Source organism: Myotis yumanensis, unplaced genomic scaffold (assembly GCF_028538775.1).
Source record: "Myotis yumanensis isolate MYYU_CA2020_CCGP unplaced genomic scaffold, mMyoYum1.0.hap1 SCAF_13, whole genome shotgun sequence".
NCBI classification, from domain to species: Eukaryota; Metazoa; Chordata; class Mammalia; order Chiroptera; family Vespertilionidae; genus Myotis; species Myotis yumanensis.
The window spans coordinates 21,495,675-21,611,715 of NW_027223764.1; the positions used below are offsets into that span (position 1 = coordinate 21,495,675).

The 116,041-nt window shown below is 44.9% G+C and overlaps 1 protein-coding gene and 1 pseudogene across 1 annotated transcript; one reads left to right on the forward strand and one right to left on the reverse strand.

Moving 5' to 3' along the window:
• Positions 1-10,924: 10,924 nt before the first annotated feature.
• On the forward strand, positions 10,925-112,045 carry PIK3AP1 (phosphoinositide-3-kinase adaptor protein 1). Its single transcript, XM_070432599.1, has 17 exons — positions 10,925-11,063; positions 16,706-17,122; positions 64,040-64,176; positions 66,449-66,593; positions 68,779-68,921; positions 69,049-69,181; positions 71,624-71,820; positions 74,663-74,852; positions 84,284-84,379; positions 86,487-86,681; positions 88,630-88,695; positions 91,068-91,273; positions 92,600-92,672; positions 99,071-99,226; positions 102,153-102,223; positions 103,587-103,705; positions 108,649-112,045. The coding sequence occupies exons 1-17, from the start codon at positions 11,051-11,053 to the stop codon at positions 108,704-108,706; spliced, it is 2,415 nt and encodes an 804-aa protein (XP_070288700.1). The 5' UTR covers positions 10,925-11,050; the 3' UTR covers positions 108,707-112,045.
• Positions 34,355-34,758, reverse strand: LOC139021477 (large ribosomal subunit protein P1-like; annotated as a pseudogene).
• Positions 112,046-116,041: the final 3,996 nt, after the last annotated feature.

The window sequence follows — 116,041 nt, forward strand, 5'->3', positions numbered from 1 at the left end:
CAAACATTCAAAGAAGAACTAGCACTATACGCCTCAAACTACTCCAAAAAATCCAAGAGGAAGGAACACTTCCAAGCTCTCTCCATGAGGCCAGCATTATTCTAATTCCAAAACCAGATAAAGACACTACAAAGAAAGAGAATTACAAGCCAATATCCCTGATGAACATAGATGCTAAAAGCCTCAATAAAATATTAACAAATTGGACCCAGAAATATATGAAAAAGATCATACACCATGACCAAGTGGGATTTATTCCAGGGATGCAAGGCTGCTACAATATTTGCAAATCAATAAATGTAATACATCACATAAAAAATTGAAAGACAAAATCACACAATCATATCAATAGATACAGAAAAGGCATTTGACAAAATTCAACACCCATTTTTGATAAAAAAAAAATCTCAGCGAAGTGGGAATAGAAGGGGCATATCTCAACATGATAAAGGCCATATATGACACACCTACCGCAAACATCATACTCAATGGGTAAAAACTAAAACCATTTCCCCTAAGAACAGGAACAAGACAGGGATGTCCACTTTCACCACCTTATTCAACATAGTACTGGAAGTCCTAGCCAGAGCGATCAGACAAGAGGAAGAAATAAAAGGCATCCAAATTGGAAAGGAGGAAGTAAAACTCTCATTCTTTGCAGATTACATGATATTATAGATAGGAAACCCTAAAGACTCCACCATAAAATTACTAGATTTAATAAGTGAATTTGGCAATGTAGCAAGATACAAAATCAACATCCAGAAATTAATGGCTTTTTTATGCACCAATAATGAATTCTCAGAAAGAGAAACTAAACAAGCAATTCCATTTACCACTGCAACAAAAAAATTAAGATACTTAGGAATAAACTTAACCAAGGAGGTGAAAGACTTATACTTGGAAAACTACAGGACGTTGAAAAAAGAGACAGAGGAAAATATAAACAAGGGAAAGAATCTACCATGTTCATGGATTGATAGAATTAACATCATTAAAATGTCCATACTACCCAAGGCAATCTACAGATTCAATGCAACCCCTATTAAAATACCAACCGTATATTTCACAGATCTAGAACAAATACTCCAAAAATTTATATGGAACCAAAAAAGACCCCGAATAGCTGCAGCAATCTTGAGAAAGAAGAACAAAGTTGGAGGAATCACAATACCAGATTGCAAGTTTTACTACAAAGCCACTGTAATCAAAATAGCCTGGTACTGGCACAAGAACAGGCATATACTAGTAGATCAATGGGACAGAACAGAGACCCCAGAAAATGACCATTATGCTCAATTAATATTTGACAAAGGAGGCAAGAACATACAATGGAGTCAAGAGAGTCTCTTCAATAAATGGTGTTGGGAAAATTGGACAGATATAGGCAAAAAAATTAAACTAGACCACCAACTTACACCATGCACAAGAATAAACTAAAAATTGATAAAAGACTTAAATGTAAGCCGGAAACCATAAAAATCCTAGAAGAAACCATAGACAGCAAAACCTCAGACATCTCTGGTAGCAATATGTTTATGGATACATCTCCTAGGGCAAAGGAAACTAAGGGGAAAGTAAACAAATGGGACTATATCAAAATAAAAAGTGTCTGCACAGCAAAAGAAACCATCAATAAAACAAAAAGGGAGCCCACTGTATGGGAGAACATATTTGGCAATGACACATCTGATAAAGGGATAATATCCAAAATATATAAGGAACTCATACAACTTAACAAAAGGAAGACAAAAATCCAATCAAAAAATGGGCAAAGGACCTAAATAGACACTTCTCCAAAGTGGACATATAGATGGCTAAGAGACATTTGAAAAAATGCTCAAAGTCACTGATCATCATAGAAATCCAAATTAAAATGACAATGAGGGCCCTGACTGGTTTGGCTCAGTGGATAGAGAGTCGGCCTGTGGACTGAAGGGTCTCAGGTTCAATTCCAGTCAGGGGCATGTACCTTGGTTGCGGGCACATGCCCAGTGGGAAGTGTGTAGGAGGCAGCTGAATCGATGTTTCTCTCTCATCGATGTTTCTGGCTCTCTGTCCCTCTCCTTCTCCCTTCCTCTCTGTGGGAAATCAATAAAATATATTTTTAGAAAAAGGACAATGAGGTATCACCTCACATCTGTCAGAATGGCTACTATCAACAAATAAGCAAATGACAAGTGCTGGCGAGGATGTGAGAAAAGGGAATCCTAGTACACTGCTAGTGGGAATGCAGACTGGTGCAGCCATTATGGAAAACAGTATGGAGTTTCTTCAAAAAATTAAATATGGAACTGCCATTTGACGCAGTTATCCCACTTCTAGGAATATATCATTAAAAAACCTGAAATACCAATCAGAAAGAATGTAAGCAGCCTGGCCAGCATGGCTCAGTGGTTGAGCATCGACCTATGAACCAGAAGGTCACAGTTTGATTCCTGGTCAGGGCATATGCCCTGGTTGCGGGCTCGATCCCCAGTGTGGGGCATGCAGGAGGCAGCTGATCAATGATTCTCTCTCATCATTGATGTTTCTCTCTCTCCCTCTCCCTTCCTTTCTGAAATCAATAACAATATATTACCAAAAAAAAGAGAAAGCATGTATGCACCTCTATGTTCATAGCAGCAAATTTACAATAGCTAAGATCTAGAAACAGCCCAAGTGCCCATCAGTAGATGAGTGGATAAAAAAGCTGTGACACATGTAATACTAGTATGTAGCAGTAAAAAAGAAGAATCTCTTATCTTTTGAGACAGCATGAAGGGACCTGGGGAGTATTATGCTAAGCGAAATAAGCCAGTCAGAGAAAGACAAGTATCACATGATCTCACTCATATGTGGAATGTAATTAACAAAATAAAATGATGAACCGACTGGATCCAGAGACATGGAAGCATGGAACAGAGTGCGGGATCTTGGAGGGAAGGCGGGGGAGGGTAGGTGGGTGGGAGGTAATCAACCAAAGACCTTGTTATGCATATATGCATAACCCATGGGCACAGACAATAGGGAGGTGAAGGCCTGGGGCCGGAGGTTGGGGGGTTGGGGTGGGCTGGAGGGGGACCAGGGTGGGGGGAAGGGGACATAGGTAATCCTTCAACAATAAAAAAAACAAAGTGAACAGAAGGAAGGCAATAATAAAGATCCCAAACCAACAAAGTAGAAAACAAACAATAGAAAAATTAACAAAACCAAAAGCAATTTCTTAGGAGAGTTCAATAAAATAGGCAAACATTTAGAGAGAAAGAGAGAAACAGACAGAGAAACTACCAATAACAGAAATAAAAGAGGGGCTATCATTACAGATCCTACACATTACAAGTATAGTAAGAAATAGTATAAATGACTTCACATTAATAGAATTTTAAAACAGATGAAATGGTTGAATTCTGCAAAGAATACAATTTACCAATACTGGCACAAGATGAAATGCAAAATCTGAATAGCCTGAATATTGAGAAAAAATTGTTTAATCTTAATAGCAAAACTTTTATGCAAAGAAAAATTTAGGTCTAAATCAGTTTCATGGTTGATTCAATCAAACTTTTATGACAGGAATGACACCAATGAATCATGATTTCTAGTACATGGTTCTGTAATAGAAGATGGAGAAGGAAATACTTTCAAACTTTTTTAAGGCCAGATTAAACCTCATACCAAAAAGTAATAAAATACTTTTTAAAAAATTTTTATAAGATTTTATTCGAACCAAACTGAACTCATAAAAGACATTTAAAAAAAGAAAATTACAGACCAATATTCCCCATGAACACAGGTGAAAAAATTCTTAACAAACTATTAGTAATTGACAATATGTAAAAGAATGAAAAATCATGCTAAATTGGGCTTATCCTACACATTTTTAAAGTTTGGTTTAACCTTCTGGGAGGGTTAAGTTGGTCTGTAATCTTCTTTGTAATGTGGTAGATTTATGGGAAAGAACTACAAAGTAAAGCATCAGATCAGTTTTTTTACTGGTAGGGAAAACAATAGGTGGCCAAATATAGCTAAAAAACACCAGAGTACATGAACACGTGTGAGAAGTCACGTGAGGAGGGAGGAGGGGCCACGTTCAGATTGAATGGGTGCTGCCAGGAGTCCCCAGAAGCTGAAGAGGCAGGAAGGACCCTGCCCTGGAGCCCACCGCGGGAGCACAGCCCCAGATGCCCTGATTTCAGATTCTCGCCCCAGAATGGGGACAGCGCCTGTTCCTGTTGGTTTAGGCCAGTCTGTAGTCATCCGAGCAGTAACCCCAGGAAATAGGCCCCTCCTTTTGGTGCTTTGACCCTTCCGGGAACAGCTGAGCCCTGTGCCCCGACAGGGAGACCCCCCACCCCCGCCCCCTAGACCTCTCACTGCAGGGCTCACAGGGAGATCCATCCTTGTGTCTGAGCCTCGGCCCTGTCTCCTGCTCCCGGGGGCTCCTCCGCAGTGACAGTGCGATGGGCACACCAGGCGGGCTGCTTGGTGGGGAGCACAGGGACTCCCCACCGCCTGGCCCAGGCCCCGCTGCAGGATGAGGCAGGGCTCTCCTCCCGGGCCTTCCCCTAAGGCAGCGGTTCTCAACCGGTGGGTCTCAAACAATGAAAATACATCCTGCATCTCAGATATTTACATTACGATTCATAACAGTAGCAAAATTACAGTTATGAAGTAGCAACGAAAATAATTTTATGGTTGGGTGTCACCACAACATGAGGAACTATATATTAAAGGGTCGCGGCATTAGGAAGGTTGAGAACCAAGGCCTAAGGAGTCCTGCCTGGGCTTGGGCTTCCTGGAGCACCTGGGTTGACAGGAGCCCACAACCGGCTGCCGTGCCCATATTCTAGATGCCAAGACTGAGGCCCAGAGAGGGGGAGCGGAGATCCCTACCCCCAGCCCACAGCCCCCTCCACTCAGCCCAGCTCACAGGTGGCTTCCCCAGCTGCCTCCCGGTTGCCATGGTGCCAGAGGAGGAGGTGGAGGGGCAGATTTCTGAGAAGCAAGCCCCAAACACACACCAGCTGGCCCCTCCTTCCTCACTCCCACTCTCCAATGTCAAAGCATCCATTTGTGCAGCTGGGCTGGGGCCTCTTCCTAGCCGGGAGAAAGGAGGTCAAGAAGGCAGAGGGTCCAGGGGTTCTGGGACCCCAACCTCACCCAGCGGATTTCCTGGACCTGGGCTCCATCGCCCTCCCACAGTTCCCAGACCAGGCGGGCTCTTTCCTGCTTCCCTGCCTTCGCGCATGCCGTTCCCTCCATCTGGAACGCCCTTCCTCAGCCTTCAGGTCCCAGCCGGCTGTAACTCCGATGGAGAATCTTCCCTGAGTCCCTTGGGGCTCCCCCTGCATCCGGCACCCACCCCAGTCACAGCCATTTTCTTGATGATGCTCTCACGGGGCGGTGAGGTCTTGGGGATGCTAGCTCTGCCTTTGTAGCCCAGCGCCTGGCACAGACAGGTGCTCAGTAAATCCGGAAGGAAGGGAAGGAGGAAGGGAAGGAGGAAGGGAGGGAGGGAAGGAAGCAAAGAGACACCTCTCGTGGGATTGGAGAGGATCTGGACCGCGAGTGAGCACCTGGCACAGGCCTGGGCACGGAGCAAAGCCCACTCCCTTCCTGCCACCTCCGCTTGATCCTGGGCTCCAGCACCTTCTGCCTCATCCCGTTTGGAGCTGTCTCAGGGGTGCTCTCTATACCCGCAGGCCTGTGTCTGTTGCCCATTAGGATGCAAGGTAATCACACCAGGATGAAGACTTGCACTTGACTTCATAAGGAGCTAGCGTTTTGGGGAGAAAGGCCTCCTTTTTCGGAAATCCAGGACTGTGCAAACTTGCCAGGGCCTGCGGGCTGGCCTTGGGCAGGGGTTTTCAAACGGTTTCCACACTGAATACTTTTTGCAAACAAAGCCTTACCTGAGGCCATTTTATAAAACAGGTGGAAACTGAGCTGCTTGGGGCTAAGTGGAGCCTGTTGAAGGCCCTGGGAGTGGGGACCAGAGTCCCCTTTCCCCTGTAGCTCTAGGTTCTGGGGAGATGGGTGTTGGGGTTGAGGTTGGTCCTGGCGGTGGGATGGGGCAGCCAGGAGAGAGGGAGAGTCCTGGGGAGAGTCCAGTGACTGATATTTACTAACTGGTACAGAAGGGTTTCAATATTTTCACAACTCAGTGTTCATGCCAGTGTGGCTGGGCCAACAAATTCATCTTTCAGAGCAAGAAGTCAGTCTATATAAATAAAATTGAAAATATGTCCTTGGAAAAAATCATGACTTCAACCTTTAATGTTCTCACAGTTTCTTCTTCTTTTCTTAATCTTGAAGGGATATTTTAGGGGAAGTATCTCTTGTCTAGAGGAAATATTTATTTGAATTCAGCAATTCCATCAACTTCTCTTTCTTTTGTGAAATTCAAGTAAAATTAAAATTGTATCTGAAATATGATTAAGGTTTTATAAAAGTATCTCTACCCCCTAACCCCCCCAAAAAACAACACAAAACAAAACATCAAAGTTGGAATTGGGGCCAGGATTCTAATCCTGGTTCTGCCCCCAACTCTTGCCCTGCAGGGAGGGCTTGCAATAGCGCTCTCTTGTGGACATTTTGAGAACAACAGCCTAGTAAGGGAGGAGTTGCAATAGTGCCCTCTTGTGGACATTCTGTGAACAGCACCATAGTAGGATTAGTTGCAATGGTGCCCTCTTGTCAGACATTCTGGGAATAGCACCCTGGTAATGAATTCTACTAGTCTGAAAAGAAAATATACATTCATAGAGCTAGAGCTAGAGCGGTGGTCCGTGAGGTCCGAAAGACTCTTGGTCTTACAGGGAGGAGTTGCAACAGTGCCCTCTTGTGGACATGCTGAGAACAGCACCCTAGTAAGGGATTAGTTGCAATAGTGCCCTCTTGTGCCAGCCAGGTGCAAGCGAGGTCTCGATAACCAGGCAAAAGGCTCTGGTCCCCAGGCATGAGAGATTATGCTATAACATTTGGAAGACACAAGAAACAGGTATTTCTTCCCCCTTCCTCGCCCCTATGCTCCTTAGATGGCATGTGTTCATCTCTCTGGCCCTTCTTGTTTGCCAAGCCAACAAGGCTGTTGGGCAGCAGCCAAGTCCAGGTTCTCCATACTGCCTAGAACCCATCTGTGGGCCACGCGGTACTGAAGGGATTGAGTGCAGAGCCTGCCCCAAGAGCCAGTGCACAGGGGCAGAGCAGGGCCCTCCAGGGGCAGCCTCCCTCCCCTCCATGGTCTACAGGAGCCATCAAATGAAGACGCAGAAACAGACACCCTTTCCCCCACCCAACCCCAATTGCTCTACAAAGAAACCGGGTGGGATTGCCCAGTGTCAGGGATTAGTTATGTCATCTCCCCAAGGAAATGTTGGCCTCTGGGTCCCTTTCGTGGCCAAATTCCAGAGGTCAATGCTGTGCAGCAGAGGGAGTGTGCAGAGTCTGGGCAGGTGATTCAGCACTCAAGGCCTCAACCACAACCATCACACCCCCTCTACCACTTGTAACAAGTATTTGCCTACAACAAATAGGAGTATGCCTTTGTTTCAGAGATTCTCTTGGTTAGGAAGCAGAAAAGGGCCTTCACTCCCTAACATCTGGAGCTGAAAGGAGGACCATGCATTTGGATAGTGGGGGGTGGGGGGGTATGTGTGATCAGAGGGGATGACCTCAAATAGATGAATATACCTTCAGGAGAAAAGACTCGGACAAGGAATAAAGACCAGCCAGGTCCACAGGCTTGAGAAGAGAGTGAGGGAGGGTGCAGGAGAGGGTAGAATCTAGAAGACCAGTGTTCAAGCAAGGCTCTCCAAATAGGATACTGTACAGGGTAGAGAGCCCTATTATTTCTGAACTGGAATGACCTCTGTACACATGAGGAAACAGAGGGTTTTTGGAGCTTACAGCTTGCCCCACGTCCCAGAGTGGGCTTGGAGAGAACTTAAGGACTGAGATAAGAATTTGGGACCCCTATCTTTCTGTTCAGATCTCTGATCCTGTCCCAGCTGCCTTCATCATCACCTACTCCCTCTCTTCATCTTTCAGCAGCCCAGGTTCTGCTGCCCAGGCTGTTCTCCCAGATGTTACTGGTGACCACAGCGACCTGTTATTTTTATGTCAAATCTTATTCTTCCTGACCCCTCACAGTGATCAACCTTGCTTACAACCTTCTCCTCAAAACCCTCCTTCCTCGGCTTCCTGGTTTTTCCGACCTGCCTCTTATCCCACCTCTTTGGTTGCTCTGCAATCCTTTGCAAACTTTTCTTTCTGTGGCCCCTGAGCATGGCCCTTCCCCCTGGCTCTGCCCTTGAGGCCAGGTTCTTGCTCTCTAGTCCTTATCCCCCACCCACTCACGCAGTTTTAATTCCAAGGGTGACATCCCATCCAGGTTCTATGCCTCAGTGCTCTCTTCCACAATGACATAGCCCCCAGGATATCCCATGGGCACCTCGAACTCAACACTTCCAAACTTTAGCTCACCATTTTCCTTACTCTAATGGCTTTTATTTTGACCTCTTAGATTCCCCTCCTCTAAGACTAAGATTTCAAGATTTTCAATGCCTGAAAAGCCCCTTCTATCTTTCTGCCTCAAATTTAAGGATTTCCTGGTCATCTTCATTCATTCGAATACTTTCTGAGCATATTCTCTGTGTCAGGTTTGTCTCCAAGTGCTGGAAGTGCCATAGTGAAAAAGGCAGGCTTGGATCCTGCCTCTGATGGGCTTAGGGTTGAAAGGAGGAGACACAAATTTAAATAAGTAATTGCACAGAAATATCTATGTAATTTTTACTAAAGAACAGTACAGGTCTGTGACAGTGCGTGATTGTGTGTGTGTGTGTGTGTCTAACCTGGTCTAGAGGGCAGAGAAGTCCTGAACCTACGGAGCAGGTGTAAGGTATAGCAGGTAGCAAGCTCATCTCCTCTTTTGGAATTCCAGGCCTGTGGGAGGCAGAATAATGCCCTCCCCCACCCCGGAGATGTCTATGGCCTAACCCAGCCGTGGGCAAACTACGGCTAGTGAGCCACATGCAGCTCTTTGGCCCCTTGAGTGTGGCTCTTCCACAAAATACCACGCGTGGGCGCGCACATACAGTGCGAAGTTGACTTAAAACTTTAAAGTTTATTAAGTTAATTTTAGGGAACATTGTGGAGTGAAAGAAGATGAAGTGTCGAGGATTGAGAAAGGTATGTTGAGATGGTTTGGACATATAGAGAGGATGAACGAAAGGAGATAGACGAAACAAGTATACAAGACGAGTGTGGATGGGAGAGTGGAAGGGGTCGACCTCAGTGAACGTACCTCAATCAGATTGAGGATGTTTTTAGCAAAGGCTGGCTTAGGAGTACCCTAATTAAGTTAATAACAATGTACCTACCTATATAGTTTAAGTTTAAAAAATTTGGCTCTCCAAAGAAATTTCAATCGTTGTACTGTTGATATTTGGCTCTGTTGACTAATGAGTTTGCCGACCACTGGCCTAACCCCTAGAACCTGTGAACATGTTATGTTACATAGAAAAAGAGAATTAAGGTTACAGATGGTCTTAAAGTTGCTGGTCAGCTGACCTTAGAATAGGGAGATTTTCCTGGACTCTCTGGGTAGGACCAATGTCATCCCTAGAATCCTCAAAAGTGGCAGAGGGAGGCAGATGAGGGAGTCAGAGAGAAAGGGGACGTCCGGGGAAGCAGGGTCAGAGAGGTGTTCTGTGGCGGCTTTGAAGCGAAGGGGGCCATGAGCCAGTGTCTGTCACCTCTAGAAGCTGAAAAAGACAAGGAAGTGGATTCGCTCCTGGAGCCTCCAGCCAGGAACCCTATCTGCCCACCCTTGATTTTAGCCCAGGGCCGCTCATGTTGGACTCTTGCAATGCAGAACCGTGTGATAGTGAATGTCTGACCGTTAGGTCACTAGGTTTGTGGTCATTTGTTTTCTCGGGCAGCAATAGAAAACGAATGACCGGCCTCAACCTGGGCAACCCCATTCCTAAACCCGTTTCGTTTCTTTCTCCTTTGGCCTGACCCTATCGTGCCTTCATCTCGCTCTCTGGACCCACCCTCTGGACCCTGCATTGTTGGAGACCCAAGAGGACAGATGGTGACAGGAGCAGGCACAGGGAGGACCAGGCCTTCAGGGAGAGCTCTGCCTCGGGGCTCAGGCCCGCAGGGAACTCGGGGCGTTTTCTCCCTGGCGGCCTCTGAGCAAGATCCAGTTTGTGGCTCGTTTCTTCAGCTCTACCAGGAAGACAAGGACCGGTGCTACCTCACATGCATGAAAGACAAGAAGATAATTATCTCACCCTTCATCATATGACACGATGATTAATATTCATGTGCCGCCAGGAGACCAGGTCCAGGGAGTTACCGAAAGGTCACTGGAGGGTAACCAAGGGCAACGCCAAGCACCCGGGCCAGGTGCCAGGGAAGGTGCCTCTTCCCCTTCTGCCCCCCCCCCCCCCTTTCCTGCGGGGCAGTGGCTCAGGGACAAAACCCCAGGGGATGGGGAGAGGTCTTGGCCAGCTGTGCCCGTCACCCCCACCTCCTCCCCACCCCGCTAGAGGTCACAGGGGTCCTGCTGGGGGGGGGGGGAGCTCCACCTTCTTCCTCCCCCCAGCACCCCTTCCCCCTCGGGCTGCCCTGTGTGGAGATGAGATCGGGCTGAAGTCGAGGGGAGTCGAGGGGAGTCAAGGGGAGTCAAGGGGAGTCGAGGGGAGCGGGCGCACGTGGTAGGAAGCCCCCGGCCTTTTCCCCGCCCGAGTGCTGGGGGGAGCGGAGGCCGTGCGGGGAGCCGGCTGGCGCCGGGACGGGGATTCTCACTTCCCCTCCGCAACGGCCGGCCGGGGTGCAGGTGCCGCCGAGCCCCGCAGGCGCCGGCGGGCGGGCCCTGTGGACACGCCCTCGCGGGGACTCGTCGCTGCGCTGCCCGGAGGGAGGAAGCGCCAGAGCCGCGGCCGGTGCCGAGCGAGCGCAGCCGGCGCCCCCTCCCTCCGGCCCGCGCCCAGGACGCCCCCTCCGCTCCGGGCAGCGGCCCCGCGCGCGGCGAGCCGGGCATGAGAGCGGCGCCGGCGGCATGGCAGCCTCAGGTGCGTAGGCAGGCGCCGCCCGCGGGAGCCCCGCGCTGGGGTCCCCTCTCTCCCTCCCGCGCTCTCTGCCCCCCGCAGCCCTGCCGGCTCCCCGCTCGGCGGGGCCTCCGGTGCAGGACCTGTGTTCTTTCTGTTCTTTCCCCGGGTCCCGGTCGCAAACCTCCCACCCCGACTTTCCCCCGCTCCCCTTCCCAGCCTGTGGCGCGAGTCTTTGCAGCCCCTGCCGGGCCCTCCCCGGCCCCCATCTTCTAAGTCTGCTTTTCGCCCTCGTCACCAGCTCTCGGACCTTCTGAGGGTCGTTTCCCCTGTTCTTCCAACTCTGCGAACCCGGAGTCCGAGGTAAAGAAGGCAGAGCCGACTGGTCGGCGCCGGCGAAACGCTTCTCGGGCCGATAGGGGGCGCCCCGGCCGTCGCAGGTTGGCCCTGGGAGGTCTCCGGGGGCCCTGGGGCCACGGCCCGCTTCCTCTCCCCTCTAGGCTTTGTTTTTCCTCTGGAATTTCTATGGGAACCTAGGGACACCAATTCCTTTAGCTTTACTTTTCCTGTGTCCTTTGCAGAACTTTGAAGAATGGGGACCACTGGGTATCTATCCATCTAAAGGTGCCAGCAGGCTGATTAATCTCTGAGTTCCTCTTGGTTCCTGGGGTGTGTACCCTTGGCAAGTCACTCACTGCGACTTAGGATGAACCGTATAATAATGTTGAGAGTAGAGACAACGAATGAGCACTTACGACGCACGTTGAGGGATATTTTGCACCTAAATATGTTCTCAAATGGTGCCCAGGACATGCCTGGTCTCTGCTCCCGCGTGCACAGTCTTGTGGAGGGAAGCAGAAACAAACAAAGAATTCCTAGAGGAGAATATTACAGTTACCGTGTTTGCAAGTGGGTTTACTCGTGTTTTCCTTGCTCATCTTATGATGTTTTAGTAGCGATAACCCGTGAAAAGAGGATGTAAAAGCCTCTTGAAAAACAAAACCTAGCCGGCCGGGGGAAGGCACTGCTCTTGGAGGATGTGGGCAGAGGCTAGAGCCCCCGAGATCCAGCCTTCCGATGGCGCTTGGGAAGTAGGGGTAGGAAAGGCCAGTGGTGACAGTTCTCTTAGCCCTGGCGACACAGGCTTCCTATGTAAGGGCGGGCGGCGGAGAGGTAGCTCGCCGCCTCCTGCCCCCCCAGCGAGGCTCTGAAGGCCAAGAAGCTGTATTGTGAAGAGGGAACCCTTGCTAACAGAAGGTTCACCGCACACTCCGTTTGAAAGCTGAAGCAGAGTTATCTGGAGGGGATTCATTCACACGACACATACTTACTGCCCGCCTGCTGTTTCTAGGCACTGCTCTGGGTGTCAAGTATACGTTCAGTAAACGAAACAGACAGAAGCGATGTCCCCATGCAGCTTATGGAGGGGTGGGGGAAGGCAGACAATACACTTAATGAGGAAAAGACGTGATATGAGAAGTGCATGGGAAAACAGTCGCGAGGGGCAAAGGGGGCCTGGGGTTATAATTTTAAACGAGGCAGCTAGGTTAGTCTTCATAAACATTTGAGCAAGGACCCGAAGTGTGTGTGTGTGTGTGTGTGTGTGTGTGTGTGTGTGTGTGTAGGCACTGGGGGGAGAGTACTCCAGGTAGAACAGTCAGTGGGTGTATGTGGTGTATTGAAGGAGCAGTTTGCCAGAGTAGGTGGGTGACTGGGGAGAAGTAGGAGATGAGGTGAGTGAAGTGCCCATCTCCTTCTATGGCTGGGAACAGGCCCTGGGCTGTTAGGCCTGGGAAACAAACGGGGCAGGGATGGGGGTTGGGCCGAGGAGGCGGAAGAAGCCCTCAGAGTCCTGTGTGCATCATTCAAGTGAGTGTGGCTGACGGGGCTAGACGGCGTGCTCCCATGCCGATAGGAACTCAAAGCCAGTGGCCAACCCTGGGGTTTACGGGCCCTGTGGTGGCTTCTGCAGACGTCTATGATGGTTGGAAGTGTCAGCATCCTCTGCGGCGAGGCGCTGCAAATAGGAGTTGGGTCTTGGGCCCTTGGGGCTCCCTGAGGTCTGGAGATACAGTGACCCATGGTGGCAGCTCACAGTGGTGAGAGCATCTCTTGCCAAGATGCTGTAGGCTCTGGAGTCATCCAGGCCACTCTTCCATGTTGTCTTCTTCCTCTCCCCCTTCTCCTCTTCCTCCTCCACCTTCCCCTGCTCCTCCTTTTTCTCCCCCTCCTTTTCCTCCTCCTTTTAAACTGCTTCATTGAGATATAATTCACATACAATACAATCCGCTCATTTAAAGTGTACAATTCAGTGGTTTTTAGTATCTTCACACATATGCACAACCATCACCACCGTCAATTTCAGAACATTTTCGTCACCTCAAAAAGAAACTTCTTCTGTTTCAGCTACTACCCCCCTGGTTCCCTCCTTCTCCCCATTCCCAAATTCTACTCTCTGTCTCCATAGATTTCCCTACTCTGGACTTTCATATAAATGGGATCATGTAATATGGTGGCTGGCTTCTTTCAGGGAGCATAATCATTTCTAGGTTCATCCAGGTTTAACATGCATCAGCAGTACCTCATTCCTTTTCATGGCTGAATCATGTGGTTTCCTTAAATTTCCTTCTACTGATGGGTAATCATTAGTCTTTTGTTTTTGAAAGGCATATTTGCTTGTTGAAATCAAGGAAAATCTTGGCTCCCTGTCCTTGGCACCTGATGGCATCTCTTGAATTTGCACATGAGAGAGAGGAGAAGGAGGCCATACATACCTTTCCTTAGTGGCCGAGTGTGGTTGATGAAGACTAGAATTGTTTTCTTCATGCGTCATCTTCAGACCTTTGAAGAAAGCTCTCCTACCTCTTCCTGCTTATCTTATCTCCAGATCCTTCTACCATCCTTGTACTTACAGGAAAACAGGGCTTGAAGGAACCTTTAATTTTTCCATCTGATCCTTGAGGTCCCTCAGTACTCTTTTGTTAAATTTATTTTTATTTTTTATTAGTTAAGGTATTACAAATGTGTCTTCATCACCCCCATTAACCCCCAACCTCCCCCCAGCCCCCGCACACTCATGCTCCCATCACCCTCCTCAGTACTCTTAACAAGTTTCTAAACTTGAAATCTTCAGAGTCTGAAAATTCTGAGCAACTTCCAGCTCTCTCCCTACCCCGGTCACCTTCCCTATGTTACATCCCTTTTCAGTGCAGATTCAAACATGGGACTCCAGGACAGATGTATCATGTGCCAGCGCCACCCACAGATTAAAGAAATGGTCTGGGCTGGGTAGTTTGAGAAGCACTTCCTCTTTGTTCTCTTCTCAGGTGGATTCTGAATCTTTTAAAGGAACCGCTCAGCCCCTGTGTTTCTTACCACCACCCTCACTCCCTATTGCCACCAGCCAGCCCCTGCTCTTCTGCTTTCCTTCCTATCTCCTTTAGAGCCAAACCTGCCCCTTAAGCTCTACAGAGACCTTTTCCAGTCTAGCAGTTATGACCACTTGTTGGCTCAAGTATTTCATTTCTTTTAATAACCAAAAAATGAGAGAATTGATTTAGCATACTTGAAGAAGTGACTTCTGGTTAAAGGAAGGGAATTATTCTTGAAGAAAGGGGTGCCCCCTATAGGAGACAGAGTTGCTTACAAGGCATTTAGACTTTTGTCATTGCTCAGCATGTTGTGGAGGGACTTGAATTTTCACTTTGGACTTTTTTTTTTTTTTTTTACAACTTCCCCAGCTTTCAATTTCAGCAGCAGAGCAAAATCCAGGATGGCGACAGATCCCGTTGTCCTCATTTACATTGAGGCAATATTTGCTTAGATTTAGTATATTGGTCGGAAGTCACACTACAAGTTGGTGGTGACCAAATAGGTTGTGATATTAACTGGTCTGAGGAAGTGACCACTTCCTTCTCAAGCACTTTTGCTTAAAGGGGGGGGGGGGGGGGGGGGAGGGAGGGGGAGGGGGTCAAATGTAACACCAGACCCCCTGGAATGAGACATTTTAAATATGTATATTTGTGTGAAGATACTAAAAACCTTGTTTCATTAGAAGAGGCTAATCTCATAAGTGCTTTTTATTTCAACTGTATATTTAAATTTTTATTTTAGATGTTTAGATGTTTTAGATTTATAGAAAAACTGTGAAGATAGTAGAGAGTTCCTGGATACTCCACACTCAGTTCCTGCTGTTATTAACATTTAAACTTTCCTTGACGACAAGAGATCTTTAATGAACCACAGGTTTTGTGATGTCTGTTAACAGAGAGGCAGGGAGTGGTGAGTACTTATTCCCTCAGTGGCCTAGAAGTTGTCAATCTTAAACCTGCTGTTTTGCTTTTGGGTCACTGTCTCCTCATAAAAGTGGCATAAGTGGCTTAAGGCCACGTGGTCAGGGCTCTGTAGTCACTGGTTTCCTGCTCATCAACCAGTGCTCCACGAGCCACACTGCCTTCTTTTTTTTAAAAAAAATTTGAGTAGAGAGAGAAATGTGGATTTGTTGTTCCACTTATGCCTTCATTGGTTGCTTCTTGTATGTGCCCTGATGGAGGACTGGACCTTTAACCTTGGCGGACTGGGATGATGCTCTAGGCCAGTGATGGCGAACCTTTTGAGCTCGGCATGTCAGCATTTTGAAAAACCCTAACTTAACTCTGGTGCCGTGTCACATATAGAAATTTTTTGATATTTGCAACCATAGTAAAACAAAGACTTAAATTTTTGATATTTATTTTATATATTTAAATGCCATTTAACAAAGAAAAATCAACCAAAAAAATGAGTTTGCGTGTCACCTCTGACACGCATGTCATAGGTTCGCCATCACTGTTCTAGGCCCACACTGTCTTCTTAAGGGAACTTCTTATGCTCTAGCAAGTCTCTTCTTCACTCTTCTTCACTTCCTTGCCATCACTTGTCAACCCATTGAGGACATTGCCAACGGCTTCTTCATCACTAATGTACAGGACCACAGCCTTTCTGAGATCTCATTCTTAACCCATTTAGTATTGGCTCTGTGACTGATTACTGAGTGTGAATTTAAGTAATTCCCTTCATCCTCACAGCTGAAGTGTTTGTTTATCTGTCAAAGAGGCATTTGGGCCAAGTGATCTCCAAAAGACACTCTCCCACACACATACTATTTAAATCCTCACCCAAGGACAATTATTTTTATTTTTTATTTTATTTTATTATTATTATTATTATTTTTACTGATTTTAGAGTGAGGAAGGGAGAGAGAAAGAGAAAGAGGTGAGAGAAACATCAATTGGTTGCTTCTTATATGTGCCTCAACTGAGGACCAAACCCACAACGTAGGTACGTGCCCTTTTGGTGCATGGGATGATGCTCCAACCAACTGAGCCACCCTGGCCAGGGCCCCCAAAGCCCTTCTTAACTCAATCGTGTATTGTACCAGCCGTGGGGGGAAGAGTAGGCCAGCAGAAGCAATAGCTAATGCAAGCATCTGACGTGGCATTGCATGTTTGGGCAAAAGCAGAGTTTGGTACAGTTGTAACACCAGCTGTAAGTGGGGAAAGAAGTCAAACAGGCCCGCTGGAGGTGGACAGGGAAAGACCGTGGGTGCCCGGCTCTCCATCGGGATGGTATATCTTGCAGGTCATGGAAAGCAGGCGTGTTGACATAAGTGCCTTGTTCTCGCTCAGGGGTGTTCCGAAGGTGTGACATTCTCCTGGTCTACAGCCCGGATGCGGAGGAGTGGTGCCAATACCTCCAGGACCTTTTCCTGTCCAGCCGGCAGGTCCGTGGCCAGAAGACGCTGACTTACCGGCTGGGCCCGGACACTTTCTTCTCAGCTGAGGACCTGACCTTCTTCCTCAGCACGCGCTGCATCGTGGTGCTGCTGTCCGCGGAGCTGGTGCAGCACTTCGGCCAGCCGGCCCAGCTGCCGCTGCTGCAGAGAGCCTTCCACCCGCCGCAGCGCATGGTCCGGCTGCTCTGCGGGGTGCAGAACAGCAAGGAGTTCCTGGACTTCTTTCCAGAGTGGGCGCACTGGCAGGAGCTCACCTGTGACGACGAGCCCGAGACGTACGTGGCAGCTGTGAAGAAGGCCATTTCTGAAGGTAAGGGTCGCCTCTGAGGTACAGATGGGCGAGCCCTAGAAGAATGGCTAACCCTGCCCCGGCCGGGCGCTCAGTCGGTTGGGGTGTTGTCCAGCATACCAGGAAGGTTGCAGGTGCCGTTCCTGGTTGGGGTGTGTAGGAGACAGCGATTGATGTTTCTCCCTCACATCCGTGCTTCTCTCTTCCTCTGTCTCACACTCTCTCTTCCTCTCTCTCCCTCTTTCTCTCTCTAAAATCAATAAAACATCCTTGGGTGAGGATTAAAAAACCCCCCCAAGAAAACAGTAACCCAGGCCCTAGGCATTTCAGGTGAGACACCGTCACGTCGACACTAGTCATTTATATTACAAAACGCACCTGGACCTCACTAGGCTAAGAGCCCCAGCTGTACTCATTGGTGTAGAGCAGCCTGCTCCTGGGATGGGATCATGATAGGATAGGTCTCTGGACCGAAGTTGAGGAAGGTGAACCTTTCCCTTGGGTTCTGAGCTCGGACAAAAGCCTGTGAGAATTTCCTACACCTTGGGAGATGCAGGACACAGGTTCCAGCCCAGGAGAGGGCAGTGGGGGTGGGAGGATGAGACTTAGTTTGGTGGGAGTGTGAGGAACAAGACTGCCAACCTTCCGGCTTGCAAGCCATTTCCATTTTACCATCACATGACTGTAAGATTTTTGTTGAAAAGGTGTCACTTTTGGATAACATATTTATAGGGAAACAACCCTCCGTTTCCCGCCAGCCTAGCTTCTGTTTTTTGCCCTGTTTCTTCTTGTAAAGTGGGAAAATTCCGATCCTCTCTGCCAGGGCTAATGACTTGAGTGGCCCAGGAAGTATGACGTACACTCTGATGAACAGTAACGGAAGATATACTTTTGGATGAATACATGTCACAGCCTTTCTTCCTCTTTTTGTTTTCCATTCTTGCCTCACCGTGGGCTATGAGCAGGCTATGTGTGTTCTTCTGTTCTCTTAAGATCTTGTAAACCTGATGCCAGCAAAGAAGCCTGGAAAATGATGGAGTGATGTAACTATGTTCAATTATCCCTGGTGCGACTTGGGCATTAATTTAATTCATCCTCCCCTGTCTCATTTAGTGAACCGAACTAAGAATTCACAAATTTTTATTGACCTTAAAAAGTTAATACTGTAGCCTGGCTGGCGTGGCTCAGTGGTTGAATGTCGACCTATGAACCAGGAGGTCATGGTTCGATTCCTGGTCAGGGCACAGGCCCAGGTTGCAGGCTCAATTCCCAGTGTGGGGCTTGCAGGAGGCAGTCAATCAATGATTCTCTCTCATCACTGATTTTTCTCTCTCTCTCTCCCTCTACTTCCCTCTCTGAAATCAATAAAACTATATTTAAATTTTAAAAAGTTAATACTGTGTAACTCCCTAGATGCTTTTATATCAGGAATAGGTTGCTTGAAATCAATAAGTACAAGCAGGTCATGGAACACAGTGGGTCCCCAGCTCATTTTGTCACATAAATGACTAGTGTTAGCCTAAAGATCTCACCTGAGATGCTTGGGACCTGGATTAGCAATTTTTCCTGGGTTTGCTTATTTTTATTTCAGAAGGACATGATGGTAGAAAAAGCACACTGGATTCATACTTGCTTGGTCACACTTCACTGATTTGAGAGAGTTGTGATCTGCCTACATTTACAAAGAAGTGAGACACAACTGGTTATTTCTGTGGATTAGCTTATGTCACTGCAATGGTTCATTATAATCTTGTGGGCTGGCCACTGGGACCCACCCACCAATCAATCAGAGCTCCCTGGATGAAATATCACTGTACTGGCACCTCATGCTCTATCCTCTAACTGATTTTTCTTTAAAACATTACAGTGGTGTTATTTTAAAAAATTGATGGTAAAAAGGATTTTTAAAATATTGTTTGGATTGCTCACTTTGGCACTAAAATCTTGTTTGGATGCATCCAATGTTTAGATGCCTGGATAAATTGATTGCCTGTATTTTACTTTTTGCTAGCAACTCTGGCTCAGTATGCTATGAGTGTTTAGTGCCAAGTGTTTCAGAAAGAATGAAGTGTTTCATAGTGGTGTTCCTGTTCTGAACGCAAAGAAACTTTCATCAGAAAGTCGATTTTAATGGGAGAGTAAAATGAGCTGCTTAGTAGAAAGTCTCTGTAGCTCAGAATCAGTGGATACACAGGGACAGGTGGAATTCTAGGAAACAGAGGAGGAAGGAGTCTCATGGCTTCAGTGTAACTTGTTGGTTTTAGATTTGTGAATTTGGGGGTTTGACAGGATGGCTTGGATTTGCTTTTGGGGTCTCCATAGCCATTGCCCTTGGTCAGCCAAGTTATGTGCAATAGCTCTGATTTTTATGCTAGACAAGCGTTCTTTAAAAAAAATTTTTTTTAAAATTGATTTCAGAGAGGAAGGGAGAGAGAGATAGAAACATCAATGATGAGAGATGAACATTGATTGGCTGCCTCCTACAGGCCCTCCCCCTGGGGATCGAGCCTGCAACCCAGGCATATGCCCTGATCAGGAATCGAACCGTGACTTCCTGGTTCATAGGTCAGTGCTCAACCACTGAGCCACACCTGGCCGGGCCAGACAAGCTTTCTTAACAGACTTAAGACTCTGAGTCTGGCAATGTAGCAAAAAGACCTTTGAACTGCGACAGAGGCACTCCATTGCCTGGCTCTGCTGCTAAGGAGATGGCTAATACTGGGCAAGTCACTCAGCTTCTTTGGGTTTCACTTTCCTTTTCTGTAGGAGGCGGAATTAGACTTGACCTAAGACATTTTCCAGGGCTAATAGTCTACAACTCTCCTAGGCCAGGGAGTCTCAAACATTTTTGAAGCATCACCTTCTTGCCCTATTTCACACCTGCTTTTATTCCTGGGAAGCTTCAGGCTAAAAGAATGTTTAAGGATAGTATTATCCCCGACACTGGAAGTCTGACATAATTATGTCCTTGGTTACATTCTCTATAAATTGTGATAGTTTATTTTAATACTCTTCTTGTACCTGTGAGATTTTCCTAAGGTATCCTAAAATAAAAGCAAAAAATAAGAATTTCATATACCCCACTACTATAAGCTGCCCCAGGTCTATGAGAAATAAATACCCGAAACTTGTTTCTTTGACTCTGTGCATTAAAAAAAAATCCCAGTGGGAAATGTAATGAAAACTTGATAATGGGGATAAACTACTGGTAGGGCCAATAATCATGGGGTTATGATTGTAGGGTTATTGAAAGCTACCGGGAGACCAATTTCAGGAAAGCTTAGTATCAGTTAGAGCATGCAAAGATGGAGGGGGTGGCCTTTGGAGATGATGAAGCTCCCAGAATATTTATATTTACATTGTTTCTTAACTTTGAGATGTTTTGTGAAAAAAACATGACTACTTAATAAGATACTCACTGAGACCATTTAAAATGTAGGCTAAGTTTTAGACCATTTAAAATTTAAAATAAGGCCTAAAGATCAATAGTGCCCAATCCAGCATGGCTCAGTGATTGAGCATCAACCTATGAACTATGAGATCATGGTTCGATCCCCAGTGTGGGCATGCAGGAGGCAGCCAATCAATAATTCTCTGCTCATTGATGTTTCTATCTCTCTCTCCCTCTCCCTTCCTCTCTGAAATCAATAAAAATATTTTTTCTAAAAAAAGCTTTTGAGAGTAGAACTGGTAAGGAGGTAATTACTCCAGAAACTTAGGTTAAATGCAGTTACCGGTCGTCAATTATACTTTTTCTTACTGCTGCGTTATGTAAGTGTTTCTCAGGAGGCCCTGGGGATCTTGAACTGTGCATATTCTCACTCTGTAGGTCTGGGTGGGGCCCAAGATCCTGCATTTCTAACAAGCAGCCAGGTAATGCTATTGCCGCTGGTCAGGGGTCCACATCGAGCAAGGTTCTAAGCCACCCTCCCTTTACCAGGTCAGTGGTCATGCACCTCTGCTGTGCATGGACCATTTTCTCACTTTTCTGGAAATGGAGGCATCATCACATCAGGGCGACTACTGGATGCCCATTGATTTCAGTATAAAATTAGGCTAATGTTGGTGTTGAGGCCAGCAGATTTCAGGGTAGAGCTCCTGAATTCTCTTCCTAAGCCCCTGCTCACAGAGTCCACGAGTTACCTCTGGCAGATTTTAATCTCTTAGTTTTCCAGACGTAAGTAAGTCGTCCTGCTATTGGAGTGGAGGTATACTTTCATCACGATCCTTACGGCTTCTTCATTTAATAGGCCCGTTGTTCATAATTACTACTCCACTAAAGATATTTTAGAGGTTTTGTTTTCCACCCCCTCTTTCCAAATTTATCAGCTACCTTAAAATCGAGCAGATGTTTTAATTAGAGACTTGAGTGTGTTGGAGCAGCCAGTTTATTTCTCAAGATCTTCATCTGCGAAATGATGGGTTGGACCAGATGATGTAGAAGGCTGCTTCCAGCCCCTGTGCCGTAATATATTATTATAAGTTTTCTAAGCAAATTACCTAGAACTTTTCACAGATGCAGTTTAGTTCCAAAATGTCTGCAAGGATATATATTCAGTGCATGAAAGACTGTATTGTTGTTCTGAAACTTTGGACTTGTTGGGTGATTATTTTAAAAGAAGGAAGTGAGAAAAACCCAGTTACAGCACAGAAATTATTTCCTCTTTACTGGAACTCTATTCTCTGCTGCAAATCTCACTGGAATACAAAAATAGATTTGTGAGCCTGTGTGGGAAAGGACTTGGTGGGTGATATTGAGTTTTATTTCAAAACTTCTCATCATTGTGTGTGTTTGTCTGTGTGGAGGGGGAAGGGAAGCATTATCCCTGATTCTCCTAATATGATTCAGAGATCTCATCTGTTTCTTTATATGATTTCTTTTCTCTTTGACTCCTCCATCCTTCTCATACCCTTTGTGCTTCAGAAGTTCTGATGTTACCCCAAATCATGATTTTTTTGCCCCACATCTGGCCTTCCTTTGTTGATATTAATGTTCTAATCTGGATGTTAAACTGGAATTTAAAAGAAGAACCACTGAGATATTTAAACATGCTTTCAGCTAATCCATGGATTCCAAAATCTTTCCCTACATTTGAAAAGGAACATTTTTTTTTCTGAAATAAAGTGATGTATGTTCATCATAATGTTTAAAAAAAGAAAAAGATACCTTTAGGTTATTTCCATTTTTCCCTTTATAAGTAACGTTGCAGTAAATCTTCATGTAACTTTGTGCCTAAGTCTTTGTGAATCTATGTTGAATTCCTCCCAACCATATCTGTGTAGCTTCCCAGAGACAGGTTCTCCTCCCTGCTCTGTGCATCCCCAGCCTCTTCCGTTAACCTGAATCCATGGCTCCCCTTCTACAGGTTTTTGTTGTTGCAGTTTATTTCGCCTTTTCTTCCCCTTTACGCCTAAGTCAATTATTCAAATTTACAGTGTCTCTTGCAAAGATCCTCATATGGAGAACAGCCCTGCACCCATCCTTCCCTTCACAGAGAGAGCTCATAATCAGACAAATGCTTGTATGGCAGCCACTATGAGTCATGGATACTGCATATGCATTTATTCCCCCCACAGCCCCGAGTGGGTAGATGCTTTACCACCATTCCACAGAAGAGGAAACTGAGGTTCAGAGAGGTTAAATGACTTGAGTAAAGACCGGGAACAGTTCACTCTGGAACCTCGGGCCTTCAGACTCTCCAATGCTCTCCACTCGGCCTTGCTTTCCTCTAAGTCTCCTCTCCCCGCTCTCCTCGTCCTCATGGAGATAAGAAGGATGAAGAACCCTCATGGATCGAGAAAGGATTAGGGAAAACAAAGTTTCTTTTGACCACAGGTTCCCACGTCAGGCTGGGCATTGGCATTGCCCCGCACTTGGTTTAAAATACAGGCACCTGGGCCCCACTCCGGACCTACTGAACCAGAACCTTGGGGGGTTGGTCCCGGGAATATGAATTTCAGAGAGCCTCCACAGTTGGTTCTGCTGGGTAGTCGTGTTCTTGGCTCTGCTCCGTGCCTGCTGTCCTGTCCTTGGTGTTCTGGTTGGACGAGTCAGCAGCAGCTCAGGCCCTGTGGGCTGTTACGATGCAGGTCACGGGGCACTGGTCCCAAGGTTTCCGAGCTTGGCCATGGCACAACTCCCTTCCACGTCATAGGCAGCAGCCCTTAAAGAGGGGAAGAGGGTCAGACCCTCACAGCAAAGGGGAAGTCATTGCACCCTCCTTGCTCTCCTAGGTGTGGTGGCCTTGCTGGTGGTAAGTCATTGACTTCTGGGGCTTCTGCGGTGCCTTGCAGAGCCTGAGGGAAGAATCTGACCTGGGGCCGCTTGAAATGGACTATTTTTGTTCTGCTGGTCTCCCGCCTCGGGGCTGTGGGTTGTTGGGTCTGCTTTTTCTCTGCGGTGGGTTAGTCTGCAGTCAGCTCCTCAAGACCCCCCCCTGCTAAAGGACACTTTCTTCACACAGTCTTCCCTCTTGAAAAATCTTTGATTTGGGGAAGAAGATGCCCGACTGAGATGGTGAAGTCCATCCTGGTGTCACGAAAATGCTACAGTCTGCCCAAGTGTCCTTGGGACTCCCCTTGCCAGGTACCCTGATCGCCTTGTAAAATAAGATACCCCCACCCTCCTAGCTGTGCCCAAAACCGTTAACGAGGATGAATGCCCGTGATAGAGTTTTGTGCCCATGGAACTTTTCCCTTGAGGCCTGAGAGTCCCCCGGGATTATAAACTTCCCACAAGGCTGTGAGCCCCAGGAGTCATAATGAAATTGGCCGCTCTGCTGCTTGGTCAACCACCCAGAGACAGCCTTCTCCTCTCAGTTTGTTGGTCTTTCTGTGGTCCCTCAAGGAAAGTATCTGCAAGTCCCTTTGTCAACTGTGTTGGTGAGATGCGGTGAAAAGGGGTGATGGATGCTGATGTTTCCACTAGTGCGAGACTCTCAAGTCTGCACCTGTCCTGACCTACGTTTTCTAATGTGCCGGAATTGAAGTATCAGCGATAGGAATTTATTGGTTAGTTTCATACCCTGTTGTTTCAGTATTTTCTGCATCTGGCTTCTCCTGGGACTATTGCTGGAAGAGAATACTGAAACTCTGGAGGGACCGGACATCTATTTTCCCATTTCAAAGCCCTTTATAGACATTATTTTATTTGGTCCATGCAGTTTTCCTAAAAGGCAGATATTATCTCCAATTTAAAGATGAGGAAAACAAGGCCTAGCCATGTTCAATGCCTTGCCCAAGGTCACAGAGCTGCTTTTCCATTAGAGCTAGGACCAGGGCCAGGGCCTCCTGCCTTGCAGTCTGAGGCCTAGTTATTGCCTTATCTAGACACCACCGACAGCCTTTCACCTGGTACATATTTATTGGGCATTCACTATTCTCAGGGCCCTGTACTAGGTGCTGGGATAGATCAGAGAAAGACAGATATAGTCACTGCTATAATAGTATCTACAGTCCAGACCAGTGCTATCCAAAAAAAAAATGTATGATGTGAGCCACATATGAAATTTAAAGTGTTCTAGAAGCTGCAGTAAAAAAAGAAAGAAAAGGAAACAGGTGTATTAATTTTTAAAATATGGTTTCTTAACCTAAACATATTTAAAATATTCTCATTTATAATCAATATAAGAATTATTAATGAGATATTTTACATCCTTTAAAAAAATACGAAGTCTTTGAAATCTGCTGTATATTTTACACTGAAAGAACACGTTTCAAATATTCAATAGTCACGCATGGCCAGTGGCTACCATACTAGACAGCGTGGATCAAGAAGGATGCTTACTTTTTAGAGAACTGGGGCCATATCATTTGATATGTTAAATGTCATGTGTAAAATATGCCTATCCCAGTTTCTTCACTCATTCGTTTATTTGGCAGTCAGTCATTCAGAAAGTACTGAATGAGCATCTGTCAGGTGCTGGTCTGTATTTTTATCTTTTTCTCTTTCTCTTTGTTTCTCTATCTTTTTCTTTCCTTTTCTCACTAATTTCCTCTTTCCTCCTTTCCATCCCTAATCTTCCCCTTTCTCTGTCCCTTTGTCCAGAAATACAATGTCAGTTAAGAGCAAATTAACTTTGATTAACAACAGGGTTTCTGTCCTTGAAGTGACCAGTTTATCATCTGAACTAGTGAGATTGAGCTCCTGGCAAGCAATGTGAAGACAGAATCAAACCAGGGTGCTCAGAAAACACACACACACACACACACACACACACACACACACACACACACAGAGGCGCGCTAGAAGCAACTATACATAACTTTTTAAAATTGTGTGTGTGTGTGTGTGTGTTTGTGTGTGTGTATGTGTAACTTTTCTCCTGAAAGAATACACAAAAAATTGTTGGTAGTGGTTGCTTTGGGTGAATAAAGGATATTTTGAACTTTTTGTTTTAGGCATTTCTCCACTGTTTTAATTTTTCTACTGTTTTCATCTTTTACTTTCAGTTAGGGATTTTAAAAGAGAAAAATGTTGGTGTCATGGGGATTTTATGGATCAAGTTGGGCTTGCACCCAGCTAATCTGAGTAGGTCAAGCTTCAGGTTAAGTTGCGTTGTGTAAACGCCTGGGTCTTCTCGACTTCATCAGGCTGCTCTTCTGTGTAAGGGGAAGCAATGTGGTGTTGGTGTGTGCTATTGCTGTAATATCTGTACCGTCACTGACTGGGTGTGGGTTAATGACTCAAAGGGGGCACAGCTACATATCTTTGAGACATGTTTACTCTTGTCAAATCAGATTTGAATTGATGTCTTCTTAGGTTACTACACTCTTTATGACAAATAGTAAGAGAATATGGGTGTATATTTCATGGACTCTGACACTAATTGTTTTTGCCACCTTGGGCAAGTCATTTGGCCACCGTGGACCAGCTCTTACCCTTTTAAAAATGCTCGGAAGAGCACACGTTAACATCTCAAACCTTTACCGCCATAAAGTTCCATGATTTTAACTATGTGTGATTTTTACATATCTTACCTTGTGTTGCTGGGTCTCAGTTTGATAGTTTTCAAAATCCCATGAATATATAGTATATTATTTCAGCTAACAAGTTATCTTTCACAACAGAATTTTAAACAGGAGCTTAAATGATATAAAAATAGTTTTCTGTTTATGGACTTAGCCCAAGTTCAGTCTTATTATCAGTGTGAGAAGGAAAGAATTCATGTATTTAACGTTTTACACATACTGTTTGTTATGGTTGACATGTAGATTTATGAATGTGGGTTCATAGGAAGGTAATGGGGGCAGGGGAAATGGGGGCAAATATGCATGACAAAGTGGGTCTGTTCATTTCCCTACGATTACAGGATGTTTTGACAGCTTTCAGTTTGTTTCCAGTGCCATTCACATGACTGAGAGTATGTCTGAGATGGCCAAGGAAATAGGATGATTTATGCTGTGAATGAGTTCTTAGCTGCCCAGTAGAGAAATCATTGAAACCACAGTAGGCTCGTCATATGGCCTTATGAGCAGAAAACTTCCTAATTTACCCAGTTTGGTAAAATTGACACACAAACACCAGTCAGTTGGTTTCCCAAGACACAGAAAAATGTCTTTTCTGTGGGGAAAGAAAACATTTGGCAACTAGTTTATTTTCACCGTGTTTGTTTTTAAAGGAAGTGTTGGTCTTGCCCTGGACAGATAGCTCAGTTGGTTAGAGCATCATCCCAATACACCAAGGTTGCGGGTTTGATCCTCAGTCAGGGCACATACAAGAATCAAACAGACAATGCTGGTCTCTACTGACAATGTTTACATGGTAGGCGCCTACCTAGTAAACGAGAGATGGGTGGATGACTAGATGGGTGGGTACATCCATGGATGGCTGTCCATCTTCCTTACACTTGAGCCCATTTTGAATGCCCCAATTGGAGAAAAAAAATTTCCCCCATGAGCATCCTCCTTAGGGGCCTGCACTGCTGGTGCCATTTGGAGCATCAGTTTCCATGTCTTGTGGTCACATACTCAGGATGTGACTAAACAGAAACTCTCCAAGTTAATTCAGAGTGCGTCTTTTTACTATCTCCTAACTTAAAAATACCAGATAGGACAGCCTGTCCCACAAAAGAATCAGATATGCCATTACAGAAGCTAGTTAACAATTGGACTTGTTAGCTCCATGGGCCATGGGAGTCTATTAGGAGCAAAGGTTAAACTGAGTCTGTCCTTTCTGAAGGAGAATATGGAACTGAAGAAATCCCTGGAGTTAGAGGAGACCCCTGGAATTGGCTCTGTTGGTTCAGGAATTCCTTGGTACCTTTTTTTTATTTGTCTGGGTTTATGCCTTCTGCTGGTGTGTATCTTCTCTGTGACTCTCAGGCGGTTAGATCCATGCTAGGTTCTTATTTGAAAGAATGCTGGTTGAACGTGCGTATTTTGTCTGCCAAATTGCCAGTTTCACAATCAGACCGCTGGCTCTCTCTCTAACATCTGATAACACAGGAAATAGAGGAGGGGAGGCTGATGATGAAATGAAAATGCTCTACTTTTAAATTGGACTAACATACGCTTCCTTTTACATATACAGCTGATGTTTGAGGCCGTGGCTAAAGTTAAAGCTTGCAGGTAGAAGAATATTAGCATTAACTGTTGTCTCTTTTATTTATTTATTTATTTATTTGTTTGTTTGTTTGTTTGTTTGTTTTTGAGCATGTGAAGTGTGAGGAAATAATTCTGTGGCAGGATGTGGCGTTTGGCATTCCAAATGAAGTTAACCTGTTACTTGTTCTGAAACAGAGTCCCCCTTTCATTTCATAAAACTTTCTGAGTATCATTTCTCAAAGCCTCAGACTGTGACTATGGGTTTTTGTGTTATGTTTTTCAGGAAAAATGGAATGCCGAGATAACCATATAGTAATTTGGTGGCCTAAATGTTTATGTTGTAGTCACTTAGAATTTAGAGTCCCATAGGTTATAGAAATCCTTCAAGATCCTGCCTTCCAGGGTGTACATGTGATTAAAACTTGCCAGTACTATGGAAACTATCTAGCTTTCGAGTCTCTGATTGGAAAACAGAGTCAGGAACCACTAGTCAACAAGGTGGGAATACAGAATATTAACATTAGAAAAGGAAACTCCAGGATCATCTGGCCCGACCCCTTTAGTTTAAAATGAACAAAGTAGGACCCAGAGTGGATAGAGGACTTGTCCAGTGTTACACAGTAAGTGACAGAGTTGAAGCTGTTAATTTATGTTTATGTTCAATAAATATTTATGGAGCTAATGGAGTGCCTGCCATGGGGGTGGCACTCAGCAAGGTCCTGGGAAGACTTGATGAAAAAGTCACACTCAATTATGGCTCTTGCAGGGTTTATGTGTCTAGAGGGAGGGGACCAGTTGTCCCATTAGTTACTTAATGCCAGGAGTGTCCAGTGTAAACAGAAGTTAGGGATCTTTCTTTGAATAATAAAAGGGACTTGAGGTATCCTGCAGGCTCCTTTGATAGTTCCTTACAGTATCCATTAAGGAAAGAATGAGTTTCCTGAACATCCATCTAGGAAGAGAGAAGAAAAGGCGTGGCTTGTACTTATGACAAATATTATGCACTTGATTATCTAATGGTAACATAGAGCCCAAGTTAACCATGGCTTTCAGGCAGGGCAGTTGTTTTCTTGGAGAGTGATTTAGACAGTCTCGAATAGTCTTCTGAAGACAAGGAGCAAAGGACAAAAGTTGCAACAATGGCAACAACTCAAGTTTAGGATGCCCTCATAATCCAAAGACTTACTGATCCCGAGAAAAATTTTTATTGAGACTTTATTTTGAAAGGTAAAACTAAAATTTAAGAAAGTAAATTTGATCATATGGACAGTTTTGATTATAATTTCAGCTGTATGCTATTTCTTAAACCACACAAAGACTGAGTCAACTGTTCCTGGGTTTTATGCAAAAAGGGTTGAGTACATGTTTCTACACAATTTGATGCTTTTATAAGATAATATTCCTTAGTTCACATTTGACTTTTTAAAAATGACTGTAATCTACACTAATAAAAGAGAAACATGGTAATTAGTGTACGACCGCTACCCTTCCCATTGGCTAATCAGCATATCCTTATGCAAATTAACTGTCAGCCAAGATGGCGGCTGGCAGCCATGCACTGAAGCAAACAGGGAGGCTTGCTTGCTCCAGTGATGGCGGACTCCAACGTTCCCCGCCTGACTTGCCGGCCTCTCAGCTGCAACTCTAAGCAACTATGTTGCAAATATAGAAGCTAAACAAAACCCTAGAAACCGGCTTTCAGTCAGCCGGGCTTCAGTCAGCCGGACTGCAACATTGTATCAATGTTTTCAGCAGCGAGGCCTCAGAGCTAAAGCTGGCCCAGAATAGAAAAAAAGAAAAGAAAAAAAGGAGCGGTTGGGAGCTTCAGTCACCCGCCAGCCTGAAAACGGCCCTCAGCCCCTCACCCAGACTGGCCAGGCACCCCAGTGGGGACCCCCACCCTGATCCAGCACACCCTTCAGGGCAAACCAGCCAGCCCCCACCCATGCACCAGGCCTCTATCCTATATAGTAAAAGGGTAATATGCCTCCCGGCACCGGGATCAGCGGAGCAAGTGAGGCTCCCGGCACCGGGATCAGCGTGACAGGGGGCAGCGCCCAAACCCCCTGATCGCCCTGTGGCTCTGTGTGTGACAGGGGGCGGGGCCACAACCTCCCCATCCTCCCTGCTCTGTTCGTGACAGGGGAAGGCGCCCCAACCCCCTGATCAGCCCTGCTCTGTGCCTGATAGGGGGAAGCTCCCCAATCCCCTGATCGCCCTGCGGCTCTGTGTGTGACAGGGTGCGGCGCCCCAACCCCCCCCCCACCCCCCCACAGGCCCTGCTCTGTGTGTGACAGGGTAGAGCCATAACCTCTCCATCGGCCCTGCCCTGAGTGTGACAGTGGCAGTGCCCCAACCCCCTGATCGGCCCTGCTCTGTGGGTGATAGAGGGTGGCGCCCCAACCCCCCTCCACGGGCCTTGCTCTGTGTGTGACAGGGTAGAGCCATAACCTCCCCATTGGCCCTGCCCTGAGTGTGACAGGGTGCAGTGCCCCAACCTCCTGATCCGCCCTGCTCTGTGTCTGACAGGGGGCGGTGCCCCAACTCCCCTATCGGCCCTACTCTGTGTGTGACAGGGGGGAGCTCCCCAACCCCCTGATGGGCCCTGCTCTGTGCATGACAGGGGGGAGCTCCCCAACCCCCTGATGGGCCCTGCTCTGTGAGTGACAGGGGTCAGCGCCCCAACCCCCTGATCGGCCCTGCTCTATGCGTGACAGGGGGTGGCGCCGCAACCTCCCCATCGACCCTGCCTTGAGTGTGACAGGGGGCGGTGCCCCAACCCCCCAATCGGCCCTACCCTGAGTGTGACTGAGGGTGGCATCGCAACCTCCCGATCCGCCCGCCCTGCTCTGTGCATGACGGGGCAGCGCCCCAACTCCCCAATCGGCCCTGCTCTGAGCCTGACCAGGGGCTGCACCTAGGGATTGGGTGTGCCCTCTGCCACCCGGGAGCAGGCCTAAGCCAGCAGGTCGTTATCTCCCGAGGGATCCCAGACTGCGAGAGGGCACAGGCCGGGCTGGGGGACCCCCCTCCCCCCCCCGAGTGCACAAATTTTTGTGCACCGGGCCTCTAGTTGAAATATAATTCACAACACATTTGACTTTTACAGTTTTCAAGGCCTCTTCTCAATTATTATGTACTAGTAGCCCATTGTGTGATATCACGCGCAGTAGGCCACCCATTGCTGCCGCGGGAGCTGGTGGAACCGCAGCACACTCAGTGTTGCTTCCACAGGAGCTGCTCTGCTTCCGCGGGAGGCAGGCCTGCCGTCTCCTCTCCAGGTCTATGCTAAGCTGCAGAGGCTGCGGGCCTGCCCCCCGTCCCTGTCTGTGTCCGCTCTGGCTCCAGGGGGCCCGGCTGGAGCCGGGGCCTCGGTGGCTCGCTGGCTCCCCGTCTCTGTCTCTGTCTCTGTCTCTGCTCCAGGCCTCACCTGCGCATGCAACCTCCTCCTGTCCAGTCATGACCTGTTATGGCATCCCAGCCTAATTTGCATATTCTCTCTCTCTCTCTCTCTCTCTTTCTCTCTCTCTCTATATATACATATTCTTATCATTAGATTTTATTTATTGGGCATTGGCCATGTGAACTTTCTCCCATTCAGTTGGTAACCTTTCCAATGGACAGTGGCTTTACTTGTTATTCAAACAGGTTTCTAACATCACTTTCATCAACTTCATAAAATTCTGCATCTTTTGCAAAATCTAGAGTTACCCCTAAAACAAAATTGCATTGCATTTATAGTTTATTGTGGAGAAATCCTAAATATTGCCGAGAACAAGCAATAAAAATGTGACTTGATGGATGAGAATATAGACTAAGATTAAGCAAGCGGAGATGTTTAAGTGGGGACCAATTTTGAAAATGAGCATTTTGTTAGTAAATACTTTTATGTTATAAAACAATTAGTTTCCCTATGTTACCATAACTGTGGAGACTTGAAATAGGAATACTCAGAAAATGATATTGCTGCCAGAGTCGGAAGCTGCTAATGTGGGTTCAGAGCCCCAAACTTCATTCCATCAAACAGAGAAGCGAGGGAATGAACATCCTGGCACATCTGTAACCTGGTGCATTTGGAAGAACAGTTGGGAAGCTTTGTCACTGATGATGGAATCCTAGTCAAAACAATCTCAGCAGGCTGGAACACTCACCCCAATCTAACCTATAACATTTAACAAGGCTAAGTGTTTTTTTGCAATTAGGACACAAGCTTCATCCCCCAGCCCCCTAAAACAGAACAAACCCAACTATAGAATTGTAGCATAGCAAAGGGAAAGCCCTGGCTTCCATGGTTTACATGAAAAAGAGCTGGGGGTTTGAGGGGACCACATGCTCAATATGAATCAGCAAGGTAGCACGACTGCTCTAAGATGAAGCCTTGAAATGCCCTTCTGAACAAGGGCCAGACTAAAGGAAGCGACAGCCCTTTTTTGTTTTTATTAATCCTGTCTCGATATTTTTTCCAATAATTTTAGATAGAGTGGAAGGGAGGGAGGGAGAGATGGAGAGAGAAAGAGAGAGAGAGAGAGAGAAACATCAATGTGAGACTCATGGATTGGTTGCCTCCCACAGGCACCCTGACTGGGGCTGGGGATTGAACCTGCAACCCAGGTATGTGCCCTAGACTGGGAATCGAATCAGTGACCCTTCGGTGCTTGGACCAATGCTCTAATCACTGAGAACACCGGCCAGGGTGTGATAGCCCTTTTTGTATTATACATAGACTCTAGTTACCCATCTGAAATAGCTGTTGGCAGAAGATTGGGGGAGTGGAGAGTTAGCTGAAAGGGTTGGGAAGGGGAACAGATAAACCAGAGCTATCTCCATTTGAGGCCTGCTTAGAAAGGCGAGTGTATTACTCTAGACTTGTTTGTTTGTAAGGAGAGAACCCCAGCTAGGGCAAAAGGGGAATTAACTAAATGATGGGAAGGACAGGAGTGCAGTTGGTCCTCAGAGATAACCTGGAACCAAGGACTTGAACTTCATAAGATCACCTCATCACCCTTCTTTTTTTTGTGACTCTGCATGTAGGTGTCATTCTCTAGTAAGTCAGCTCGAAAAGGGAAAATTATAGCCCCAAGGAGCTGTCACCTCACTCCTTTCAATTCCAGCTCCAGAGAGGAATTAATAATTGTTCTCTCTGGTCTAATTAGTTAAACTTGGGTAAGGTGCCTAACTCTAGGCCAGTTAGCTGTGGCCAGGGGATTGGCCCATGTAGATAGCCTGGGGTGTGAGATGTCTAAAAACTTGGCATCTTCCATTCAAACCACTTGGTGTGAGTGAGAGATCAAGAATTTTCCCAAAGGGGGACTGCTGTTCTGTTCTTGTCAGACAATGCAAAAGACAACCGCCACAATGAGGGGTCTGGAAACATGCCTGAGGAATGGAAGAAATAACTGTGCCTGAGGATAGAAGAAATAAATAATAGAAGAAATAGTAGAATCATGGAATTTGGGGCTAGAGTAGAACTGAGGCTTAGCATTGTCAAGTGACTTGCCCACAGATACCTACCTGGTCATGACAAAAACCCAGGCCTCTAACTCTGAACTCAGAGTTTCATCCCTATGCTTTACTGTCTTCATCAAGAAGAAAATACATATCAAGGAAAGCCATGATAATTATCTTCAAACCTTTGAAGGACTCTTATGGAAATAAGAATGGTGTTGTTTGATGATGCTCCAAAGAGCAGGTTAGGATTCATGGACAGTGATATCTGACAAGCAGAATTCTACTAGGCTTAAGGAAGAAGTTAACCTCTGTGATGCCTTAACAATGGAAAGGCTGCCTCCGGAGGTAGTGCCCGGAGGCCCTCATCATTGGAAGCCTTCAGCTTAAAGTTGGATGAATGTCTGCCAATGATACTGTAGAGGGAATCCCTAAAATCTCTTCCCCAGAAGCACTGCAAAATAAAAACATGGACATGGTTGCTTTTCACTGTTTTTCTTCCACCAGTTATAGAACTGATTTACCGTGCTAAATGCCGTGCTAACCATTTTATAATAATGATCTCATTTAATCTTAACCTATAAGATAAATACTGTTATTATCTCTACTAGAGGCCCGGTGCATGAAATTCGTGCCCGGGTAGGGTCCCTAGGCCTGGCCGGCGATCAGGGCCCATTAGGTTCCCTGCCTCCCCGCCTCCCTGCCTCCTCCTTCCTTTGCTCCCTCAGTGCCCCACCGCTGCCACCACTGCGGATCGTCTTCCATGTTCCACACCACCCCCTGATGGTCAGCGCACATCATAGTGAGTGATCGAACTCCTGGTCTCCCGGTCAAACTCCCGAGGGGTCACTTTGCATATTATCCTTCCTTTTATATATATAGATTTTGCAGATGAGGCACAGAAACAGTAAGTTACTTTCCCAATGGCTTATGGAAAATTCAGGTTTGCTCCCAAGCCTCTACTCTTAACCACTGCATTCAATGGCTTCTCAAAAAATATTTGTTTCTAGTCCCATTTGCACAATGTCTCTACCAAGTGTTCTCAAAATGTGATCTCCTCACAATACCTTCATCAGAACCATATATTTTTTGTTTTGATGAAGAACCAAATATTTTGAACCTCATATTTTTGTAAATACTCATGTTTCCCATGGATAATTGAAAACCTCCTTTTTTTTTTTTTTTTTTCAATATTCATGCTCCTCGGCTCCCCCAGTTACTTAATGAACCAGACTGTCTGGTGGAACGGACTGGGTATATGTATTTTTTTTTTTTTTTTGCAACAGAGGTCAGCTTTTATTGACTGTGTTACAAAAGAGCTAGTTTAGTCAAAAAGACCAAAGCCCATGTCATACTCAGACTTCTCAGATTCTTCTTTCTTTGCTTCCACTTCCTTCTCCTCAGCTGGGGCAGCAGCAGTGGAGGACCTCCTGCTGGTGCAGCACTAGCTGCAGGGGCAGGTCCACCAGCCCCTACATTGCAGATGAGACTCCCAATGTTGACATTGGCCAGAGCCTTTGCAAACAAGCCTGGCCAGAAAGGTTCAGCATTTACACCAGCTGCTTTAATGAGGGCACTGATCTTATCCTCTGTCACCATCACCTCACTTCATTGTCGTGCAGGATAAGGGCAGAGTAGATGCAGGCGAGCTCTGAGACTGAGGCCATGGTGTGGGTGAGTGGTGGGCAAGTGCTTCCGGGAGCGGTGCTAGTCGCTGGATGAAGTGAGGGCCTCACCCCAACGCGGCCTTAGCTCCCTCGGAAGAATCGAGCACCTTACTGGCAGCTGGGGAAAGCGGGTATATGTATTTTTTAACAAGTACCCTAGGTGATTCTAATGGGCACTAAAGTTTTAGAATTGTCCATTGCTTTCCTGGGAAGGTTAGAGGGAAGATCAGATACTAAAAAGCCTCCTACTTACCTAAGCAGCTTAGACTGCTGTGAAGGCCTTGGGGAGACATTGAAGGGCTGAAAGTCAGGGTTAACAGCATCAGAATTGATTTTTTTTTTACACTAGGTTCAGTCTGGTGGCTATGTGGGCAGGGCTGGAGGCTATTTGTGTCTTCCAGGGTGCTGTGGGCCTGAGCTCAACAGAGGCAGTGAGAATGGAGAGGAAGAGACACTTTGGAGAGATGAAAAGCGAGCAGACTCAGCCTGGTGGGTGAGTTCAGTCCATAAGAATGAAAGATGCCTCCTATGGGACTGGCATGCATATAGAATTCAGAAAAAAGCACTTTCAACAGGGTGGTCAGTTGAAAACTGCATGGAGGAGATGGCACCAAAGTAGAGGGTTGGATTTCAGAGGCATTAGTGCGAATGGGAGGGAATGATGTCCCAGGATGAGGGAACACCTTGGGCAAGATAGAGGGGCAGGAAACCACAGAATGCATTTTATTGGAGCTAAGAAGTGGTTGGGGAGGGAGAGTGGGGGAAAAATTACAAAGATCAACTTGAGTCAGTGGGATAAGGACCTTCAGCAGAATAAAGAGCTTGTCCCCAATGAATACTAGACTTAGCAGAGTGGTCACTTCGTAAGTCACATAAATGCAAAATCACTATGTTGTACACCCGAAATGAATATAATATTGTATGTTCATTATAATTGGAAAATTAAAAAAAATTTAAAGAGCTTTGTCCCTCTTATCCCAGAGGGCTTTTGTTGGTTGGGGCTTTTGGAGAGACTGTTTCAGCCCACTGACAGGGCTGGCCCTAATTTTTGAGGCAGCCTTTCCCCCAATGTCAGTTGGACATAGAGCTGAATGCATTTAGATCCTACTTACATGAGAAATGAGATTTTCTGATTGGATGTTATAGTAAATTTCCACAGGCTAGTGTATTTTGTTGAGATAGCATCAAGTACTAAGTTCCTCTGACATATCCTCGCCCTTTGATTCTTATCACCAATCCCCCTTTACTATCAGTAGTTGTTCACCCTACAGATCTGAGGCAGTGTGTTTGCACAGGCCTCATCTCATCTGTGGTGTGGGTGGGGAATGGTGGTCGGCTGGAATGACAAAGACTGATGCCAGGGTTGCCTATTGAATAAACAGTGGAAATCCCAAGGGGTATATGGCGTGGGATTGTTTGTTCTTAAGTCTGCAATAGCCTGTCGGCACAGAAATGTACAGAGTGGTGGTCAGGACATTGAATAGTTCTGGCCATGCAGCCGTGCCATGCTGGGGGCGAATAGCCTGAAATCTGTGGGTGCTTTTCTGGATGCTGTGAAATGCCATGATGGTCCTAAGAAGCTGGGGAGCAGCCCTGTCTCTTTTGTGTCTCTAGCCTTGACTCTACCACCCAAGTCCCTCTTCTTCAGATTCTAGTATCCATGGTTTCTCCTCTCTCTGGAGTCCTATGGAACTCATTTGTCGGATATCCAGAGGAAACAGGCTTTTATCTAATCACTTTCTGAATTTTGGGTTGGTTTCCCAGCCAGAGTGTAAATTCCTTAGGAAGAGGCCATGGATTATCCTTCTATAGGGTTCTCCATTGTGCCTAGGGACAGTGTGGGCACACAGAGATTTTAGTAACGGCTTTTTGCTTGGTTGTCTGTTTGATTGAAGTCTTGGAGCACAGATATTATAGTTGCTTTCCTACCGAAGCAGCTTTAAAACAGAGTGATAAAATTACTCTCTCAGCAGGATCACAGCCATTATCTGTCACAATTGTGCATTCACTGCCTACATCCTGAGTTGTTGGGGGAAAAATGCTTTCAGAATCAAATGCAGTTTCATATTTGCTTCAGGTGAGCCTGCTTCCCTCCCATTAATATATAGTTATTAAACACCCACTCAGTGAATTTAGTGAGGACTTGGTGCTATATTAGTTGCTGCAGCGGCATTACGGATTCTGTAGAAAACATAGGCCCTCCACTCAAGAATCCACAGGAGCGAAGCTGGCGTGTGGGCACAGGTCTGTTAATAGCTGGTTTCAGCATCTGGGACTTACTGCCCATCGGGAAGATGGGAGCAGGTTTCAACCTTACCATTTTCTCCTGTGCTGTTAGAACTAGTGCCCTAGTTCCCTACTGTTGCATCAGGTCAGCATTTGAGCAAGGAAAAGGAAGTTAACAAGGCCCTGTATATGAAGGTAATCAATTGGCCAAGGCAGAAAGATTGGGCCAAGGTGGGCCAAGGTTCTAGTCTGGCTTTGGTAACCAGTTCTAGATTTGGGGGCAAGGCTCTCCAAGACTCCATTTCATCATCTGTAAAACGAGGTGCAAATGCCCACCTCCTGGGGCTATCAGGAAATGTAACTGGCTCCAGCCTCACCCAGGCTGGTCTCTGCTCTTTTGTCAGCATCTGTCTGCACGGTTTATTCTCCCTTCTCTGTTCTCATGGCTATGTAAGCCTCAATCATTTCTTGTCACAGAAACTGTATCTTTTATTTTTTAAGTTTTAGAAATCTCTTAAAATTATAAAAGTAACACATTCTTTTTTAAAAAATATATTTTTTATTGATTAAGATATTACATATGTGTCCTTATCCCCACATTATCCCCTACCCCCCGCTCATGCCCTCACCCCCCCCCGCCCCCCCCCCCCCCCCCCCCCCCGTTGTCCGTGTCCATTGGTTAGGCCTATATGCTTGCATATAAGTCCTTTGGTTGATCTTTCCCCCTTACCCCAACCCTCGCCTACCTTCCCTCCAAGGCCCGACAGTCCAATCAATGCCTCTCTGTCTCTGGATCAGTTTCTAACCATCAGAGGTCTGTAGAGGAAAGAGTAAAAATATTCATTTTACTTTCCCAAATCTTTATTCTATCCCTTAAACGTTAACTACCATAAACAATGGGGTGTGTATCTTTCCAGACCATTTTAATGAATTTATATAACATTCACAGAGGCATTTTTTCACAATTGAGTCATTGTGTATGTATTATTCTGCAACTTATTTTTTTCAATGAATTGATCCTTTTCTGTGAATTTATAACACCTACACATGTGGATCTATATAATTTTTATAGATCATCGTGTTTATTATGTAGCTTGATTTTTATCTTAGCTCATCAACACCTGTCTTCTAATTGGCTTCTTGTTTCCATCTCATACCTCTCCAGCCCTTCCTCCACCAGAATGAGTTCTCTAAAATCCAAATGGGGAACCAATGACCATAGGATAGTTCAATGCTCTCCACCATCTGGGCCCTGCTGACTTCTGCAATTTTATTGGAGTACTTCTTAGATTTTTTTTTTTTTTAGCAGCAGCGGCTTTTTGTCCTCTGAAAAAAACCTATATACACCCCAGTATATTAAACATGGAGCTCCTGGGTTTCCCGTGTACATATGTCAGGTCCTCTAGACCTCAGCTGGCTCAGGCACCCTGCCCTGTCACCCAAGCCCCATTCTCCATCCTGTTACATTTTCTGTCTTAGGGCATGTTGGTCCTTCTTGAGATTAGCCTCAAAAAGACCGATATAACAAACCTTCTCAGATTCTCTTTATTCATTATGGTCCTGCAACCGAATACTTAAAAAAAAAAAAAGCCATTGGAAGCTTTCTGTTAACCTTCTTTCCTGAAGTAAAATGAATTTCAGATTTTTGTTGACATGTCCTGAATGATTCTAAGATGTCCTCTCTCAGACATGGAGATTCGGAGAGCTTGTCGTTGTCACTTTTCTGTCCTCTTTCATGGTGAACACACGAAGCATTCTCCTGTTGTTGAGCCTTTCTCTTTGTTCCGGAGTTGTTATGCTTAGATCTCATGACCCAAAGATAGTGAGGTCCTTGAGAAATGAAGCAAGAAGACCAATCAGAGGTCAGCTGTCCATGAGCTAAAATAGAAAGCAAGCTGCAAAACAGAGTCTATCCAGCTAGCTCGCTGCCTGGAATGTGGTAAATACTCAATAAACTTTTCATCCCTGGAATGCATGTCAGGTATGACAATTCCCTCTGCGATGAGGGTGAGAAGATGCAGTTATTTCCATTGCAGGAGCTACGAGGCCCATCATTTGTTGTCAATCTAGTTTTAGAAGTGGCACCAGGGACCCGAGGGAGGTGAGGATGGTCCCCAGCTTTTCTTGCTGAACTACAGTCTGGCTGCCTCTACTCCTGCCTTCATGGACCTGAACAGAGTCGGGGAGACTTAGAGGTGCTCTCGCTTTGCTAAATTCACACCAGTGACAGGTTTGTACATCGTGAGTTTGATGACCACTGGAATGACCACCCCACAACCACACTGGGATCATTATAGATTCTATATTGATCATCTAAGAAACTCTGAAAAAAAAAATCGACATAAATAACTTGCAAGCTGAATTTTGTGGCTTTTGTGGATATATTTATTTATATTTTTCAAAAGAAGTAAGTCCACTGCCCTAAGATACTAAAAATGACATTCTTTGCTCCGCTCCCTTTGACCACAAAGCCACACATCTGCATCATTACCAGGAGGCTGTGCTGGGGAGTGCAATCTTCCTACTGATCTTTGAACAAGCAAAAACAAACGAAAAGCCAAGAACTCCAGTGTTGGTTGCCTGTATTTACTGATGAGACCCTGCATCTCTTATAAAGGACTTGAATCTCATCCTTGGTTTGTCTTGTTAATTTGCAACATGATATGCTGTTAGAGGGTGTCACCTCGATGCTCCGATCGACGATTTCTGTGATCATATTTAAGTTTTCTACATTTTATGCTTCTTGGGACATTTTCCCCCTTAATATGGATTGTGTTTGATCGGCTCTTATCTTTTTCAGACATAGGAAGTTACTCATCCTGCCTTAATTTTTGCCAGTTGTGCCTCAAAAGTTTTTCTTAAGATTGGTGACACATGTTCATTGGTTTTGAATTCATTGGATTTTCTTTGGACTATTGCTATACACTCTCCCAAGTAACATAGAGCATGCATTTCCCCAGTCCCCCTCCAGCACTGCCTGGGCTCCCCCTCCCATGGTCTGGAATAGTGGGACATATTGTAAAGTGCAGCTGGCCTGCTCCCAGGTCAGACTTCGTAGATGGACCAAGGCATCTGTTCTCATTGAGTGGGGATTTGGCCTCTGCAGTGGTCTCACTCAGGGTTCTAGGCATCCACCCCATTCCACTGATGTTGGCACTTGAGAGAAAACCAGCATCCCCTGTCTGGTCTAGCACTTCCCCCACATATGTTATTTCACTTAGTATGTAAGATTTCTCACTTCTAGGCATATCAGATATTTTGGCAACTATTTGGAAATAGCCCTTTGTCCACCAACCTCCCCTCTTCTCCCTCCCCCTTCCTTGCCAGTAGCTGTCAGTGGTCTTGGATGGAAAAGAATGACTGAAAACCTTAACGAGCTATCTTTCATTGCTTTTCACAACACCTGGTTGGTAGGAGCATTTGGGGCAGCCTTCTTTATCATTTGGGGGGAAGTTCAGCCATAAATTCTAAGCAGCAGAATTGCACTGGGAGCAAGTCAGTTTCCAGGAATCTCAAAGTGTGTGTCCTCTGGTGAGGTGTACCAGTTCTTAGTGATAAAAGTGAACTATTAGCCATTAGTCTAGTTTCTGGTGTTGAGACCGGGATGGGCTTCATTCATTTCCTATATATATAGACACAACCTTGAGTGTTCATTCAGAGAAAATGCATTAAGATTTTTCTGACATTTTGGTATAGGACATCTGCTATACCAAGGAATCAGAGAAGTAAAGATCTTGAGGTGCACAGGAGTAATGAGTACAAATGTCCTTTTTGAAATTAGAATTTTCTGCCTTAGCTTGGGGTTGTTATCCTGGGGCATCTTGCAAGAGATGGTTGTCGGACTTAGGAGGGAAGCCTTGTCTTTATTTTAATAATTTCCAACATGGGGCCCAATCCTTAAGACTTCAGCAATGTATGGCCACCAGCAGAGGCAGAAAGTATATGGTGCTAAGTGTCTATAAACCACTTCAAATGTCTATTTTTAGAACATTTTTACATTCTGTTTAAATGCAGTTTTTCAAAATAGATGTTTAATGGTTATCTTCTGAATAGCTTGGATTTTCAACTATAGAGAAAAACAGCTTTTTAAAAAAAGTAGATTATGTCAGAGGGGAAGAAGTATCTAATTCTGTGTGATGGTTGCTATGGTGATGATTGAATGTAAATTTCAGTTTATATAAAACCCTGTGAAGGGTTTGATTAGAGGCCAGAGTCAAGGCTTGGTGTCAGTTGGTAAGTGGCTAAAAAGCATCTGTTAATGAGGCCCCCCCCTCCAAAAAAGATGGGGTGACACAGCTCTCTCTCCACCCAGGTGTCATGTCATCACAGACTAATTTTGTAATGGTGACCAAGGCAATACAAATTAGAGCAGAGAATGAAAAACGGTGCTTCTCTTCTCCCTTGACAATTTTTTCTTTGAGTAAATTGAAGATGAGAGAGCTTCCTCCAGAGGAGGTGGGTCTTGCCAAGGTGAACTCCCATGTGCCAGTATCATTGGCTTTAAGTAGGCATTTGGTATGGGAAAGGAGATTCAAGCATCTGCTATAGGAGCTGGGCTGAGTGACCTTTACCGACACTCCAACCACGATTTCCCATCTTTTGAGTGCTTGCTCAAACTAGCAAGAAGGAAAACTGAACGAACAAACAAACAAACAAACAAACAGCCCTAGCCAGTTTGGTCAGTAGTTAGAGCATTGGCCTACAGACTGAAGGGTCAGGGGTTTGCTTCCGGGTCAAGGGCACGTTCCTCTGTTGCAGGCTGGATCCCTGGCTCAGGTTAGCGCCTGTGTAGGAGTGAACCCCTCCTCCCTCCCTTCCACTCTCTCTAAAAATCAATGGGAAAATATCCTTGGGTGAGTATTAAAAACAAGCAAACAAATAAACAAACCCTGGCAGAGGGGCTAATAACATCATGGCACCCTAAAGCTTCAGGCATTAGAATTCTAAATGCACCTGGAGAGCAGACTTTTGCCTCTTAAATTACGCAATTTCATCTAAAAAGGAACAGTTAAGGATCAGTGAGTAACTGAGCTAACTAGAACAGGTGTTTGTTTATGTAAATCCTACTCTTCAGTGCCACCTACTTAATTCTTTAGTATTTATGCGTAGTTGCTTTAATAGTACCCCCCCTATATTTATTTATTATTTATATTTGTGTGTGTATATTTTTAAAGAGAAGATTGAGAAAGCATACCAATTGGTTTCCATTCATCATGTGTATAGAAACATGGCTCTTCAAGTCCAGGCAAAATGCCAAGTCATCACTGCCCACCTGGCTAATTGCAGACCAAAGCAATGAAGACAGGCTTAGTCAATCTCTGCTATGAACATTCAGGATAATCATCAGTGTCTCAGTTTCAGTTGCCCCTACGCATGTCCTAAGTGAAATTGGGAAGTAATTGAATTTGATAACCTTCTAGCTCTTTTTCCTTCAACCTTTTCCATTATGATTCACTGCTCAGCAGCCTCCTGTTTCAGCATCTTTATGTCCAAAGTCACCCACTCTGCCTGTGGAAACACCCTGATAGAGTCCTCTTTTTACTCAACTAGAAATACTCCAGTTCCAGAATGATCTTTCTCTTCAACACTCTCCCAAACTTAGTCAAAATCCCCTCTCCAGAGAGGCTGATCTGAGCATAACACAAGAAGGTAATTGGGTTAATGGTTATCCCTTAATGATTATCCTTAATGAATTGTCTAGTGGAGTGCAGAGACTGTGGTCTCAGATTTCCTGTCCAGTTTTTCTCTGCCGTTGAGGCAAATACAAAAGTCAGATTTCAGATTTGTTTGGGCTGAATTATGTCCACCCCACCCCCACCCCCACCCCCAATTCATATGTTGACATCCTAATCATTAGTACCTCAGACTATGACTGTATTTGGAGATAAGGTCTTTTAAGAGGTAACTAAGGGGAATGTGAGCTCATTAGGGTAAACCCTAATCCAATATGACTGATGCCCTTATAAGAAGAGATTAAGACCTAGATGTGTGTGCTCAGAGGAAAGACCATTCGAAGACACAGCAAGAAGGCAGCCAGCCATCTGCAAGCCAAGGAAAGAGGCCTCAGAAGAAACCAAACCTGCCAACATCTTAATCTTGGACTTCTAACCTCCAGCACTATGATAAAAATAAGTTTCTTTTATTTAAGCCATCGCATCCGTATTGTTTTGTTATGGCAGCCCTAGCAAACTAATACAGATTTATAGATGGATGACATTTGTAGGTGGCTAGGTAGTTATTACACTGAGAGGCAGAATTCAGAATTATCATAATGATCTGATTATAAGAATTATAAGAATTATTCAGAATTATCTTGATCTGGTTCAATTTGGATGATCCTAAATTCTGCTCCTAGGTCCATAAAAGCAGTTCAACTAACACAGCATGGCAGAAATCCCTCGTGGCATTAACTTGTGAAAATGAACTGCAGGTTATAGATGACTACTTGATTGATAAGGAACCAACAGTATGATGTTGCCACTGAAAACTATAACTATATTAAGCTACATTAATAAAAATATAGCTCCCCAATCTTGGAATATTATAATTTCACTGTATTCCACCAAGTATGGTGTTTCATTCTGGGTGCTACCTTTTTACACATGACTTATGTATTTATGGTTCCAGACAGGGCATTCACACCAGACAGCTATTGTTGTGTTGGCTACTGTCATTTTTTTATTCGACAATTTAAGGGAAAAGAGTTCAGTGCCCCTGACTAAATAGTCAGGCATTGCATGTTTAAAAATTCTTGCAGCACACCAGTTGAAAATTTCTGTAAATAGAGAAGTGGAAAGAACCTGGGGCCCTGATGATGTCATTGAGCCCTTATATTAGCCAACCCCCAACTGCTGTACTTTCTGGTCTGAGAGATAAATGTCCTTATTGTTGAAGGCATTTTACGTTGGCATTTCCTTTATTGCAGGAGAACCATTTTAACAGGTTCTACAGGGTTGGCCAAACATAAAGATGAGCTTTCACAGATAATTCCAAACGCCCATCAGTGGAGTAGACCCTTTTAAGAAGGGAGCTTTTGTTACAATAAGTGTTCAAATAGAAGTTGATCATGATTTTTAAAAATCCTTTATTGAGTGGAATTTGCTCTAACTTATTCTTAAGTATCTTTTAAGCCCTGGTGATCTAATACCCTATATAATAAAAGCCTAATATGCTAAGTGTCCGACCATTCGACTGGTTGCTATAATGGGTACTGACCACCAGGGGGAAGATGCTCCGATGGGTAGGTTAGCTTGCTGCTGGGGTCTGGCCAATTGGGACTGGGCGACACAGGCCGGACATGCCCTGGAGCCCTCCTGCGGTCTCTCCTTGGCCCAATAGTGCACCGGTGGGGTCCCTCGGCCTGGCCTGTGCCCGTGCCCTCTCGCCATCCAGGACCCCTAAGGGGATGTCGGAGAGCTGGTGTCAGCCCAATCCCTGCAGGCCAGGCCAAGGGACCCCATCAGTGCACAAATCCGAGCACCAGGCCTCTAGTTCAAAAATAATTCCTTCTAAGGTGTGACCATGAAGCTGAACCTTTCCCCAGGGCATTTGCATTATCCCCTGTGTAGTAACTCCACTGAAGCTTTTATTAGTAAAATGTGGAGGTGGGGGAGGTTTCTGTGCAACAGAGCCTTCCAGGTGCTCTCTGCCCACTTCATACCAGCGAGCCACTCTCCTCTCCCCCTACAGGGGCTGTCTGGCACGCCCACCTTTGGAAGGTTACTGAACCTTGACCAAAGGGGAAATCAACCATATTGTGACTGCTGGATTTGCAAAACACCACATACAAAGGGACTGCAAAATCCTGGAGAGGAAGAGTGCCCATGAACAGGGTCCTGTGGATTATGGGTATTAGTGGGAGGGGCACAGGTGCCGAGGGAGTGGCAGACAGAGAGACAAAAGGTTGCAAGGATGACAGGGGAACAGTTTTCAACCTGCCTGAACTCAGCCGCCCTTTTGACAAATGTCCCCTTCCATGGTTCATATTATAAAAATAATAGTTTTTAAAAGTTTAAATACAAAATTATATCAGAATATTGACTAAGCTTTAAGAGCTACACAATTTCTCCACTCTAATTCATTACTTTGGCAGGACATTTACAAACATTCCCACCTCCCCTGTGAGATGATGGGAATCACTAGAATAGATTTTTCTTGATTCCGATCCCAATGTTGATCAGATTTCTAGCGGTTCCTGTAATTAATCTAAAAAAGCAGTGAAGACGATATTTTGCGCTCGTGCTCTGGACTCTGAACCACAAAGTGTCTCTCATGCTGCGGTCTCAGACTATACCTAACCAAACTGGGCTTGTGGGGGAGAAATGTTCACAGACGATCCAAGGACTGTACTTCGTGTTTAGTGGGGTGGGACTCACAGAGTGGCAGGGCTGGACAGGGCCTCCAAAGTCAACTTGTATTGTCCACTCTGTGTTAACACAGAGGAGCACAACTGAGAACAGAGAAGTGACTCATCTGGGGTTAAGTAGTTGATGATCATTGACCTGAGAGGTAGGAAGGAGTATGGGAACTAGGTTTTACCTCAGGGTATAATTTTCCCAAGAACTTGGATATGCAAGGAAACAGCATCTGATTGATTTTTTAAAAAATTACTGAGAGGGTCCTAGCTGGTTTGGCTCAGTGGATAGAGCGTTGGCCTGCAGACTGAAGGGTCCCAGGTTCGATTCCAGTCAAGGGCACATGCCCGGGTTGTGGGCTTGATCCCAGTAGGGGGCGTGCAGGAGGCAACTGATCAATGATTCTCTCTCACTATTGGTATTTCTATCTCTCTCTCTCCTTCTCTCTTCCTCTCTGAAATCAACAAAAATATATTTTAAAAAATTACTGGGAAGGATTAATGTAAATAAGAGGCAAAGGTGGTGTCAAGAGGCTGTTGGCTTGTACTAGTAAATATATTTTGTGTGTAAATGGGGCAAAAGGTAACCCAACCATGGTTTGTCTCTGGTGATGGGAATTCTCTGTCCCAGACACTGGGCATGTCTGGTGTCAGGTTGGCCCAGTGCTTCTCTAGCTCTGACTGGGGGGACCCGTGGGGAAAAGCCGAGTTCAGAGATGGGCTTAGTGTTCATGTTGGAGGCTGACGAGCAGGTGGCCAGCCTGTTTCTGTTTTGTGGCTTTACTTCCATTTCAGAGACTGACCTTCTGGTCCCTCAGATGGGTAGGCCCAGTTCAGCTTTGTTGGGAGGGTTCAACTAGTTCCTGTATTTTCTGCCTTCTGCTTTCCAACCTCAGTTCCAGGGTTGGACTCCTGTGCCAACACAGAAACTTAAAATTCCCCAATAAAGTTCCTATTAAAGTGGAGACTACTATTCTAAAAGTACAGCTTGATCAGCTTTCTTAATCCATTAATTATTAAACAAAATCAATACTTTTTAGTTTAAGTTTTACTCTTTTCGATTAGAAAAACTGAAGGTCGTTTTTTTTCAAAGACAAAAACCAAACCAAACCGCGCCCCCCTCTCCCCCACCGAAATCCCAATGTGTGTTTTTGGTGACTCTCTGGGAAGGGAGGGATTGCAGAAATGGCCTCTGAGGTGATGGAGGAAGAGGTAACTGTGGTTTCCAGTTTCCTTTCCTTGTAGGTTCTTAGTTGTTACTGCCACCAAGGCAGAGGGTCAGCAAGGCTGGGAGAGGCCTGAGTCCGCTGACCTGAGGCAATTACAGCTTTCATGGCCTCAGGTCATCGCCAGGCTACGAAGGTGAAACTCTGTGACTCCAATCAGATATACTGATCAGAAGCCAGCAGGAGCCAGGCGATGGCCACTACCAGAATGTTGGCCAAGGTTTAAAAAATATTAAGGTCACAGAGACAAAAGCAAGCAGAATTCCAAAACAGGTGCTCAGAAAGTGTGCGGCATAGCCAAGAGCCCAGCAATGGTCCTCTTCTTGGGGGAGGGTCGCCTGGGCTCGCTTTCCTTGAAGGACAGACAGCTGCCAGGGGACAGCTGAGGGACCCTGCAGACAGACAGCGGCTCATGGCAGAAAGGAGAGGGGTTTGTGGCTGTTGATGGATTCCGACACACTACAACCCTCCTTCACCTTCCCTCCCGGAAATAGCCCAACTAGGAAAGCCCCTGCGACCTTTAATTTGTAGACAAACTGGTTTAGTTGTTTGAATTGTGATATTGCCAAACCATGGTTCCAGGCTTATGTTCCATGTCCTTGGGGTAGACATAAAACTAAAATACATGTGTGCAACAGTGGGGGCTGCTCTCATGTCCTAATTGCTAATAGAAGTCCTTTATTATTAGTAATAATAATGGTCAGGGATATGGCGACTGCCTTTCATGGAGCACTTACTGTGGGTTAGAGTGTTTGACAACAACAAATCTGAGAGGCTGGAATTATAATTTCCATTTCTCAAATAAGGAAAATGAGGCTTTGAAAAGTTGAGTAACTTGCCTAAGGTAACCAGCTGGTAAGAGCCGAGATCAAGTCTACGTTGTCTATGCCCCAAATTCCATGTTGTTAAGGACTATGCACCTGGCAGACCCCTAGCTGCTGGGAGTGGAATTGGCCGAGGGCCCCAGGGCTGTGCTGTGAAACCATCACAGCATTTGACCAAGGTTGTGCTTCCCACAGGCTGCTCCCTTCCCATGACTGAGCTCAGCAGGGACACAATAGTAGGGCGGTTCCTGGAAGACACGGGTCTCCAGTGGTCAGCTTCAGCTTGAGGATCCCCTGACAGATTTGCAGAACTTTCCTTAGACAGCTCAGTGGTCTAGGACCCTCCCATCCATCCTTCCTCCCCCCTCTTCTTCGTTTGGACCCAGATCATCTGATAGGTCTCCCAGCCCCCCTCCCATTTTCTGTCTCAGGCATTTTCCCTAATACAATCTTCGCATTTTAATCCCATTTTACTGTTTGCTTCTCAGAAAACCTGGACTAACAGTGCACCATGGCAAATTTTCAGGGCAGCTGAGTTCGGCCTGCTAGCATGAATTGGGACGTTACTTTTCTGTTTCCCTCCAGATTCCACACTAAAAGCCACACGGTGTGAAGCCTTGCTGTGGTCCTCCCTGTGTTGTACTTTCTCTCTTGTTAGTCACTTAGGTGGTTGGTCTCATCTCATCCATTGATCCATCTATTCATGCAAGAAGCATTTATTGACTTCTCACTGTGTCTTAGGCTCTGGGGATCCGAAGATGAATGTCAGGGAATCTGCCCTAAGGGAAATCACAGTCTTTGTGGAAGAACAATTTGGTCAACAGATAAACAACAGTAATTGCTAATGACTCTTGAGTTTCTTCTCTGCCTGGTGCTCTTTTAAGTATTTTATAAGAATCAACTTATTCTGTACTTACAACTATTGTATGAGGTAGGTGGTATTATTCTCTCCATTTGCATCTGGAGAAACTGAGGCACTGGTGGGTGGCAAATAGAAAGTGGCAGATGCGGGGTTTGAACGCAGGCAGAGCCCTTGAGCTTATTGCTGTGCCACGCTGCCCCTTGCCTTGCTGCCTTGTTCTAAGAGAGTGTGACGGTGTCTGGGGAGTGCAGCCTTCTACTACAGCAATAACTCTGAGCCCAAAGCAGCTTGGTTCCCGCTTTAAAATCCTCACTGGCTGCCAAGTGAGAACAAACTTGCTGGGTTATCCGGTGGAGGCAGAACGCCAATTATGTTGTAGAGAATCACGACTCACTGCTCCTACGTGGAGGTGGCTGCATCTCAGCTGTCTCCTGTCTCCTTGGCTATCTGGAGCATCCCTAGGCTGCCTGATACTCACGTCCTGGGCCCATTTGATTGTGTAGCTCTGGACTATGGGAAGCAGAGGTGCACATCTGTCCCTTTCTACTTGGAGCATCATTTCGTAGAAACTCTCCATTTGGTAAATGAATAATAACAAAAATAGCAAATACTTAACGTTATCTAATACTTTTCAGTTTTCAAAGGGCTTCTGTGTGTTTGTCACTTACTCCCAACAAGCTTATTGCAGGCCAGACAGGTATAAATATTCTCATTTTGAGGAAGAGAAAACTGAAGCTTAGAAAAGTCATGATTACCCTGGTAAATAGAGTTGGGACTTGAGTGCAGGCCTTCTGTGGCCTCGCTGACTGCACTGTCCCAGAAGCCCTCAGTAGCTGCATTTCTGTTGCTAGGAAATATTCTACAAAGTCTTTAGAGCAGTGATGGCGAACCTATGACACGCATGTCAGAGGTGACACGCAAACTCATTTTTTGGGTTGATTTTTCTTTGATAAATGGCATTTAAATATATGAAATAAATATCAAAAATATAAATCTTTGTTTTACTATGGTTGCAAATATCAAAAAATTTCTATATGTGACATGGTACCAGAGTTAAGTTAGGGTTTTTCAAAATGCTGACACGCCGAGCTCAAAAGGTTCGCCGTCACTGCTTTAGAGCTTTGCCTTTAGTAGCTCAGGTTTTAATTACCGGGGACAATCAGCAGCCCAGGGTTAAAGAGTCTTTATTTTGGCCCATAATTGTTTAAGTCAAATTTGGAGAGCCATCTTATTGTTTTGTATCTCTTTAAGACCATCACCCAGGTGGATCACATCCCCACCCCAACTTGACCATAATGTGAAGCCAGGTACTCCTTTCAGGGTGAGGAGTGAGAGAAAGTTACTCATCCTAGAAATGGAAAGTGAAACTGACCAGTCCAATTTCAGAGTCTCAGCTGGTTAGAATGCTAAGGGTCAGCAAAAGTGAGGGCAAGAAAACACCCTCTCAGCTTTTCCTGGAAGTTTGAAGGTTGAGTGGTAGAGAGACAAAGAAAGGGAATTTTCTTCACAATTTCCTAAGCTCAGCTCTATTATCAAGAGTTGCCTTTGACCTCCCAGTTCTTGGTTGAGTGAAAAGGAACCACATTTTTGTGGCCTTCCACAAATGAAGCCCATTTGTCTGTCCTGACACTAGCAAACCCAGGCATTAGTGTCTGTTTAGATTGGAATTGATTCCTGGACCAGGAAACCAAAAAGAAGCTGTTTAAAGACTAGTTATTAATGGCCTCATCACAAGCCTGGGCCAGGCCTCTTGAACAAAATTTACATAGAGAGAGGAAGCACATTTATAAGTGTCGGAAAGAGATGAAGAAAGAGGAAGCCTTCACCGGGGCTGTGGTATCTACAGCTTTATTAGCAACACTGGGGTTTCCTGAACAACGAAACAGGGGACTGCAGGCCCCCAGTCCTGAAAGTCCGAGTGGAGCACTTCCTCCCCTGGGGTGGCCTTCGGAATGCAGGTATGAACAGCGCTCCTTAAGGACCTTGGCAAACTTGGCCAATGAAGCTGTGCTTGGCTAGAGCAGTCCCAGAGATGCTGGGTCCAAGAGGTGGGTTTCTGTGGAACCCGTTTCCCATGGTGAGGCAGCAGAGTTTTCCGCAATCCTTCCTAGATTTATCCCAGAGACTGGTTGAGGGAACTTCCGTCTGTGGCCAGGAAGCTGCACACCCAGGAGAATTATTTCTCCATTGGGGTCCTGAGATCAGCTTTTCCTTTGGTCTGGGAACTGGTTAGAAGATGGGAACCTTGAGTTCTAAATGTGGTTCTGTCATTAAACCAGCAGCTAATGACGTGGGGCTCATCAGTTTCCGTCCTGATGCCCCAGTTTTCCCTGTAAAATGGAGATCGTCACATCTGTCACATGTACCTGGCGACAGTGAAAGGAGCAAATGAGAACAAGTTAAAAAGTTCTGAGACACTGGCTGGTGCCAGAACTCCCAGTAACCCTTGGCTTTTTGATGAGATTGGAGTAAATTGGATCTAGTTATCGGAAATTTGCTGAAAGTTGAACTTGGGAGAGGGTTAGAGGGCTCCAGCCCCATCTGGGAGGGTGGGAGGTGTGCAGACAGATTTTTATCATTGGTGGACAACACAAATTGGTTGTCATGGCAGTTTCAATGTGGGGCTATTTTTATTCAAGCTGAAGAGCAGGGTGGGTGAGTTGGGGAGGGGAAGGAAGAACCGTCATCCTTTGCTTTACAACAAAACAAAACTAACACTTTGACTAATTCATTTAGAGCAACTAGGTGGGGGTTGGATAAAGGTCTTAGAAGCCTGAGGTCTGCTCTCCTCCTTCCTGCCTTGCTCCCTTATCCTGAACTTTAATGTCTTGAGGGACAATCATGGGGATTACCTGGTGAATAGAAGAAGAATAACTCCTTGAGTACATGACCTGGAAAAGACTGGGGAAGATTCCTGATCCAGAACCCTCTACCCAGCGCTGCAAACCCACCGATGTGTAGTGCAGCTGGGCAACCTCAGGTATCTGCAGCTGGCACCGAACATCTGGATGCCAAAGCAGGTTGGATGTGACAGGTGAGCTAGCCTATGTTGAGAAAGGAAGTCGGCATGGCCTTGTGGGAGGAGAAGATTCAGTCTTCTTCCTCCCTTCTATTCCTCTCTTCTTGTTTCCAGGGAGACAGAGTGGCCACCATGAGTTTATCTAAAGCCTGAATTGGATATGTGTCTACAGGACTGTGCCTTACCTTTCTGGCAAATGATGGTGATGATGATGATGAAGGTGACAAGGACAATTAATTATTCATGTCACTTTAATGAACTCACTCTAATGCCACTAAATAATCGTCACCTCCTCTGTCCCCTGGCTTTAGTGCCTGTAAGAATGTGGAGGGAAGGGTTCTGGTATTCTACTGACCCTCAATTTTATTCTGATTGATAACTGTATGTGCATTTGGGGGTTACTTGTGGGTTGGGTATACTTTATACTGTGTTGGAACCTTTTTGAATGAAAGGGGTTGGTTGGACGGGAAATTCAATACCCATTAACCAAGGTGGGTAAACAAGGGTGAAGAAAGACCCAGGGTGATGACTAAAATGAAAATGAAAAAGCAGTCTTGGTGTTTGTCAGGAAGCTGGGGGGAGAAGGGGGATATTGAAACTCAAGATCTGAGTCCCACCATTGCCAGCCTCTCACCTCCTCCCTCAGACCCACATGCCTTGACAGTGGAGCAAAAGCTCCTTCATTTGGAATTTGGGGACAAGGCCAGGTCTGAGGTCTCCCTCGTGCTTTCTAAGGACAATAGCCATGACATTGATTTTCTTAGCTACTAGCTGGTGCAAACAAGATAAGTAGTAGGAGAAATGCTTGCTATACTTAAGAATCATTATTCTAAGCATTTCGTGAACCATGCTTGTGGTACACTTTCAGACATCAGGTTAATTATAGCATCTTATTTGCTCCTGAAAGCGGATAGAGTAAGATGTTGGCTTGGTAACAGCAGCTTGCTCAGAGTGTGATGGGCGGTCAGCCTCTCGCCTTCTCAATTCTGACCCAGATTTACAAAAGAGCTGCTATATCCTGTTTGTGTGTCTGGAATTATAGCAAAAACATACATACATATATATATATATATATATATATATATATATATATATATATATTTATTTATTGATTGATTGATTTTAGAGAAAGAGGAAGGGAGGAGTGAGAAAAAAAACATCGATGTGAGAGAGAAACATTGAGCAGTTACCTCCCATATACCCCTACCTGGGATCAAACCTGAAACCTGGGTATGTGCCCTGATTCGGGATCGAATCATCAACCTTGCAGTGCATAGATTGACTGACACTGAACCACCTGAGCCACACTGGCCAGCGCTAACTATCTATATTTTTAATCCTTGTCCAAGGATATGTTTTCATTGATTTTAGAGGAAAAGGAAGGGGGAGAGAGAGAGTAACATTGATATGAGAGAGAAATGTCGATTGGTTGCCTCTCATACGTGCCCCGACCGGGAACCAAACCCACAACCTAGATATGTGCCCTGACTGGGAATTGAACTGCAACCGTTTGGGGTATGGGACGGTGCTCTAACCAACGGAGCCATCTAGCCAGGGTCTATCTATATTTTATAGAATTTCTTTTTCTCATGAATACTCTTTGACATACAGTCCAACTCCTTGACTGACACTGAGGCTCCCCTACCTTTCTCATCCCTCACCCCAATCTAGAAGCTGCCCCCACTTTGCTTTCTGTAGCCCAAGCATATCATTTGCTCTCATGCCTCTGTGCCCTTAATCATACCTTTATCTCTGCGAGCAAAGTCTTTCTGACCCCACTTCAGCATTCTCTGTGCCTTTCAAGATTCAACTTGTCAACTCTTTGGGGATGTTCTTCCTTCTTTGATTTTTCTGGTGGCCATAAACTGCGTTTTATAAATCCCTGCTTATTTCCCATAATGTTTTATTTTAAAGTTATTCCTCTTCTTATTTGTTTCTGGAAGTTGGAAATAATCTATTTCTCTCTTCTTTGGTCCCCAAAATGAGTGAGGACAGAAATTTTCTCACCCTAACATTTCTTAGGGGAGAGGCCTAGGCAAGGCTTTGAATATTTGTTATTCATTGATAGGCAATACATATTTGTTGAAGGAATAAAGAAATGAATTACGAGTCATTTTATTATTTTAAATAGAAAATATACCTTTTTCACAGAAGGGTAACCTCGGTACCCAAAAGCTATTTGACCTAATTGAAGTAAGTTAACTTCTCTTCTTTATCCTTCAGGAAGTCTTTCTCAATTTCACGAAACTTCTATCCCAGCACTTTTCTAAACACTTAGAAACAGAACTCATTTCATAAACAGTGATATTTACGGTCTCATCACATGGGTTAGTACTTGCGAGGAGGGCATCACACAGTTCTCAGTTTCTGTAAGTGGAGCGTCGTCTTCCCAGTTCAGCTGTGAGCTCCGTAAGGCCCAGGCTATAGAGAACACGCTTCTGGGATCCCCCATGGGACCCATGTCATTCACGTTCAGTAGACACTTGCTAGGTGATGAGGAGGCTCAGGTTTCAGCACATTTTATGTTGGGCTTTGAGAGAGTTGTTTTATGACTTCATCCTTGTGGCTTGGTTAGAAGGATGAGACTTATAATAGATGAGAAATTTTATTCTGAGTAGAACAGCCTTCAGAGGTTTCTCAGACTTCAGGCACCTCTCTATATTCCTGCCCCACCTGTGCAATATTAAATTTGGGTCCCGGACCCAGGATGCAAATGAAGAGGGAACATGGCCCCTTTCATTTGTGGACCCCACGACCGAGGCTGCTTGTCAATTCATTTCTGCCTTCTTCCAAGAAATCTTGAATTTTCTCCACTTTCTCTTGTATCAGCCACACTAGAAATTCTGGACACAAATTGATGATCTCCTACTTAATTTCAGCCCAGAGACACACATTTCCCTGTCTGGCCCCAATGACCATTTCTTTTTTATTCCATTTTTGGCTAGATGGGTGAAAAATTCTTAATTCTCAGCTGAAATGTAATCTCCTTAATTTTCTTCTCTGTTCACTTTCTTTTTCCTTGGCATCCAAAACTCAGAGAAAATAAATCAACATGTTTATGCTACAGGCTGTCTTCCCCTTTTTCCACCTTCACTTTACCTTATTTTAAAAATCACTAATAAACTTTGCTTATCAAAATGGAGCAGTATAGTATAATCCAGCTTTTCTCAAACTTCAGTCATATGAGAATCATCAACATGGTTTTCAGTTTATTTGTAACAGCTTTATTGAAATATTTACGTGCCATGCAATTCACCCATTTATTTATTTATTTATTTAGAAATATGTTTTTTATTGATTTTTAGAGAGGAAAGGAGAGGGATAGAAGCATTGATGTGAGAGAAACATCATCCATCAGCTGCCTCCTACAGGTCCTGCACTGGGGATTGAGCCCACAACCTGGGCATATGCCCTAACTGGGAATTGATCTGGTGACCTCTTGGTTCCTGGGTCAATGCTCAATCACTGAGCCACACTGTATGGGCCAATACATGCATTTAAAGTAGTCAATGAATTAAGGGGGGTATATTACATTATCAATTTTTTAAAATTGTGGCAAAATATATATAACATAATATTTGCCATTTTAACCAATTTCAAGTCTACAACTCAGTGGCATTAATTATATTCACAATGTTGTGCAATCATCACCACTAACTATTTCTAGAACTTTTCCATTGTACTATTTAAAAGGAAACTTTGTCACTATAAATGAAAAACCAGTCTCTTGATATAAAAAGGTAACTATAAATATAAAACAATGAAAAGTAATGTATTCGGTTCTACTAGATAATCATGCCTACAGAAGCCTGTGGGCTTATGGCCTATTCTCTCTGTGTTGCAAAGAGGATATGCATGTTAAAGAGGAATTAAAGGCCCCCTCTTGCCCAATGGAGCCTTTGTTCTTGATATAAGTGGGATTAAAAGAAGTGAATGGGACCACCTTCTCACACTGCTTTCTCAGTAACCCTGAATGTTTGCTGTACACCTTAGAATCGTGTCTCGTACCACCAGGGTGCGTGGCTCACACTGTGGAAAATGCTGTCAGAGTGCGTGAGAGCATGGATTTGGGGGTGAAATTTCCATACAGCATGTATGTATGACTTCGACAACTGACTTAAATTTCTGTGCCATAGATTTCTCATCTGTAAAATGGACAGAATGAGCAGTTCCTTAGTTGCGATAAAATAGAATCATATATGTTAAGGATTTTGTATGGGATATAGTAAATGCTCAACAAATGGCCACTGTGGTCACTTTATTTTTATTTATTTATTTATTATATATTTTTTTATTATTAGTTAAGGTATTACAAATGTGTCCTCACCCCCCATTAACCCCCCCCCCCCCCACACACACACACTCATGCTCCCATCCCCCTATTGTCCATGTCCATTGGTTTGGCTTATATACATGTATACAAGTCCTTCGGTTGATCTCTTCCCCTTACCTCCGCCCTCCCCTACTTTCCTTCTGGGGATTGATAGCCTGATTGCTGTTTCTCAGTCTTTGGATCTGTCCCTTCTCATCAGTCTATGTTGTTCTCTATAATCCACAAATGAGTGAGATCATGTGGTATTTATCTTTCTCTGACTGGCTTATTGCACTTAGCATAATGCTTTCCAGTTCCATCCATGCTGTTGCAAAAGGCAAGAGTTCCTTTTTTTTTTTTTTTACTGCAGCATAGTATTCCATTGTGTAGATGGCCACTGTGGTCACTTTAAAGAACAATCTTTATTTATACTTTTCCCAAAGCTTAGCATTACCTTAGGAGAGAAGTTAGCTTGTGTACTCTGAAAACACCTCTCCAAAATCAGCACATGCCATTTTCTTGTTCTCCTTACCCTATCCTCCCAGCTGAGTGTCAGACAGCATGCAGGACAGACGCAGTAAACACCGGCACGATGGTCTGAAAAGTTAATTGGAAAGTAAGAGAGCGCAGCCTTGGGTCAGAGGCCCCTCGAGCACACAGGACCCTCGCTGGACCAGTTGGCTTTTGGTGCCTCTTGACTTGAACCCCGTTGTTGAAATGTGCCTGTCGGCCCCAGTGGTGCGTCACAGTATCCTAACTAGGGTGGCATTGCTCAGAGCAAGGCAGCCCCACCAGGCATTGGTAAGGGGAAACCCACATCAAGTCTCCTGAGCTGCAGTCACAACCCAGACCAGGAATAGTAAGTGACGCTGCTTCCTGCCCTAGACCACATCAACCAAGGAGGCAGTGCAGACACCTGGGGCAAGCGCCTGCCCTGCCCCTTGCTTGCTTGCTGCGTTACTTAGTCAGGTTACTTCAATCCTTCAGGCACAGTGTTCCCACCTGTAAAATGGGAATGGGATAGTGATTTCTATCTCACAGGGTCATTGTGAGGATTAAGACTATTAAGTAGTCATCACACTCTTCAGTAAATAGTAACTTTTATTGTTAACATTATTAGTAATAACAGGGTGTCTGTCACCAGTTCTCTTACCTAATATGCTGCTTCATGTGGCTGGCTGTGAATCCAAGTGCATACATATACTCATTTTATTTAAAATTCATAGTTGTTGTTTTTTTTAGATCCAAATACTATATATAGACTCCCTTGTGGCGGGGAAAAATTGTGAACCTTTAGTTGTTGACAGATTATTATGATGCCATTTAATATGTATAAACATATTCAACTTCTTATGCTTACTGTTATTTCCCAGTTTTGAAAGCAAAACACATGAACAAGATACAAATAGATTTATAAATTAAAAGACAAGCTGACTATATTCATGTCATGGAAGATGCTGGTTATTGGAGCAGCATCATGAACGGGGCATGAGGCTGTGGTGCTCACAGATTCTGCCAGGTGGGGGGTTGTATTTTGGGACTTGGCTCTCCCCCCCCACATTTCTCCATGTGCAGTAGGGTGCCGGAAACCTTGTATTCTCTTGTCACAAGTGCCTCGTCTACATATCATCTTGCACCTCCTCTTCTTTCCTCATTAGTCCCTGACATTCAGTGGAGCATGACCTTAGCTGCAAAATGATTGCAGACACATACATGGGCCCCACAGCCCTGTGGTAGGACCCAGTTATAACATGACCATCCAGGTAACCTGGAATATCTTTGCATTTGCATCCCACAGTAAAGGCATTATTATTGAATTGAAAAGCCCAAGCTGAGATTCTCACAGGGACTATATCTGAGGACTTTTTGCTAGTTTGAGAAATATTAATTCACATCCTGCCCAATCTCCAAAGCATTTGAAGCACGCTTCAATATTAAACACAATATGAAGACAAAGAGAACTAGGCAAGACCAAAGACCTTGGCCTTGAGAACATAGTGGCAGTTAAAGACCAAAATTGTCACTTGGCAGCAAGGGCAAAAGGTGAAACACACCATCATGTTAGCTTGTTCTTACTGTCATCTAAGAGAAAGCAGGCAGGTTCTCCGAAGAATAAACTTTTCCTGCCACTGGATTCTAAGAGTGTTTGCCACTTGGGTCCTTTATAGATGAGACTTTGGGGAGCTGAATGCACAAAGAGAATATTTTTCTATTATATCTCCATAGTATCTCTAGATCTCATTAAAGCCAAGGTACATTGCTAAATTTTAAAGCAGCGAGGATACTATTGGTATCTTAATAATATTTGGTATTGGGGAGGATCCTTGGGGTTTTCGGAATGTTTTCACTCAAACATGTAATTTTTGAGTTTCAGGACAGCAAAGGTGGTATTGTCTTCAAGGTGGTGAGGGATCAAGGGGGGTCTACATGTTTAAAAAAAAAGTTTGGGGCCATCTCACTCTGCCAGGTGGGTCTCAGTAGTGCTTATGTCTGGGTTGGCATTTCCTTCAGAGGAAACTTTGAATCTGCTGTACCCTGGCCCAGTCTGAAGTGGGCCATGGAAGAGGCCAACTTGGCTGGGAGGAACGAAGTGATGGGCTTGTCAATCAGCACCGCCAGAGTCACCCAGGGGAGTGAGTGGCCTCCTGCCTGGATTCCCTAAATGAATTAGCTGCTGATAGCTGTCTAAGGGGACTTAAAGAATAGCCCTGTTTCAAGGAATTGTTTCCACGGCCCATCTGATCTGGGGAATAGCTGCCGAGTGCTGCACTGTTAGGATCAATCTCATTTGTGCCAAGTGGTGAAATAATTAGCCAACACTCAGTTGCCACTTTCCTTCTCACCCCCTGCTCCATTACCCAGGTTCTTCTCACCTTAGAAAATATGAAAATACATGAAAGGTTGGAAGGAAGGAAGAAAAGAGGAAGGGAGGGAAGGACTATGCACAACCCAACCACGCATTTTCTTCTGACCTTTTAAAATGCAGTTTTCTTTCTATAATTAATATCCAACACTCCAAGATGTATGCTTCTATATCCTGCCTTTTTTGCTTCCCATAATGTGGTAAACCTTTACCTAAAAGTCTCTGAAAATGATATTTTTTTTCATCAGTTAGGTTACTTTCTGATTTTCACTGATGGAAAGAATGATTTAGCAGAGGTCTTGGCTCATTATCTTTGTCTACATTTTGAACACTTATTTTCCTCCTCAAGAGAGATTTTTAGAAGTAGAATTATGTGGCCCAAGGTGTGAACATTTAAAAGACTTTCCCTTTCTCGGTATATGGACACATGGCTTTCCAGAAAGATCGTAGCAGTTTATACTTTTGTCAGCATCAAATGAGAGTATCTATCCTACCTCACCTTCAAACATCTCCTTATTTGAAAAGGTAAAATAGCAATATGTTAATTGTATTTATTTGTAACTCCATGGTGATTAGTGATAATGAATGAGTGTGTGTGTGTGTGTGTGTGTGTGTGTGTGTGTAAAGAGAGAGAGAGAGAGAGAGAGAGAGAGAGAGAGAGAGAGGTAATTTGTATTTCTTTCTTTGTGAATTATCTACTTATTGGGCTTTGGGTGTTTATAAACGGATTTCTATGACCATTTAATATATATAAGGAGATTAGTTCCTTGGCATATTTATTTCAAAGTTTAACCAGTTTGTGATTTGCCCTGGGATTTTTTTGGTAACAGCTTTATTGAGATCTAATTTACATAACACAATTTACCCATTTAAAGCGTACCATTTAATGATTTTTCAAAATGTATATTTATTGTTGAAAATATTACAGCTGTTTCCCCCTTTTCCCTCCATTGACCCTCTCTATCTCACTCCCGCAATCCCCAGGCCTTCACTGCACTATTGTCTGTGTCCATGGGTCATGCATATATGTATATGTTCTTGGGTTAATCTCTTCCCGCCAATACTTTTTTTTTGTATAGTCACAGGCTTGTGCAACTATTGCCACAACTCATTCTAGAGTATTTTCATCACCTCAAAAAGAAACCCCATATCCTTTAGCTATCATTTCCTGACCTTGCCCCACCCAATCCCAGCTCCCCAGCCCTCAGCAGACACTAATCTACTTTCTGTCTCTATAGATTTGCCTATTCTAGACATATCAGATATTGGAATCATATGATATGTGTGGGGGTTTTTTGTGGCTGGCTTATTTCACTTAGCATAGTGTTTACAAGGTTCATCTATATTGTAGCATGTATTGATATTTTATTCCTTTTTATGTCTGAATAATACAATTCATCAGTTGATGGACACTCGGTTTTCCCCACTTTTGGCTATTATGACTAATGCTTTTATAAACATATGATTGAGTTTTTAGGTTTTTACATTTTTGTTTATTGAAGTTTTAAATTCATGTCATCAACTCTATGGTTTGTTTGGATTGTATTTCTTCATGTGTTTAAGATGAACAGATCTTTCCCTAAACCAATGATAAAGCTTTCAACCACATTTTCATCATTTTAAGTTTAAAAATTTGTTTTACTTTATTTTAATTTCAATCTCTAATTCATCTAAATTTAATTCTGGAAATTATGAGAATTAGGAAGACTCTAAATAACCCCTCTGCCCCTCCACACCCATCCCAAATAGCTGAATTTCTCTAGCACCATCTCCCGAGCCATTTTTCTCATCAACTATTTTCTTTATTCTAAACTGATTTTTAATGCTTTCTTTATCACATACTATGTTTTCATGAGAACAAAGCTTGGTTTGTGGACTATTACGTTTAATTGCTCTATTTAATTTTTTATAACTTTAATATAAAATAAAAGTACCCTTGATTTTTTAAAAAACTTTAGTAGGATACATATTATATATATATATATATATATATATATATATATATATATATATATATTATGGGCTCAGTGCACGAATTCGTGCACCTTGAAAGGGACTCTGGGCCACGAGGCTGCTATGGGAACAGGGGGGTCACAGCCCATCCTCTGGGCCCCTTCCCTGTCCCACCCACCATGGCCCCCGGTCCCCTGTCTGCCAGCAGCCTCACTCCTGCCACTGCTGCTCCCATGCACTGATGGTGCCAGCCCCACTCGCACCTGCTGAGGGCACGGAGCAGTTGGGGCGGGCGCCGGTGGGGGTGTGAGCAGTGGCTCCGGCGCTGGCTACAGGTGCAAGCGGGGCTGGCACCAGCAGTGGGTGTGAGCAGCAGCTCTTGTGCGGCTGTGGGTGCAAGCGGGGCCATTGCTGGCAGTGGGTGCGATCGGCTGCCAGCCCTGATCGCCCCTCAGGAGCAGGGGAGGTGGAGAAGCCCTGAGGGGCAATCGGGGCTGACAGCCGCCGCTCACCCTTGTTGATGGTGCTAAGCGACAGCAGCTGGCTCCAGGTGCTGGTGGCAGGTGTGAATGGTGGCTCCAGCGCTGGCAGCAGGTGCGATCAGGGCCAGTGCCAGTAGCAGGTGCAAGCGCCGGGCAGGACTGTGTGGGAGCAAAGAATTTTCAGTAACCACCGGAGGCTCGTCCAATGACAGCTACCGGTGCCCTGCCTTGGGTCTGGCACTCCTGCTTACCTGCTCCACCATCCCGCCACAGTGGACGCCTGCCATGTTCTACACTCTGCCTCCTGCTGCCGACGCCAGCCATGTTCCATGCGTGCCCCGTGGTGGTCAGCGCACATCATAGCGACCAGTTGTTCGGTTGTTCCGCCGTTACGTCTATTTGCCTATTAGGGTTTTATATATATGGATAATTTTCTTTAAAAAAAAATATTTTATTGATTTTTTACAGAGAGGAAGGGAGAGGGATAGAGAGAAACATCGATGAGAGAGAAACATCGACCTGCACATGCCCTACTGGGGATGTGCCCACAGCCAAGGTACATGCCCTTGACCGGAGTCAAACCTGGGACCCTTGAATCTGCAGGCTGACGCTCTATCCACTGAGCCAAACCAGTTAGGGCTGGATAATTTTCTTAGATAGGAAAATGAATATTATAAAGGAGGACATCATTGCAACAACAATTTAAAAAACAATGCAAGAAATGGTATATGGCCTTATTTGAAAACCAATGAAGTTTTTCCCCCATGATTATTGATTTAGTCAGGTTTTCTACGTATTTTGAGACTATTTATATTTTTCTATAAAAATTGTATTGAAATTTGTAAAATTCTGAGCATAGAGTTATCACATCAACATGTTTCTAAAAATTCTTCATATCTGCTATTATCTTTTTCTCATTTGGCTTATTTATATTTTCTTTATTCTTTTGTTAACTGTAATTATCAGAGCTTTGACTCTTTGGCTAGACAAATGGGTCAGCAATTTGGAAGAAATGAAGAGGTTTTTCTTTTTTGAAGCAATGGTAGATTGGTCTATCCCAAGGAGATTATGCCTGTATAATAAATTAGAATAGTAATTGGCACGAGAGTGTCTAAACAATTCTGGACTAATAAGTAGTTCTGGGTAGTGTTTTGCAGTTTTAAGTAACTGATTGAATGTTTTAAGTCAGTAGGGTTATTTTCTCTTCCAGGAAGAACCTCAGAAATGAAAAATTGGGATGCTCAGTCATCTAATAATAAAAAATTGAAGTTTGATATGATAGCATGTAATTATTAAGAAGAGTAATATTCATTATCCCTGATCTTTTGGACTCTCTCATTCATAGGCTCCATGGTCGATGGGAGTTGCTTGGGTGGCGTGTGCAGCTCTGTCCATGGGGATGGGCCCTAGATGTTTTAAAAATAGCTGATCAAGGAGAGAAGGGTGTGGGAAAGGGCAGATCCAGCAGAGAAAATGGTAGCCTTCAGTTAATTTGGCTGAGAGAGCAGGGAGGTGGAGATGATTGGAGAGGGATATTAGCACTGAGCAAGGTGAGTCAGTAGGAATGGAAAGGAAAGGAGAGATATAGGAGTATGATAGCTCTGATGCCTAGTGAAAAACAATATTACCCTCCTTGGAACTCCCAGCGTCCTTTGCCCCATCTCTTAGCACTATATTCTGCCTGGTTTTCTGTTGCATAAATAAGATCAGAGATCTGGACTTACTCAGCCAGGCCTTCTGGAATAATGCATCTTGGGAGAAAATATGGAGAGGGAGGAGCAGTAGGATTGTGTGCCTCAATGCCCATCACACTCTGGGAGAGTGAATAGACACCTGTCACACAGATATCAGGCTCAGCCCCTCCCCTGGCCTGAGCAGGTCTTGTGGGTCCTTGCCTAGGACCTTGTCCCTAGCTCTGCTCCCCCACCTCAGCCTTCAAGATTGTAGGAGCACAGCTTCTCTGCTGGCATGAACTGGGGTCTAACGTGCCAACCTGTGGTTATAGCTTTCTGTGGGGACATGTTCACCAGTCACCTCAGCTTTCTGCCAGCACTGATCACCACAAGCTCTGCAGGAAGCCAACTCCTTCCCTGGGAGGCCCTCCTGTAGGGATCAGCCAAGCTAACCCTGACCTCTCATCCAGCCACCGTTTTAGATTGTGGGCTCTATGAAGGCAGGATTGATGTCTGGTCCATCCTCATGTCCTCTCAGTGCCTATCATACTTGGCTGGCTCTGTAAGTGGTTTTGGAATGCAGACAGCAAGCCCAAGAAAAGGACGGTGAACCTTCCCTCTCCTCTTAACCATTTTTTACCATTTGTCTCTGAGGATCTGATTAAATCTCGGAGCTGTCTCCAGAAAACTACAGGCAAACATACACACATGCACATACAGAACCTTGCACACAAGTATCCTATCAATGGATGGACCCTGGCTTACAGCCCCTGCCTTGGAGTTCTGGCAGATTCCATTCACACCATCTCAACACCATCTTTGTGTGTGCCATCACCCACACATCTGCACAATCCTGCTCACCTGCTCTGAATCTGTGCATGCTCTAGTAGAGGTGTTAGCTGTGGTACTGATCTGAATCCTGGTTACACTGATCTAAAATTTGTTAAAAATTATTGCTTTTCACTGTGGCTCTGGAGAGGATACATTGGCTAGTCATGAGGATCAAGCCTGCAACCTGGGCATATGCCCTGACTAGGAATCGAACTGTGACCTCCTGGTTCATAGGTCGACACTCAACCACTGAGCCATGCTGGGTGAGCATGGACAGTCCATTCTTGACCCAGCCTGAGAAGAAGGAACCTCCTTTCCTCACGCCCACCAAAGGCAGCCCTGCAATAAGTCCCGAGGTAAAGCTTCTGGAAGCCTATTGGTTGAGCCTGGACTTGCCAGCCTCAGACAGTAGTCTGCCTCAGACTTTCTTCTCCACCTCAGCCCCTCGCTGTCACTCTTCCCTGTGGCCTACGTGGTGGTTGACTTTTCATAATTAGGTTCTCTTTCATGAGTTCCTGAGTCACTCCCTTCAGCTTGTATTTGTTTAACATTCAGAACCATTTCCTATTTGGTAATGTTTGGGGCTTTCATGGTGTGGAGCCTGCCCATCAGTTCTCCTTCCTTCTCTCCCATTCACCATTGTTCTCTGTTCTGTAGATTCTGGCTGTGACTCAGTCACCGACACTGAAACTGAGGACGAGAAGGTCCTGCCCTACTCGAAGCAGCAGAGCCTGCCGCTGGAAACTTCACCTGGGAACCTGATGGTGGTGCAGCCAGACCGCATTCGCTGTGGGGTAGGCACTTCTGGGGCGGGTGGATTGATGTCAGAACATGGGCTTTCAGGCTTTTCAATGGATGCATTTGTTGGAGTAAAGGGAGTCGGGTTCACCTGTTGCACCTTAGTGTAATCCCAGCCTTCCTGTGGGGTTCCCTGTATAGTAGCTGCCCTGGGAACCCCAGTACCTGGGCCTTGGGGACAACTCACTCTTTGAAGTGAAAGAGAGACAAGTCCAGGAATGTATGTGCCATCAATCTAAGACTTTTAGTTCATGGATCCAAAACTTAAAACAGGTGGGAGACCAGCAGACATGAGCACTACAGGACACTTGTGCCACCCGCGGAGTGTAGTTCTGGGAGGAAAGGATGAGAGGCATTTGAGAGCTGCCTTCTTCACTTACTGGCCACTGGCATGGCCCAAGTGAGTGCCATGGAGCTTGATGGCTTAAATGTGCTGGCAAATGTTGCTTGCTAAAGGGATAAGATTGATGCCATAATGTATCATTTTCAGGGATGGGACATAAGTTAACAGGTGACTTGTGAGGGCCACTGTCATTTGAAGTCTACTGTAGTATTGATAGTTTCTCATGGTCTTTCCTTTCCTGATCAACAATGTGTTATATTAGTTCAGAGCAGCAAAATGCTTCCCTGTGGATAAGTTTGCTAAATTGCCCCTGTGAGCTCCTTGAGACGAGGGCGGGAGAGCTGTGGCAATGGGAAGGACCAGCTTCTTTGGCCGTGTGAGTGGTTTTCCATGCTGCCTGAGGCCACAAGGCAAGGACTTTCTACATGAGGGTTGCAAACTGCTGCTTGGGCTGGACGGAACCCAAACATGTTTGTTTTGGACTGCTGAGTGTTTTAAAAATTAGGCGTGAAAATCTGTGTTTCCAGCTTTCTTGGAATCAGAATCTGGTGACAACAGGCCTGAGATGACTGGCAGGGCCAAGCAGCCATTTAAATGGAGCATGCTTCTCCCAGTTCGCTCTGCACTCCTTCCTGCTACTCATCCTGTAATCAGGATGGTGGGTGCCATCAGTGCCGGGTTTGGGACTAAAGAACGATGCCCTTCGCATGCCTCCATGATTCTCCAGGCTTTTGTTCCTTCTCCCATCTAGGCTCTTCCTAACCCAGGATGCGTGCTCCTTGTTGCCTACTCTAGGTCTCTGGGTCCTGAGGCAGCTGGGCTGGGGTTGGGTCCTGACTGTCAATAGAACAGAGACAGTCATTCTGTCTGGCTCCCCACACTCCCTGGGAGGAGGAGCTGGCTGGGCCTGCAGCAGGAGTCAGATTAACCACAACACATTCACACTCAGCCTCAGCAGCCCCCAGGAGCCAGGACCACGCCCCTTCCTCATCTGTTGTGAAATCACAGCCTTTGTCATGAGGGGTGCTGTGAGGACTTTATAGCAGAATCTTAGGATAAACATTTGGGGATTCACTTTGGCCAGAAATATCTCCTTTGCACGTTTATTTTTGGGGGGTAGGAGGGGGAGGGGCTATTCTTACCAGTTCAATGTCTTGGAGGATCATTCCGCAGCCCAGTGAAACAAGATAATTCTATTTGGCAGGCTCAGCAAGAGATCTTAAAACAAAGCAAAATGGCTATTCAATTTGCTCAGTGCCTTTGGAAAATTAATCCCCCAGTAAGTTATTTTTGTCTTTCCATGAAGAGCATTCAGTTGCAGAACAAAAGAGCTTCTCTAGGCAGGTGCCTCTCCCACTATAAGGTGCATGCGTCCCCCGAGGTCTTGGTAAAACCAGACTGTGGTTCAGTGGGTCCAGGTAGGGCCTGAGCATCTACATTTCTAACAAGCTTCCAGGGGGATCAGGTCTTCTGGTCCCTTGACCTCACTTTGGGTAGCAAGACTAGTCTAGAATAGTGCTTCCCCAACTGTCTGTGGTGAGGAACTTTTAGACATTTTATTTTTTAAATTTCTAATTCTGCCATGGACCGATGCTTTTATCAAATACAATATAAAAGAAAAGCTATAAAAATGAAATTACAAGGCATATAAAATATAACACTCGGGTTTTTAAATTATTTCTATTAGGTTCAACATACAAAGGATTACTCCATCAAATTGTTATAAAGGTTTATAAATGTTTACTCTTGGGTTTGGGAACGTGTATCATTGGGAACTGAAGCAAACAGTGGACCGCAGATCCACCCTGTTCTAGAACAGCCTCCCTAGATAAGGCTGGGGCTCAGGGAGCAGGAGACCCGCTGGCTGGGCACCCTAGTAAGGAACCCAGGAGGGAAAGGGAATGATGACTGGTGTCCCGTTTCAGGCAGAAACCACTGTCTACGTCATTGTGAGATGTAAGCTGGACGAGAGAGTGACGACCGAAGCCGAATTTTCTCCAGAGGATTCTCCCTCCATTAGGGTGGAAGGCAAGCTGGAGAATGAGTACACCGTGTCCGTGAAGGCTCCCGGTAAGTCGCCCCAGGTACCTCCAGAGATTAGGCATCATGCCAGGGAAGAGGCCCCCTCTTGTTTCTTTTACTTGTCTGTCTATTCAGCAGCTGAGCAAAGTGTCAGCCAAGGTTTGAATTTGGTTGTCATGTTCTGCTTAAAGGAAAAGGAATGGCAGAAACATCTATGTGTGATGCGGCGGGGGGGGGGGGGGGGGGGGGGGGGGGCGACGACAATGGCTATATTAAAATTTTATCATTAGAAAGTTAACATATTAAACTTCTTGGAAATTAAAGAAAAGTCGGAAAAAAAGTCATCAGACCACCATTCAGGCTTTTGGGCTTTTTTCACAATTTTTTAAAACATAGTTGTTTCAGTAGTATCTATTACCTGATATTCTGTTCTTTTTATGTAATCTTAGATTTATTCTCTCCCCATCCCCCTCCCCCAAGCTATTATATGGACTTTGTAACTTTCCATTTTATTTTATTTATTTTTTATATTTTTATTGATTTCAGAGAGGAAGGGAGAGGGAGAGAAAGATAGAAACATCAATGATGAGAGAGAATTATCGATCTGCTGCCTCCTGCATGCCCCCTACTGGGGATCAAGCTGGCAACCCAGGCATGTGCCCTTGACTGGAATCGAACCCGAGACCCTTCAGTCTGCGAGCCCATGCTCTATCCACTGAACAAAACCAGCTAGGGGATAACTTTCCATTTTATAACACATTTATTTTCTGTTACAAAAATAATGTGTGTTCAATACAGAAGACATGAAGAATAAAGTAACCATAAAAGAAAGTATGTAGAAAATTACCCATATGCCCACCCCAAAGGAAATTACTGGTTTCTGTATTTTTCCACATCTATGTACATGGCTTCATACTGTCTCATAGCCCACTTCCATTATCCACATTAATAAATATTCTTTTACAACATGATGCTTACTGGTTGCAAGGTAAGCCATTGTTTAGATGCACCATAATTTATAAAGCCAGTTCCTTGTGTTGGACTTATATCTTATAACCATACTTTTTTTAAAAAAATATGTTTATTATTGATTTCAGAGAAGAAGGGAGAGGGAGAGAGAGAAAGAAGCATCAGTGATGAGAGAGAATCATTGATCAGCTGTCTCCTGAACGCCACCCAGTGGGGATCAGGCCCGCAACTCTGGCATGTGCCCTGACCAGGAATTGAACCGTGACCTCCGGGTTCATAGGTTGATGCTCAACCACTGAGCCTCGCCAGCTGAGCTAACCATAATTTTTAAAGCTGCATGATACTCAGTTGAAAATAACTCTTATCTTTTAATTTTTCATTTCCTCATTGTTGCATATTTATGTAATTTCCAATTTCTTATTGTATTTTTATTGTTTTAAATTATGATAAGTACTGAGCATCCTTAGCTAGCAGATGTTTTTTTCCTTTTGTATTTAGGATTATTTCCTCCAGATGGAATCTCTGAAATAATGGGTATTTTTAAGGATCCTGGAAAATAATGCTTTCTGAAATATTGCTACTGTCGAGTTTATTTTGCTATACCATCACCATCATCATTAAATATTTTTGCTAATTTGATATGTTTTTTTAAAGTAGCCCATTGTTTCAATTTGCATTTCTTTGATTACTAGTGAGGTTGAATTTTTTCCATGTTCTCTACTTGTCGCATTTCCTCTTTTATGACTTGAATCTTTGTGGTTGGGGTATTTTTACTTTTTTCTTTTCCCCTCAAAACCCCTTCCTGTGGTGCAGAAGAGAGCACGCAGAGAGAGCTCATAGTAATGACAGCAGCGCAGTGAATCAGTTCTACTGGCCAGATGTGACCAAAGTGTGGAGTTCCACCTACCAGGATCCCTCCCACCTTCTGGCAACCACTGGCCTTTATATAAATTGCTTTAAATTCAACTCTTCTTCCTATTTATTGCAGCACTGGACCTATAGTACTGAACAAACATGAAAATTATTCAAAAATTAAATTTCAGACCCAATGAGAATAATTCCTCTGACTCTGAGCCCTGTCATGTGCTAGTCTGCTCTTCATCTGTTTCTGTCCTTTCCCTCACTTCCCCACCCGCAGCTCACCTCCAAGTTCTTTCTTCCAGCCCCCAATTAATTTCTTCACCATTAAGACGAATCCATAAACACTTTTCCCTGGACACTTGTTCTTCCTTGGCACTTTTATAGTATCTTTTCTTCTGTTCAGCCCTTTCATCTGGGAATGTTTCTCTGAAGATATATTCCGGGGACTTAGTGGTGTGCGAAGCCAGTATCAGCTATTACACTGACATGGAAGAAATCGGGAATTTATTGTCCAATGCTGCGAATCCTGTGGAATTCATGTGTCAGGTAAAGATGTTGAAAGGAAACCTGAGTCTTTTGGACATGTAATTTCAGCTCCTGGTTTATCAGCCTTGAATCTGCTGGGTGGGGATAGCTTGATTTAAAATCTGACTGTCTTCACTTTTGTATTCAGGCCTTTAAAATTGTGCCCTACAACACAGAGACACTCGATAAACTGCTCACTGAGTCCCTGAAGAACAACATCCCCGCAAGTGGACTGCACCTCTTTGGAATCAACCAGCTGGAAGAAGAAGATATGATGACAAGTAAGTCAACAGTCAAACCTCAAGGAGCCATCCGTGGGTGATTCCAGTTTGCTCGTTCAGCATAGAGTCAACCCATACATCTGAGGGCTTCCTGCTCTACAGCCCTTCCTTTGAGAAGCATTCATTCCTCACTGGCTAGCCAGAGATTCTTCCACATTGTACATCCGAGTACCACACCCCCTTCCTAAAAAACCCTTTGTTCACAAGTCCAAACTCCTCAGCTTGCTTGTAAAATTCTTCCCAAGGGCTCCTGCTGCATTTCTGCTCTCATTTCTCTCTACTCACTCCCTTGGCTTCTGCGCTCTGCTCTACAGAAGGTATGAACTCCTTTCACCTAATGAAAATTCTGCCCTGCCTCTTGCCACCTTGACTCGGGACTACAGTTCTTCTGGTTCTTCTTGACTGCCTTTTGCCTGGCTAAATTCTCTTCGTCTCCCCATAACAGCTTAGGTTGCACTTTCCCAGGAAGACTTCTGGAACCTTCAGTAGGTTCCATCTATGTGCTGGGGGCTTTCCTAGCATGTTGGGTGTCCACTGTCCCAGTGCTCCTCAGCTGTGTCTGTCTTCTTCGCTAGCTCAGTGAGGGTTGTAACTGTGCTTGGTGGCTCACTGTAGGCTCAAAACAAATATTTGATGAGGAAGGAGCAGTCTTGGGTGGATGTGTGCATGGCTGGAGCTGGGAGAACCACTTGCATGGGGAGGGTGCGTGGCACATTGGACAGGAGGCCTCTGATGGTGCTTCTGTGGACACCACTCTTCCTTCATGCCGTAGTTGCACTGCACAATGGGACCCGCGTCCTGGCTACCCTCTGCCTTTGTTCCATCCTTTCATAGCCTAAGAGAACCACAGGATGAGGTTAGATTGCCTTCAAGTCCTTCTCCTGGGAGCAATCTCCCCTTGCCTCTCCCCATTGTCCTGCTATGGAGTGTTCTTGCATCACTTCCAGCAGGTGTGAATATTCTCTATTCTTAATTGTGGGGATCAGGAAGGAGTATGTCATAGCCTGACATTGTGGGATCCTGGGGACATTTTCAGACTCTTCATCCCAAGGATCATATCCTGGTGAACAGGAAGCTAGGTTTTTCTTGTTTAAAAACATATATATCTATTTATATAAATGTACAGAAACATATATGTGTATTTATAGATAATATATCATCTATCTATCTATCTGTCTAAATATTACTTTTGGGTTTAGAAGTCAACTTTTATGAAAACAAGACCAAAAAAAGATTTTTTTGTGTCTGTTTCTTGGTTGAATTTAACTTGCTGTATTCAGTTATTAGTAGGTAGAGGGAGTCATGGGAATCCAGTGACTCTCAGCAGTACTTTCTCACCAATCAGAGGTTAACATACATCTTAGAGTTCACATTGCATTAATACGAACATTCAAAACCTATTTTAAACAAGGACCTTACTGCATACCATCCCATTAATCTTTTTAGTTCCCTTTAAGATTATCTGGAAATACTTTCTCGTTCAAAACTAAGGCCCAGGGAAAGACTAAGCAACATACTCAGGATTACTTGACATACTTTATGAAATTAGGAATAAGAGCTATGAAGATGGACTCCTTTATATATATATGATGTTTTTATTGAGTTCAGAGAGGAAAGGAGTGGGTGAGAGAGAGATAAAGACATCAATGGCCCTGACCAGTTTGGCTCAGTGGATAGAGCGTCAGTCTGCGGACTGAAGGGTCCCAGGTTCGATTCCGGTCAAGGGCATGTACCTTGGTTGCGGGCATCCCCAGTAGGGGGTGTGCAGGAGGCAGCTGATCGATGTTTCTCTCTCATCGATGTTTCTAACTCTCTATCCCTCTCCCTTCCTCTCTGTAAAAATTCAATAAAATATATTAAAAAAAAAAAAAAAAGACATCAATGATGAGAGAGAATCCTTGATCAACTGCCTCCTGCACATCTCCTACCGGGGATCGAGCCTGCAACCTGGGCATGTGCCCTGACCAGGAATCAAACCACAACCATCTGGTTCATAGGTTGACCACTCAACCACTGAACCATACTGGCTAGGCTGCTTCTTCTTTTTTTAAAGCACAAAACAATTGCTTTAAAGTACCCTGAAATTTGCAGAGGAGGTCAAAACATGGTTCCTGTTGTACTTTGTGGCTGCTATTTACACCTTTAGAAAATCACATTTTGCATTAGTATTATTTCTCAGGATTCTCTGATCCTTTTAGAGAAAGAAGGTAGGGTATTATTAGATTTTCTAATCAATTAAAATATCATTTCTTCTGTCATCTGAGGGCATAATCTTCAGTGATGCCCTGAGGAAGTTGTCAGTTGTTAAGTCAATCAACCAAGAAGTAACGATTGAGTGCCTGCTCGATGCCATATTAGGCATGCCAGCTTCGAATCCCAGAACAAGGGTGCCCTCTGCCTTCAATGTTATCTGCCAATTAAGTTTCCTTGACATTTTTTCAGATCAGAGGGATGAAGAGCTGCCCACCTTGTTGCATTTTGCTGCAAAGTATGGACTGAAGAACCTCACTGCTTTGTTGCTCACCTGCCCGGGAGCCCTACAAGCATACAGTGTGGCCAACAAACACGGCCACTACCCCAACACCATTGCCGAGAAACATGGCTTCAGGGACCTGCGGCAGTTCATTGACGAATACGTGGTAAGGTCAAGGCGGGAGAGGCCCCAGGATTGGAAATGCACTGTGTTGTCCTAGGGCTGCCTTTTCAGCAGAGACATGGTCAGATTTCATCTCTAGCATGTCCTCGTGTGGCTCTTCTGGCGGGGCCAGTACGTATGGCCTTAAGAAAAGAGCCCTGGAGCCCTGGCAGGTGTGGCTGGGTGGGTTGGAGTGTCATCCCGTACACGGAGAGGTCGTGGGTTCTATTCCCAGTTGGGGCACATACCTAGGTTTTGGGTTCAATCCCTGGCCCGGTGGGGGCATGTACAGAGGCAACTGATCAATGTTTCTCTCTTACATCAACATTTCTCTCTCTCTCTCTCTCTCTCTCTCTCTCTCTCCCCCCACTTCTCTTTTAAAAAAAATCAATGACTATGTCCTTGGATGAGAATAAAAAAAGAAGAGCCTTGGAGTCACATGGACCTGAGTCCAAGTTCCCATATTAACACTTGTCAGCCACATGATTTTGGACAAATCGTGTGTGTTCTCTCTCTCTCTCTCTCTCTCTTTCTCTCCCTCTCTCTCTCTCTCTCTCTCTCTCTCTCCCTCTCCCTCTCTCTCTCTCCTCAGTTTCCTAGTATTCAGAAGGAAGATAATCATAGCTCTACCCATATGTTATTTTGAGGATAAAAGGAAACAAGATAGGTAAGATACCAAGGCTCACCTTTAAAGAATTTAAAGAGACGTTTGTGGAATGAATCTACTGAAGGTTTGATGCTGATTCCTCTTCCCCAATCACCTCCCCACCCACTTCCAAGGCACCTTGGTGGGGTGCTCCCAGCTGCCTCACCCACCATCAGGCTCAGATGTACTGCGTTAGGATTGGTTCCTTTCTCAGCAGAAAACACTATAAAACTCTGCACCTGAGGTTTCAGGGAGTCCAACGTGAAGTCCCACCTTCTGCTGACAGCTCGTCTCTTTCTGAGCCTCTGCCTGTCTTAAGGTAGATATGCCCAGCTTATCTGCTCATCTGGTTTTGGACCCTCAGATCCCACTTCATCGTGACTTCTGGTCCTTCTTTGAGTGTAATCTCACCCCATGGCTAGACTTTATTCCATACCCAGGATTGCTTCCATTGTCTTAGAGGCAGCTGCCCTTCCCCCTGACTCTACCCTTTTTTTTGTTTTCCTCCATTATCAGGACGTAGGAATACCTCGGCCTCTGGAATAGGGTTGTGACCTTAAAAGGAACAATAAACCAATCCCGTCTGGCTCTCTATCTCCAGACAGGAGTGAGCCCAACACCGCCCCAGAAACTGAACTCTGCTCTGTATTTGACCGTCTACAAGACAATGACTCGCTGTTGCACATAGAGGGGTCTTTCCAAAGTCTGGGGGTGACTAAGTATGTTGAGTGAATAGAATAACCTGAATGCCTGTTTGGGGCATCGTTGACATAAATGAGGCTACAGATGCTCACCATCTGGGAGTGTTTACTCAGCTTTGCTTTGAAGTCACAAATGTATAAAATGCAGTGTTTCATTTCCATGCCAATAGTTTTTATTAAGGACAATACTGTGTTCATAGTAATCACTGCTACCTATTACATTTATTTGATTGGCAAATGCATGATCTCTTTTAATCCTTACCACAATCCTTTGAAGTTGACAATACTGTTCTCTCCCTCTCACAATCAAGAACAGGGCTTAGAAAGATGGAGTAACTATGCCTTGTGTCACACACTAGTAAGGGTGTAGCTAGGATTTGAACCTGGTTTTCTGCCAACGCCGGGGCTTGCTATCCTACTTACTGAATGTCACAGGGAGGTTGGAGGATGCATGTCCAGCTTGCACTGAAGTTAGTCTGGCTCACATTTCTCATTTCACCCTTGTTCTCTGGCTGTCATCCCCTTCAACCAATGCATCTTCAGCATTGTACCAAAAGGTTGTCCCTACGTGTTGTTTATGACCTCTAAGAACTGTCCCATTTCCTCTTTCCACCAAATCAAAACCAAATGCCAGACTTTGAGTCTCCAACACTCACAGCTGCCACCTGGTCCACTCCTTGGGTCTCATTAGGAAACCAACACGGAGTGTCGATAGCAGATTCGCTCTCTCGGGGCAGCCATGATGAAAATGTGTGTCTCTGGGTTGATGCTGAAATAAGGATTGTGAAACACCGAACTTTCTTACCATGAAAAGTTGTGCAGAGGTTTCAGAGAAGCCAGCTCTTCGACTTCACAGTCAGCTAGAGACCAGATGAGAGAGGGCAGCCGGCCCCACCATCTCTCCTGGGCACACAGGGTATAAAGCCGAGGAGGCACTTTGGAGAAGGGCTCTGGAGCAGTCTGCCGGCAGGAGCGGGGACTAGTGAATGAGGTTCCTGAGGGACTCTGACTACACAGAAGTGCAAGCACACCTTAGCTACAGCCCATTTATCCCATTTGAATCTCCATGTGGCTCATCAGTGAGGGTTACACCCTCCGGTGCCATTTGTTCCCTTTTGAGGAACCACTAGGGCGTAGTGGGAAGCTCAGCAGCCAGGACTGCAGGCCCTGTGTCCGGCAAGGCAGTAGGTTTTTCTGAGCTTTGGTTTTCTCATCTGTGAACTCGGGGATGTCACGTCTCTCTCAAGCAGCGGTAGAAAGAATGACGTAGAATGTCTAGTCAAATACCCATCATCAGACCTGGCCCACAATAGGTGCTCATGAGGGGGTTGTACATTTGTATCGTCTGATCTTTGGGCCTTAACGAGTGTCTCCTGGATGTGTGGGTCTGTGCTTAGTGCTGGGGGCCAAAGCCCTGACCCATGGGAGCCTTTGCATTGCCAGTCACAAGCCCACTCGGGGTGCCTCAGTGTGCCTGTGGGTCCCCTGTTCTCTTTCAGGAAACTGTGGACATGCTGAAGAGTCACATCAAAGAGGAACTGATGCAAGGGGAGGAGGCCGACGACGTGTATGAGTCCATGGCCCACCTTTCCACAGACCTGCTCATGAAATGCTCTCTCAACCCGGGCTGTGATGAGGAACTGTACGAGTCCATGGCCGCCTTCGTCCCCGACGCCACTGAAGACCTCTGTAAGTAGCACAGCCCAGTTCTGCTTCCATGTTTCTGCTGACAAAAGGCTTTCTTCACTCTGGTGGATGGGGGAAGTCCCTGCTGACTGCCACCTGACCCCAGAGAGATGAAGATCCTGCTTTATGCAAAGTTAGAGCTGCCATCATGTGTTGAGACAAGCAGAATCCTTCTCCAAACTTCCTCTGCTGTGGCTATTGCGTGACTGGAAGTTTCAGCAAGGTCCTGAGAGTCAAAGCTGATGAAGGCATTGCCTTGTGATCTGAGACACTAAAACAGTGGCTTTCAATCCTGTCAGTCCCCACGGGCCCTAGTTACAGTAAATAATTTTCTATGAATGCCCCCTTTACTACCTTGATGTGAATTTCATATATAATATCACCTAGAAATCAAATATACACCCTAAGTAAAATAGGAATGAGAAATATAAAATAGAACTGATATAAAAAAAAAAGAGAGGCAATTCTCAGGTGTGCCTGCACAGGAGGACATGATGGGATAGTTGGATACAGATGCCTGTGCTCAGAACCACTGCCAATGTTCGGCCTCACGTGCTGACCGACATGTATCTATTGCATCGGGGACTCAGATACTGCCAACAGTGTTGGCATCAGAACATGAATTTTCCTAAATGGTGAAAATTCAGTGCATACTAAAGCCATACAGAAATACAAGTTGTATTTATATACAAAGAAGTTTGCTTTTAGGGCTCAGAAAATGATAAGCAGATTGTTTATGGTAGCCTGATTTTATTGAATTGGTATATAATAAACTTATTTTCAAAATATATCTCTAGAACATGCTTTTTTTTTTTTTGTAAATTGCTTAACAGATTTTGCCCATTTTTGGTTACACTAATTGTTTTCTTTTCATTGTAAAAGTAATACATTTTTACAAAAACTTGAAACAAAATAGAAATATATAACTGAGTTGTTATTAAAAGTCCATATAATTCTACCCACCAAATCATTATAGCACTTGTAATAGTTTGGTGGGTATATTTGTTCATACCTTTCTTTGTGCTTTCTAATATTAAATAAAAATATAAACATACGTTCAGACACACATATGTATAAATATGTATCATAAGCAGATTTTTAGCCTATCTGCATGTCTGGGGAAATATTTAAAAGCCATCGGGGACATGAAACACTTCCTGTGCAGGGCTGTCCCGCACATTGTGGGTGTCCAGTAGCTTTTCCCCTTGTTCTGCTAAACACCAATAGTGTCCCTCCATCATGGTGACAACCCAAAACACTCTCATCGATTTTCCAAACGCCCTCTAGAGGGCAGTGCCGCTCCCCTTGAGAGCCACTGGTCTAAGTCAGGTTGGTTCCAGTGCACACACCAGGGTTGAAGCAGGAGCACCTGCCGCCAGCCCTCTAAGAGCCTTCTTAATATGTCACCACCGTTTGCTTTCCAGTGCTAAGTACTCAAGACACTGCTTAAGACTTAGCTCTCCTTCCCTATGGTCTAAAGAATAGATTTAAGAAAGATAAGACAAAATACCCATCAACGTATCAGCTTTATTGGTGGAGGGTTTTCTGGAATGGGCTAGATTGAGCATTGCCAACTTGCAGCCTGAGAAGACGACAGCAGGGCCCTGGGCCCCCAGAGAGGTGGGCCTGGTTTTCCCACCCATGAATAGACAAGCAGGCACCAAGAGGGTGCCTTGCAACAGGAGGAGTGGGCGCATAAGGGGGCCAGAGGCAGACCCTGACACTAGCAGCACCCTTGACCCTGCAAACCCAGCACCTGGAAGGTGTGGTCCAACGGTTGTTAGGTGCTTGCTGGTGAGATTGGCTACTCCTCTGAGGAAGGGGGTAGAAAGAGGGAGAGAGTGGTAGAAGCTCCCTTTCAGCACCTGACTGGGAGGACTGGAAGGACTGGTGGGAGCTCTTTCTGAAAGAGCAGTGACCTGGCAGGGAGATGAGGAGAGAGGGTTTCATCCCCACCATCCATATCCTCTATCTCATCAAATCCTTAAAGCAAGTGTACAAGAATGTGTTTATTAACCTGCATTTTGTGAATGAGGACACTGCTGCACAGAGAGGTTACACAACTTTCCCAACGTCTAACAATTGTTGGAGCCCAGATTTGAACCCAGGTCTCTTTGTCTCTAGGACCATATTCTTTATTCTGTGCCAGAAATTTCCATCCAACACCACGAAGTTTAGTCCTGGTTTATTTTAGAAAAACCATTTAGTGGCTGCAGCCCTGCTTGCTCTTTCTTTCTTTCTTTTAAAAAAATCTTTATTGTTGAAAGTATTACATATGTCCCCCTTTTCCCCACACTGATCCCTGCCTCCTGTCCCCCGCCCCAGGCCTTTACCACCACTGTTGTCTGTGGGTTATGCATATATACATACATCGCTTCCCCCCTATCGACCCTCCCCCGCTTTCCCTCTGAGATTCCGCCATCTGTTCTATGCTTCTATGTCTCTGGATCTATTTTGTTCATTAGATTCCATATATGAGTGAGATCATGTGATACTTGTCCTTCTCTGACTGGCTTATTTCACTTCCTGCTTGCTCTTTCTGCGGCCCAGACATGAGCTCACGTAGCCTCTGGTGCCCCCGGCCCTTGTACATCCATACATCTCCATGTACCCAATAAGCATTTCTCGGGCATCTACTGTGTTTCAGCTACTCGCTTCTCCTGGAGTTGGAAAGACAGGGAGGGCCAAGACACAGTCCTTTCCAATCTGGGACAGAGACCCCTTCACAAAAGAACATTTGGAGAGCAAGTGTTGCCCAGTTGGGAGACCAGAGACCATGCATCATCACTTCTTCTCTGCAAATAACATTTTAAGGAATATAGTGTTCATTCATTCATTCACTTGCTCTCAGGACAAACATGGAGTGCAGGCTTTAGGTCAGCTCCTTACCACGGCTTTGGACATCATTTAACTGTATTGGGACAAATCTGCCTCTTCTGACTTGAGTTTTGGAAAAGGGAGAGTAATGGGGCCCTCTTCTCCAAAGGGAGTCTAAAACAAACACTAAGTAGGAAGGTTGTCAGGGAAACTCACAATGTTGAATGGAGGGGGCCTGGGGAGCAAGGTTGGGTTCTGACCCTGAGATTTTTGATTCTACTCCAATCTGTCCTTCCCCCTGAATTTGCGTGGGTGAATGCACACACACACACACACACACACACTCACATGCACGCATGCACACACATACACACGCTTGCAAGCATACATGCACACATACACACACACCCTCTCACATTCAGGATCTTTAGTTTAGATATGCTGCCACCAGGTGGCAATTACATTTCTATATTATCAAACCTTCAACTCTGCTCCCAATTCTCTTGAGAATTTTTTGTTCAAGATTTCACAGATTTAAACCATCAACCTTACTATATAAGAAATAAATGTCTTCATTAAGGTCAAGCTTATGCAAACACTAAATGAAAATCAAGACACACATCCCTTCGGGGGTTTTCATTGTCTCCTGATCTTTTGCCCCTGTCCTTGCCTCAGAGAATGATACGGTGGTCCTGGTGGCCCTCTGACTTAGGTAATACACTTTGTTTGGAAAGGTTCCCTGAGGCTCTGGGTACTAAGGCCTCGGGAACCATTTCTGGGAGGCCCTTGTTCAACTGTTTCCAAGGTAATATGCTTGTGGATTTAGCTTTGCTTAAATATCTCAGAGGCTTGTCTTTCTTCAAAGGGGGAAAGGGGCAAAAGGTGAAATGTGTAATATCTCCCTCCTAGAAACTAAACTCACAGCAGTCACTCTAATCCATCCGAAAGGCTGTTCTGCTTCGTGTAACTCCTGTCTTGAACTTTTCTTTTGCACCCCTGCTCCCTCCGCTGGGTTCTGCAGCTCAAGTTTGTGTGTGGCAGAGGGCTGACTTAGCCCTTAGCAACCCCCTTGGTAAGTGGCGTTTTTGTAACAGGTCATCTCCAGTTTTTCTTTACCTGAGCTCTCCGATCACAGCCCCTCTCTGCAAGCTAGGTCCCTTCCAAGCTGGGGGCACAGTGAAGGGCCTTGCAGCCCAGTGATGTCAGGTCTGAGCCCAGCTGAAGGAGGCGCCTTTGTAAGCAAAATTGTGGTTACTGATTTGCTTCTGGAGTGTGCCGCCTGCCCTGTCTGCACTCTCAGGAATCTTCTTTCCTGCAGCCGCTGAGGCTCTGCCATCGCCTGCTTCCCATCTCGGGAAGACACTGGCTGCTGGAGCCAATAAATGCTTTAGGGGCAGTGGGGCTGGGTGCAAGGCATGAGGTCTTACCAGCAAGGAACTCATTCTGTTCCTGACCTGTCCAGGCCTGAAACTGACTCAGCAGGGCAAAGGGGAGGCTCAGGGCACTTCCTGATGTCTGTTGCTTTTTGATCCTCCAAATGTACAGAGTATTGCATTGGGGACATAGGTACGCAGTGAAAGCTACTGGATTGAATGTTTTCAAGTTAATACGATAAAATCCTCACCACCATCATTTAACGTGCTCCCTCGTGCTTTCCTTGGGCACTGCTTGCAGACCACTGTGCGCTGTGCTTCTGTACACGCTTCTCTGGTTATCTGCTCCTCCCTCAGCTAGGAAGCATGCGCTATCCACAGTGCTGTACACAGTAGGTGCTCAACTGTTTCTTGACTTTGAGAGCACCAGCAAATAAGAAGCCATCCTAGACTTTGTGGGGTGGAACAGTTTGTTGACATTCCCTTTCCTGAGAGGTGGTAGTGAGACATCTGCTAGGTGTCCTGAGTGGAGGACACCTCAGGGTGGAACCAACTCCTCAGCCGCTCCAGGTGGACTTGTCTTTCATGCCTCTGCACATTCCCTTGTGCTGTTCCTGCTGCCCGAGTTGCCCTTCTCTTTTCTCAGCTTGGGAGATGCCCAGATTCCTTCACAAAGCCCACATACCTCCACGCATTCATCTGTGTGCTCCTCGTTGGTTTGTGCACGCACACATTCATGCATTCAGCAGTGTTTACCGAACCCCTCGTGTGTTAAGTCGCCATGCCAGGTGACAGAAGTCAGTCCAAAAGCCGCATGATCCCTGCCTTCCAGAGCTTCCCCTGCAGCAGGAGAGCTGGACATTAAACAAAGGGCCCACCTAATGCAATATATAGCTACAAACCGTGACAGTGCCATGAAGGAAAAGGATACGGTGCCCGAGAGGGCAGCTATGGAGGTGAATGGTGGGGTGACTTAGCAAGTCATGGTGCTCACTGCACCCCACCGTGCACTCCTTCCTGCACGGCAAAGTCTGTGCTTGCCAGAGTACTGCACTGAAGCCCTTGTCTGCATCAGAACCCACAGAACTTAACTTGTTGCCTCTCCTAACCCCTTCATTCTTAGCCCCTTCTTTTTCATTGCCAGCCATTCCTTAGCGGCTCTGATTTTAGACTGCCCTCCTCTCTGTCTCTCTGCCCCTGTTTCTGTCTGTCTGTCTATCTTTCTGTCTTTCTGTCTCTGTTCCTCTCCTACTGCAACTCTCCCTCCCCCATCTCTCTTTTTGTTTCTTTCAGTATCTCTCTCTCTCTCTCTCTCTCTCTCTCTGTCTTTCTGTCTCCTTCCCATTACATCTCCACTGGGGTATGGGAAGGTTGGACTTTCTCATTGGCATGGTCAATCTAAGCATCGATTCCACCTAGAAACCAGTCAGGTTTCAGGTTACCTGCAAAGGGGCAGTCACGCTGCTCCTGCCTCTGAGGCTCTTTTTGGCCATAAAAATACTTACTGGAACAACACTCCGTTGGCCTGCTTTCAGGGGTTGAGAGCTTTTCCAGAAGAATAGTCTCTCAGTATCTGACATTTTACTGTATTATGTACCCAGATTAGGTTTTATATTAAATTAACAACACGTAATCTGAATGGAGTTTCTACTGCAGCTAAGTAATCTAGATTTGTGTCCCATGAGGAGTATCACCTGGGCTTCTTTGCAAATTTATTATTCCTCTGGACTGATTCCCGAATTAAGTGCCTGCCAGGCTTCCTCTCATCTGTTCATGCGTCTTTCCTCCTGGGAAAGAGTTCGTTCTGATGGACTCCCTCAGTAAAGTACAGGATGACTCCGCAGCTGCCTCTTCCCGGAGGAGACTGTGGCCCCGGAGGCTCCTTGTGTTTTTATCTCTTTCCTCTCCGATGAAATGAAAGAACGTCACGCTTTCTCCTTAGACCAGCAGGTTTCGGCACATTGCAGTTTATTTTTAACTGGCGAGGGATGAAGGTTTAGCACTTGGAATCTGAAGTACAAACCCCAAGCATCCAGGAATGCAGGGATTTACTCTCCTGCTTTCCTTTACAAAATGTCCTTTGTCCCTGCACCTCAGAATTTTCTGTGTTTCAGTCACTCGTGTGTGGCTCACGGTGTGCCTGGGTTGTATGTACTCTTGGGTTGTCAAATTTAGAGTTTGAGAGAATCTTATTGCTGCTCATGAACTCCTTCAGTGAGGTACTTTTTATTTTCTTTATTATTGTAAAGGTAGTTTCTACTACTACTAGGACTTACTGCCTGAGATAGGTATGATAATAGTGTCTTAAACATAATTTCAAGTGCCAGTGTCAGTTAGCTGGTATTGAGTGGCTGTGGAGCTGTGTTGAGAAGAATTCTGAGGCCAGGAACGATGCTATGATGGATCAGTAATGTTTGCCTTAAGTATAGAATAGAGACATGGAGGCCAATGTACGTATTTGCTGTTCCTGGTCTAACTCAAAGATATTTGTATTCATTTCAGTATGAAAAGAACCATTTTATTTAAAATATAAATGGCAATAAGATCAATTTCAGGTAACTTCATTGAAGGCAGTGAGACTCAATAGAGACCAGTGCCTGTATCAGGCCAGGGCTGCTGAGTCCTCTGTGGACATGATGGTCTTGCTTGAATTGAGTGTGTCCTACACCCAGGCTGACGGTACTGATAATTTGGTCTCCGCTGTGGTAAGCAGCATAATGTCCCTGAGTCTGTGAATATGCTCGGTTACATCGCAAAGAATTACAGTTGCAGGTGGAATTATCAGCTGGCTTTAAGATTAAGGGCATGTACTGGATTATCGGAGTGGGTCCAGTGTAATCACAGAGTCCTTAAAAATGGAAGAAGAAATCAGAGGTGGCGCCATGAGGAGGACTTGGTTCAGCCAAGCTTTCTGCCCAACACTGCTGGCTTTGAAGCTGGAGGAAGAGGGCCTGGTGCCAAGGAAGGAAGGCAGCCTCTGGAAGCTGGAAAGGTCAAGGAGACAGACGCTCCCCTCGAGCTCCTGGAAAGGGATGTAGTCCCGCCAAAACCTTGAGATTATCCCAGTAAGAGCCATTTCAGACTTCTGAACTACAGAATTGTAAGATAATATATTATGTTCTTGTTTTAAGCCACTAAGCTTGTGGCAATTTGTTACAACAGCAAGAAACCAATACACTGTCTAGATTACCTCAATATAATGACGATGATTACCACTAATTTCTAGTGCCTGGCACTGTTGATTAGCATTTTATAAGCATTGTCTCAATTGGCACATACAGTATTCCTATGAGGTGGATACTGTTATTTATCCCCACTTTACAGATGGAGATATAGAGGCTCAGTGATAGCAAGTAGCTTGCCCAAGAATGCAGAGCTAGTAAGTGTCAGAACCAGGGCTTGAACCTAGGTCTCCAGGATACCAAAGACCATGCCTCATTCACAACCCTTGGGCCCTTTCCTGAACCACAGACTCAAAAGGCATTTGCATTTGAAAGCTTAGGCTTAATTTTAAAATATGTAACCATGGCATTGTTTATAACAGCAAAAAAAAAAAAAAAAAAAGGAATCATGAACAACAAAGAGTAGGTCAATTGTGGTGTATTTAAAAATGGAAATTATGCAACAATTGGAAAGAATGTATGTATTAGTGCAGCCGTGGGCAAACTACGGCCCGCGGGCCGGATCCAGCCCGCTTGAAATGAATAAAACTAAAAAAAAAAAAGACCGTACCCTTTTATGTAATGATGTTTACTTTGAATTTATATTAGTTCACACAAACACTCCATCCATGCTTTTGTTCCGGCCCTCCGGTCCAGTTTAAGAACCCATTGTGGCCCTCGAGTCAAAAAGTTTGCCCACCCCTGTGTTAGAGCCACTTCTAGCAACATAGTACCACCTCAAAATCCTAATAATACCATCTCAAAAGCAAAACAAGAACTTGGATTTTAGGTCACCCATGTAATTGGTGCGTTATAAGGAGAAAGCACATTGACCTTGGGCTTTCACTATTAAGCATAAACCCATGGAGACAAAAACTGTGTGAAAATCATTCAGTTACCACAGTAAATCCACTTAAACCTGAGCAACCAACAGTACAGTACTTTATGACTCTGAAATATGTGTTTTTGGAGTACAATTTCATCCTTGTGTTTAAAGTAGAGCTTTGATGCATATATGCATAACCAATGGATACAAGACACTGGGGGGTAGGAGAGGCTGGGGGAAGGTCAAGGGGCAAAAAAAAAAAAAGGAGACATATGTAATACTCTTTGTAATACCTTAAGCAATAAAACAAAATTAAAAAAAAATAAAGTAGAGCTTTGATATTATCAAGAGGTTGTACTCACTATGTCATATTACACAATTACTGAGGACTTACTTGCTTAAGCAAAGTATGTAGATTGAAGTTGAATAGTATACTTTCAGAAAAAATGGTTTGAATTTCATTATTATACACACATATACTGTTTCCTCACTACTTTGATCTTTGGGGACCAGTTAAAGACAATCTGGTGAATTTGTATGAGGAATTCTGTCCAATTCCTTATATCACACTTACAAAGAATACAAATTCACCAGATTGTATACTCTTCAACTTTAAACTATATTCTAACCTTTTGAGCCCTGTGGTCCAGGAAAGGGCCTGAGGATTGTAAATGTTGCTCTTCTTTATACTCCACATTTACTCTGTGTTCTTATTGAGTAGTTAGATGAATGGATGGATGGATGAATCTTATATAATAAAAGTGTAATATGTTAAATGTCCAATCAATTGGTTGACTTGACTGCTCGACCAGTTGCTGTAACGTGCCCTGACCACCAGGGGGCAGACGCTCAGACTGGTAGTTAGCTTGCTGCTGGGATCTGGCTGATCAGGACTGGGTAAGAGGGCCGGACATGCCCTGGAGCCTTCCCGCAGTCCCTTCCTGGCCGGCCAACCTCCTGTGGTCTGTCCCCGGTCAGCTGGCTGCCACTGCCCCGATTGGGACTGGGCAAGATGGCCATGATTGGCTCTGATCACTGGCCAGGCTGAGGGACCCCATCCATGCACGAATTTGTGCACCGGGTCTCTAGTGGATAGATAAGTATGATGGATAGATGAGTAGATGAATAGATTAATGAATTCTTGAATCTCTTGGTTCATGATCTCTTGATTTGTTAAAATTTCTATATTCATCTGAAAAATCTCCTTGCTTGTGTGGAAGAACAACTTATTACCTCTTAGTCTCCTTTTCCTTCTAGATGTCGAAATGCTCCAGGCCAGTACATCTAACCCAATCGCTGGAGAAAGTTTCTCCCGGAACACTAAGGACTCTATGATCCGCAAGTTTTTAGAAGGTAAATTGTAGCTATGAGCAGAGAAGCAAAAGAGAGAAAGAAAAACACATGTAAGACATTGCCTGGTTACATCTGAAAGTTGCTCCACTCAAGGAATGGGCTTCCATGTACATGGCATATGGGTGATTGAAGGCATTTTACCCACTGGCTCTCCCCCCATCAGCCTGTTACAAGGAGACCAGAAGTTCCCACCACTGCAGCAATTCATCTGGATAAACAAGTTGCCTTCAGCAAGACCTTTTTTTTAAAAAAAAAAAAATGCACTTGTTTATTTTTATTTAATCAAAATTTATTGAGTACTTACTATGAGGAAATCACTATTGTGGATGTTGGGCTAGGGGACACAAAGAAAAATAAGATTTGATTTACTATCTCTCTGATGAAGGAGAATATGCACCACTATTATTAAGTTGAGGCTGAATTGCATAGTGGCTAAGAACACAGCCTCAATTCCTCCTCAGTTAGCAGGAAAAACTTGGGCAAGTTACTCAACTCCTTTGTATCTCAGTTTCCCCAGTTGTAAAGTCAGATGAATGCTGTGAGAATTAAATGAGTTATTGTACATTAGGCCTCAAAGCAGGGCCAGAAATAGAACAGGTAATAAAGGTGTATTATTGTTGTTATTCTTTTCTTATCATTATTGAAGTTGTCAAAGGTGGAAGGTGTTAAGTTATATGACTAATTCCTTAACTCTGTTCATTTATAATCATTTATAATTTATAGTGGGGTCTATTGATCAAATAAGTGTAGAAGACAGGGTGCTAAGAACACAGGATGGGAAAAATTGTTTTGACAGCAAAGAGCAAAGTTGTATTAGTAGGCAAATCACGGGGAAGTCAAGAGCAGTCTCCCCACAGCTCAGAAAATGCAATGAAAAATCCCTAATAAATACTAGATTAGAACTCCTGTAGGAAGAAGACCCAAGCTTCGTTAATCCTTGCATCTCAATCAGGCATTTCATATAGATTTGTTGGCTGAATGGTGCTAGAGAGAAGAAGGAAGGGAAAGGAAAGCCCCTACTATGAGTATACACTGAGCGGGGTGCTTTCCCTTTATTATCTCATTTTCTCCTTACAGTATTCCTGTGAGTAGGTCTCAGAGGGAAATCAGGCTCAGAGAACACGTTATATAACATGTTCAAGGTCACACAGCTCTCATGTATGAGGTGTGGCTGGCATACAGGTCTGCTGAGATTCCCGAAGCCAAGAGGACCTTGTGTTCGGGTCTGAGCACAGAGCATTTCAGCCTGATACCAGGAAGGAGGCAGAAAAAATCTGAGGGGCAGAGGGTGGGAGGCAAGCTTCAGTCCTAAGTCCTTTGGTCACTGGGGAGCAGAGGGGCGGCGAAGGTTGCAAGAGAGGCAGTAGAGCTTGCTGGTTAGGAGCACAATCTCTAGAACCAGTTTTCCTGGGCCCCAATCTGGCTCTAAGCGACTCTGAGCAAGTAACTTAAATCCCCAAGGCCCCAGGTTCTTTACCTGCAAAATGAGAATAATGATTACAGTTACTCCACAGCGCTGTTATACAATCAAAGGAAATGATGTGGGTAATACACTTGGAGCAGTGCTGGGCCCAGAGGAAGTCCTTGGGAGGGGTCTGCTATAGTCATCTTGATGCTGAAGGTGAGGGTGCTGGCGCTGTTGGTGGTGAGGCCTCCGAGCCACCCTCACTGTGCTGCCCGACCCAGGGGTTGGTTCCAAGGGTCCTTGGGCTTTAGGGCTGTACTCCCCTTTCCTTAGTTCTAATGGGATGAATAACTGAGTCTCAGCAGTAAAATTGAGATGCTAGAGCAGGGGTGGGCAAACTTTTTGACTCGAGGGCCACAATGGGTTCTTAAACTGGACCGGAGGGACAAAAGCATGGATGGAGTGTTTGTGTGAACTAATATAAATTCAAAGTAAACATCATTACATAAAAGGGTACAGTCTTTTTTTTAGTTTTATTCATTTCAAATGGGCCGTAGTTTGCCCACGGCTGCGCTAGAGCCTAGAGCTCACTTCCTTTTGCTGCATTGATGGGGGCAAATGAAGGTGGCATCAGTGTTTTCTCAGTTGCTTTGCATGGGGTTCTCAACCACTGCTTTGAGTCACCTTTTACTGTGTTTCTAGGCAATAATGTGGGCATCGCCACTTTGGAGAAGGAGCCGTTCCATCATGATCCGGAAGATGTTTATCACACAGTGGAAGACGATGAGGCCTTTTCCCTGGACCTGGCCAGCAGGCCCCCCGTTCCAGTTCCCAGGCCAGAGGCCAGTGCTTCTGGTGCTCACCAGGTGCCCGACAATGAACCGTACATTTCCAAAGGCAAGTGTGCAGGGAATGAGGCCTAGCGGGGTATTCAGGGCTGCTCAATAGGAAGTCCCTAGATCCTCTAGCTTCTGAACCAGCATCACTCAGATGGTCGGAGGGTCTCCAACCACCCCCAAGGGACAGGTCAGAGCTTGGGGCAGATTCCAGAACTAGACTAGGGGCAATGATCAGATTCCGTTCTGGCCTCCCTGAAAGCATTCGTACATAGTATGAAGACAGAGGTACACAAGTTTCCTGGGAGTCCACAAGATAAGAATCCTGCTAAATTTTTATCTCTTGAAGCTCTTATTATTATTAATTCTTAATAGCTAACATTTATTGAAATACACCAAGAGTGCTCTATCCAGAGCATGTCGTTTAATCTTTACAATAATCTATTAGGTATGGACCATTATCATACCCATTTTACAGATGAGGAAAATGGAGGCTTACAGCAGTCGGTTGATTACCATATAGCAGAGCCAGGATTTGAACTCAGGATTTGAACATAGACTACTTGTGCTTGCATCCTTGTCCCAGGTCTGCTTGTAAGGGAACCAATGAAGAGACATGCAAATAGGCCTAAATGGCAGAGGGTGAATGTTGAAAGTATTACAAATGTCCCCCTTCTCCCCCCTTCCACCCGACCACACCTTCCTCCCCCAGCATGCCACACTATTGTCTGTGTCCATGGGTGAAGGATGAGGTGTGGATGGCACAGCTCATTTTGGGGAGGCAGTTGGAATAGGGGCATGGGTGATTCCTAAAGAGCACTAACGGACTTGCTAAGAAACGGTGGGTAAGCAAAGGAAAGGAGAGAGGAGATGACAAGAAGGGCAGTGGTTTGGAAACCTGAAGACCTGGGTTCATGCCCTAGCCCTTACATTTGCCAGCTGTACAGTATAGGACACTGGGTGAGTCATTGCACTCTCTTTAGCTCCCTCATCTACAAAATGGGTATCATAATAATATATGCAGGCACTGGTGAATATATCATATTAATGCACAATAATACTCTCTATAGCCTTATTGTAAGAGTCAAATGAAATAATACATGGGGAACTACTTTATAAACTGTAAAGCCCTGTACTGATTTAAGTCGTGTTAAGTAGCATGTCTAGGTATTACTGTCCTATCAGCATCAATTTCAAGGTTAAGATATGAATAATGATAATCAGAGCTACAATTGAGAGCTTACATGTGCCAGGCACTTGTCTAAGTACTGTCCATGTATTCACTCATGTAATCCCCACAACAACCCAACAAGGAAGATACTGTTACCATTCTCATTCTACAGACAGCAAAACTGAGGCCAGGAGAGGTCAAGCCTCTGTTTAAGATCACGTGGCTCGTAAGTGCGAGCCGGAATTTGAACCCAGGGACTCTTGTGCAGAGCCCAGGGAGTCTTAACCACTGTGCAGACCACTAGGTGGCCGTTTGTCACTTTAGTTTTCCCTATTAGCCTTTATGGGTCTGCCACTCATGAGCGACTTCATCTAAATTCCTTTGGAGCTGTGCCCATTGCACCTGTTCCACTGCTCCGAGTTCTGTCTTATGCCACTCGTTGACATGTTAAGTGGCACTTCCTTTTATTTGCAAGCTTCAAGGTGTTCCATGGCTCGCTTCAGGCATTCGGGGATCCAGTACACATCGTTTACATCACTCTTCTCTGTAATGATCTGGCTTTGTCTTTCTGGGTTTGAGACCTTGTCTGTTTGGTTTGTCTTCAGCTCCTAATCCCTGCAACTTCTGCTCACTAGTTGCTCCTCTGAGAGTTTTGATTTACATAATAATAATATGTAAATATGTAATAATATGCATACAGTAGTCCAAGGTGTGAGGTCATTATGATTATTAATTTTGAACAAGGTCTTGGTAATTTTTTTAAATGTGTAAGACATTTTAAAGCCCTTTAGAAAGAGATATGATTTGGCTTTTACCTAGAATACTGTTTATCTCACAGTTTTTGCAGAAAAAACTCAAGAACGGCCTGGGAATTTCTATGTTTCCTCAGAGAGCGTCAGGAAAGGTAAGCCAGTTGTCCTCAGCTCCCTTCTGTCTGACCTGAACTTCCAGGGGGTAGAAGTGTTAATGTTTCAGTGATTCCCTGGTGTCAGGGCAAATCCTTAGTTAGCATTGATAAATAGGGAGGGCCTGGAGATACCTGGGGTGGAGCTGCCTGAGAATCCCGTACTGATGGGAACGGGACGGGAGAAGAGATTGGGGTGCCCACAAATATTGTAGGAATTGATCACACCGGGGATAGTAACACTCTAGAAAGTGTCTGTAACAGCAGACAAAAGTATAATCTGAACATTGAGTTCAATCTCAACAGGTTGAAAGTGGGTGGCCCAGCACTCAGTCTTGACCCGATGATACGGTCCCACCATGTTACTTACTCACCCATCTAGCCTAGCTAAACTATATGTCAATGCAACTACTTTTAAAAATTTATCTTTATTGTGGAAAGTATTACAGATGTCCCCCTTTGCCCCCTTCCACCTGACCACCCCTTCCCCCGCCCCCCCACCCCCAGCCTACCGCACTATTTTCTGTGTCCATGGGTTATGCATTCATGCATATAAGCTCCTTGGTTAATCTCTTCCCACATCCCACATCCTGCACGCTCTTCCTTCTGAGATTCGTCAGTCTGTTCCATGCTTCTATGTCTCTGGATCTATTTTGTTCATCAGTTCATTTTGTTCATAAGATTTAACATACATGTGAGATCATGTGATAGTTGTCTTTCTCTGGCTTATTTAAGAGACATTTGCTTGCCCTCTTTCTTTTTTTTTAAAGACTTTTTTAAGGAAGCTTGAGGAGATAGGTGCTCTTTTCTTTTTGATCAATTTCCTTGTGCTAAACAGAGGCGTTCCATGTTATCCCATTGATGATTCTTTAGAAAAGCAGCTGACATCCTCTAAGCATTGGAAGGCATCCCTGAGGTTGTAGACTGGAATTGGTTGGCTTGTACATTTTGTTTTTTCCCCACATTTTATCTCGCAATACACTTCAGGAGGGCAAACCCAGGAGAAAAGCATGTGAGTGTGTGCAGACAGATGAGCGAATAGTTGGGAAGACTGATAGATAAACTCCCCTGAGGCTTTTTTGAATACCCCCTGGGGAAGCCACCTCTCTTTTTTCCTTCTTGCCATCTCCCTGAATCAATGCCCAAATCAGGTCCTGCTAGAGAAATGTAGAATCAAGGATAGCTCCACATGAACCGAGCAGTCAAATGTCAAGTTGTCTTCCCATGTTCCGGGGGCCCCATCACCTCTGCAAGTAGCTCAGTCCCCACAGAACGTAGTGGAGTCACAGCCTGGGGGAGAGAGAGGGGTTCACTTCATATTTCCCTCGAATCTCCAAAGCAGAGAGCTATGAATTTGTAATGTGGAGGAGAGGTTGGCACAACCCAAGGAGAGCCCGCTGGGACCCAGCACCTAATTTACACCTGGTGACGTTGGCCCTGGGTCATGATTCCATTGGCATGCCAGTCTCCTCGGGCATTGGATGCCCATAGGTCCACCATCCTTGTGCTCCATGCTGCTCAGAGGCAGGGAGGATGGGGAGAGCTGGGAGAGTGGGAGAGCATCCTGGCTAGACTTCCCTGTAAGTTCCCTTCTGGGAGTGGATTCTAGGCTAAAGCAGTGGTTCTCAACTGGGGGTGCTTTTTCCTCCCCCACCCACCCAGGACAGTCGGTAATGTTTGGGACGTTTTTGGTTGTCACAGCTGAGGAAGGGGGTGTTATTGGCATCTAGTGATTAGAGGCCAGGGACAATGCTCAACATCCTGCAGTGCACAAGACAGTCTCCCAGCGACAAAGAATTAGTCCAGAATGTCCCTAGTGCCTAGGTTGAGAGATGCTGGTCTAAAGGCCTCTCAGTTATTCAGGCTTGAGGGATTTCACTTACTCATCAGCAGATTTCCGACCTCCCTAAAACGTTGTGGCCTTTTCTACTTTTGTGTAATAGGCTTTGACGTTATTAGCTGCTTCCCTCTCTCTGATTCCATATCATCTGCGCCCCTTCTTGGTTTCACGTGCAATTGTTCTTGTGAGACACGTCCTCTTGAGCCCAGGGCCAGCTTTGTTAACCCCACGCATCCCACTTGGAGTGCGGGAAACGAGTTAAGTCGGCTCGCGTGAATTGCGCGTACTCCGCGGGAGCCGTCTTTAACTCGGTTCATATAGATTTGCGGTGGAGTGCGGGAAACGTGTAAACTCGGGCCGATTGTAACTGCGTATTACCAAATATTTGTTTGTAATCCACCCTTTTGGTGGATGGAACAAAACCAAAAGACAGAGCCATCTTATATTTTGGCGGGAAATTCACCCGCACTCCAAGTGATCCATGACAGCCCAGCGGGGGAGCTGTCACGCTGAGTTTTGCCTTCCTTTCCAGAGCCTCCCGTCAGACCGTGGAGAGACAGGCCCCCGTCAAGTATATATGATCCTTTTGCTGGGATGAAAACGCCAGGCCAGCGGCAGCTCATCACCCTCCAGGAGCAGGTGAAGCTGGGCATCGTCAACGTGGACGAAGCCGTGCTCCACTTCAAAGAGTGGCAGCTCAACCAGAAGAAGCGTTCGGAATCCTTTCGCTTCCAGCAGGTAGGTAGCTGGCTCCGGGAGGAATTGGTTTCGTGTTTCTCCTAGACAGGAGTGGAGGGCCGGGTCCACAGCTGTCTTTTGTGTGGCTGCAACTGAGCCCCTGCGGCAGGGCCGGTGGACGTTTTTTGAGTGTCATTGTGAGTCAGTGCATGTGTGGATCTGTCACCTGTAACCACCCCTGTTCCCTGGCTGAGAGCTGGGTGGCTTTTCTGGTTGTCACAAGGCTAGAGATCAGGAACAAAGACTCAACTGTAAACCCCAAATTTGTGGCTGTGGCTTCCCTCCACATGGGGCCCTATGCTTTTGCTTTCCAGCTTTTTCTTTTCAGAGTCTCTGTCTCTACTCCTAGTGGCAAGACTCCCACAGAACTATCACAGTTTACAACTCAAAGAGCACTTGGAAAGCTCCCAAGAAATACGATAAAATAAGTCATAGATATAAAACCACCCAAGTTAACACACACACACACACACACACACACACACACACACACACCTTCCTGTGCTTCCCTACTGCTCCGTGGACCCACCTTAGTCTCTCAGTCACAGTCACAGCCCAACCCAACTTGCAGTCTGGCCTCTCGCATGGGAACCTTCTGCATGCCTGGATGTTAGTCCGGGGGGCATTTCCCTAGAATGCGCAGACTCTTCACTTCCAGTGGTTGTTGTTTATTGACTAAAATAGCAACAAATTTCCACCCTCACGTCTATTCAACATTTATTGAATGACTACAATAGACCTGACTGCAGAATTACAGAAAGATGCATGACCTGGTCTTGCCCTTTAAGAGTTCACAGTGTTTCTGAAGAAAACACACATGCAGCATAGCCCAGTGCCAGATGGCATGGGCAGTCACGAAGGACCGGAGCAGAGTAGGGAGGCTTTAGGGAGAAGGGGAGCCTTGACCCAGGCTTGCAATAGAATTATGGAAAGCAATCGATGTCCTTCAAGGTCAGGGGAATCAGAACACAATTTCTGAGGCAGGAATGTGCATGGAGTGTTTATGAGCAGGTAACAGACTGGCTTGGCTAAGGGGCACACAAGGAGGGTGGCAGTAGGTTATAAGGCTGGGAAGGAGCTGGGAGGGAGCTGGGAAACACTTTATTGTGGACAAGGTGTCTCTCTCTTCTCTTCAGGCACAACTTCTAAGAGTACTTGGATTTCCCTGGGGGCAGATTGCAAATGCACTCAGCCTCATTTGCATGTTGGAGATATTATTGCAATGTGATATATCTTACAAACAGCCTAAAATCAGAAAGAAACTCTAAAGCCTAGAGGGCATATAACTCTGATTCATACTCTAAAAACAAATTAATTTTTCCGCAGGAAAACCTTAAACGGCTAAGAGACAGCATCACCCGAAGACAGAGAGAGAAGCAAAAAACAGGAAAGCAGACAGGTATGTGGCTTGCTGGGGTGAGGGACTTTGCTGCTTGCCCAGCACCTGTCACCCTGTTTACATATCTGGGTCCCCTGCTTGACTGTGCGGTCCTTTTGGGCAATGGCTTCGTCTTGTTAATTCTCTATGTCTGGTACCTGGAACATAAGACAAGCCAGTCAGCAAGTGAATGAATGGATGGCTTGAACTCTGCATCCCTCTACCCTCCCACTCAAAGAGGATGGTTTCTCTCCGGGCACCAACTCTCCCCTGGGCATCCAGGAACATATGGTTTTTGTGCAGAGAAAGGACAAAAATCCCGTTTGCATAGTACCTGTTTTGATTCAAGCAGAGAATTGTGTCATCGGTATCCACACCACACACTGCTTCAGAAGCCGAGCAGGGCTCCAAGCCTAGCAGGGCTCCTGCCATGTGTCAGGGCCATGAATCCCAGTTGTGCACACTGAGGACCAGGTCCCTCTGCTCCCCTTGACTCATCCTCCATGTGGCACCACCACCCTGCAAGGAGTGGGCATTTGCTCACACTGCATATTCCCACTGAGAACCTGTGGCAACCTTACACCGAAAGGAGCTGGCAAAAAAAAAAAAAAAAGCTTCCAGGGGCTCTCAGATATTGAATGGAGCCTCATTACATAAAGAGTTAAGTCTTTCTCCAGCTGCCATCAACAGCCCTACTTCCACCTGAACCTGGTCAGGCTGGTAACACCCTAGTCTTCAAACAGGACGTCTTCCTGCCACTTCCTGCTCATGCCTCTCCCTTGTCATCTGTATGAAATTACTGGACTGTAAGACTCAGTCTGGCAGCCCTTCACAGTGGAGCCTTCCTGGACCACTCCAGGCCATTGTATTCCTTCCTCATTAGAGCATCTACAGAACTGCTATTTTCCCATTCATCTGACGCTTCTTTTTGCTGCCTCTGAGTGCTGATACTTCACTCAAACCATCAGCAGTTCCAAAATGCAATTTAAATCTGCTCATTTCCGACCATCTCCCACGCTGCAGCTGCAGCCAAACTGCCATCACCTTTTCTTGGGTTAATGCAGGAGCCTCTTCCATGGTCTCCCCATGTCTATTCTTATTCTTCTACAGTTAATCCTACAAACTGCAGCCAAGACTTTGTAAAAAAGACAAACAAACAAAAAAACAATCAGATTGTGCCATTCCCTTGCTCAAAACCCTCCAGGGACTTTTGTTCCAGACAGAGGAAAATGATACTCTGGCCTCCAAGGTCCTGCATAACTGCCCCCTGGCTCATCCTCCACTCTGTGCTCTCCAGTAGAAATGGACTCGTTTTTGCTGCTCTATCAAGCCAAGAGCATTGTCCCCAATGCTGTCCTCTCTCTACTTTTCTCCCACATCTTCACTGGCTGGCTCTTTTCATCCTTCAGTGCTTGGCTGTAAATTCTCCTTCTCAGAGAAGCCCTCTCTGCCATTCTCTCCAGAGCACTTCCAACACTCGCTTCCTATGCCACTGCTTACCCTCTCTTTTTACACATCACAGACCGGATGATCCTTTGTTCCTGTTCTCATGATTATCCCCCCCCACACACACACACACCACCCCCTTATTTGTTGTAAGCTCTGTAAGGGTAAGAATTTTGTCTTGACTGAATCCAATACACGTAGCAAGTACATTGATGGGGCTCAAGAAATCTTTGTTGGTATGGTTGGTTTCAGTAAAATGTTTGGTGACATCATTCATTCATTCCACAAATACTTGTTGAGCACCGGGCACCCTGACAAAGACAGAGACCCATAAGACACAATCTTCGCTATCCAGTAGCTCACGAGTTAGACTTTTATTTGTGTAAGTCTGGTTTTCCCAGCGAGAGCCTAGCACAGTGTTTTGCATGTAATACTAGCCTAGTGAGTATTAATGATTTTTAATATTTGGGAGAAGAAGGATGTACAGAGGTTACACCCATGGCAGAAGGTCAGAGAGATCATCCTGATGACCTCTTGATGTCTGCTTGAGCGACCGGATTTTAAATGTCTGCTGCCACTAGTTAAGTCCACACTTGTCTGCCCTGATGGTGAGAGGAGGAGAACGGAGAAAAGGCAAAAAATCTGGTTCAAGATCTGCAAGTCATCCTTGGGTTGGACAGTAGGGCTCTGGGTAGTAAAGGGACTGAGGTGCTTTTTATTTTTATTTTCTGGTAATCCTCACCCAAGGTTATTTTTCCATTGATTTTTTTTTAGAGAGAATGGAAGGGAGGGGGAGAGACAGAGAGAGAGAGAGAAACATCGATGTGACACATCAATTGGTTGCCTCCTGCACATGCCCCAAACCAGGGTTGGGATGGAGCCTGCAACCGAGGTGTGTGCCCTTGACCGGAATCAAACCCAGGACCCTTCAGTCCGATGGCCAACGTTCTATCCACTGAGCCAAACTGGCTAGGGCAGAGGTGCTTTTTAAAACTAGAACACATAAACTCAACAAAAGAAGCCTTGATTAAGTGAAGCATTCAAGCTTTTAAATCTAGGCAGCATCAAGAAAGCTGCAATTTAGTGATGCATGTGGGGATGCACGAGGGGTAAGAGAGCCAGGGTATTTAGACAACGGTTCCCACGTCTTCGGTTGAGGCCTGCTGGGGGTGGGGGGTGGGGGGTGGGGGACCCTTGCAATCTGGCTACCAGAGGAAGCCGCAGCAGTTGGGAGTTGGACCCTGCACTGGACGGTGTGGCCCAAGGGCTTCAGAGCACCTGCCAAAGAGAAGGCATTATTTGTGGTTGAGTAAATATGATCTATCAGTTATCTCCATAAAACTCGATTACATATATATATGTTTAGTAACATACTAACTTGTAATTGCATATTCCAGGGATTTTCACACTGTGCATGCTTGTGGGGATGGGGGGGTAGGAACTGGGGGTGGGGTGGGCGATGGGGGAGGAGATTAGGATTGGAACAGAGTTTGAGGCCACTTACTCTGCTTCAACCATCACAGCTCCTTTAAAATATTTGTTTTCTACACCGAGCTTCTGTTTTCACTAGAGGAAAGAATTCTGCTTCACAAAAACTGAAAACTGTTGGCACAGAATGACATCGATCTATAGGAAAATGAGGGTTGATGGTGGCATTTCTGATTAAAGGACATTCCCCAGAAATGGAGCCCACTCTAGACAGAAAGACTGCCTCTCTTCATTTAAAAACTTCATTTGCCTTAGAAAAGAAAAACAATGATCCTTTTTCTTTAATTTGGGTTAGCACACCACGGATAACTAAAAAGTAAGGATCTGTTCATAATAACTTTCCAGTCTTTCTTCAGCCCCAGGGAGCTATTTTGCTCTTATTGGGATGGTGCAGGGCGGTGTGATGGTGTAGGAAAGCAGAGGAGGGCTGGCGTGGCTCCTGACTTGTTGAACATCCCGGCCCCACAGAGAAGACAATCAATATTTGTGTTCTGGGTGTGTCTGTGGCCAGTTCGGGGCAGGACCAAGATCAGCAGGCTGGGTCCCAGGAAACCTGATTTCTGATCCCCACTTGGTCACTGAATCATTTTATAATCCAGGACAATACCTTGAACCACTCTGCCTCAGTTTCCTCATTCATGGTTATACCTGACTTATTTACTTAATGGAGAAATCTTGACGTTCAAAGGAGGTATAATAACACGTGTGAATGCACTTTGGGGAAAGTCCTACGCAATCTAGTAATGATAACTAGTATTCCTGGCATTGTTCCTTTGTTCAAAGACTGTCAGGATTTTGTAGACATTTAGACTGGCTCTACTTGATTTTTTTAACTTTTGACTCCCTTTTTCCCCCCCTATGTATTCTACTTTTCTTCCTCCTAGAATTGGTTGAGAGTAGACTATTGTCTCATTGAAGTGAGTAAAACAAACAGGAACCTCCCTTTAAAAGATTGTTGTTTAAAAAAAACATGCCAGGAACCAACCAGTGTGGCTCAGTGGTCGAGTGTCCACCTGTGAACCAGGAAGTCCAGTTCAATTCCTCCTTGGGGCACATGCCCAGGTTGCTGGCTCCATCCAATAGGGGGAGTGCAAGAGGCAGCTGATCAATGATTCTCTCCCCATCCCTTCCTCTCTGAAATCAATAAAAAATATATAAACAACAACAACAAAACATGCTAGGTCAAAGCTGAGAGAGACAGAAAAGTAAGACAGTTATTTGGACTCTAAAAACCCATAGGCTCACACACATATGCGGGTATACCCTGCTAGTCTCTGCTCATGTAGTTCCAAGCATGGATGGGTGCTCCCACTATTCAGTTGTAACCAAGAGAGCCCGAGGAGGTGAAAAAGATGTGTGCTACACAGAGACCTGGAAAGCTGGTTTAATACTAAGACCATGCACTGCACTTGGAACTGGAGTCTCTAGAATGAGGAGAGCTTGTGCCTTCACAAACCAACAATGCACCTTTTTTTTTTAATTCTCACCTGAGGATATGATTTTATTGATTTTTAGAGAGTATGGAAGGGAGATAGATAGATAGAAACATCGATCAATTACCTCCTGTACATGCTCCCACTGGGGATCGAACCTGCAACCTAGGTATGTTCCCTGACCAGGAATTGAGCCTGCAACCTTTTGGTGTACAGGCCAACACTCCAACCAACTGAGCCACCCAGCCAGGGCCAACAATGCACCTTTTTCATATTCTCTGTGCAGGATGTTTTTCATACACTTGGCCTATCCTGTCTTCACGCCAGCTCTTTCATACTGGTCTAGCTTATCCGTGTGCCCTTATTGGCAGGCTTCTGGCTTTGGCAAACAGAGCCACCTACCCTTGGACTCCCTGAACTTCCTGCTATGCCTATCTCATAGAAGAGTTGGGTGGAGAAGGAAGTGGTACCTGGAAGATAAGGTGGCATGTACACCTGAGCTTGCACCTCTCCCCAGAGGTCCTGCCTCAGGGCAGCTAGGGGAGCTCACCTGGCTTTTACACTTCCCAGGGGAGGAAGCTAGTGTGACACCTAGAGATGTTTTGTTCTGCTCATACAGCAGGAGTTGTTTTCTGGGCATAGAACCCAAGGGTGGAAATCTAGTGAGAAAGACTAACCACTGGGCAGGGCTAAGCCAATAAAAAGATCAGGTCAGCCCTGGCTGGTATTTCTCAGTGGTTAGAGTTGTAGCCTACTTATGGAAGGGTCTCAGGTTTGATTTCCCTGTCAAAAGGCGCATACCTGGTTTGCAGGTTTGATCCCTAGCCCCGGTCTGGAAGCTTGAAGGAGGTAGCCAATCAGTGTGTCTCTCACATAAATGTTTTTTTTTCTTTCTCCCCCTCTCTACCTCTTTTCCACTCTCTGTGAAAAGTAATGGAAAACATATCCTTGAGTGAGGATTTAAAAAACGAGACAGAGAGAGAGAGAGAGATCAGGTCAATGCTTTGCAGAGCAAAAGAAATAATCTATCTTTCTGAATCTGTGGGGTCTAAAACCATCCATCAGTCTTCCAAGTACGAAATCTTTCTCAGGCCATTGGGCCTCCTTTCACAACTCTCTGTTGTCAGTTGTGAGCCACCCACCCATCATCCATCATTTATTAAGGGATTGAGAGGCAGTGTGAGTGGTGCTGAAGAGCCTGAACTTTGGAGCCTGCTTCGAAGCCCAGCTGTCCCACTTGCCAGCTGTATACTGGGGGCGTGCTGCCTCACTTCTCTGTGCCTTAGTTTCTGTTGGGAATGATGACAATAGCATTTATTTCATGGTGTTGGGAGGTTTCAAGGAGCTAAAAATATGGCTGCTCTTAGCATTCTACCTAATGTTGCCTGGCTGGTGTTGCTCAGTGGTTGGGCACCAACCTATGAACCAGGAGGTCATGGTTTGATTCCAGGTTGGGGAACATGTCTGGGTTGCAGGCTCGATCCCCAGTGTGGGGCCTGCGGGAGGCAGCTGATCGATGATTCTCTCTCATCATTGATGTTTCTCTCTTTTTCTCTCCCTCTCCCTTCCTCTTTGAAATTAATGGGGAAAAAAAGAGAATTCTACCTAATGCACAGGATAACCTATTATTAGGATCAATGATGTTCACACCCCCTCCTCACAAAGGGCACGAATTCGGAGAGGTCAACTGAATGACTCCCGTTCCACAGCTGGGGCCCCAGCCCTTTCCCTAATCAAATGTTCTTTCCACCACTACTCGGGAAGGAAGCATTTCCCTGCTCTTTCTCACATCCTCCATCTCTCTCTTTTGCTCCCCAACAATGGTCACACAGGACTCTGTGGAGTTTTGGTGCTGAATTGGGCAGAGCCCCATCTGTTCTCCCTCCTCTTTCTCTCCTCTTTTCTCTCTCCTCTTCCCTCCCCTCCTCTCCGCTCTCCTCCAGACACCGTCCAGGTTCCGGTGAGGGAGGCAGATGGAGAGGGAACAGCCGAGCAGTTTGGTAAATGGCAGTCTAGTGCCTTGAAGCTAATCCCCTTTTCCTCTCATTCCAGCCTTGGAGATCACCGTCCCAATTAGGCACTCACAGCTGCTGCCCAGCAAAGTGGAGATTGGAGTCTACGAGAGTGGCCCCAGGAAAAGCGTCTTCCCCCCACGGACGGAGCTAAGACGGGGAGACTGGAAGACAGACAGCACCTCCAGCACAGCGAGTGAGCAGGCTGAGCCTGGCGCGGGTGGGGTGGGGAGAGGGTGCTTTCACAGCTGACTCCAGCTGGCTGGTGCCTTTGGGCCTTGGACACAGGCTCTGTGATGAGCCCCGCACATCTCAATAGGAACCTGCTTTGGGTTTGGAAGGTGTAAGAAATGAGAGGCATTTAACCTGTGAGTTTCACCTTTTTTCAGGGACCAAAGATCCGTTACACAAATACTCCCTAAAGCCAGATTGCATAATTGCTACCCTATCCCTTTTATGAATAGGAGAATCTAGTATAATACTAGTTAACATTGAGCACTCACTACATGCTAAGACTCTTCCATAGCTTCTTTAATTTAATTATCATAATGACTGCATGGTGCCCTGCCCTCCGGTAAACAGCTGGTAAGTGGTAGAGCCGGGATTTGAACTCAGGTAGACTGGTCCAGGGCCAAGACTTTAACCATTATTCTTTTTGCTTCCTCAACGGTGTTAAGGAGAGGGAAAGGGCACAAAGTCAAAAACATTAGAAAACAATGGGCTCAAATTTGAGAATTCCAACAATATGGGTGAGGATTTAATTAGGAAATGTCTTCCTTTTGGCTCGAAAGCTTGAATAGGAGCCTGATTGCAGCAGACAATAGGCGCTGATGTGCAGGCAGGAGCTGGGGACTTGTTTCCGCATCCAAGGCAGTGTTAGCTGACTTCACCACCCGAGTAGATGGAGTTTCCTTTCTTTCATACATTTTAGTGTTATCAAAACAGCTAGGAATGCCGTGAAAGAGCCAGAGACAAGCTGACTTTCAGGACTCATGTCTCCTTAAATGTCAGGCATTGGCATTGGATGTTGGAACAGGAATGTCAGGCAATAGAGGTATAATGGGGGCGTGCTGCCTCACTTCTCTGTGCCTTAGTTTCTGTTGGGAATGATGGCAATAGTGATTATTTAATAGGAACAGGAAGGTCATCGAACCCAAGGGTTCTTGATCTTTTCTGCATCACAAACCCCTTGGTGGAGCTGATACCTGCTCCCGATGCACTTTATGAAAAATGCATATGCTTGTGCGCGCGTGCGTGCACACACACACACATACACACACACACACACACACACACATACTTTTGCTCACTTTTAGGTCAAGAACCTCTGAACTAGTCTCCCTCCTTACTTTGTAGATAGAGTATTTGTAACCCAGAAAAGGAAAGAGTTTTGCCCAAGGTCACACAGCCAGTGAGTGGCAAAGTGGGAGTGGAATCCAGCTCCTCTCAGGCTAACATTCCTGCCACTGTTACCTGTCAAAACAGACCCAAAGCATATCACATGACCACACGGGAATCTAGACTGGACAGAGAGAACTTCCCTTTACATTATGGAGGGTGATAATGTGTATCTAAAATTCCCTTAAGGCAATTTAGAGAATTCTGACAAGTTCAGAAATGAGAGAGATTTTTCCAGTGATTATAAGTGATGGAGGAAGCAAGGGGCACGTGGCTCATCTCTCAGATGTTTTGGAGGACAGAAGTGGTATAAACCTTCTCAAAGTGAGGGCAGTCATTGTAGGGTAGGGAGAGGGGAAGTTTAACAAGACAAAGGCAAAGTCCTCGGTTCAGGTACAGATTAATTTTAAAGACTTTATGCATGTGTTTTGAGTTAGTTTGGGGTAGGAACAGAATGGAAAACATAAATGGTGCTTCTTACCATTTATAACCTAGGGATGGCTAGCTCATCTGGCTAGAAAATATTAGTAAATGACACTGATGGATTTTACCCTACCCTGTGGCTATAGACTGCATCCGGGCCCTGTTACACAGTTTCAGTTACCTATTGCTATGTAACACACCACCCCAAATGCAGTGGTTTGAAAGGACCATTCATTTATGAGGGAGGCTGAGGCCCTCACCCTCTGCAGGCTGATGACTTGCTTGCCCACATTCCCTCTGGATTGCACAATGTGATACATGCACATGTTTGACATAATTTAAGTAGAAAACTTCAACAAAATTTGTTTGCAGCTTTCAGAAGTGGCCCAAACAAGTGAGAAATAGAGCATCTCTGCTTCCCTGTTTGTCAAATCAGAGCACTAGTACCACATACCATTTTCATAGGGGTTAAGCAATCATGTTTTTATAGCACACTAGAGGCCCAGTGCACGAAATTTGTGCACTTGGGGGTGGGGGTCCCTTAGCCTGGCCCTCTTGCTGTCCAGGGGCCCTTGGGGGATGTCCAGCTGATGGCTTGGGACATCAACTAAGCCGTCAGTTGGACATCCTTAGTGCTGCCATGCAGGCGGGAGAGGCTCCCACCATCGCTGCTGCACTAGCCAGCTGTAAGCCAGGGTTCTGGCTGAGCAGCGCTCCTCCTGTGAAACGCACTGACCACCAGAGGGCAGCTCCTGTATTGAGCATCTGCCCCCTGGTGGTCAGTGCGCATCATAGCGACCGGTCATTCCGCTGTTTGGTTGATTTGCATATTAGCCTTTTATTATATAGCAGCGGTTCTCAACCTGTGGGTTGCGAACAATGAAAATACATCCTGCATATCAGATATTTACATTACTATTCATAACAGTAGCAATATTACAGTTATGAAGTAGCAACGAAAATAATTTTATGGTTGGGGGTCACCACAACATGAGGAACTGTATTAAAAGGTCGCGGCATTACGAAGGTTGAGAACCACTGTATAGGATAATGTGTGGGAAGCCCTCTGTAAATGGTAGCTGTACAGCAAAATATGTAATAAAAAGGTGAACCATTTTGTTTTATACTGAAAGAAAAACTGACCTCTAGTAAAATGGTATAAAACGGCAACATTTGAAGACACATATCTTCACAGCTTGTGTATTGTTGCTGTCGGTAAAAAAAAGTAAGTGCTAGAGTTGTGCATTGTATTTTAGCCTGAGGGAATCTAAGGTCCTGCTGATTTTGTTTGTACCCTTCAGGCAGCACAAGTAACCGATCCAGCACTCGGAGCCTCCTCAGTGTGAGCAGCGGGATGGAGGGGGACAATGAGGTGAGTGAGAGCCGAGACCCCCATCTGTCCTGTCCTAGGGTCATTTTATTGCAAGAAATAGAAATCCAGGTGAAAGAAGCCAGACACAAAGGATCACATATTGTGGGCTTCCATTTATATGAACTGTCTTGAATAGGTAGGTCCATGGAGACAGAATGCAAATCAGTGGTTGCCAGGGGCTGGGAGGAGGGGGAAACAAGCAGAACCGGCTCAAAGGGTACAGTGTTTCCTTTGGGGTGATGAAATGATTTGGGACTAGATAGAGGTAGTTAGTGGTTGGACAATATTGTGAATATACTAAATGCCACTGTTAGCTGCTGGCTTTATAATGATTTAATTTACGTTTAGAATTTCATCTCAATAAACAGAGGAAAGAAGGAAGAAAGGAAAGAAGGAAGGGAAGAAACAAGGGAGGGAGGGAAGAAATCCACTCAGGCTAGTTAAGCCAAAGGGGCATATGAGAAGGAGCTAGATGAGTCTCAGGGAATCAGGGACACTGATCACAGTTTGGGGCCTAGATCAGGAGTGGCGAGATGCTAGAGCCAATGCCACCGGTCTGTGTTTCTCAGGGCCACAAGCTCTATCGTCTCTACTTCTCTGTGCATATCTGCTCTTTTCGCAAAGCTCCCTGGCCTTTTCTGCCTCCACAGGTAGAGTGGCAACTAGTCCCTTGAGAGCCACAAGACCTCCTAGCAGGGAGTAGCTGGGTGACTTAGGCTGAGGCCCAATTTGGCTTATGGTTCTGACTCAGGGACCAGGGGCTGGGACAAGTGGAAGGGGTCACATGGGAAAGGATTGCCCAGGAGACTCCCTGAGAAAGGGTCCTAGGAGTGGGCCACCCCTTCAGTGCACAGCTTGTTTTACCCTATGATGGTTCTGTTGTCCCCCAAAGGGGCTTTTATTTAAAAATAAAAATTCTCCAGCTCTATCTGGTTATATAGAGAAGTGCTTCTCAAACTTTAATATGCATAAGAATTGCCTAAGGCCTGGTTAAAATGCAAGTTCTGATTGAGCACATCTGAGGAGGAACCTGAGATCCTGTCATTTCTCACAAGCGTCCAGGTGATGCTGACCTCGATGGCCCAGAGACTGTGCTTTGAATAGCAAGGACCATTAATGATCCTGTGGGCCTGATTGTCTCTTGAGCGGCTCCAGGAGTCAATGGAAAGCTGCCCTGGTTTTGCTGGGTTGATGATAAGTTTGTGAATAACCTTCAGCCAAAGCCTGAGGAGGCTGAGGGGATTTGGGGATAGTGGTATCTGTCCATCTGCCTTCCCTGATCTTGAAATATGCTGGGAACTTTCAACATGCTGGTTGCTGGATGTAATTTTCACCAATCCTTCTTGTGTTTTTGTTACTGTAGGATAATGAAGTCCCTGAGGTTACCAGAAGTCGGAGTCCAGGCCCCCAACAAGTGGATGGAACATCCACCCTGCCCATCGATAGGCCCCCCAGGGTGCCTCCCCGAGCGGCCTCACAGAGGTAACATCGAAGCTGATAGGAAAGTTTTCCCCTCGCTTTCTGAATCCTGTTTAAGTTGTTCATCAGCATGGAACTTAGAGATGGTTTGTTTGTCGACCATCCCAGTTGCAGAGGAGGGCATCAGAGAGAAGAGGGGCCAGGAGGGAATCATGATGATCTTCGTGGTGGAAGATAAACCCCAGGGGAGAGGAGGAGTTGGGGGCATCTAAGATGACCTAAGAATGAGTGCCTGCTTTTGTCATATTTCAGTGTGGACGCCTCATTAATTTAAGTGACGCTGTATTCAGTTGCATACACTTTTAATAGCAAATGGAATATTTCAGCGATGAAATACATTGGCAAACATCAACTTTTTGAGTAAATTGTATCTATTTTATTAGAATTTAGCTCCCTACTAACTAATTCCCTTGGCTGTATTGTGGAGACAGTGCCTTTTGGGAACCAGGAAGCAAGATGGAATTGGGAATGAAAATTAAGGTGAGAGGCAGCATGGTATGGTGGCGAGGAGCATGGCTCTGGTACCACGCTACCTGGACACAGGTCTCCTCTGGCTGTCACTTGTGAACTTGGCTGAATTAATTGACATTCATGTGCCTCAACTTAGTTTAACTCCATTCCTGCCTCCCTCGCAGCTCCCACATCCAGTGTGTCTCCAGGCCCTGTCCATTCTGCTGCCCTTTCAGATGCGCCCCCTCCTCTCCATCTGCCGGTGCCTAAGTTCATCCACATAGGCCCATATTTACCTCTCTGCCTGCAGTCGGTCCCTCCTCCACACTGCAACCAGAGTGCACTTTCCAGAACAGAAATAGCTGAGGATGTCACTTCCTGGCATATACGCTTTCACATTTAATTCTGTATCTTTTAGCAAGCTCTAGTCTCCATCTAGCCTTAAGTCCCACCCCCCTGCTGTATTCACCAAGGCTCCACCCCTTAAAAATTCCCAGGGAGCTGTGCCAGTTGGTACCATGTCTTTGTTCAATCTGCTCCTTTTGCCTGAAATGCTGTCTTCAATCTCTGCTTAGAAAATTCTGACACATCTTTTAAGACTCAGTCCAAATATCACCTCCTCTCTGGAGCCTTCCTTGATGCTCTTGGGTGAACTTTCTTGTGATTCCCCAAACACCTCTATTACACTTCATTCCACTTCATTGTGGCCCATGTTTACATACCCGTCTCCTCAAGTGGATGGTGAACCTCGAGAGAATAGAAACTGTTTTTTATTAAAAAAATTTTTTTCTACTCTCTCCATGCTTACCATCGTAACCAGAACATACTAGAAATTTAACAAATATTTATATTTACCATGTAAATGAATGAATGGATGGATGCATGGACTGGTACTGGTTAGTTTGGATGAAACAGTCTCAAGTCATCTACCACAGGTGGACTATAGGTTACTGGAAAGAGGCTTCACACTCCCACCTGTTGTAAGTTCCCAGCATATTTCAAGATCAGGGAAGGCAGATGTGACAAGAGGAGGGACAAATAGATGCACTTTATCTTTGCATGGCTCCTTAGTCCCTATAGGGTGGGTCCCTGGCAATGCCATCTCTTCTAAGGTAAGGCCCTGCCAGATGAGAAAAAAACACACAAATTCTTGCTGAGCCATTGCCCCTTTGTTTTTGAACTTATTTTGCCATTTACTAGTGATTTGACAGTCACTAACAACCTATGAAGTCGCCTTTAAGGCATAGCCTACATACCACCTAATCAGAACACACTTCGGGGGACTCCTGCAGTACCAGGTTAATCCTAAAACTGGACTTATAAAGAGGCCTGTGGAGTTTCCAGCAGGGACTGAAGTGGTCAGGGAGTGAGGGGACTTGAGACCAAGGCTATTTACTAATTAATAGAGAAACTTTAAAAATATATATTTTTACCAATGTTATGACCATACAAAATGATACCAGCTAAACAGCAGTGCTGCTTTAAAAGAATGTTAACCAATATCAGATTGCTGGGTTCTTGAACTAAGCTTATCTTTGAGACTTCAACCCTCAACAGGGAGGAGAAAGCAACCAGTGCCCAGTATCTCTGGACAATCGTGTCTCCAGCCCTGGCTTCCCAGGGTCCTGCAGAGGCTGTCTCCCCACAGGCCACTCTTGGTTGGTTTAATACTTCTTTTCTCCCATGGTTCTGAGATGTTTAAAATCACAAATCCATTTCCCTGAGATGGGACTTCCAAACCTTCGCTGGGCTTGTTCACCAGAATGAAATTTAGAGATGGTTTGTTTGCAGACCCACCCCAGTTGCAGAGTGGGGCCAGGAGGGAATCATGATGATCTTCGTGGTGGAAGATAGAAGTATGGCTCATAGAGCATACATAGGGAAAAGAGCTAAGAGTAGATCTTTAATTATATTGATAAATAATTAGCTTTACTTCTTGAGTGCCTACTCTAAGCCAGAAACTGTGCTATCCTCTTTCCAATAGTTATCGCCAATCCTCACAAAAGATTCCAATGAAGGTGTCATTACCTCTGTTTGGTAGGCTCAGGGAAGTTGAACTTGACCTTCAGACATGTGCATAAATGTCTCTGCTATATGTTCCCGTAGGTTATGACTTCCCTGGTCAAAACACTCAGTAGAGTGTACTGACTTTCCTTGTCTTTCTCATCTATTACATTCTCAGCACTGTGAGTATGGAATCTATGCCCATTTTACTTGCTGTTATTTCATCCCATATCCAGGAGTAGATGGATAATAGATAAATATTTATCTATTATAGAAAGGGAAGAAGGAAGGAAGGTAAGAAGGAAGGAAGGAACTGAAGGAAGAAAGAGAGGAAAGGAGGGAAAGAAGGAAGGAAAGAAGAAAGAAAGGAAAGAAGGAAGGAAGAAGTGGTATCATCCGACACCTCCTCTGGATTTCTCCTATAAGCCACAGTTCATAGGGTAGACTGGGGAGATGGAAGGGGATTTGCCCATTTGTTTTCTCTGGATAAAGAGATAACCACATAAAACCAGCTACTCCCAGGCGCCACAGCAGGACCTCCTGAGGATACCTGTGGTTATTTTTTCCTACTTCTGCCTCGCTCTGTCATTCCTGAGAGAGCCTTTCTTTCCCCATTTTTGTCATTTCCTTGACCTATACAAAACGTGCATTCAAAAGACATTTAGTAAATATTTTCTCATTGATTCATTTAATCCTCAAGTACGCAACTCCAGGGTAACACAGTTCAATTGCAGCACCTGACAAAGCTTTCTTTCTTGACTTATTGACTTGCTTCCAAGAGAATTGATATTAGTTTTAGAGCACATATGTGGAAATACCACCCGCAATCGTTGAACCTGTTTGTAAAAGGACTTACCCAAGTCTCTCTGGAGTGTCATTTAAGACTATTCAAAAACCATCCCGAATAACAGGGAGAGGGCTTTAGGAAAGCAAATGTGGCGTTGGGATAACACATTTAGTAATCCCTGAGGAAGTCATTGTGAGGAGCAGACCGGAAATTCTCAATTCTTCTCTCAAGGGGCCTTCCTGCTATAGTGTGTCTCCTGCCTGACTGCATATTTGAATTCCTGGTGTTTTAAAATAAAGGTTTTGTCATTATTCAGGTATGGCAAGGTCAACAGATCAGGGATGACTGCTGTTGAAAAGACAGTTTGTTATACTCACAGATCCTAAGCAGGGGCACCACTGGGTTTAGTCAGGAGAATGGGAGGGGAAAACGTAGGTGAGAGGAGCTTTTGTTGTGGTTTCCACAGGAAGGAACAAGTGAGATGGTTAGCAGATTTAGAATTGACTAGATTGAGTAATTTCAGCAGGCCTGGAGCAAAGGGGTTGCCTCCAGTTGTCAGGCATCTCGCCCTGAGGTGGTTAGGGTGGGTGGATAGTCCCCGCTCCAGTTCTGGGTACTATGAAAGGTGTGCTCCCAGGTACATTGTTTACTAGCTCTAGGAATTAGTTTACCCACCGAGGGGCAGCCTGTTCAGGCCCAGATCAGCAAGGCCCCAGGTGTAAAAGCATCAGAAAACGTAAGGCTTGGTTAATACAACTGGTTGGGGGAGAGAGACTATTAAAATGTTCTGATGCTTGAGCCCAATCCTCTAGAGCAGGGGTCCTCAGACTTTATAAACAGGGGGCCAGTTCACTGTCCCTCAGACCGTTGGAGGGCCAGACTATAGTTTAAAAAAAAAAACACTATGAACAAATTCCTATTCACGCTGCACATATCTTATTTTGAAGTAAAAAAACAAAACAGGAACAAATACAATATTTGTATTTGCATATGGCCCGCGGGCCGTAGTTTGAGAACCCCTGCTCTAGAGATTATGATGGAATGGGTCTGGGATAGAGCCTGGGGATTGATTGGTATTTTTCAAAGCTCGACTGGTGATTCTAATGTGCAGTGAGGATGGTGAGCCACAGCCAGCATGTATGTCACTCGGAGGTCCCTATGTGTGGCCAGTTTCATTAATGAAGGAACATGTCCTCTGTATAACAGACCAAATTTGCAGCAAATCATGGATGCGTAAAAACTACTTAATCAAATTCATTTTTAAATAGTTGGTTTATCTCTCTTTTTAAAAATTATTATGCAGTAATTACAAAGGTTAAAGACTCTTCCCTCTCAAATAAAAACATCTATTACAATTATACACATAGCATAGTACCTTATGAGAATGATTCCAATAAATATCACGGTGCATTTTCTTTTTTATTTTTATTGAATTTATTGGGGTGACAACTCCACAATACATCATCTGTATATTGTATTGTGTGTGTTCACCACCCGAAGTCAAGTCTCCTTCCATCACCATTCATCCCCTCTTTCCCTTTTCTCCCTCTCCCCAGCCCCCTTCCCCTCTGGTAACCACCAAACTGTTACGGTGCATTTTCAACTTGGAGAGACAAATACTTTCTCACTCGCAGTGTTTGACATAGGAAAGCCTGTTCACATCATGGTCTGCAAGGTCATGCTTTTGCTTTATCTTTCATTTCAGGCCTCCAACCAGGGAGATCTTCCATCCTCCTCCGCCCGTTCCACGCAGAGGTCGTTGATTCCACCTCCTAGAAGCTGCCTACTCCAGGACTTTGAGACGAGCAGTTCCCAGCCTGCCAACGATGTCTTCATGTTACGTTTTATGGCATGACTGCTGACCTTGAGACCCACTCTCATTACTGATATTGTTGCAGCCCTGCTGGTTTGGGCTTTCCTTAAAGAAGATATTATTAAGGCATGAAGGAGGGGAAAACGAAGGACTTTAGTCACCATTGCCAAGTGTATTGATCCATACCTTTGTTTGCCAAAAGGATGAAGACTTAATTGGGATCCTTACCTCTAACTTGACATGTCGGAAGCCTGAAAGATTGGTTAGAAATGTGCATTACACGTGATTTTACTGAAATGCATTTATATTAGGCCTTACTTATTTGTTAGTCCAGACTAATTTCTACAAGTGGTTATGATTTAGTACTTACGGTGTTCAAGTAAGAAGACATACCCTGATTTTTAAATGATTCTTCAACTTTTCTGTTGAACAGGCCAGCACTGTTCCTTCATCTTGTATTAAAACCTGTGAGCAGATACCCAACTATGTACATAACGAAGTATGAAGACTGAGAGACTGTGAACAGGAGGCGGGTGTTGCAATCAAATGCAGGAGGGTGTGTAAATGCCAGGGCTGGTCACAGGCAACAATCTGAAAAAGCCTTTAGTGCCGTCTCCCCTTATGTAGAAGTCAAAGCTGAGGTTCCACAGAAGTCTGGAGCTGAGAGTGTTTGGTTGGCTAGAGGAAGAGGCAGTTCAGAACCTGGGCCTGCCAATTCCAGGGGACCACACTTTCCATCTCCAAATAGCCAAACCCTCTCCCTCAAGAAGTGCCCAGATGTAGAAATTCAGTCAGTGACTGACGCTTGTCCTCCAGAAGTTTCTTTCTTCCATGATCTCCCAGGTATGGAACTACCATGTATTTTCCCCCAAACTTGGCATTAACACTTCAGTGTGCTTTCAAAAAAGTGATGCTGCCAAGGAGCATCTATTAGTGGTTGGGACCAGAAGCTTGGGATTCCAGGGACCCCATTTATTGTTCTGCCGTCTTTATAGGTCTTAGTTCTGGCCATAAAGAGAGAGGGGGGTCCTTGGCATTTTCTCTGCAAAGGGGTCCGAAGGGGAAGGAAGAACCTAAAGCAGAAATAGTTATTTCCTTATACACCTATTATTACCACTGGGCTTGGGAAATCTGTTTGTGCAGAGAATATAGAGCCTAAAGTATGTCATTAATTTTGAGTTCCTGCCACATCAATCTACCTTCAAAACACAGGTCCTTAATTTGATATTTAACCATATAATAAAATTAGTATTGGACCTATTTCTTTAAAAAATGTCAGAAATCGTATGGTTTTCCAGGAAATTATTCTCTGTCCACACAGATGTACAAAAGCCACACTATTAAAGATCATTTAGTACAGTTTTATTGGGTTCTTTTTTAATAATGAAAGGTTCTTTTTCGATCTCATTCCTCAGTCCAGCGAACCAGGACTATTGAAGTTAATAGCTTCTGAGATCTTGGTTGTTGTTTTTTTCTGACATAAAATACACTATTGGCCATGACCATCAAGAGAGTGTTTGTGCACCTGGCTGGGTGGCTCAGTTGGTTTGGTCCCATACACCAAAAGGTTGCAGGTTCGGTTCTAGGTCAGGGCACATACATAGGTTGTGGGTTCGATCCCCATTTGGGGCATGTAAAGGAGGCAACAGATCAATGTTTCTCACATTGATGTTTCTCTCTCTCTCTCTCTCTCTCTCTCTCTCTCCATATCCTTGGGTGAGGATAAAAGAAAAAGAGAAAGACAGTGTGTGTGTTTATGCAAATTACCTACCTTATGCCTGGCACATAGTAGCCACTCTGCAATGGCCCCTTTACTCTCCTTGTCACTGACTTGGGAGAAAGAGGGAAATGTGAGCTAAAAGGAGAACAAGACATTATCATGTTGGTGTGGTTGCCCTCCCTGTTATTTATAGGCAGTCTCTGTATTTGCCACACTTGATTTTGATAAAAGCTACACTTTTAAAATATTCAATACCTCTAATCCTTGTTTTGGATGCCAGATTTATATTTTTGTGCATTCTCTGATTGACCAACATTTAAATCAATAACATGATGTCAGCATCTTTATATGCACATCCTTGTTTGTGCAATACTGGAATATCTTACTGCATATGTGAAAACAAGTGGAAAACATAAAATTGAAAGTGCTATTGAGAAACCTGGGTCTCATTAATGTGATGTACTTGAGACATGGATGGAGGTGATCAGGAGTGTCAAGTCAAAAATGGCAAGTCTTAAACCCTCAATAGGTGTTCATTGAACATCCAAAATGATTGGTCATGTGTAAAAGTAAAAGAAGAAAATGAAAAAATTTGGATGAAACACTGCTATTGTGTGTTATCAAAGAAACTCTGATGATGAGGTAAAAAAAAAAAATTGTCATTTTCTAGATAAAGAACCACCCATTATAATACAGATTTATTCAACTTCCGCTACCCAACTTTTGTATATATATTTTTCGGAATACATTATGTAACAAAACCATGGATTTTAATAAAATGAGGATCACAAACTATGTTATAACAAGGTGTCCAAAGAAACTATGGAAAAGTTTCCTGTATGATGCTTTGGGAGGCAGCTCTGCTGTCGCCATCCTTCCCCAAGATTTTACAAGCTGGTGCAATAGGAAGTAAAATAATTAGTCATATTCATTGCCATTGCCTTTGCCTCTAACTGTACAGGGTACATTGTCCTCCAGTTTCTAGGTGAGCACTGTTCCTTTATATTATATTAAAACCTGTGAGCACATAACCCAACTATATAAGCAACGAAGTATGAAGACTTAGATACTATGAACAGGAGGTTGGTTGTTGCAATCAAATAATTGAACCTGACATATCTAATGAGGTGAGTAATCCCCAATGCTTTGTCATAATTAGGCAAAGTGATACTATGTAAATGACCTCAAGGAGTATTTTTCCAAGTCAATCTAAAAGCTTCACCCTTATCCCTACCCCTTTATTTTGCTTTGTTATTAAAAAGGAGAGGTCCTGGCCTGTCCTGTATCACCCCAATAGCTGGGATTTTCACATTCCTCTCCCATAGGTTCCCCCCCCCCCCCGCCCCCCAGGAAGTAAGCTGGTTTTCTGTGCTCCTCTTTCAAAGAATAATGTGTGCTTTTGCAGCTGGTTGGCTGGGGAAGCATTAGTAACAGATTTATTTCTAAGAAAGACAAGTGGCTAATTTGGATAACTCTAAAAGACTCATCCTAACAATTAATCCTCAAATTTGAGGAATCTGCCTGTATAAACATTTGCTTCAGTTTTATCAATAAATTGTGTTATGTTTATTTCCAAGTGTGTTATTAAGAAGACAACATGGCCTTCCTCATTCATTCCTAATGGCCAGGAATGAATACATTCCTAATGTGTTCACCAGGGTGGTGAAAAGAAGAGTAGGAGGTTGAAAATATGTTCTGAATCCTCAGGCAAAACTCCGAATTCGTTTTCTCAGAGAAACTGTAGTAAATAGTAGGTTCCCAGGCTAGCCTGCCAAAGCCCATTTAACCCATGCAATACCTGTTTTAGCTAGCTATGCATGCAGTAAGGGTTCACATGATGTCGAGAGAGGACATTGGCTTGGAAGTCAGGAGACCTGGAGGTCACATAACTTGACTACCCTGATCTGCTTCATCATCTATGAAGAGTTTTGTGTGTAGCAATAACTCCAGGCCCCTTCAACTCTCTAAGTCCAAGTCTAAGGCAAGGAGTGGGGGAATCCCTCATCCTGAAGAAGCAGGCTGGCACCTTACTGGAGTCACCACGTAATTAGCAAGGGATCTTATGTGGCAGCTGCTATTTCTTGCCCTGTGTCATCGTTGTACCAGATCAGCTTTTTTATATGCGTGAGAAACAGTGAAATGGAAACTGAACAAAGAAATTAACAGCCTTAGTTCTGTTCAGTCTAAGAACCAAATGTTTTTCAGTGTTTGCTTCCTAAAGAAAAGAAGTCAGGCCAATGATAAAGTTCCTTGGTACCTAGAACCTTTCAGCTAGAACAGAAAAGGTAGAGGTGAAAGATGGTAATAGCAATAGAAGGACTGCTCACCCCAGAATAACTAGCAAGAAAGAAGGAATAGAATTTCCAAGGAAAGGTAGCTGAGGGTGGAAATCAGAAGACATGTTGTCATTTGTAGACCAAGACTTCGGATGATCGTTTATTAAGAACGAGAATAAAAAATTGAAATTGTGACCCTGGCTGGTGTGGCTCAGTTGCTTCGGCGTTGTCCTGGGCACCCAGGGGTTGCTGGTTTGATTCCCCGTCAATTGGGGTACATGCCCTGGTTGTAGGCTCAATTCCTGGTGGGAGGCAGCCAGTGGATGTGCCGCTCTTGCACCAATGTTTCTCTCCCTCCCCTCTCCCTTCTTTCTGTAAAAATCAATAAAAAAAATCTTAAAAAAAGATTGAAATTGCAGTTTTCTGGATCATTTACTGATCACAGACTCTATAACCAATTGAGTCTTATTAGAACTACCATAGAAGAGGCTGTGCTGCTGGCGGGGGGGGGGGGGGGGGGGTGGGGGTGGGGGTGGGGGGAGGGGGGCGTGGTTCTGTTCAATGGCATTCCCCGCCACCCCACTTATTGGTATTAGGGGAATGAGGTCAATAATCTAGATGAAAAAACTGGTGAAATAAGATGTGTCAGTATTTTTCATTCCCCAGTGTGACAGAACAGCCCTGATTTTGATAATGCTCCTGAGTTCTGCTTCTGAGCCTTGAGGTCATCAGATTCCAAGCATCTTTGAAGCCACACTCTTTTCCTCTAACAGTTAATTTATTCCTTTTTTCCATATCTGCTATCAAACGTTTATCACCTAAAGCCATTTATCATATTTTCTAGTACCTACCAAAGTTCCTGGCACATAGTAGATGCTCAATAAATAGTTGTTGAATTAATGGCTCTACATGCTCTTCCCACCATTATATTTTCCCAAATACTCCACCAAAACAGGGTTTCCTCTCCTCTCCTTGCCCATTGCTCTTTTGCCTGTGGAACATTTGCACAGTTGGTCACATTTTGTGAAGTTTTTTTTTGTACACTGTTATGCCATTCTCTGTTGTATATGTAATGTTTCCTGGTTTTAAGTCAGCACTCCCCAAATGAATATACCTTTTCTTGTGTCTTCCCCATCCCCAAGCAATTACCAATCCAGTGCTCCCCACACATAGTAAAAGCTTACTGACTCAATATGTGGGGCTGGTGATGGCTGTTTAAGCAAGAAACTATTCATCCATCTTAATTCAGCACTTACACTACTTGTTCTTCAATTGCCCATCATCATTTGATTCAAAAGCAGTGATTATTCATTCACAGAGCATTTACTGAACTTTCACCATGAGCAAGTCACCATGTGAGGTGCTCTGGGGGATATACAAAGATGTATAAGATGTATTAAGACACCTCCTCTGATTTCTATAGCAATTACTGGTATATGACTCACTCAGCAATTAATCATGTACTGCCTTGTAATAGCTCTTAGACTAGCTAGAAAGTGCTCTTTAAATCATGCCATGCTATTTGACTTTCACTTACTACTGCCTTCATTCATTCATTCTTGAAATAGTTACTGAATGTCTGTGATGTGACAAGCACTATTCCTGCAGTTGGGACAGATTTAAGAAAAACAATTGGTAGTATTTGTCCTCAGAAAAGGTCAGAATGTGGTATAGAAGAGGAAATGGGACTAGATGGTGATTATAATGTAACATGCCAAGTGCTATTGGAATCCTGAAGAAGAGATGCTCAACTTCCTGATGCAAGGTTTCCCTGAAGAGGCGATAGTTCAGTCAGGCCTGGAAAGAGACCACCCAACAGCTGTCCATTTATTTGCATCCCAGGTGAAAGGAACATCAAGCACAAAGGAGCAGAGATAGGAAAGAAGGTGGCGTATTTGGGGAATAAAGGATGGAGACCAGTGGGATGTAAAGCTGGGGAGATAAATCAGGATCTGATTGTGCAGCTGCAATGCTAACAGGTCTGTCCTTTAGCAAAGATTTTTTTCCCCCCACATTATGTTTGCTCATTGTAAAAAAAAAATCCCAATATTTATAGGCATGTACAAAGTAGAGAGTTAAATATCTTAATGGTTGTGTCATCATCTTTCAAGTTGTTTTCTATGGGTAGACTAATATGTTACCATTTAAAATGGAATTATGCTCTATTTTTTCAACTTCTTTAATTTAAAAGTATCTCTCTGACATTATTCCATGCCAGGACACATGGGGCTATTTCATTTTTTAAAACAGCTGAATGAATGGTGATCTATGAGTAGCAAGAAAGACGGGTTCTGGAACCGGACTGCTTGGCTTTGGCCTTTCAGCAAGCCACTCACCCCTCTGTGCTTCAGGTATCTGTACAATGAACATACTGATAATACCAGTTGCATAAGGGTCTTTGTGTGTGTGTGTGTGTGAGCATTAAATGTGTCAGTACATAATGGGCTCAGAATAGTACCTGGAAGATGAAAATCTTAGCTGTGATTCCATGCGTTATTTAAACACTATTCAAGGAGTGTTTTAAGCAAGAGAGCGGTACCATCAGGTTTCTTTTTAGAAAGATCACTCTGGCTCCTGTTGGAGAGAATAAACAGGGAGGGAAGATTGGGGATCCTGCGGGAGACTCTTGGCTGTTCCTGGCAGAGGAAAGAAAGGAAAAATAAACTCTTGAGACATTTCTAAGAGACCTAGTGCTGGAACTGTTGACTGCTGATGGCTGAGAGGTACAGACAATCCGACTGCAAGTTGCAGATTTTTGGCTTAGAGGAAGGACGGTGTGTGGTGGTGCTTTATTAATGTTTATTTGATAGATGTTTTTTGAGTTCCTACCCTGAGACTGGTACTGTGCCAGGCACAGGAAATCCAGCAGTGGATGGGATCCCTGCTTGGGGGAGGCGCTTAGATTCCAGGGGGCATTTATGTCTGTGGACTGGAGACCAACAAATAATAAATAAATGAACAAGAATTTCAACAAGATTGAATAGTAGGGGTTTAATAAATAGTCGGTGACTTTATATTTTATTGATTTTTTTACAGAGAGGAAGGGAGAGGGACAGAGAGCTAAAAACATCGATCAGCTGCCTCCTGCACACCCCCCACTGGGGACGTGCCGGCAACCAGGGTACATGCCCTTGGACCGGAATTGAACCCGGGACCCTTCAGTCCGCAGGCCGACGCTCCATCCACTGAGCCAAACCGGTCAGGGAAATAGTCGATGATTTTAAAACACTTGCTCAACCCTGTATAAATGTAACACTCTCCCATCATGATGATTTCATGACCTCGCGAT

Bases quoted from the DNA above. Each gene is read 5' to 3' on its own strand.
- PIK3AP1 (XM_070432599.1), top strand. The intron at 99,227-102,152 runs GTGAGCAGGCTG...TGTACCCTTCAG, and splicing joins CAGCACCTCCAGCACAGCGA to GCAGCACAAGTAACCGATCC. The intron at 102,224-103,586 runs GTGAGTGAGAGC...TTGTTACTGTAG, and splicing joins GGATGGAGGGGGACAATGAG to GATAATGAAGTCCCTGAGGT.